The sequence below is a fragment of the Periplaneta americana genome, chromosome 11 (assembly GCF_040183065.1).
Source record: "Periplaneta americana isolate PAMFEO1 chromosome 11, P.americana_PAMFEO1_priV1, whole genome shotgun sequence".
NCBI classification, from domain to species: domain Eukaryota; kingdom Metazoa; phylum Arthropoda; class Insecta; order Blattodea; family Blattidae; genus Periplaneta; species Periplaneta americana.
This window is the reverse complement of record NC_091127.1, coordinates 118,766,692-118,908,333: the sequence shown is the minus strand read 5'-3', so window position 1 is coordinate 118,908,333 and position 141,642 is coordinate 118,766,692. Positions and strand designations below refer to the sequence as shown.

The 141,642-nt window shown below is 34.9% G+C and overlaps 3 protein-coding genes across 9 annotated transcripts in view; 2 read left to right on the top strand and 1 right to left on the bottom strand.

The window, feature by feature from the left end:
• The window catches only part of LOC138709285 (proline-rich protein 5-like), a 150,832-nt gene extending 131,668 nt beyond the window's left edge, over window positions 1-19,164 (top strand). For all 6 annotated transcript variants that reach the window (XM_069839946.1, XM_069839945.1, XM_069839941.1 and 3 more), the window contains exons 5-6: window positions 17,420-17,588; window positions 19,005-19,164. In XM_069839946.1, coding sequence (XP_069696047.1) covers window positions 17,420-17,588; window positions 19,005-19,141 — 306 coding nt within the window. In that variant the 3' untranslated portion in view covers window positions 19,142-19,164. The remainder of the gene's footprint in view (window positions 1-17,419; window positions 17,589-19,004) is intronic.
• Window positions 19,165-51,183: 32,019 nt separating this feature from the next.
• Window positions 51,184-94,431, top strand: LOC138709284 (uncharacterized). 2 transcript variants are annotated; one of them, XM_069839940.1, is made up of 6 exons: window positions 51,184-51,348; window positions 51,556-51,806; window positions 64,871-65,112; window positions 72,533-72,739; window positions 73,966-74,123; window positions 78,319-94,431. In XM_069839940.1, exons 2-6 carry the CDS (start codon window positions 51,577-51,579, stop codon window positions 78,697-78,699), a joined length of 1,218 nt encoding a protein of 405 aa, XP_069696041.1. In that variant the 5' UTR covers window positions 51,184-51,348; window positions 51,556-51,576; the 3' UTR covers window positions 78,700-94,431. The 2 variants fall into 2 exon arrangements, with proteins under 2 accessions (XP_069696041.1, XP_069696040.1); XM_069839939.1 differs by having other exon boundaries at window positions 73,966-74,150.
• Window positions 94,432-97,596: 3,165 nt separating this feature from the next.
• LOC138709283 (endochitinase-like) lies at window positions 97,597-135,634 on the bottom strand. The gene is made up of 10 exons (XM_069839938.1): window positions 135,581-135,634; window positions 131,341-131,417; window positions 130,097-130,266; window positions 127,001-127,154; window positions 124,688-124,910; window positions 115,404-115,527; window positions 112,133-112,315; window positions 104,207-104,270; window positions 101,346-101,632; window positions 97,597-98,219 (listed from the first exon to the last, which is right to left on the bottom strand). Exons 2-10 carry the CDS (start codon window positions 131,402-131,404, stop codon window positions 98,094-98,096), a joined length of 1,395 nt encoding a protein of 464 aa, XP_069696039.1. The 5' UTR covers window positions 131,405-131,417; window positions 135,581-135,634; the 3' UTR covers window positions 97,597-98,093.
• Between the last annotated feature and the right edge of the window lie 6,008 nt (window positions 135,635-141,642).

Sequence of the window (141,642 nt, the reverse complement as noted above, 5' to 3'; positions counted from 1 at the left end):
CTCAAATTGATGCATGTGCCCTTCGCCATCATCCCTGAAAGTTTGTAACACCACCTCGGAAACATCCTGTATATTTAACCTAGTATAGATAAGGCCATGAGGCCATCATTTCCCCTCCACTAGGGAATTTCAACACAATATTAAGAATACAATTACAATTGTAATTACAATTAATATTAAATTTACAAATACAATAAAAATCAAAGTACTAAAAGATTAACTGTTTAATATAGGCTAGACAGTTTATTGTAGAAGTTAAGAACAAAGAAATATTTTTAATGAAGTAAAAATTAAACCTAGAATAAAATTAGTGATAAAGTTACCGGATATTGCTAGAATAAGAGAAATATTTGCAAGAAGCCAGGTCTGAACGAGTCTCAATTACTGACCAAGTGCCTAGTAAGTTTCTGTTTGAATTCAATTTTATTTCAACAGTCCCTGATGCTAGCACGTAGCGAATTCCAGAGTCTTGGTTACTGTGAAAGAGGATGATTATGAGGAAGTGCGATGGGATGATATTGTTAGTATGAGTTAATTACGAACAGTCAAGTCTCCGCCATTAATGAAAAAAAATTCTATAAGTGACTGAGTAGACTGTGGCGATGTTATAGAACATCTGACGAGAAGAAATATTGCTCACATCAGACCTTGAGTCTGTAATCCAATCCCCATCCTAACGCTCTACCGACACACTGAACTAGCCTCCTCTGAGAAATCTCACTGTGACTCCGTCTTTGGGAGAGTATTTTTCACTTGTACTCGCCGATATCTTGACTCAGATTCTTGGAATGGAATGTCGACGCCATATCTAACAAGTTATTTTTATAAAAAATGTTCTAAATGAAGTTGGTCATGTACACCCCTGTTCAGCTCAATTTGGTTTCCGTTATGGGATGACTTTACCTCAAGATTTTATGAGGAGATGGGATGACATCATCCCGATCTATTTTAATGTATTTTATTAGCCTGAGCGCACAACGCCTGGGAATCATGGCATATGATGTTAGAGGAAACAAAAGAAACCCATTGAGGCTATACGATGTGAGCCAAATCGTTGGTTGTTGGAACGCTGTTTCTATGTTAGGCTACATTTCATAAAATGGCGGCGACACTGATGAAAAATGAGTCTCGTGTCGCGATCGTGGTTTAGAAATGTCAGTGTTCTTGTAAGAGGGTATTGCTCGGGGTCGTCTAGTGGAAGAGCATATAGTAAACATTAGGGTTGTAATTTGAACAATGTCAATAATACAGGGTGTTTCCGAAATACTTTGACAAACCTTGGGGGCATGTTCCTCACACCAAAACAAAAAAAAAACTTCATATAAACATATGTCCGAAAATCCTTAGTTTTTTAGTTATTCATGAAAGAACATAATGAAACATCTCTTAGATATTGTCAACTTGGTAGCAAGTTTTGCAACTTTAATCAGTTCAGAAACTCATAACAAATGCTCAGAATGTTCTCCTCGTGCTTTCACACACACATGCACTCGTGGATCATGGACTCATTGGCAACACATAGCCATCTAGCATACAATGGGTGCATCAGCAGACTTGTATCGATAGCATCATTCGATTATCTAACAAAGTGAATATTATTATCGGTTACAAATTTAAGTTAGGTTTTTGGACTGTACAGTACGATTATTTAATCCTGACAGTCGCCGGCGATATGCGCCTGGGTCAGGCGAGTCCATTTAGTTACGCCAAGAGGTGTTTGGGTTATTCACTCGCTTGCCTTTGGAGCGATCGAATGTCATACGTGCGGTAGAGCGGTATGGTTCCATGTCCAATTAAGCTGTACTGCAATTCTTTTGCGACCGCTCGCACTTATCTCTACTCCGTAACTCGCGTCGCTGAGCTGTCAGGACTAAATATTCGGTCTGTACCTCGAAACGAGTTGAACGTAAACTTTCACTGTTATGATTTTTTGAACTGATTAAAGTTGCAACACTTGCTACCAAGCCGACAATATCTAACAGATGTTTCATTACGTTCTTTCATTAATAACTAAAAAACTAAGGATTTTTGAACATATGTTTATATGAACTTTTTTTTCTTGTTTTGGTGATGAACATGCCGCCAAGGTTTGTCAAAGTATTTCTGAAATACCCTGTATATTAGTCATTTAACTGAAGCATTGTGTTTGACGATACTCTATTATTACTGCTATAAATTTTCCATCCAGTTACTTGTCATAAAATATGTTTCCTTTCGCGTTGAAATAGACTTTAGAGTTCTTAAGCACAGCTTCAAAAATAGGATAATTAATTACTGTCTAATGGCCCACCTTCATCCTAACGGCTAAAGAGTCAACTTTCACGATGTAGACTACAGTTGGCATCTTAATAAGGAGAGGTATGAATATAACTATCGGCCATAACATGGTGAATCCATATGCACTGCAGCTTAAAGAAGCGTTTTGTGCACCCGTGATGGTAAGTGTTGTGTGCCGACTGTACTACGCAGCCAAGGCATCCCCACTCTCCGCCACACCACGCATTCCTCTCCATCCTCTGTAGCGTGCACCATACGTCTGGTGGTGATCTGCCATTCTTCATAGATTTACAAATGTAGCTATTAGTCGTCATATCACCTTCGGATAAGCAGGAATCTGTGGGGCTTCGGTGCCTCTTATATAAGACTACGATTCGTCTAGAACTCACAACCACTATCATCTACCAATTTTTAGATGAACCACAAGAAACATCTGTTGCGGCGGACAACGGATCTAACATCGGGAAAACACAGGAGGCAGCGATGATAATGAAAGGAAAATTACAAAGAGTAACGATGAAATGAGGTAAAGCGAAACAGTCCCAAAAAATACCCTCATAACTTTAGTTTTGTTCATCACAAAATAACTCCAACATCTCGCCAACTCGGGTCCGTGCCTGTTGTAAGTCAGTGCTTTGCCGACTAAGCAACCAAGGCGACTGTTCTAGTAAGTCAAAATGAAATATTTTAGCCAGAAATGTATTGGAGGGTAGATTTCCTACGGATACTCTTGTGCCTATGCCATTACGTCAATGTCTCTCCTCAATTATTAATTCTTATCACAAACTAAGATACCAACTACTGGAAAGCACCGTATCGCATCATATTGCCACGAGATCATTTCCATGGAGATATATATATATTCTATACAAGACACAGACTTATCATCATCACGTACGAAATGATGCTTCAAGTACAATCATGTATGCAAGAGCAATCGTCATTGATTTTTTATGAAACCTATGTGACAGTAGAGAGTATAATTTTTTTCAGGTGGAAGAAAAAAGTAATTGAATATCAATAGGACTACAGGATTGTTTCCGATCTCTGATAACGAATTTGAATAATATGTGCGTCAGGAGTCACACGGCAGCTGAACTGTGGCGCGAGGTGACAGACCAGTAGTGAGTGATCTCATAGTCAGAGTGCTCGGCGATTCAAAGCAGAAATTCACAAGAAAATCGAGCCTTTTTTGGGAGGGGTACATAACAATCCTTTCCGATGCGAAGTACAGTTAAGTGAAAATAAAAGAAGCTTGCAATAAATGAGGTTTCGTTATTTCCAAGAAAGGCATCTTCTATGTACTTAATAAGATTGGTAAAGCTCGAATGGAATTAATTTGTATCATCTCGTGGGGTGCGGCGACTTGTGACGGGGGATGGATTTGCTTGCTTTTACACTCTAGAATTAACCCCATCCGAGCTTTTCCAGTCTTATTAGGTACACACAAGATGCCTTTCTTGGAAATAACGAAACCACGTTTTTTGCAGGATCCTATGATTTTCACGTAACTGTACTTGGCATCGGAAAAAGTTGTTATGTACCCCTCTCAAAAAGGCTCGAATTTCTTGGGCATTGCTACTGTGATACACCGTGCACTCTGATTATGAAATTACTCACTACTAGTCTGTCACCTCTCGCCGCAATTCAGCTGTCGGTGTGATTCCTGACGCACATTATCTCATTCAAATTCGTTATCAGAGATCGGAAACAACTCTGTATATAAGAATATTAGATAAATCAATATAAAACTTTGGTGAATATGATGACATCGTCGAGGATCAGTGTAGGCCTATTCATATTCAATTACTTTTTCCCTTCCTTCTGAAAAATTGTGTTTTGTATTGTCAAATAGAAGGTTTCATAAAATCAAAGACGAAATATTGAAATACGTATGAAAGTATATACGAAATCTTTGCTAAAGTTATACTATAAATATTAAATTACATTTATGGACATAATAACAAAGAAATTACCTCATTTAATGCTACCTCAGTATGTATTCAATGTTACGAGTATTTTAAAATTTTACTGGATGAAACTTCTACGTCTGTCGCTAAAAGATATAAATGATAGAATAAAAACGTTCTCTCGACATCGCAACATAAACTAGTACCCATGGATTACAGGCAACATAGAGCTATCACTCAAGTAATGTATTTTTGTGAAAAATATGAAAATGTATAAGCAAAATAGGCTATATGTGTTTTAAGCATACGAATATTTATAAAATTTACCATCATAGCGTATTAAAAAAGATGATCCCTTCTAATAATGTTTATGCAACACGCATATTGCACATCAATACACACTCATACTTCAGAAAAAAGGGTGTATCCAGCATTAGAGTTATTTTTGTAATTGACTATGTTCCAAAGGTTATAGTTAGATAGGCCTACTACTATTTACCAGCAATAAGTAGCCTGTATGGTGATATCAGAAAATAAAACAAAATCACAGACTATCTCAAGGCAGCTACTCGGATGTAAACTTGCAGTATACGATAAACCCTTAGAACAAGTAATGAGTTTCAGTTACTTAGGAGCAAAAATAACAAGCAATAAAAATTTGGAGGAAGAAGTAAAAGAACAGAATACTAAAGCAAACATAATATCAGGATATCTAAGAGATGTGATTTGGAAAAATAAATACATGAACATAGAAAGGAAGATCAGAATATATAAAACGTGTATAAGGCCAGTATTAACATATGCAACTGAAACTCGAGCAGAAACAAAAAAAAACTGCAAAAATGATTACAACAACAGAAATAAGGACATTACGAAGTATTGCTGGTGTTACGTTATATCAGTGTTCCGCAACATTTTTTTACTCACGGCACACCCTTATTAATTTATTTATCCACCTGTCTATTTATCTATGCATCCAAACATCTACAGTATTAATTAATTAATGCTTTCATTCATTTTGTAGTCTAATAATAATTTTCTGTAAGTTTATAATTAAATCTAAGAATTAAGGGTCAACTCTTTTTATGTCTGACAATATTTTGTAAAATATAAATATTTAATTTAAAATACACAGTAAATACTAAAGTGTGAATAATTACGAGTATTTTATATTGAAGACGCTCAGCAAGAATTTACGATCTAATAGGATAAAGAAATGAGCAATCATAATGAATATGGGTGTTAAGAAATATATTTTACAGAATAGATAATATGAACAATAAGTAAGATTGTACGGTCATCGCAAAAAAATTGTTAAAACAAGTTAGAGACTATGATCACAAGAAAAAAGAAAGCGAGGTAGATGTTTCAACATTTATGCTTTTATTATGTAATCAAGGCGGACTCTTAACCGACCGGCTAGAGCGTTGGCTTTCCACGCTTATAAGCCGGAGTCGAATCCCGGTGGGTCAAACTGGAATTTGTGGTGAACATAAATTGTGATTGGTGGTAGGTTTTCAAAGGGTAGTCCCGTTTCCCCTACCGGCATTCCACCACTGTTCCATTAATCATTTATAATATTACGGTGATATGCAGTTCGCCTTCCATGGCGCACCAAGGGCAACACCTAACAGTGGCTAGAAGACTATGATGTAAGACAAATGTGTGCCATTAAATTAAAAAAGCTATGTTATTAAATAAAGTACGAAAATTAATCTTAAAGAAAAAAATTCTTTGTGGATAATATCGATGGAGATAGCTGAAGAAAGTCGTGGAAACATGCACAAATCTGTGACAGATTAATAGGCATAAATACATTTCAGAACGTGTCTTGACATGTCCTGCATGTAGAATGCCTCAGAAAATAAACTAATATAGACTCATTCAGATTCTGAACGGCGAACCTCCAGAATATGACGGAATCAAAGGACTGGATCTTAAACTTTGTAGGTGATAGAAGTAGCTGCCATCCCAACTAAAAGATAGTGTCCATTATGTCGTAAAAGGCCGTTCGAAATTACTTTTGTCATCTTAAAAGGAGTCCCTTATCACCGCCATCTGATTTAATTGATGTGACATCTTCCCTTTACGGCGAACTAGATGTTACGACACAATCATTGAATTGTTTCCGTTCTGAGAACAAAGAAGCGAGGCTTCAAACCACACTGTTGACCTCGGAACACAGTTCGATCGACGAACGCCTAAGATGCATTTCGTATACAAATTGCCCTCATACATGAATAGCTGAAGATGTCTTATTTGAAAGGAATATTCTTAAACGTCCTTGATGTACAATGTGTTATCTGTACACAAGTTTGTGCAGATTATTTATTGCACAATAAAAACACTAGTATAGATAAAATGTAGTGAGTTATTTTCCGAAGCTGTTCTCAAAGTATAGCCTACATAATTATCACGAGTGATTCCTTTTGTTATAAATTCAGTCAGTTCAATGTGCCATTCTCTGTCGTTCGTAATATAACATTCGTAATTCTGAACCATGAGAAAAGATTTAGAACAGAATTAACAAAAATTCTACATATTTATACCTTTACATAACTGATAAATTGTTTATGCTCATAAATTGAATTAATCTACTTGCTATGTATTGTATAATTTTGTATAACTCAACTAAAATATGCTTGTAAATTGAATTAATCTGCTTAATATGTATTATATATATATATATATATATATATATATATATATATATATATATATATATATCAGTCCCCTAACTGCCCATTGTGCAACTCAAACCAAGAAATGAATTCGGAACACCTCAAAATCTGTGCTTCATTGGCTGACGATGTCAATATATATATTTTTTTTTTAAATATTGGAGTGAAAGAGGTCAAATGACTTTATTGTCAAACGCCTGACATTAGAAAACAACTTTTTTTATATTGTAGGAGAAAAATTCGTTCCGGCGCCGGTGATCGAACCTGGGTCCTTGGTTCTACGTACCAAGCGCTCTGACCACTTAGCTACGCCGAATTCAATCCACAGCATCGGATCGATCACTGGTCAGAGCGCTTGGTACGTAGAACCAAGGACCCGGGTTCGATCGCCGCCGCCGGAGCGAAGTGTCTCCTAAAATATTAAGTGTCAATATTACAGATAAATTCTGTAGGACAAATTAATATCCGTCTTACTAATAAAAACTCTATATACAGACGTTTAACTGTCTTATACTTATGCAATGAGTAGCTCGTTTATAAGTCGTGTGTAAATTCCTTACTAATAATCACTACATACGTCGTGTATAACAGTATAACTGTTACACAGCTACGTCATAGTTTCGTCATTACTTCGTTACGAAAGGTAATAGAATATCTGAGGTTCTCTATTGCATCAAGTAGAGCGCTCTAGTGTGGCGTGTTAAGTATCGATAGTACAACTGGCTCTAATCGATTACCATACTCACGGTCGATCGTGCCGTACTATATTTTGGTCAAAGAGTACAAACTACAGCAATATTATTCTAATTATTTTGTGCTCTTTGGTTTGTTCTTCTGTGTTACCAGGCAACCATCATCATAAAATGACAGTCGATACGAACAGCTGTTAGAGGGGTGGCCATTTTTTCTCTATATACAACTCTTAAACATGGGGTTTCGTGTATATAACTACTGCAAAGCAATTCCCACTGTATAGTTACAGCCTGTTTATACATCCATTGCTTATGCATGGTTTATTAGTAAAATTTTCTGTCTCAACTCTGCAATAAGTCTCGTATAGAAACTGTACACTGTTTATTAGTAAGACTGTATATCTATAACATTTTTTTTTTTTTTGTATAGTTCGACTGATGAATTGTATAAATTCTTGTAAATTGAATATTATTAATCTACTTGCTATGTATTGCACATTATTTTATAGAATAAATTATTTATGCTTTTAAATTGAAGTAACTGTACGATATATAGATCTCAACTGATTACTTGCTATGTATTAAGCAGTGCGATTCCCTCGCTAGAGGCCCCAAACTTTTCTCTATAAAACTGCAATTTACTGAAAGTTTGTCTTGAAATTTTGTATGTACAGATTTGGAGCTCCTTATTTTATAAATTTCACTCACAACACACTGCACATGTGCAGTGAACACGAGCCCCTGTATAAATGCTACTTGAGGACAGTCGTGCAAAATTGTTGCATACATAGACTACCATCAAGATTCGCTCCAAATTTTAATTCCGTATCTGTACGTACCTTCAACAATGTAAAACAGGATCTAACCGCTCGGAATAGATTTGGACTTTTCCACTGATCTTGATTGATTTTTGTTCCGCTACATTTCATCTCGGTAGAGATTAACAATGTACACAACCGAAGAGAACATGTTTCTCGTTCGTAAATACTGGCAAACGGGTTCATTTAAATGAGTCAAAGGATATTTCAAATTAAATTTGATATGAGACCTTCAAAGTGTTGTATCAGTAATTGGTATGAAAGTTAGAGACAACGGAAAGCCTTGTCACATAGCATTCAAGAAGCCGGAATCTGTCTGCAGAGACAATAATATACGTAAGACAAAATTGAAGCAGGAAATCTGCATAAGTCAGAAGAACATTGAACTTAAATATAGTGAGGATCACGTAAGTGTAGTTCCTGAAAGTCTAATTTGGCCGTAACTTCAGTGTTGCCAACTAATACCAAATATCGCCAAAGAGGTAAAATCATAATGCTGCGTACTGAAATAATAATAATAATAATAATAATAATAATAATAATAATAATAATAATAATAATAATAATAATAATAATATAGTATTAATAATAAAAATGTCTTCTTATTTACCACATCTCATCCTCATATGAGTCATTCCACGTCAAATCGCACAGCAATAAAACACGACCTTCTCAGAAATGGTCGAATTTTTTTTCATGAATTCCAGACATCAAATAAGGAGACCCGTATTTTTTTATTTTCACAATTATTAATTATTTGTGTAGTTATGAATATTTGAAGTTATGCAAATTATGCGCGCACTGTTACATAAACTCGCTTGGAACTCTGTGTCTACATATAATTGAGATTTGCGGTTTGGCGCATTTGAAAGACGAAATACAACACTTTTTATTACTTTAGGCCTATCACAAATAAATTTAAAATTTGGCTCATTTTTTTAATCATTTCTTTTTCAAAGCAAAATTACTATATTAAATAGCCAAGTTAAAAATCTGAAAAAATATAGACTTGTTCGCTGATGTATTATCTATAAACTACTGCATTTATAAATATAGGATCAGCACCCATACATTTGTAACAATTTATTTTCCGGAGGCATACACGCGCTCGCGATGCCCAGCTAATGAACTGCTTGCAGCCATAGGCTAGAAGGCTGCCCGTGGAAATTTCCCATTCCATCTGATGTCACCATACTAATCATCAAATGATTAATACCTTAAGGAACAGTAAATATCTTATCTAAAATTATTTTATTATTGTCAGTTCAGGGGGAAGCCCTTCACAGTTTATACTGTAATATATCCAAGTGTTTGATGATAGCAAGACTGGGTAAGGCAGTAAACTTTATGGCAGTAAACAGATGGCATGAGAGAAAAATAATCAGTTTGGGTTTGAATTTCGCGCAGTGACGTGACTTCTATACAACATGAGTGATGGTAAAGATCGCGTAATATATAACAAGTGTTTAAATCCATTTACCTTCCTAATCACGCTTTTAAAAAGAAACGTACACTAAGACGCGTAAGTCGCGACTTATTGATAAAGCTCAATTTAAAGGAGTCTTTGAGTGTGCAAATATGTGATTTGTTCCGTAAAAATCAATCAATTTCCGCATAGGTCAGGTGAAATTATATGTGAAGCCGGTAGTTCTTGTGATATTAATAAACATGAATCAAATGAAAGTGCGGACAGAGAAAGTGATTATCCCAGTATTTCTTCTAGCAGTTCTATGGATACAGTGCTAGAAATCAGTAATATTGAGGAATTAAACAAGAGTTTGATGTCAATAGAATCCCCTATCAAGAAAAGAAAGATACAACAAAACGATACCCCCGTGAAAAGTTTCAAAAGTAAAAGGCTCCCTAGCATGTTAAGTTTTTCATGTAGAAGATGCATCATCATCCATTCAAAAGTCAGCCATATTTTATTTTTGACGGAATGCAAAGAAAGTACAACCTGAAAATTACATAGTTATTGCAGACTTTTCTGAAAATTATTCATTTGTAATACAAGATTCAATACAAGGTGTGCATTGGAACATATGCCAAGCCACAATACAGTACAATTTTAATTTTACTTCCTACTTTATTTTATTTTATATTCTCTTATAGGCCTATTAATATTATATCTGAACTGTGACCGAACACGAGCGCTGCTCATTCGGTCTCAAATTTTGTTAATACTACTGCATCTCCTTTTTTATATTGATTGTATTATTTTATTTCTATTTCTCTTATTTGTAATTACATTCTTTATTCTGTATATTTAAATAAATAAATAAATAAATCCTTTCGTAGTATATTTCAAAGGAGATACAGAAATTCGTCACAAAAGTAATGTCATCTCAGAAACCATGAAACATGACACCGACCCCTTTCACTTTTTTCAATCCGAAGCAATCAATTTCTTAAAGCAAGAATTCAACGATATGAAAAAAATCATCTACTTTTCCAATGGATCAAGTTCACAAAAAAAAAAAAAAATTAAAATAATTGCTTACATGAAGACGATTATGGAATTAGTGCTGAATGACACTTCTTTGCAATGTCGCATGGTAAAGGTCCATGTGTTGGCATTGGAGATACTGTTAAAACACTTGCCACGAGACTTAGCCTATGCAAGATCTTATAACAACACAAAAAAAAAACTGTTTGATTAGTCACAAAAAAACATTTGTAACGTGTCATTTATATTTTGTCCATTCAATAAGCACAAAAACCACACTGAAAATTTGCAGGCCAGATACCATAATCTAAAACCAATAACTGGTACATTAAAATTATATTCTTTCATTCCGTTGTCAAAAACTGAAGATTTAGTAAAACAATTTTCTTTCAAGAAAGAAGGTAGGCGAATGAAAATTTAAAATGTGAATGAACAGAAACATTTGAAAAGCATAATTTACAATTATTTGAAGATATCATAATAAGTAAATTAGCAGTGTTTCCTCGAGTAACTTGATCCGTACTGGGTGTAATGTTGCAACATTCATGGCCGGTTTCACCAACCTTCGTTATCATTATAACGTCTCGTTAAATAATTTAATGACACGTTAGTCAGTTTTTGTGTTTCACCAAGTATCATTATTGCTAACGCATCTTTAAATTCATCGTTAATTTATTAGGACCTATTCGTCGCGTTAAAACAGTGACGATGCGTTAAGAAGTCAACAACATGGCGGACGTAATTATTCGGTGATGAAGTTCTTTATTTAGAACTTAAACATAACGACGAACTTATATGTTGTAATAACACTCGGAATAATCATTTTGAAGATTTAAGTGATAAAGAATTCCACGAAAGCTACACATTAAGGAAATAAGTAGTAAGAATGATTCTAGAAGAAACTGAATATAGGTTAGAATACGACAGATAGGAATCACCCACTTAACGCCTCTTCAACAGATTCTTCTCGCTTTAAGATAACGTTGCGGGAAGTTTTGAAATAATAATTGATGATATGAACGGGGTATCAAAAGCTGTATTGTCTAGATATGTGAATAAAATATCAGACGTACATCAACATTACAATAGTCATTATTTCTATAGGCCTAATAAGCTTATAGCTAAATTTTCTGTTGTCACAGACAACATAGATTGTGTACATGTCCCAATCGTATATTCTGGCAGTAATATAGCCAAAAGATTCTGCAATAGAAGATCCTGTTTTTCATTCAATATTCAAACAATTGCATAGGCCTATGTAAAGCTCCGCATAGAAAAATTATGGCTAAACTAGCGCTGAGGTAGTTTCCTTCGTACTCTGCTTGTACACCTTGCACATACGAATCTGTGACAGGTTACGTTTGATTAGTTTAGGTTTTTGTTATGCCTTGCATATACGATCAACTGCATTACCACAAAAAATCACTTATAAATTCAACGATTTTCACTTCTGAAACCAGCAGAACTACATCAGCGCTAGTTTAGTTGTAATAGGTTAGAATACGACAGATAGGAATCATCCACTTAACGCCTCTCCAACAGATTCTTCTCGGTTTAAGATAATGTTACGGTCTACACGTATAGCACTACATTCCAAAGGAGGATGCCTTTTAAATGAAAAGGGTGCAAAGAGATTTTCTTTTAGGAGACAATGGATACCCCTTAAAATCCAATTTAATGACACCTCTCCTGAATCCTGCCACACAAGCATGGCAAAATTGTTACAGGGTACTACATAAATCTGTATGAAATACAGTGGAAAATTGGTATGCAATTTATGGAAGAGCGATTTCCCGTCCTAAATTTAGGCCTAATAGCCTATAACTGCTTAGAATGCTTTGTATATAATTAATTGTGGCATCAGTTTGAAGCTGTCGGCCTTATAGTCCGCTAAATTTTCTTAGATTTCCTTTAGAAGTTACAATTTAACTGTTCTACATTCCTACTATTTACATTTGGAAGCAGCTGTCTTTTTGTTTTTAATTGCGGTATGACAACATATTGTATTTAGGAAGATGTTCTTAAAATAAAATTACTGCCTTTTACCCGTTTGCCTATGATTGTTTCCTCATGCCAAACAAAGTCAGCCATGATCGTATGTAACCAATGAAATTCGCGATTTCGAAGCCATGGTCGTATGAAAAACAAAACATGCAAGATACATGTACAAAATCCCCTCGTTAGTAAACGCCTGTTATTTTTAAAGATACGAGGCTTGGTGAAACCGTCAACTTTTAAAGATCCCGTTAAAATTAAACGATCCATTTGTTGACAAGTCGTTTGTGCTGATTTAAAGAAGCTTGGTGAAACCGGCCATCAGTCAATTATCCAGCGCCGATAAACCTCTCAGCGCGCTTTAAGGCTTCCCGTCCACTGCTGCTGCGCCGACCGCTACACATTCTGTCATAAGTAATTAAATTTCCATTAAACTATTGGAGATCCCATTCTGATTTTTTCTGGAATTATTAAGAATACTTCAGTGCACCTAGTAGGAATTTTTTTAGATTTTTAATAGGGCTATTTCACATTTATGTATATGTTTTAAAAATTGAATTATAAAAAAAATATTTGAAATAATTATATTAAAATTAGTTAGTAAATATTTAATAAAAGACAGTACTTTAAGCTTTTAAATGCATTTTTCAAAAAACTTTTAACATCAATATCGTCAGAAATATGACGCTTTAAATGTTGCATTGTGCGACATTTTTAACGAATTTTAACATGTAATATTTTAAAAACATGTGGGCTTAGGAGGAAATAAAAATACACTTGTTGGTTTATGAGACCCATAGAGTTGGTAAAAAAAATATAAACGCAATCAGAAATATGAAGGTCAAAATTTGTATAATTTTGTGCGATTTGACGTGGAATGACTCTTTTGTGAAAAATGTTACATAACAAAAGTCTCTTTAAAAATGATTTCTGATAAGTTTTATTCTATGCAAAATTTTGATAGGACTGATATTTAAGGATATACAAGACTTTTAAAATAACAATACAATACATTTTCACCGCCGCCTCAGATTGTAAGCGTTGTTGTTCCTGCATTAAGTCCTATGTGCAAAATATAAATTTTTTGAGTAGGAAGAAAAAACACATTTATTCATTCCATGGAAATGGTACATAGGAGATTCTTACATTTTCGAAAGAAAGAAAAATATAATTATATGTCATTGTTTATGCTGTATCACTATATAAGTTATTTGAAGGATTCAGCGCCATTTACTGAAGACGTAGGAAACAATAGTTAAAATTAAGTTATTACCATAATTCAATGGAAACATATAGCAAGTAATATAAAGTATACACATTAAAACTAAATGATATGTCAATCTTCATTAAACTATGGTTGCATGTAATAACAAATAAGAAACATGTTAAAGGAATTGTCATTGCACCAAATGAGTGCTCTCTGGACCAAAATGATCGCATTTTAATTATTTAAATACAATTTCAATTAAGTAACATATTAAACGATTTATCCTTCTAACAAACACGAATGTTCCCTGGATCAAACGTCCTATTTTAATTATGTAATTACTTTATATTTATTTCTAACAGGTTCAGCCGAGCGCACGGGTACGGCTAGTTTAAAATCATAATTATAATGATATGTTTTTATCAATTCCTTTGTTTCGTATTTTTGTCCTGTCTGAATTTTGATAATGTTTCCATTATCCTTGGTACAACAGAGCAAACTGAAAGGACATCTAAACAGCTCAGTGCCAGGCAGTATGTGCACAGCAACAGACTTTCACGTAGTAATCCTGCCCTCAGCTGACCCGGCGTTTTCTTTTCCGGATTGTGTTCGTAATAATTACGGACGCCAGGCGGCTCTGCGAGTGCTGCCAGTTAAGCTTCTTACGTCTCATTGAATTGCACTCGGCGTCTGCCATAAGAAACCGATACAGTGTGGACCGGGTAATCGGATTACAGGGGCAAGTTTTGTACCCAACTGACCTCGACTTTGCGTCCAGCAAAGCCAAGAGAGCTGCATGTCATTACATTATTATGCAACTCCGTATCGCTTCTTGCTCCTACTCTACACGTAGCATTTGTAACCTCAACACTTTGGCCATACGTTTAATAATAGCTTACAATACACTTATATCCTTATATAGGCTAACGAAATATTTTTCTCACAATTCTTGTTAACAATAATAGCTGTTTCAGGTTTCTCAATGTTTAATGGTTATATATATCACAGATAAATATCTAAATTATTATTATTATTATTATTATTATTATTATTATTATTATTATACCTATTTCTTACCAATGTTTATTAGTGTCACACTAACATTACTTATCCAACTTTCATTATTTACTTTCATGTTGTTTTATGGTCTAGATATTAATGTAATAACTATGTAAGCAATTGTATTCAATTAGAATTAGAGTCTGGCTGGGCGGCAGAGAAGGCCTACTGGCCTTAGCTCTGCCAGATTAAATAAATAAATAAATAAATTATTATTATTATTATTAATATTATTATTATAAATGTGTATCTTCCAACAGAATGTGTTGTTATCACAAACATATTGATAGGTTTCAATTTCTTCTTCTTCTTCTTCTTTTTCATTCCTTCATGTACAAGGCTAAGAAGTCTGCTAGTCTGTTGCTTTGTGACGCGAATTCGATTATGCACAATGTTCAAAACATACAGAGGTGAGCCTGCCTGGAGAGAAATAAAAAATAGGTTGCAGCAGCCAAATTACTCTTCAAGGAACGACCAATCATATAAATTGGGGGAAAGAAGACAGAGGACGGACACTGGAAAGTTTTCTTTTCTATATCGTACTATCAGGGACTGGAATGCTTTACCTGCAGACTTACTAAAGGATTTACCAATAACTAAAAATGTATTTAAAATAGGCTTAAGGACTATACTAATAGACGGTAGAATATTATACACACTATTTAAAGGGTGTAATTGATGTTTTGTCATTTGAACTGTTGTATCAGTGAAGTGTGTTTGTGTCAGTGAAGTTTTATAGTTCATAGTGGCAGTGCAAAGTATTTGAAGTGTTAGTGAAATCATGATAGTATCAGTGAAATGTGTCGTATTTCCAGTGCAGTGAGTGAGTTGACAGTGAAATGAGTATAGTGCTGGAAGTTACTTGTGCATGTATGAACATATACTCGTGGGTTTTAGTTCGAACTTAGGGTTAAGATACAAATTTAGCTTTACTTTAAATGTTATTTTAAGTGATCGTGCTTCATTTAATTTAGGATAATCATTATTATTATTATTATTATTATCATTATTATTATTAAATTATTATTATAATTACTACTATTAATTATTTTATTAGTATTATTATTAATTGTGTTTATTATTAATAGTCATTATTGAGTGTAATTAGTTACTACTGCCACCGGGTATTTACCCATTTACAGTGTGAATAAATGCATACATATGCATTTGGTAAGTGTTGTGATCCATATTTATAGCATAATTCATCCATTTCCTATTTCATTAAGAATGAATATTGTTTCATATTGATCTCATTGCGCCATTTTATCGTTGTTACTTAACCGTTTCCGTGAAAGCTGCTCAAGAAGTGCATTTATATTTTATTTATATATACTTATTTATTTCATCATCATCATCCAAACATGTATCAGACCAGGTGATCTGTTATGTCTCACATTGGTCTATCTTAGCTGGACGACCAACGGATCTTCTTCCACGAGAAGCATACTGGAGGATTTGTTTCGGGATGCGTGTTTTATCCATCTTTCTGACATGACTTTCCCAATTTTTTCTTTGACTGTTTACAAATTGTAATATTGGTTCGGTTGTGAGTTCTTTCAGGATGTCATCATTTCTTTTGCGGTCCCATTTTGTGACTCCTGCAGTACGTCTCATGAACTGCATCTCTGCAGGGGTTATTCTTGAGGAGTCAGGTGTTTTTATGGTCCAAGCCTCGTATCAGTAAGATAAAACTGGCCGGGCAAGAGTTTTATAAATTTTGATTCGTGTATTCCTCTGAACTAATGATGGTTTGAAAACTGAATTTATTGCGCATAATGGTTTTTATAAATTTGATAATTTTATTTTGTATGTCAAGGTCATATGTAAATGATAACGAATATCCAAAGTACTTAAAGTTGTTTACCCTTTCTAATAATTTGTTATTGAGACATATTTTACCGAGTATAGAGTGTTTTCTTTTAAATGCAAACACTTTGATTTAATCATTTGAAATTTCCATATACTTTTTGGTTATTTTCTCTAAATTATGTAGTGATATTTGGAAGCCATCTTCAGAGTTAGCAAATAATACTTCGTCGTCTGCATACTTACAATATAGTGTCTAAATTGAGTCTGCGTGTAATTGGTATAACCTAATGCCATGAAGTAGCTGTCGCCATTCATTAATTATGCATGCATGCATGCATGTAAATTATGAATAACAAAGGGAATAGTTCGCATCATTGTCGGACTCCTCGGTTAATTGGTTTCCAGACTGAGAGATCTTTGCTTATTTTAGCAGATATTTTTTTATTTATTTAAATTAGAGGGCAGGAATATGTGTCGCGACACAGATTTTGGCAATCACTGAAGAAGAGTGCGATTGTGTTGCAGAGCGTGATGGAGTGTTATCCCCCAAGCGAGAAGCGGTTAAAACTGGAATCCCTCGTCGCGAGGGTCGTATCTCCGTACCTGGGCCACAGAGGACTCTACGAGGGTGGCTACCCCAAACCAATCATCCCATCTCGAGAGCTCGACGTAGCGCATCTCAGACGGCCGAGCGGTAGGTTATTCCAAAGACTTTGTAATTGAAATGTATGTTATATATTGTACATACAAGCACCAGCGTGCTTAGTTAGTGTAATATGAATTAGATATACAGGGTGTTTGAAGAAGATTGTAAAGAGACAGACTCTCAAAGACAGTGCATGATAACAAGTGGTTACACCTTAACTAATGCCAACAAAAACATGGCTACAACTCGTAATCGAAGAATACCAACTAGCCTTTTCTTCGTGCAACATGTTGCAAACGCGCTTGCTCTCTTGTAACAGCTGTTATGTACTGACAAGTTTCACTGTACAGATACTACCTCTTTCTACTGGCTAAAATATTGTGGCACCCGTCTGGAATGTTCTGATCGCGTCAGGGAGTTGCGCGCGCATCTAGAGAGAAGGAAGGCGCGGGGAAACGGAAACACGAACCTCTGAGGCTAGCCGCGGTACGAAGCAAGGGGGAGGAGAACTAAGGTGACGGTGCGGAGCGGAGAAAATAAGGAAGCATCTCGAAGCAGATTTCTCTCTGAGATTCTGAAAGGCACGTAAATAGAAGACTCCAGAACATGTAGTTTAATAAATAACAACGTGAGTGTTGTCACGAGTCAGTCAGGCTTCGGAAGTCAGTCTACAAGTGAGTCTTCGAGCGAGCAAGGAAGCCAGCCTTCGAGACCGGGGTTCGATGTCTGGTGGACCGCAACTGGGAAGACCTAAACTCGACGTGTCGTGGACCGTAGCCGGAAGACCGGAGTTCGACGTGCTGTGAAGTTGAACAGCGAGCTAGAAGAACTAGCCAAGGCAAACGAACTGTGAACTGAGAATTGACAGTTTTGTTCTGCACATAGTGCATTAATTAATTCAAATTAGCAGTACATTCTTGTTCTTCCCAATAATACACGTCGTGTATTGCCTTTGTTGTCGTGTGGAGTGCAACAACGATTATTGTGTTGCTGTGTTCAGTGGAATACCCATTGTTGTAGAGTGGATTATTAAGAAGAAAAGTCATATTGTTGTCGGGTGTGTGATTAAAGTAGAAATAACAGTTATAATATCAATGATCGAAGAGTATTTCAGCGCAATGGACAAGGTATTCTGTAAATATCTTTTTAGATACAAGAATAGTAACACCGCTCACAGTGCCTTTGCCCGAAATATGGTTGTTGGTCTCGTTTCATTTCTTCTGTGCAGCCGAGATTTGATCTGAGCTGTTCCTTCCTTGACTTTACCTGATTTAGTGTTAACTTTTAGTTATATTTTATTCGCATTCACTTATGTATTATACTTAACTAATTTTTCTTTTTCATTTATTTATTTACTCTTTTTATGTATTCGTATTTCTTTCATTATTTATGCATTTTATATGTTATTTATGTATATATATAATCAATTAATACATATCATTTTTTGTTTCTACAATATTGCAGTTGTGGACCCCCGTCGGCTCATGCGTCCCCTGAGCGTCAACTCATCGTCGCCCCATGTGGAGACTCTGAGCGATCTGTTCGCTTTGTCTGCGGACCGAGCATTTCACAGGCGTGCGGGCAGTCGCGACAACATGTGACAATAAAGCTCTCAATACCAGAATGTTGCTTCATTACAGCACCTAAAACCCGCAATTCCCGAAAATGAAGCCAGCACAATTAACTCCTTTAAAACAAACTGTTGGAGCTGTTGCCTTTTAGAACGTTGCCGTACTTCATTACAGTACCTAAAACCCGTACTTCCTGAAAATGAAGCCAGTGCAATTTAAAATAAACTATGGTGACATGCTGTCTTTTTGTCATGAAGTTTCGAGCCCGTATACGGACCGTCTGAGCGTTTGTCTATTTTCCTCGGAGTGCGTTTCGTATCATTTTGAAAACATTCCATGGTCATTCAAAAATCTTTCTCAAGTTTTTATTGTAAAAATTATAGAGGCGTATTATAATGTTGCAAAAATATTTCCATGTAAATTTTTTTAATATTAGATCTACACATTTTTAGCATTTTGAAACCTAATAAACAGTTACATACAGAATGACACATCAGTTCCTACGGAACATCCGCTTACATATGTAGGTCAACCGGGCACGAAAGCCATGCAACGCGCGGCAAACCGTCTCCGCACGTTTAGCAGTCCAATTCAGGCTCTGTATAGGAGTGGTTGTGTTGACGTTAGATTGCGTGTTGCATGGCCTTCGTACCGGTCGCGTGCCGCCCGCCCGACCTATATTATTTACACGAGCGCACTGTGTTATAATGTATTATATACTTTACACAATACATAGTTAAAAAGACGTTACATCAAGTAATAGGAATATGCTATTCTGAAAGTAAATGAAAAGGCAAAATCAATCACTGCACTGCCATTGCCAAACGCGTGATAATAAAGTCGTTATTATTATATCCCATCCAAGAACACGTTCTTCCTTGACGTGCCAGATAAAAATGATTATAACCAATATTACGCAATACCTCCGATGATAGCAATGACACATAAATTAACTTTCATTATTTTAAAATAATACTTTTTTATTTATGGCCTCTATGAGCTATCATCATCCTCCTCCTCCTCCTCCTCCTCATCATCATCATCATCATCATCATCATCATCATCATCATGAACCGATAAGGCCATCAGACCCTTAACATGAAATTAATCCTATTTGTTATTTTTCTATGAATACATACATACGTATACATACATACATGCATGCATACATACATACATACATACACAGAGCCACCGGCGTGGCTCAGTCGGTTAAGACGCTTGCCTGCCGGTCTGAAGTGCGCTCGGATGCGGGTTCGATTCCCGCTTGGGCTGATTACCTGGTTGAGTTTTTTCCGACGTTTTCCTCAACCGTAAGGTGAATGCCAGGTAATCTATGGCGAATCCTCCTCCTCTACGGCGAAACTGTCCGACATGTGTAATAATTTTTACTTAAATAGCAAAATTTTATTATTTGAAGCCACTATACCAGAATTACACGAAATTATAATAATAATTGAAATTACATAATCTATCACAAAAAGGTATGTTCGAAATAGAGAGAGGCCTATAGACGTACAGTTTCCCTGAAAAAGGATGAGACGATTGAATATTCCTAAGTCTCAGATGTGAGACACTGCGCATGATCGAAGACCAGAGCACTGATACACAAGATAACGAATATTGAGTTACTTAAACTCAGACTATTTGGTTTGTTACTAGCATCGTTCCGAAATTCACTTCAAAAACTGCAAAAAAATATGATAATATTACGTAAATGAAAGATAAATATATACATAAATCGTGTAGTTAAATCGACAATGGACCTTCATGACTAGATCGACACTCCACACAGAAAGGAAAGCTTTCATGTCGTTTCAATAGCTCAGACGGTAAGACTTCTGCGTGTTGTGTAGAAGAGTGCGAGTTCGATTCTTAGTCTATACAACGATTTTTTTTTGTCTAAATAACGTTGAAATAGAGTTTTACAAAGTCCTGAGATTAAGTGTTAATGATCGCAAACAATACAAAATTACAAGTTATAATATTATAAACGTTAATCTAATGAATGCATTTATACACACATATACAATGTAAATGCATATATATTAAAAACTAACAATTAAAATGAAATTATAAAAATATATATATAATAATAGACAAACTTTTACAAACGTTTAGAGTCCTTAGGCTATGTAATTTGTTGAGTAATTATTACAATATTTTATTAATAGCTTTCCCATATGTGTAAGAAATGCACTCGCACAAAACAATTTTTGTTAAAAGTATGGCTTTAGATTATTTCATTCTCACACCTTCAGTTAATTTTAACTATGTTATCTACGTGTTTGCAATAGTGTTTAATTTAGTATGCATTCAATTTTATTCATGTTATGATTGAATGGAAAAGCACTGTTGCAGTTATTGACTAATTACATATATTAATACTAATTATTAAATGCATCTGTTAAGTAACCAATTGCAGTATCTTTTGCAAAATCTTGAATGTTTAAGTTGTTAATAATATTTCTGTACTATATACTATAATACGTTAAAAGAATTTGCAATAGATTTGGGATCCTCTACTTTATAATCATTGGTTTTAGTGAAAAAATATTTTCTTTCTTAGGATATCTACAAGTTTAAATTTAATAATATTCCGAATAGATTTAATTGCATTATCTGAATTTTGTACTTTTCTATTCAAATATATTCTATTTCCCTCTTTCATAATGTTTGATAAATTACACTGTACTTCTTGCGGTATTTAAGAACATGAGGATCATTACATTGCAACTCATTACATATAGGTTCTTCTTTTTAATACATGAGATTTTGAAGTCCCTGCGTTATCTACATGTTTTCACTTTTGAATTTTTTCACAACATTGAGTGGAGAAAATCCACTGAAGTGATTATGAAATTAAGTGAAAAATGCAATACATTAACTCTTAATATCAGTAGTACCAGTATCATATACGTTTTTCCAAGATTCATTTTGTAGACATAAATGTAAATAATCATTAGATACAACATTTATGATCCTTTCTTAGTTTTTAAATTAATATTTTGAAATTGTTCAGTGACATTGGAAACACTTAGGATTTGTTTATCATGTTCAGACAAGCCATTGATTATAGGTTCTGTCGAATAGGAATTCAGTCTAATTCTGTGTACAAAACATTTATCAATGGCTGTGCTACTTCAGCTTAGATTTAATTTGATTAGTTTCGCAACAGTTGGACTTCCTGTTATATCCTGTTATTTAGATATTTAATTTAGGGTTGATTTATTAACTCCTACTATGCAAGATGCCTCTTATTTCAATAATTCTATATCACGTTAAATAGTCATTGTCTACACTAAAGTATTATCGTCATCCCTCATTTCTCATCGTAATGGCGAACCGACGTGACATGAGACAGCGAGTTATAGCTCTAGTTGAGGCTGGATATGGGGCTAGATCTGCTGGCCGTTTGGTCGGTGTTCCTGGAAGTACAGCTGCGAGGTGGGTTATCGTTACCAAAATTTAGGGGAGGTCGAAAATCGCCCTATTCCTGGGCGTCCGCGGATTTCTTCATTGGAAGAGGATGCTCTCTTATTCGAGACAGTTCGACAGGACCCCTTTCTGACTGCTAACGAAATAAGAGCAGTATCTAACTTTCCCGGCTCTTCACAGACTGTGATCAGCAGGTTGAGGAACCGCGGTATTAGGAGCCGGAGGGCTGCGCAAATGGAAATATTGGGGGAAGCACAAGCTGTCGACCGTCTTGCCTTCGCTACCAATCGAGTGGATTTCGATTGGAGAAATGTAATTTTCTCCGACGAAACAACCATCTCGAGTGATTACGAAGGTCCTGTCCGTGTCTATCGTGAGGATGGTCTCCGACATGACCAGCGCTATGTGCACCGACGAGAAAGATCGGGGCGCTTTAGCATATCGTGTTGGGGGTGGATGTCTTACGATGGACCTGGCGTTATAGAAGCATCTATAGCCGGTTTAATGCGGGAACTTACGAGCACATTCTGGAAAATATATTCCTTCCCTCCGCCCGAGAACGTTTTCCCGAAGGAACATTGCTCTTCCAGCAGGATAGCCATCCCGTGCACTATGCTGCAAGCATTCAAAGATGGTTTCAAAGGAGACCCGAGATCGAAATCATTAATTGGCCTCCGAAGTCACCTGATTTGAATGTCATCGAAAATTTATGGGTGGAATTGAAAAAGAGAAGGATAGTCCCTATGCCCACCGACGCCCTCGAAATCGAGACGAATTGTGGGATCAAGTTGTTGACACCTGGGAAGATCTCGCCGGGGATCAGAACTTATTTCACAATCTCGTGACATCCATGCCGGATCGACTTAGATCTGTAATAGAAGCTGATGGCATGTGGACAAGATTTTAAGTTAACAGGTCTCTTTTTGTTTCTTATGATTTTTGTTTGAGGAAGAATACTTTTAACTTCCAAGTAAGTTTTATTTTTTTTTTTTGACGAGGTTCAGCCAACTTGTAAAACCCAGAAATTGGGCATAAATTATTCCATATTTTTCGACAAATTAGACAGTCGAGGAACTCTGAACAAATTAATTACACCTCAATAAAAAAAAGTTTTAGCCGGGATTGAACACGAGACGTTTCGGTTGTACAGCGGACCAACACGCTACTATATGAGCTGCCGAGACAAGACAGTGACAGCAGCAGTCCAGAATGTAGATCCCTTAGCAGGCATTTGCCATTCGGTACAGTGAAGCAATGATATTTTGTGACTCGAGCTATGTTGTGAAATCCTGGCCTTAAATGGCAGTCTTCTTCGTGATCCTTATTCTGGTCCTTGTCCTTGTTGTGGTCCTTGTAACAATTCTTGTACTATTTCTCATGTTATGTATCGTTACGTCGATATCGAGTGAACCGCGCTGTAGAACTTTAACTTCCGACGACCAAGAATCGTCTCATTCTTTTTAAGGGTAACTGTACATATCGGGCGAGACATGCAGCCCAAATAGGCTTTTTGTGCAGCCACGATGAATTGAATTGAATTGAATTGCATACCGACTGCTCCGCCCGAATAAGCCTGCACCACCATCTGGCACTCTACGCATTCTTCTCCAGCATTCAAAATCATATACCATATATCTGGTGGTAGTCTTCCGTACCTCATATATCTATATGAGATAGAAGGAAGACAAGATTCTTGGAGGCTTCGATGCCACTGATGCAAATCTACGAGTCCTCTAGAATCCATCATCACTGTCATCTTTCTACAAACTGTGAGCAATCTACAATGGTGGACGCCAGGTTCGGCGGTAAGCAAACAAAGGATATGCCTTATTTTTCCAGACGAAGATGATAATAAGGGGGAGATGTGAAGAGTCTTGGTGGAATGACGACGAAAAACTTGGAGTACTCCGAGAAATACCCTCACAACCTTGTTTTTGTCCACAACAACTTCGCCATCGCCGAGATTTGAAGTAGTGTCAGCAGTCGTACTAAGCCAGTGCTCGTTCAATTGGGCTACCAAGGCAGATATAGGTTCAGAGTAATTATAAGCAACCGTTCTGCGGTGGTTGGGTGGTCAGACATACTCAGTCTGTCATGCATTGTTCGAGTCCCGATTAGCCCCGGGGTTTTTCATTTAAAAATTCATAGTGCCACTTGTGGCAGACAAGGTCCATTTTTTTAGTAGTTAATAGATGAGCTTGTTTCTCATTTAAAAGTTTTTCCATATCCATATTAGAAACATACAAAAGGAAACTGTTTTCAAGCGATAATAGACGATTCCTATTAGCCTGTAAGCTTACTTAGTTTCCAATTCTACCACAGATTAGAAGCCATTTTCACATAGTTAAGCCGTGACGACAGGGATTAATATTACCAAGGCTTCTATGGCTAAATTTCCGTATTCACTTCGACAGGCAAGCCAGAACTTACCTAAATCTCCCAATATAAACTGTAGTTACAACGTTTTATAAGTTAATAGTTTGATGAGTTGGTTCTGGGTCTTAACTAGCAAATTTTCAGTACAACAATATTTTCATGAAACGGAATGAATACCCATTTCTTCGATAAATTGCCAACAAGCAATCAATAATGTCTTCTTGATTCATATTTTTCTCAATATAATCTTGAGTGTAAATATGTCGCCGCATAATTCAAATACCAACATTTTAAATGAAAGCATTGAGTGTGTCATTAACAGAATATATTTGTCACGTCCTAAAAATTAAAATTCAGGTCATTTAATGTAAAAGTACCCTATATCAGCTAAATAAGCCACCAGCAATATAGACTCATACAGTTGTAAATGTCTGTGAATGAACTTATCTCATCCTGAAACAAATATTATCAATTCATCTCGCAATTCAAAACGTCTAGTTAACATTTTCCTCACTATAACCACATGAACTCAGAGTGGAAAAGGAGCGTTTTTTTGTTTACATCCATTTCATCTTATAGTCTAGCAAACAGTCCACTCTGTAGCGGTTAACTCTTTATAAAATTAAACATTCTTATAATTTCACTGAGAATATTTTTCAGATTGTGGAACATGATTTTTGTCGCAAATTCATATCTCACAGTCTAGTATATACAGTCACGAAGCTTGAGTTTATGAGGGTACTAGAAACAATAAACTGTACTTACTTACTTACTGGCTTTTAAGGAACCCGGAGGTTCATTGCCGCCCTCACATAAGTCCGCCATCGGTCCCTATCCTGAGCAAGATTAATCCAGTCTCTACCATCATATCCCACCTCCCTCAAATCCATTTTAATATTATCCTCCCACCTACGTCTCGGCCTCCCCAAAGGTCTTTTTCCCTCCGGCCTCCCAACTAACACTCTACATGCATTTCTGGATTCGCCCATACGTGCTACATGTCCTGCCCATCTCAAATGTCTGGATTTTACGTTTCTAATTATGTCAGGTGAAGAATACAATGCGTGCAGCTCTGCGTTGTGTGACTTTCTAAATTCTCCTGTAACTTCATCCCTCTTAGCCCCAAATATTTTCCTAAGAACCTTATTCTCAAACACCCTTAACCTCTGTTCCTCTCTCAAAGTGAGAGTCCAAGTTTCACAACCATACAGAACAACCGGTAATAGCCTATAACTGTTTTATAAATTCTAACTTTCAGATTTTTTGACAGAAGACTAGATGACAAAAGCTTCTCAACCGAATAATAACACGCATTTCCCACATTTATTCTGCGTTTAATTTCCTCCCGAGTGTCATTTATATTTGTTACTGTTGCTCCAAGATATTTTAATTTTTCCACCTCTCCGAAGGATAAATCTCCAATTTTTATAGTGCCATTTCGTACAATATTCTGGTCACGAGGCATAATCATATATTTAGTCCTTTCGGGATTCACTTCCAACCCTATCGCTTTACTTGCTTCAACTAGAATTTACAATAAACTGTGCAAGTACTATTTCGCATTGTCTCTAATGAGGCTATAGTAGCGATCCTAGTGGTTTGCAACTATCTGTAGATGCATATTTACTACGTATTGAGCTTCGTTTATTTTATTGGGTTATTTTACGACGCTGTATCAACATCTAGGTTATTTAGCGTCTGAATGATATGAAGGTGATAATGCCGGTGAAATGAGTCCGGGGTCCAGCACAAAAAGTTACCCAGCATTTGCTCGTATTGGGTTGAGGGAAAACCTCGGAAAAAACCTCAACTTGCCCCGACCGGGATTCGAACCCGGGCCACCTGGTTTCGCGGCCAGACGCGCTGATCGTTACTCCACAGGTGTGGACTTTGAGCTTCGTGACTATATATACTAGACTGTGATAATAGTGCGTCTATTCCACCTTTGGCATAAGATATGTTCTTTCCTGTTATCGCCTTTGCATCATTGCTATAACATTCTGTGCAGACCATATTATTCTTTTCTACAGCCTCATAAAAATGTAAAGGCATTGTCCTGTTTCATTAAAAACCTGATCTGCAAAAGAACATTTTTAATTGAACCATTACATTCGTATTTGACCAAACATAAAGACTCAGAAATGTTAGATTTAACAGTTGATTCTTTAAACTGAATAACAAAAGTTTCACTTGATTCAGACTGTCAGCTCTAACATCGGTAGCCATTTCCTTGATTCGTCTTAACAAAGTGTCGTTGGAAAGCTTCCAATTTTTTGCTTCTTAAAACATTGATCATATCGACATCAGAAGCCAATATGAGGTTTCATACTTTCGGTGGACAGACAATACAACAATATATTGTGGCTCGCCATCCGATGAAATAAATCCATATTTTAAATAACTATCGTTATAAAATATCTACTTTTTTTTTACCTAATTATCGATTCACCAGATGTATACCTCTTACTTCATTTTTTCACAAATTTGTCCATTTTTATCGCCAAATTAAAAACTATTTCAGGGATTATTTTTACTGAGTGCATACTAAAAGCCGAAAGATTAATAATTACTGAAATTACGCTTATGAAAACGTGGACGAAGCACCATCTGCAACCTCTAAGAACGATTCTCTCCCTCCCGTTTCTCTTGCTTTATAACTTTATAAGAGACACTGGTAAACAAGGTGTGTTCACGTTTGATTATGTCGAGACTTGTGCGGGTGCGATGTATGCGACAATCGCACATTCTGACGTGTAACAAACATGTCGATTCAAACACGTCGCTCGCTCTAAAGGCAGCTAAACTGTTTGAACTAGTCGCTCATTTAAGTTCTTACTAGGTACTGTATATTGTTTGTATTCGTGTTAGCATATTTTATTGTTTACATTTTAGAAAGTCACACGACTTAAAAGCTTGAGAAACGCTTCTCCAAAGAAATGTTAAACTGATAGGTTCCCGATTATTTCTTCGTCGATGTTGATATTGCCGGTTGACAAGTTGACGTTCGTCAATCACAATGTCACTAACGATGCGATGGTGAAATCGGACGGAAGTCTTTAGTTTGCGATATCAGCAAGCATAAAAGATGAAGAATGTCAGCAGTTGACAGTTCCACTGCTCGACATTATGTATTGTATTGTATAATTCTATGAATATGAATTGGAGCATGTAAAGAACTCCGCAACAGGCTTTTGTACGTTGATAATTTATTAGGCAAACTTTCAGCGTTGCAACTTTCAAACATAAAATTATAAAATTGTAATCTAAAAATTACCAAATTCCCCACAAAATGATCGCAAACGTACAGTACTAATAATAATTCCATACTGTGAAGACTTTACACAATACTAAATAAACTTTCAATCACTTCTCGCACAGAAAAATCACTAACGACACAGCCCTGAAGGTACGATCAAATGTGCTTCATAAAAATCCCAGTTGCAAAACAAAAACATGCAACTCAGTGCTTTATGGCATTACAAGAAGCTTGTGAGAGAGAAGTCCTGCAAGTTGGGTGGAACCGAGGCATTCGCTTTCAGTCAAGAGTTGACATCCGAAGAGCTTTAGATTGATCAGTGAGAGATATCCAGAAATGCTGCTGTAGATGGCGTCTGCCATCTTCCAAGAATTTGGCAAAGTATTGTTGACATGGAGATTATATTTGAAGTATGTAATGTCAAAAGGGAACAACTGGATAATACCCACGGCAGACCAATATCGATAGTCGACGCTACTCGCTGGCCACTAGTCACCGGGCCGTACTGAGCCGTATCAAACAAAATATAATCGCAATGATGGTAGTCAAATTCGCGACTATATTCTTAAATAATTCACTCCATTAGTCAAGTTCAAGGTTTTATGTAGTGCAACGGCGGTTTTTTGAATGCATTAAAAGAAAATGGAGATGTAATAAGATCATACACTAGGTTATCACAAGGAAATTAACAGGAAAAAAGGTGTGTTTCACGGAATACCATTAAAATAACATAAAGTAAATTTCCGGTTAATGTTCGCCACAGCGTAAAGTACATAATTATGACGGCGTTGCTGTTTTATTTCTGGCCTATAGAAAAATACCTAGCCTTTTACGAAAAAAATTTTAGGGACCATGAAATTATTCACCGCTTTCATTATAGGCCTATTATTTTTTTATCAATATTACGAATCAAAAACTGTCATATTATATAATTTTAACTACTACATGGACGAATGAAATCAAGCTAACCTAACCAAAGCTAACCTAACCTAATCAAAACTAACCTAACCTAACCAAAGCTAAGCTAAGCTAACCTAACCAAAGCTAAGCTATATATTATTTTGATGTACCGAAGTACATATGATATTTCCATGCAGATATTCTGCGTCATCATACGATGAAAGAGTAATGGAACGGAGAAAAATTCTCTCCGGCGCCGGGATTTGAACCCGGGTTTTCAGCTCTACGTGCTGATGCTTTATCCACTAGAGGGAACCCAAGAGTTGGAGCTTAATCTGAGACGATTCTAACCGGCGTCGGAGTTGTATCCGGTGTGGCTTAGTGGATAAAGCATCAGCACGTAGAGCTGAAAACCCGGGTTCAAATCCCGGCGCCGGAGAGAATTTTTCTCCGTTCCACTACTCTTTCATCGTATAAAGCTAAGCTAACCGAACCTAACCTAACCAAAGCTAACCTAACCTAACTTAACCTAACCTTCGTAAATGCAAGGTCTGTAACCGGAGCAAGAAGGGATCTCAATCATTTAATGTGCAATGTACACGCAAAAATAAATTCAAGTAAGGATCACGCTCCCACTACATGAGAGGTCCGCGCATGCGCTACAGCAAAACTGTTTCTGTCCCGAGCCTCTCATCTAAGGCACTCGTCATAATTTACTCGCAATATTTACGCAAATACACATTGTCGCTAACAGTGGTGCTATCTCTCAATAATGTTCAGAACGAAGGAGGTAGACAGAGAGAGAAAAAAAAGAAATATAGCACAAAACTGTTTTGTCTCGAGACTCTCATCTAAGACACGTAATAAGTCACGTAATCTACTTCCAATATATTTGCGCAAATACACTTTGTAGCTAACACTGGTGCTATCTCTCAGTAATGTTCAGAACGAAGGAGGCAGAGAGAGAGAGAGAGAGAGAAATTTCTCCCGCCAACTACGCCACACACCAACGTCATGTTCTTATGTTGGTGACATTGTGTATTTACTTAAATTTGGTGGTAAACGTAACGGCACGGTTCAAAGTGACCGTGGTAATTCTCCAGTATAACGACAGTCGCTTTCCCAAACACTTCCTTACATTTAATCACATTCAATTTACATTTGACTACACTGGCACAAATGCATTAATCTCCTTATTGGTTGAATGATATTAATGCTACTGTCGATTTGTATCGTTGCTATAATCGACATAAACTTCTAAATTAACAGTCAGTTTTATATTGTTGACTTGTAAGAAATGGATTCGGAACACCTCAAAATCTGTGCTTCAGTGGCTGGCCATGATAATATCTTTGAAAAATATTGGAGTGCAAGAGGTCAAATGACTTTACTGTCAAACGCCTGGCATTAGGAAACAACAACATATTGTTGACTTGTAGCCTACTTCACAATGGAAATAACGGCAGTAATAGTAAAACATATTTTCCCTGGACCAAAAATATAATACAAACTGACTAAAATCACATCAGTAGTAACAAACTGTTTAAATTTTTTATTTAATGTTTTAATTTGGTAGTATTTACTGCTTATCGAATATTGAATGCTAAAAAAGCTAATCGAACCATTACTTCCGCTGACCTTTTTTGTGTATAATGTGTGAAAGGTGGCCCCTATAATGCATCTGTTCCCATTTCGCAATTTTGTTCAAAATGAAGGTTCTGGTTCTCGGTACACAATGTGTTCTTACTGTGCTTCCACCAACGTTGTAGCACAAAAACACGTCGTTCTGTAGTTAATTTGCCATTCGTCGTAAGAAACTAGCATTTATTATCTAGACACACAACCCAATACAAAAAAACCAAAACAATAACAAGACATGACACTAGAAAAACAGTTGACGCGCGAACATGGTTGTCAACCCACCACTTATTACACCAGCTATTCGTTTATTCAAGCTCTGACATCTGTAAATGTGTAGAAGTATGTACCTAAGAACAAATATTGGGGAAGTGACTTTTGACCCACTTTCTATATAAGCTAAGAAATGTAGAGGGACAAATTTTGAGGAGAGGGATTATTTCTTTTAGGTCTCATCTGGACATTATGTCTTAGCCAATTATTGACCTACTGTGTGACCCTAATGAATTTGGAATCCGTCAAATCGGCCCTTATGAGGGATTTCTCGCTTAATTGGTGTAAAAATACAAATTCACAATGCATTTTCTGAGATAATAAGTATTAATAAGAATATAATTTCATACAAGTACGCTTGTTCGTCTATTTGTGCATGTTCAGGTACTACGTTGTTGCCTCATTCCAATACGTGCAAGGTACTTTTTGGACGTTTATGCTTTCCAACCACAAGGTTATAATTCCCTACACTGGTGATTAGAATATTTTATTAGAGTACTGTAATTTTTGTTGAATGCCCGAAATGCTGAGTTAATTATGAACTCTCTGAATGCCCAAATTTCAAGTTCACTATGAATTAATCTCACGGGAATATATAATCATTTCAACGATGTTGGAAAGATCTGTAATAAAAATCGTCAAACACTAATTGACACGAGAACTGTCAATGAGCGTATTGTTGAAACTCCTGCTCAAAGATGTCCACAACAGATAGAGAAATATAAAAAATAACTGCTCACCCTAGCATTTCTTTGAGAAACAACGGCGAGTCCTTGAAAAAAATAGTCAAGTTCCCATTCTCTGTGAATGCTTACACTGTCAAGTGACATGTTTTGCTATTAGATATACGCAAGAGATAGTGAATATCAATACCTTAAAAACAATATACTTGCATACTTCCAATCGGTAATGAGTTTTGGAAAAATATCTGGGGGAATTCTACAGATAGTAACAGTATATACCTACTGACAACTACAAAAAAGAGTAATTAGAATAATAATAGGTGCCAAATCTAGGGAATCGTGTAGGATCATTTTCAGAAAAATACAAATAATTCCCATGGCTTGTCAGTATATTTTTTCATTAATGAACTTCCTCGTATGTAATCGTGAAAACTTTGTAACTAATTCATCAGTTCATAGCATAAATACGCGTCAAAAAATGACTTTCATACTCCATCGGCAAGTCTATCGTGCTATCAAAAAGGAGTGCGTTATATGGCAGAAAAAAATTGTAATAGCTTCCCTATGGATATAAAAAATCAAAGTCAAAACATAAGATTATTTAGACCTAATTTCTCATGCTTTCTATTCTGTAGGTGAATTTATGACATTCAATAACGCTTCGTTAATATTTGTCTTGTATTAAGTATTGATACTAAACCTTTATGTTGTACTATTTAGTAGACTACATTGTAAAACTCTTCTGTATATACAGTATTTCAATTAGACTGTGACTATAATTAAGACTTTATAGTACTATTAAGATTTTTTGTCATGTTCCATATTCTAGCTATGAAGCGAAGTACGAATACCATGGAAGGTAAGTAAATACAACACAATGTAATATTGACCTTGTGCACTCACGTGATTCGCCACCTTAGCGAGTTTGTCTTCTCACGGCCAGGGGCTGCTCAAATATTTTATTCAAGCTTTACTTCTTCAACCTTGCAGTTAGCAGGCTACAGACGGCTATTTTTTGTATAACTTATGTCTATCTGCTGCGAAGCTCTAACAGTGTATGCTGCTTGAGGTGAGGTTTCTATTCGTACAAGAGCTCATTGGCAGTTCCCTTGTGAATAAAACTGGTCAGTACGTTCGGATTTATGGACTAAATGCATTTTTAGAGTAATCTAGGGTGTGACTAAACAGTAGAAGATGATAAATGACGATATAAAACAAAAAAGTGATTATTCAAATATTCGACGTTGATCAGAAAGTAGTAGAACAAAGGCTGAAATGACTAGACCACATAAAAAGGATGAGTAAAGACTGTATACCATATAAAATATTGAAACATACACCAATATGTAAAAGGAGAATTGGTAGACACCAAATAAAAGATGATCGAACCATTGACACATCATCCGAAGACGTAAGGGACAATGTTGAAAACATGATGAAGCATTTTTACACATGATTTGTAACATTCTAGTACGTATTCGACTGACGCTTTTTGAAAAGTCTCGGCCAACAATATACAAATGAAATAAATGTTTATTTCAATAAAATAAAATATTTCAATACCTATGTATTTTATTCTTCTGTAAGAAATACATAATTTTACTTATATATAATAATAATAATAATAATAATAATAATAATAATAATATAGGTCAAAACATGACATGTAAAGAAAACATATTTCTAAATTAATAGATCAATTAACCGAAATGGGCTTTTGGCGGCGAGCAGCGGAAATATCCAGGAAAAAAAAATAGGATCAACTTGATTAGAGAATTAATTGGTGATCATTTCAATATACAGTATATTACATAAAAACACGACAGTTAGAATAGTATGGACAATTCAAAAGAATGTCGGATGAGAGATTATACGTCGAAGACTAAAAATAATATGGTACCAGAGGATTTTGTTAACGGGATAGGCTAGAAAAGACGCCTCGGAAAACAGAAAAAAAATAGAGAAAACTTATTATGAATTCCAAACATTTCTGAAATAATTTGCTGAATTTCATATCGCATCAGACCAAAATATAATTATGTTCAAGTTTTACTTTACTTAGTTTGTACGTTTATATGTCATTTAAGAGTTTTGTGATGTTCATCAACCTGAAGAATGTATCAAACATTTCTTAATAGTGACAATAATGACAATAATAATAATAACAATAATAATAATAGTAATAATAATAATAAACTATACGTTACACTACGGGTTTTTCGCAATGAGGGATCTGAATCAATTATTTTTTCTTACTTTGTCATTTTCTCGCTGCATACTGGTTGAAAATGGGTATTCTATCCAACTTCAAAAAGAACATAGAACATACGGATAGTTATTAATTTCATTTTCATCATTACTACCAGGTGATAGACAAGAATGCGTAATGTTACAGGTGTGTTATGAAGCACTGTGAGTGGGGAAGTCAGTATGGATCGTTTCCCTCCTAAAAAGGAATCTTGCTTCCTCTCTATTGACATCATGATATTGTATTGTATATTCGTGATGTCTGAGAGATGCAGTTTATATACTGTATGTCTAATGAGGTTAGCTCTGGACGAGTCCACTGAAGTGAGCGTCATAGCTGGATCTGGAGTGGCTGCGCCCGCTTTCTCCACTACATTTTGTGGTTTATCATTAAAAAGTAAAATCAGTCCTCTTTAAGTCTGCATATATTATGCTCACTTAGGAACAGAGAGTGGTAAGGTTTTCTGCTCTCTGTGAACGTGATAAGGAAACGAAGTAAATGATTAGCATCACCATCCGGCCATATCGCACCCCTAGAATAATACGTCCTAACTAAGTTGAGGACATTTAGGCATTAAAAATCCTGGCACTAGAAATGTTAAAATAGGCACTATCAAAATTTGTATTAACTTGTATTAACTACTTAACTATTTAAAATTTAAATTATCTCCTGATTCAGGAGTCCTGAACAATATTAAATAGGGGTTTTAATGTATTTGGAAGTGCCAGTTTGTTATTGATCTTCATTTTTGTGAAGATAGAATGAAACTGTAGCTTACTGAAACAACTTATCTCCTGCTATATTACAGTTTACTGTATTTTTCAGAGTTTTCTGGTGTAAATTTATGTTTAATTTCAGTAAGTATATTTCTAAGCTGAATGTCCTCTCAACCTCACAGTATGCGATGATCGGGCAATATTTAAACGAGGCCGTTTCCACTGGTGACAGCTCTGATGTCGTGGCTATAGAAGTTCCACAGAAGACATAATTCATTTGTTTCACATATTTTAAACCAGAATTTTTCGCATAATCTTCCTGAATTTGGTCCTGAAGGCTTTGCCCATATCCACTGTTTAAAAGGAATGCGTTCGATGATTTCTATTTGGGCATTTTGAGTTAACTTCGGACAATTGCAGTAGACAGAAAACACTACAAAAATCTCGCCACTCTATAAAACACAACCACCTTCCAACACCGCCGAAGAAACGAAGAACTCTTCGCCGCGTCACAGCTTCTCTGTTCATCGCTTAATTTTTATGTTTGGTCGTATGACCATGGGTCTGCACATTGATTGGTTGTAGCAGAACACAGAGTATAAACCACATCGTCTGCTGTCTGTTCAGATGATCATAAGTGGCCTATTACTCTCTGTCGATCATCGATATATATTGAAGCAAAAAATAAAATAAAATAGAATTTAAAAATAGAAAAGTAACATTCTAGGCGCTTAAATAGGCACTTATCGTAAAATAGACACTAACGGCAAAATAGGTATTTGTAAGGACTAACAAATGCCTTTTATTAGTCATACCCATGGCCCAAAACGGATTTTTAACTTTACTCTGCATGTTTAGCAGTTACAGGACCAAACAGGCATTTTAGGAAATATCCTCATCTTAGTCATAACACCCAAAAATTGAATTCTGAGTTACAGGCAGTTTCATAATCTCTATTTAATCCTCTATCGAACAGTTGAACTGTCGTATCTCTAAATTCAAGGGCAAAGTCTGCAGGACTCATACTAAAGTTCTCAGCTTTTATAATGCTTAACTTTACGAATACAAAGACTGTGGTATGTCAGTTACTACAGTATTTCCTCATTATGCGAGAATTTTTTTTTTTTTTTTGCTCTTGTAAGGAGGAGGGACCCGAAGGCTTGCACTGCAGCATGAGGTTTATTGTACTTACTATTCCTATTCTGTGAATGATTGGGTAGCCGAATGGCCGCGCTTTTGTACAAGTGCAGCACGCCACACCGTGAACTTCACCCAGGCTTATGGTGATGATGATGATGATGATGATGATGATGATGATGATGATGGTGATGATGGTGATGATGGTGATGATGGTGATGATACATGAATTAATGATGGCGAAATGAGTCCGAGGTTCAACGCCAAAAGTTACCCAGCAATTCTGCTTAAATTGGTGCAGAAACATACCTTTAACATGATATGTAACAAAACACATCATTATCTATAAAGTATGTGCCTAAACTCGGTGAACTTTAAATCCTGTAAATACGAAGTAAAAAGAAAAAAAGTTTATAACTAATAATAATAATAATAATAATAATAATAATAATAATAATAATAAACTAACCTTGAAAACCAAGAGAGCGAGTGTGTGAATCTACAAATTATAGATGGTTCTGACGTATACAGCAAGCGTTCCGAATTTTCAACAAACCTGCAACATTTATGGAATCACAAAATAGCTGGTTACAATGAACTTGAAAATCAACGGAATAACTTATTGATATATATGAGCCGTTCGGAGCAGAAGTGGTGTAAGTCAAAATTGGGTGATGAGGTTTAAAGTAAAAATTCTGTAAAATACAGGGCAAAATAGCAATTAATATTTCCTTCGTGCTATCCACTGACTACTAATAGTTTAAATAAATTGAATATTAATTGCTACTTTGCGCTGTATTTTGCAGAATGTTTACTTTAACCCTCATTACCTATTTTTGACTTACACCACTTCTGCTCTCAATGACTCATATAGCAGGCGAGACCCCACCATTTCGCTGGAACAACATTTCTGCTACACTACAAACCACAAGTAAGACTATAAAAATGTAATACTAAGATGTGTAGTTTATAAAATAGAAGCAGGGCTTAAAGGTATTTTCTTTTCTAGAGTTGTAACGAGATTTTAGATGATGAGAAAGGTAAAAGAAGAGGGAATGACAGTAATTAAAATCATGGCTGTGATTAAGATGTGGCGATGATGATGATGATGATGATGACGACGACGCTGTGTTGCTGTTGTGTATGTTAATGTACACACTTAATTTACGTCCCATTTCATTTACTTTAAAGTGGGACCTACTTCAGTTTGTGCAATTTCTACATGTTATAAATATTGTTGTATTGGAAAGAACTGTAGTAAAAGAAGTCATTTGTTGTTATTTAGTCAATTGTCCGAAGACAGGTTTGAATCTCATTAGTGACACCAATAAAACATAACTCATGAGGCAACTAAGCCAGGAGATAATAGGGTAGAATGGCCAGTTCCTTTTCCCCGCCATTGCATACATCGTTGTTTTGTAAATGGTATACTTTGTCTTCTAGGCAATCCCTGTTTAGGGGGAAAAAAATTACACTAATCAAACTTCAAATAGGGTAAATTAGGGTCTGTTGGACAGTCGGGCATGTTGGACACTCTGTACTTTAACGTGTTACCTCGCCACTTGTGGGCACCAAATTCTGCTAGAAGTCAATGACGGAAGTAGCCACAAGTGAGGCTACTTCCGTCATTGACTTCTAGCAGAATTTGGTGCCCACAAGTGGCGAGGTAACACGTTAAAGTACAGAGTGTCCAACATGCCCGACTGTCCAACAGACCATAGTTTACCCTATATAGAAACAATATGAAAAGTGTATAATAATAATAATAATAATAATAATAATAATAATAATAATAATAATAATAATAATAATATAATTAGGCCTATTAAAACAGAATGCATTATTAAGAAAACCAATAAAGAACTGTTCAGCTACCGACAGTTAATAACAACAGTGAACTATGTTACTAATCAGCGATATATGCAATGAAAGGGAAAAGGAACTGGCCAACCTACCTCATTGTATTGTATTTATTTACATTCCATGGTATTCGTACATTATTTCACAGCTAGAATATGGAACACATCAAATGAAAAAAAAAATCTTAATAGTACTAGTACTGGCTTAGTTGCCTCATGAGTGGTGTCACGAGGTTCCAATCAGTCTTCAGGCTGCCGATTAAACATACATAAGTATACTGTACTTCCTTTTTATTGTAGAGAGATTTTCCCTAATTCCATTGACTATATTTTCTCTCTCTTTTTTTTTTTTTTTTTTTGCATAAAAATTCTCACGTGTGCACGAATGGGTACGCGATCACACTGTAATAACAATAACTAATAACTCCTGATGCAGACGAGTAAGGCATATATAGCGCATTGAGCTATCGATATCAAGATTTAATATGAATTGTCAATCACTTTGTTGTCATCATTAACCGTAAAAGTTTCAAAAGACTGCAGTCATTTTATTTTAATTTATTGTCTTGTGTTTATCGCCAATACACGCTTAGTTTATAATACATAAACAACGATAATTTCATCGACACACACTAAGGCCCATGTTATAACATTAATTTACATCGAAAATCGACATTAACACAAACACGTACTTTTGCATCGTAGGCCTCCGCTTGACAGTTATTTACAGCGTTGCCGACCCAAGGCTCCTGCTTTCTATATAGGCTTTCTGTTATGACCACAACAGTTGCAATACACGACTTCTGTCTTTAGGAAACTGTACATAAATGTACAAAAATATTTCACATACTCTCTAAGAACTAAAAAATAGCATCCCTTCCATTTGTCAATGTGAACTGCAGCGAGTAATGCGTTATTTCTTAAGCAGATGCGACGAATGTTTGAAATAAGAAGTCAGTTTCAGCATTTCCTTGTTAAATTTTGCTGAGCAAATGAGGTTTTATTTATCCTGTTGTAGGAATAAATAAATTTTGTTTCAATTTATGTTCCATAATGGTATATTAAATTCAATATGATTTTGCATATCTGTGTGTGTGTGTGTACGTGCGCGCGCGCGCGCGCGCCCGTATCTGAGATGTAGAATTTCTTAAGGATTCAATGCATTTCTCTGTTTTTTTCTTTTTACTTAACAATTCCTGTATTTAATCATTTTTGTCTTTCTAATCATTCTGTAGTGCTTTTATTCTGGATCTTTATGTTTACCCTCAAATAGGTCAGATTATTTTGTTAGGCCTAAATATACAGTATATATGTATAATATTTTTCATAAAGATTTCTTAATTTATTTTGTTATTTATTTGTTTGTTTCTTTGTTTTTATTTATTTAGCCATTTTTTATTTATTCATTCATTTATTTAGCCTATTTATTTGTTAATAGATAGTGTCTATATTTATTCTTAACATTCAGCTTAGTTTACTAGTAATTACTTTGTACCCTTGTTCCACTAGTCTTCGTAAGAAAGCAATATTGAATTCGTACGACAGGACAGATTATGGCGCCAGCAAGCCTCTTATCGTTGCCAAGGAAACTGACGTCAAAACACAAAGGGTAAAGATAGTAGGTGTAGCATTTAAATCATCTATGACATGGTTAATTAAAAACGCATTTCTAACGCGGTGTAGATTGCTTACGTATTGCGTCTTTCTGTTATAAAAATCTCGGCTTTTTGATGATGCCACATTTTCCTTCTTTGTTTTAAATATTATTTATGACATTCCTTCTAAAAGGAAATGAGAAATTGAAACAACTCTTTTTAAAATTAAAAATAATGTATTACGTTCCATGATAGTTTTATTAACATTATGAAGAATATTACGATGACTACTAATGATAATTTGATTAAAATTCATCCATATACAGTCACACAAATTAGTGCCATTTAAAATGTTTACAATTATTGAATACGTCAATAATACTAGTAATGAAGAAACAGGCAAAGCGAAGTACCTGTAACAATATAAGATTTTACACCTTGTTCTCTTCACCTTGTATTTTGTTGGTTAAGAATCTGAAAATAATTTAATTGTATATTTTAAAAGCAAAACAGAACATATTTCCGACATATAGGCTATCATATTTTAAAAAATTAAATAAATTAAATGCCGTAACAAAAAATGTGTTATATCTTTCAATAATGTGCAATCTTTGCTGTACAACAATAAAAAATTCCGCGAAGTTAGAAATCTTAACAATATTAATAAAATGTTACATTTCTGAGTATTTCAAAGGATATAAGTTTCCAACAATGTGAACCCACAACAACAAAGAAAAAAATTATAGTCATTACAGTAATTAAAATTAAACCAAACAAAAGTTTCACGGTCAATCTGCTCTCAGGAACATTGCAGTACAGACGCACAATAATGTGGTATTCCTATAATATAATACCTGTAGTTTCGTCATTGGTACACTGCATTATTATTGTACGCAAAACATTGAATATTTTCGTCTGCGAAGAAAATTTCCAAAATTAAAGACAATAATCAGTTCACTTTTACAATCAGGATTATAGTATAAAAATACTTCAAGTGACTATGAGATTCTGCATTATTATTAGAAACGGGAAAAGAAACACCTGTTCAACAATGGACCTTACAGTAGACCTTAGGACTATTATATTGCCAGTAGCTATTATATTGCGCCGTGGCGTCGTGGTCTAAGGATCTAAGGCATCCTGCCTAGGACTCGCGTTACGGAATGCGGGCTTGTTCGAGTCCTCATGGGAGAAGAAATTTTCTCATGAAATTTCGACCAGTATATGGAACCGGTGTCCACCCAGCATCGTGATGTACTTGAGAAGCTACGATAGGTAGCGAAATCCGGTTACGAAAGTCATCTGCTTCGGCATATGGACGTAAGGCCAGGCCCCAGACCAGCAGCCGGTTGATCGGTCTCCCAACTAACACTCTATATGCATTTCTGGATTCGCCCATACGTGCTACATGCCCTGCCCATCTCAAACGTCTGGATTTAACGTTCCTAATTATGTCAGGTAAGGAATACAGCGTGCAGTTCTGCGTTGTGTAACTTTCTCCATTTTCCTGTAACTTAATCCCTCTTAGCCCCAAATATTTTCCTAAGAACCTTATTCTCAAACACCGTTAACCTTTGTTCCTTTCTCAAAGCGAGAATTCAAGTTTCACAACCATACAGAACAACCAGTAATATAACTACCTTATATATATATTCTAAGTTTCAGATTTTTGAGAGCAGACTGGATGACAAAAGCTTTTCAGCAGAATAATAACAGGCATTTCTCATATTTATTCTACGTTTAATGACCTCCCGAATGTTATTTATATTTGTTACTGTTGCTCCAAGATATTTGAATTTTTCCACCTCTTCGAAGGATAAATCTCCAATTTTTATACTTCCATTTCGTACAAAATTCTGGTCACGAGACATATATACTTTGTATTTACGGGATTTACTTTCAAATTTATCCCTTTATTTGCTTCAAATATAATTTCCGTGTTTTCCCTAATCGTTTGAGGATTTTCTCTTAACATATTCACGTCATCCGCTTAAACAAGAAGCTGATGTAACGCGTTCAATTCCAAACCCTCTCTGTTATCCTGAACTTTCCTAATGGCGTATACGGACTCTGCTGTAAGTTTCACTGAGACACATTTTAATTAATCGAACTAGTTTCTTGGGAATACCAAATTCAATAAGAATATTATATACAACTTTTCTCTTAACCGAGTCATATGCCTTTTTTAAATCTACGAATAACTGATGTACTGTACACTAATACACCCATTTTTTCTCCAATATCTGTCGAATACAGAGATTCCGATCAATAGTCGATCTATTAGTCTAAAACCGCACTGTTGATCCCGAATAATTTCATCTACATATGGAGTTAACTTTCTCAAAAGAATATTGGACAAAATTTTGTACGACGTTAACAAAAGTGGTATTCCTCAAAAGTTACTACAGTTAGTCTTGTCCCATTCTTAAAAATAGGTCAAATTATGGACTCCTTCCATTGTTCTGGTACAATTTCCTTCTGATTATTATTACTTACTTACTTACTTACTTACTTACAAATGGCTTTTAAGGAACCCGAAGGTTCATTGCCGCCATCGGTCCCTATCCTGTGCAAGGTTATTATTATTATTATTATTATTATTATTATTATTATTATTATTATTATTATTATTATTATTTGAATGAATGTGGAGGACATGTTGCTATTATTGGACAATCCCTACCTTATGAACAGACGGAGGACGAAACGACGAAAATATAGGGTATATCCGATACTTAGATAAAGATGTCGCCTGGGTAAGTTTCATCATCTGCACTTACACAATACATTTCTAGAAGATAGTGCTAAGTTTTTCGATTGCTATCGGATGAATTTTGATACATTTCAATATATTTTAAATGTAATTCGTCCATCAATCTCAAAATGGTCAAATTTCAGCGAAGTTGTACCACCTGAGAAACGTTTGTCACGGTGATATTAAAGTAAGTAGTACATGAATAATAATTTGTTAAGCCTTAAAAATTTTATTTAACTCGTTTAATGAAAAAAAAAATACAAGATCTAATTAATTTTTCGGCGTTCATGGCGAAATTTATGGAAACAATGACCACGTGTTACTCTGTTCGGCCGAATGAGACCGGAAAATCCCATCTGAATTGGAGCCAATCGTCATTCGGCCGAATGATCCCATAACAAGAGAATGCATTGGCGCGCGTCCATTACACTCGCCCTATTCGGCCGTTTGCGGCCGAATGACGATTGGATCTAATTCAGAACGTTAAATCCAGACGTTTGAGATGGGCAGGGCATGTAGCACGTATGGGCGAATCCAGAAATGCATACAGAGTGTTAGTTGGGAGACCGGAGGAAAAAAGACCTTTGGGGAGGCCGAGACGTAAATAGGAGAATAATATTAAAGGATTTGAGGGAGGTGGGATTTGATGATAGAGACTGGATTAATCTTGCACAGGAGAGGGACCGATGGCGGGCTTATGTGATAGCGACAATGAACCTGTGGGTTCCTTAAAAGCCATTTGTATATATGTATGTACTTCTTAGTTGTTTATTTAACGACGATATATCAACTACGAGGTTATTTAGCGTCGATGAGATTGGTGATAGCGAGGTGATATTTGGCGAGATAAGCCGAGGATTCGCCATAGATTACCTGGCATTCAACTTACGGTTGGGGAAAACCTCGGAAAAAGCCCAACCAGGCAATCAGCCAAGCGAGGGTCGAACCCGCTCTCGAGCGCAACTTCAGACCGGCAGGCAAGCGCCTTAACTGACTGAGCCACGCCGGTGGATGTATGTATGTATGTATTAAGTATAAGCATGTAGCACGAGGACATACAACTGCTAATTGACGGCCGAATTGTCGGCTCCAGTGGACGAACGATCGGCTCTTCTGCCGGTTGTCCGGCATTCGGCCGTATACGGCCTAACAAATATTCGGCCGTTCACGGTGCCAGTGGACGGCTAGGCTAAAAGGGCTGTAGCACCACGGACGGACGCACGTACAGGTTCGACTGCCTATATGAAGATTCATATTTAGGCCTACACTTGTATGACAAGCCCTGTGGAACCTAAACGCTTCGCTCTTTATACCACTAAAAAACAGTATTAAAATATAACTCATCTGAATAACTGACAAATAATTTATACATTGATACAATTACCGTAAGGTGGTAATCAGCCTGTGTATGTATATTAGGATATTTTTAATTGGTTTATTTTACGATACTTTATCAACTACTAAGGTTATCTAGCTTCTGAATGAGATGAAGATAATGCTAGCGAATTTAGTCCTCGGTCCAGCGCCGAAAGTTACCCAGCATTTTCTCTTGGATTGAGGGAAAACCCGAAAAAACCTCAACAGGTAACTTGTCCCAACAAGAATTTGGACCTTAGCCCGCTCGTTTCACGGTCAGACATGCTAACAGTTACTCCACAGCGGTGGACTCAATGTGTGTTTTTTTTTTTTTTTTACATTTTTACCAATAAATGTTTTAAAATGACGTAACAATGGAAAATTGTCGGAACTGTCTCCTGAAGAATGGAATTCTTGTCATAACAATTCGAATTAGATGTTGGGTCATACGTAGCCTACCAAGATTGTCAAGTTAGTGGTCCTTTATTATTTTTATTCATTGTGTTTAATTAAACTTCTCGTTGAGTTTTGTTAATAGATGTTTGATAGCATTTTAGTATAACTGATTTTAAATTAAATTAAAATTAATTTAATGTGTGTTTGAAATTCTTAGATGTTTTCGAATACAAAATATTATGTTATTTAAATCCTAAGGCCCGGTTGCAGAAACACCGATCAAAATATGATTGGCGATCAAGGAGGGTTTGATTGGCCATCAGTTCTATTTCTGTTGCAGAAAGAACAATCAGTGTTTGATCGGAAATCAGTCTTCCATCAGATTTGATCAACAGATTTTTGCTGGTTAAGTCACTGATCATCGATCAAGCAGGCTATTTATGTTGTTCTGTTTATAATGCAGTATTATATAGTAAATAGTTATAGCGTAACAATATTGTTTTCGACATAATGGATTCTTCTGATGAAGAAATTTTAAATGAAAAAAAAATATTATTAAGAAGAGGGCGTTTCCGTGATAGACATGAATTGTTTTTATGTATAATGACAGAGAATTTGAGCAAAGATTTAGGTTAAGTAAGGATTCCTGTGTTTTGTTACTTTCAAAAATTGAAACAAATATATGCAGACAGACAAATCGAAACCTTCCACTTTCTCCTATGAACCAAGTTCTAATAATGCTGAGATTTTATGCTGTTGGATTTTTTCAGGCGGTCTTGGGTTATCTTGTTAGGGTCCACAAATCAACTATTTGCCGAGTAGTTAGGAATGTCACGTATGAAATTGCTTTGTTATGGCAGGGTCTCATAAATCCCCAAACTTCAAATAGGGAACGATTTGAAATCCAGAGAGAATTTTCAGCCATGTCAGGATTTCCAAGAGTAGCCTAATATTGGTTGTATAGACTGCTCACATCCCCATCCAATCACCTAGTTGAAATGATGCCGAACTTTATCGAAATAGAAAAGGTTTCTTTTCTGTGAATATACAGGCAATATGTAGTATACACCATCATTGAAATTCTGGAATGTTGTAGCCCGTTTGCAGGGTTCTACACATGACAACACAATATTTTTAATGAGTAGGTTACGAGCTCCATTTGTAAACAGAGAGATGGGAAATGGAATTATTTTGGGTTATGGAGGCTATGCATGTTCCAATTTCTTGTCGATTCCCCTAACAAATCCCACAACAGAAGCCCCCTCACTTTTTTTTTGTTTTCTTCATATTCTTTCACTATATTGTAGTCTATATACAAATAGAAACCGCCTGTTTCCTTTCTACAAAAAGCAACAAAACAGCAAAACATTCACTTGTTTTCCTAGTCACCGCCCACTTGATGCATTCCTTTCGCGACTTTTAAAGAGCATCAAATTGGCTGTGGTTGCTAAATAGCGCTGTTGTCAAATGTATTTCTTTCTTAAATCACCAATTAGTAAATTGAGACAAGTTGATTGGAGATTCATGTTTGTGCAACGCAATGAACAATCAAATAAATCAGACATCAACTGATTGGCGATCAGGGACTGATTTGATTTGCGTTTCTGCAACCGGGCCTAAAATTAGGGCCTGTACCTAAAGACAAAAGAAGTTTGAATTCTACTGAAACACATAGATGCGGTTCAAGCCTTCGGACCTCTCCTCCGTTGTGTGTGTATATATGCTGATGATATACATATGTAATGAAGACTACTTATATTATTTCTTTAAATTTACAATTTAGTTTTTGAAAAAAAAAATACTATAGTTTGGTAAGCAAAGTACGATAGCCTATGTTTGCTCTTCAGATCTGGCAACACTGTATTGCAGTAAACACATGTACGAGTAATGTGAATGAACTTGCCAAATCTATAAACACAACACAAAAGGGTTCGAGAATTTCCACGAACAACTTTGACATAGAAATGGAAATGCTCCGTTCTTTGTAACCGGGACTGTGGCATACCTGAATAATATTATTTTCTTAATCCATTATGTACTAGCGTGTCCATATGGTTAGAGCTACACAACAATCGCTTCTTAAATTTTTTCTCCAACTAATTTCCATTGTTGGGAATGAAACTTGTTTTGACTTCATTCCGAATGTTGGAAAAATTGTCTCGTCAAATGGGAAGATAACTCTTTCACTCAACTGGTATCAGCTAAGTTTTGTTTATTTAGCATTGATTTGCCATGCTGATTTTTGTAAGAAACATGACATAATCAAGAGGAAAAGTGATTTTTTTCATTATTTTTTTTATTGTTATTGGCACTTTCATCCTTTTCTTTAGAGATGCCCTAACTGAACGGCGTTATGAAACTTTACGGAACACAATTTACTGGTCCAGTGTAATCAAGAACATTCTTGTGTTACCAGTATTTCGTGAGTACATTTTTCTTTATGATTGAATTATTTTGCTTATCAGGTTGTCTGTGACTACACTTACAATAATTGTGAGAGTGTTGCCAGCAAGGTGAACAATTCAGTAGCCTCAGCAGTACATGGCATCATCCATTAACATCAATTGATCGGTATTCACGCTTAAAAAAAAAAAAAAAAAAAAAGAGAGAGAATCGAAGTTAAACGTCCAAATCTAATCATAATGTACAACAAATACATGGGAGGAACTGACCTAATGGATATATAGGTAACTTACATATCGTTTTAAATAAGAAATGGTGGTGGCCTATATTCATCTGGATGATGGACACTGCAATGCCTGGCTACTCATGAGAGGGACTGGATATAACATTTATCTGACCTTCCAGAAGGGAAATTGCGCAAACATATCTTCAGTGTTAGAAAAATACCCCTAAGAGTCCCAGACGCCCTTCAACCTCGAATCTGGTGGACAGACTCTTGATGGTGTGAGGTTTGATCGAAAGGTAATTTTATTGAACCTGTCCCAGGGAATAAAAGGCGGAGATGCAGGCAAATTCTTCTCAAGTGTAGATCGCACACAATGCAAGAAATATGAAGTTTAACTATGTGTATCATGTTTTGTGGCTTTTCACATGAATCAAAATTAATTCAAGCCTGTAAAAAGAACAATTTTTTTTGGAGAAAAGAAATGTATCCTTACAGTTCATATACTTGTGTTGCCACTGGCGTGGCTCAGTCGGTTAAGGCGCTTGCCTGCCGGTCTGAAGTTGCGTTCGGGCGCGGGTTCGATCCCCGCTTGGGCTGATTACCTCGTTGGGTTTTTCCGAGGTTTTCCCCAACCGTAATGTGAATGCAAGGTAATCTATGGCGAATCCTCGGCCTCATCCCGCCAAATATCATCTCGCTATCACCAATCTCATCGACGCTAAATAACCTAGAAGTTGATACAGCGTCGTTAAATAACCAACTAAAATAAAATAATAATTATGTTGTCATAAAATGTACATGTAGCATAGGACTAGCGTTACCGCACGGTCACAGTCTCTATTATAACTTACTACATTGTTTAAAAATTAAAAAAAAAAAAAAAACTGATTAGTTTGCCTAGATTACGATGTATTTGTACCAAGTTAGGTAAAAAATGTGGAAAAAGTGAAGATGACAAATTCCGTAACTAATGGGTACCGGTATATTGCAAGCCTCCCTATGGGTTACACAAAACTCTTCCATGTACGTAGATTATGCATGTAGGCTTATATGGTATATTTGGTAATGTATCTATATGCCCTGGACCTACAGTATATTGTAGGAAGACGGCCTAGTCGATGCTTAGGATAACTATACCGGACTTTCGTTTCAAAACTTCTCAGTCTAAATAACAGTTTATTAAAATTAAATTTAGTTTAATTTAAACAAAAAAGTCAACTTAAATACTGAGAAAGGAATTTAAAATAAGTGTTAATTGCATTTTAGGTTTCAGCCCTACCCACACAGCCTTTGAAATTTCAAATAACACTCCTATATTTCAATTTAAAAGATTATTCAACTCATTGTTTATACAGCTCATTAAATTTGTTCTCACATCTTTTGTTTTCTATCGTCGAATGGTAACCGGGACTGTTCTTATTGTCAGTTGAATGTAGGATGAAAACAGTTTATTTTGGGTAATTTCCTAAATTTAATTAACAGTATATTTACTCAACTATGTGTTCAAAATGTGCTCCAATGTTTGCTAGATAGTAATAGCACAGTCTAGTATATACAGTCACGAAGCTTGAGTTTTTGAGGGTACTAGGAACAATAGACTGTGCAGGTACTATTTCGCATTGTCTGTAATGAGGCGATAGTCGCGATCCTAGTGGTTAGCAACTATCTATGGATGCATATTTACTACGTATTGAGCTTCGTGATTGTATATACTAGACTGTGGTAATAGGCTGCACTGCTACAGTCTATTTCGGAACTCATCTACATAGTATTATCATACAGTAATAAATAACGGAAATCCAAACTTCGGCTTTTATGGTAATTATCTATAAGTACTGGTTTTGGTTTTTATGAAATTAATGTTTTAAAACTTTTCGATTATTATTTAATGTGATAACACTTAGAAAATGTTAGCAGAAAACAATTGTAGTTTTGATTTTATTATGTTTGAGTACTTACGTATATCGGCCGATTGGAAGTGGTGGTCAGCCATTTTATGACGGGAACCGTTTCGCTGTAACGCATGCGCTGATCTGTCATGGAGTGGTGATTTTTACGTGAATTTATTTTCGTGTGTAGCCTACAATGTCGGGATGAGACCTAAAAGAAAAGGGCCACGAACCTCTTCCCTTCCCCCCCCCCACTCTTTCTCTTCTACTATAACAAAGAATTTGCTAATTTCTTAGCTAATCCTATAATATGATAATAGGCGAAAATAAATACATTGTAAGTTCACAGGGCTAACGGCTTCGAAGCTGGGTACCTGGTCCTAATGAAGTGCACAGGTAGCAAACATAAAACGTGGGGGCATGAGATAGTTACTCTGCCTGTCATAAATTCACTTCAATCAAAGTCCCCCCCTTTCCTTTAAAAAAAAAAAGTGTAGCCTACCCTCCAGATCAAATCAAGCAGTTTCCTTCATGCTCTGGTTACAAATTTTGCATACACGAAGGTTAGGTTTGGTTAGTTTAGATTTTTATTAACAATTTCGCGCAAGATCCCGTGTCGAGTCCTACGTGTAAGTCAATATTTGATGACGTCATATTAATTCGATATTAGATTGTTTTTATTTTCTCTCTGTCACTTTGACATTAGTTCTGGTGATGGAAGGTGCGTGTAGTTCTACGTCTCGTGATGGTGGTTTGTGTGGAGATTGTGGTACACGTGCTACGGAATTTATATGGTTATGTACTGCAAGGTTGAAGAGTTGCAGAGTTTGTTTGGTCACGGTGTTTTGTATGAATAATACGTATGTGAAAATTGTGGCTCAAGTTTGAAGGCAAATTGGAAATCTGCATTATTTTTTCATGGAAGTGCGATAAATGTATCCACCTCTTCAATAATGTAAGGTAAGTGATCGCAGTTATTAAGTTACTGTTTCGTCATTGATTTAAGTTAGGTTAAATTATATTAGCTTAAGAATATTAAGTTGATCGTTATTACAAATTGAAATGTAGTTTTGAAGTTGTCTATATTTTAAGTTTTTTTTTCTTTTTTGCTTTGTGATTTTTTTTTTTTTTTAAATATTTGAATTTACTTGCGAAAATTGGGAGTTTTCAGATATTTTTCCTTGAACTTTTTCGAAATTTTAACGCCTTCCGCTTAGTTTTTTTAATTCTTGGGGCAAAAATCGGGGGTTTTGGAATGTTTTTTTTTTTCGAAAGGACAGAACCAGTACTTACAGAGATTTACCTCAGTTTGTATTATTACACGCCATTCGTTATCTCGTGAAGCCTATTTGCGCGTGAGGGGAAGAAGTAAGTGGACTGGGAAGCTAGCGCCTTTCCATTTGCAACCAGCTGGCAATCTAACCCTCATCTTAAGGTTTGTACTATGAGCTACGGCTCAAGCAAGCATTTGGTTTCGCGAAATTATGTACGTGTACCTGGAATAGCCTGTAATCAACAACATTTTTGTGTTCACACCTGTGGAGTAACGGTTAGAACGTCTGGCCGCGAAACCAAGTTGCTCGGGTTCGATTCCCGGTCGGGGCACGTTACCTGGTTGAGGTTTTTTCCGGGGTTTTCCCTCAACCCAATATGAGCAAATGCTGGGTAACTTTCGATGCTGGACTCCGGGCTCGTTTCACCGGCATTATCACCTTCATCAAATAACCTAAGATGTCGTCGTAAAATAACCTAGCCTATTAAAAAAAAGTTTTTGTAGTTTCATTCTCTTCAGCTCTAATCAACAATAGGCTAATTACAACAATCCAGGTTACCAGGCAACGATAGAAAACAGAAGATGTGAGAACTAATGAGATGTATGAACAATTGAATTAGGCCTACTGTTTCAAATGTAAGTAGTCTATCGTAATATAGTGCCATTTGAAATTTCAAAGGGGTTGGAGGGTGAGAGAGTAAAACCTAAAATACAATTAACACTAGTTTTAAACTCCTTCCTCACTATATAATTACCAAAGATTACCTTATTTGGTTTGCATGAGTAAGGTTATTATCATTCTTAAGTAAACTGGATGTAGGTGCCTTAACGGTATTGTGTAAATAATGAAGCATATTAAAACGCTTACCTTCTTTTAAAATAATGTATTCCTTCACTCATGTAATCGTTGCTTAGTTTATAAAGAAATTTAATATAATACGGTAACAAAATACACAAAAAGTTAGATAAATCCCAGAACTGTTCTCAATTTATTGTATTGTCACAGCCACACTCAACTGAATGATTTTCGAGAGATAAACACTGGACACTACAATGGCGTAGTAGATCATTCCCGATCCCGGTATTTCAATCTTCGTTATTTTTCTCGCTGTTTAGCGCTATCACGTGATGTCACTCTGGAACTCCTTATCCTTATGGAATCACGCCTGGCATGGTGATGAACATGCTACACCCCTCACCCCTGAAAATATTATTACATTACCAACATGACAGGCAACACACGTTGTGAGAATAATTTTAGGTGCTTCCTTTGTGTTTTTTTATTTGCTTAAATGAAGTACGGTAAGGAAAGTAAGTACAATATGTTTCTATTATGCACTTTTCTTTTACCTTTATACGCAAGAAAGGCCCGAAGACTTGCACCGCATCTATATCGTTTTCTTGTATCTAGATTTTTTTTTATAAATGAGCCCTTCCATAACTGAACGTCACGAGCCGCTACTGATGATTTAATATGGTATTCCACAAAAGTAATGTAATTCTCAAATTCTTTGTTCCCTTTTATTATTGTAATGGGATTTTCATTGCAACTTATTTCAAATGACGCGGTTTGAATCACAGATGGCATCAGTGATTTTCCGGCTGAAATTTCGTGTGGGCGGATGTGACGTTTCAATAACAACCCATCATGGCAGTCATCGAACTTTGACAGTTTTGTACGGAATAGTTGGAAGTGTTTTAGTTACTATGGAAGTAAAATAGAACGTTTGGAAGTATTTAGTATTATGTGTGAAACATAACTATTGTATGTCACAGATCTTTGTCATCAATATGATGTTGTAGATTCCCAGTTACATAACGTATGTACTTTTAAGTTCTTTCTTTATTTTGTTGATGTCATTTAACCCAGTGATTTTTTATAAACATAAATGACTTGAACAGTAACATATACTTTTGTGAAACATTATGATTTAAATTGAATTCAAGAACGAATATCGATAAACATTGACCTTAGTTGTTTTAAGTTAAAGATGAGATTGTTACTTAGTTCAACTTATTAATTTCAGGTTCTGTTGACAAAATTCAAAATGTTGCCAAGAGGACGTAAGTTTGGAAATGATACTCTCGACGTCGCAAATAAAGGATGTTTCGACTCCTTTGACACAATGGCATGTGTTAGAACGAGTGTGTTAACCACAGCTGCAGCCATCACATTGGTATTCGTTGTTTTGAAGATAGTTAAATATCATGTCTATAGACATCCACAAATGCATCATTATGCTATCTTCTATGTGTCAGCAATTGAATGTCTGGTATGGTAAGTACAATATTAGTGTGTATTGTAATATAGGCTTAGGCTATATGCTCATATTATTACATTATTTACATATATGCACCATATTCGCTAACTTTGTTTCAAGATTGATAGGTCTAATCGTATTAATTTTTGTTCACTTTGTTTTGTAAAATGTAGGCTACTCATTTATCGATCATGAAGTGAGAAATATGTATTGAAATTTACAATTACATGCAGAATTTCTGAGTATCTATGCCTATGTAGGCTACATTGTTACATTCAGTTTCATGTCCTTGCGGTGCTAAGTAAGGCCTACTGGTTCCCACAACATTTAAGAACTTATTCTTCAGGGAAAGGAGAATTGCAAATTTTCGGTGGGACAACGGAATGAAAGGTGTAGCTTGGAAAATATTTGTCAAATTAATTTCCTTTGGAAGTGCCCTTAGGCCTATACTTCAAAATGAAAATCGATTTTCAGGTGTGGAACTAAATCACTTGTAAGTCTATATAAGATGATTATACTTGGTTAATAGTATGTCTGATTCCTTCATACATAAATCAGTAAACGTTGTTCTTAAAATGGACTGACATAGGCTATGTTACAGTGAAGAAATCTGAAGATTAATAATTAACATTTACAATTCCACCATTGCAAGAAATTGATCATAAGTCTTATAAAGTAGGCCCCCTATCGTAAAATCTGATAAACTTGACCAATTTTATAATATTTGGCTATTAATTAAATTACATGTTTTACGAACAAAATAAAATAGGCAGGCCTGAGATTACTGCTTAGATGTAGGCTATAGCCTATATCAGTCTCTGCAATGGAACAGCAGAAAATGATAATATTTCTGTAGGCCTATCAACTTCTTAATGCCTAGAAGCGTTTAACGTAAACTGGTCAAGTTTGTTCCATATGGAGTATTTCACTACATTTTTTAAATTTATTTACTGTTGTAAAAGATTTCAAGAAAATCTGGACCAAATTTATCAGTTCCAAGGATGTGTGTTGCATAGGTATTTATTTGTTTATTTATTTATATGCCATAACGAATGCTCCAATTACAGCATCATTATGGTATCCTACAAATTATGTTTTTAGCTTAGGTAGGTACTGCAATAAAACAACTACTAGACCTGCCTACAAAAAACCGAAAAATTATTACAATAAATTCGTTCAATAGTGCTAACATATTTATAGCCTAGGTTATAGCGATTTCCCCTAAACATCTGGTGTAAACAGGGGCTATTTGTAAAATAGCTATTCGAAACAGTTTAAGGCACAACATTTGTGTAGCATGAGAAAGAGTAGACCTGTATGTTAGTATACATAGCTGATGAATAGTTTTACATATCATTCATGACTTGAAGGAAATTACAGTCGTAGAGGTGCCATGATGTCCTCTAAACAAAATGATATTGGAAATACTAAGAGCACTGGAACAATAGCTACTGTCACAGCTGTTTCAAACTAATTTGAACTACCGTACTCAAATCTTAAATACCGGTAATTTACAATTTTTATTCCAATTCATATTTGAAAGCAACTATCAGATTATAATAAAAGGCTCCTGAAAACAATAAAAGTTGCAATACAGTAAATTAGTAATAGAGGCGTCACATTTAGCCTACAATGAAGTCAGCTTACAATATTATTTAGCTTTAGCAATGCCTTTTACAAAATACAAAAATGCAGTAAGAAAATTTTCAAAATAATAAGTTTTCTTAACAGTATTTATTATTCTCATCCATGATTAACTTTTTTAATTATAACTTGCCTTGATTTAAATAACTGAAATAATAACACCTGAATTAGGAAAAGTGTAGCCTGGCATTCCTCCATTTTTTTGTTTTATTTTATTTTTACTTTCTTTTGATTTTCCCTTTGTGTTGGCCAGAGAGAGAAACAAATGGACAGCTAGTAGGCCTAGATATGTCAAAAACCACGTTTCCAGTTTCCAGGACGCTTCCTTGAAAGCAGACATTTTGCATAGTCATAAAAATTACTTTGAAAGTATGTATCTTTTTAGTCAACAGTCCGACAACAGATTGGAACCTAATGAGTGACACCAATAAGAAATACTCATGAATAGGGCTAAGAATTGTATGCCATTACATTGCGCTTCATGCGTCTTTGACTTGAGGTACCAGTATGTAATTGCTTGGGTAGGGGATTTCAATGTGTTTCGTTCAGCAGTGAACTTTAGTTGAACGGTTACATTACGACCGATACTGCTATTCGTAACAGGCAACATTCAACATCCTATAAAGAAGAATAATAGCAAGATGCCGAGGACGAAATTTGTGACTTAATTTCAAATGAGGAAATTTGTAATAATGATACAGATTTTGAGATAGATAATGTTTGTGTAAAATATTTCAAATATGCCCCCATTGTTTCTGCTGAAGTGGAACGACGTTTATCTAGATAGCCTATGAGATGTTTTTCTAGCAACAGACAATCATTCTCCTTTGAAAATTTGAAAATGTGCTTTGTTATTCACTGCAACAATATATGAAATGAAAAATTATGTAAAACAAAAACGTAATAGACTATCACATTAACATAGTGAAATAATAAGGCTGATATGTCTTGCCAATATTATATTAGGTGTGTTTTCTACAGACAGAAAATATGTAGTCAATGATATTGTGACGGAACTGAATAGTTGAAGCATGAAATAGGAAAAAAAAAAAAATGTAGCAAAGAAGATGAAAAAATACTGGATAAAATTATGGTTATTGAATTTAAAATTAGGAAGATGCCAAAGAAGAATGGAAAGGAAAATACTCGGAATAAGCCTGAAGGCCAGAATCAGAAACGAAGAAGTACGGCGACGAAGCGGCGTAGAGGATGTAGTGTCACTCGCTAAAAGGATGAAATGGCGCTGGGGAGGACACGTGATACGAATGCATCCTACCAGATGGGCACACACGGCGACACTGTGGGATCCAAGAATTGGCTGGAGAAACCGTGGACGACCGAGGACCAGATGGGGGGACGAGTTCAAGTTGCAGCTAGGAGGACTGTGGACCAGAATAGGACGCCAAAGAACACAGTGGAAGGACGCAGTCAACCAACTTTGAGGGAGAGCAACAACCAGTGCTAGTGCAATTGTGGACAAAGAACTAGGAATGTACATAGACCATCAGGTCGGCTCTTCTGATGGTCAAGACTTGAGCCACCCCTGCCCAAGCAGGAGGCCTTGCCCCACTGGGGATTTACGGCTTTATTATTATTATTATTATTATTATTATTATTATTATTATTATTATTATTATTATTATTATTATTAGCTCTATGTAAAATTTGTGACAATTTCAAATGAGGAAATTTACAATAACTTAATGATACAAATTTTGAGGTAGATAATGGTTGTGTAAAATATTTCAAATACCTAAGCTTATGTCCTCATTGTTTCTGCAGAAATGGAACGAAGTTTTTCTAGATATAAGGCTCTGTTTTCTAGCAAGAAGCAATCATTCTCCTTTGAAAATGTGGCTTGTTATTCACTGCAACAATATATGAAATGAAAAATTATGTAAAACAAAAACGTAATACACCATCACATTAACATAGTGAAATAAAAAAGCTGATACTTGTCAGTGTTATATATTAAGTGTATTTTCTACAGACAGAAAATAAAATGTCTAAAATAGTGCAATTTTTTTTTTTAATTTTTCTTTAGCAGATAGTTGTATTTCAAAGTCAAAGGAGTAGCTTTCAACCACCCAAATTCTGAGGACTAACTTACTGTGGTAATAAGCATGAGTTCAAATGAACGAAAGACACTGTGTTAACTCACCCCAACTCTGAGACTTACTCAAAGTTAGAGGCGCACGAAGCACACTGGTAGTATAACAGCATATATTTCTGAGGCCTGCTCATGAGGCAACCAAATCAGAAGTGAATAGGGTAGGATGGCCAGTTTCTTTGCCCCTCTCAGTGCATACCGTAGGTCTACACTAATCACACTTAAGATGCATGCAATAATAATTTCAGAATATGTATGATAAGACTTTCTTGTGTTAAATTCTAACGTACCTTGTTTACATGTTTCGACCTTTTAGAATTTAACACAAGGAAGTCTTATCATACATATTCCGAAGTGATACAGTGTTAAAAGTTGTGTAATCAAGATTTACAATAATAATTCTTCTTCCTCTGGCACATATCAAGTGAGATGCACTGCCTGATAATAGGTGTATCACCAGAATATTATTCAGAGGTAACTTTGAAAGTATAGGCTAAGTAGTTCATAGGCTATATGCTGATAATTAAGTACCGTATTTGTAAACAGGTGTATTACCTAAATAATGGTAGGTAAGCCTATTAAATATAATCTTGAACTCCAATATACATTTTACATTATGATTTCCATAAAAAATTGGTCCTAACCCTTAAATTTTAGTCTAATGTATTTGGTCAGGTGAATTTTATTTTGACGTACCCTTTTGAAATCCTGAAAGATTCAGACACTAGTCGACCTGGTTGGCGAGTTGGTATAGCGCTGGCCTTCTATGCCCAAGGTTGCGGGTTCGATCCCGGGCCAGGTCGATGGCATTTAAGTGTGCTTAAATGCGACAGGCTCATGTCAGTAGATTTACTGGCATGTAAAAGAACTCCTGCAGGACAAAATTCTGGCACATCCGGCGACACTGATATAACCTCTTCAGTTGCGAGCGCCGTTAAATAAAACATAACATTTTAACAACATTCCAGACACTGATGTAGTATCCTATTTATTGTTAAGTTTTTGACTAAAAATACTATTGCATGTTGTTGGTCTTTTTATTTCTTTAACAGCTCAGAATTAACAGCCATGTCAAAAACCAATTTCACAAGTGATCACTTTGTGTGAAGTTTAGTTCTTATTAAGATAATACCTAGCCTATGTATCACAAATTGCAAGGTAGACAACCAGTCACTTAACTGCCTTGATAGATTCTAGATCATAGTTCAGTAACTAAGTGATCATCAAATGAACAACCCTGGAGCTTATATTCAAACTCAAATATTTACATATGTATTTACATACATACATAGCATTCTGCCCAAGGGCAGGCCTTTCACTGCAAACCCAACTTTCTCAAATCTGTCCTATTTTCTGTCTTCCTCTTGGTCTCCGCATATGATCCATATTTCTTATATAATGTCATCTATCATCTGATATATCTTTCTGTCCCAAACTGTTCTCCCATTCACCATTCCTTCCAGTGCATCCTTCAGTAGGCAGTTTCTTTTCAGCTGGTGACCCAACCAATTCCTTTTTCTCTTCCTGATCAGTTGCAGCATCATCTTTTACTGGTATTTATTCTCTCTTAAACCTCATATTTATCGAGAAAGCTAAACTTTGTTTTGTGGTAATGGCTACTACAGAGAGATTCATTTATAATTTTAAGACAGTTACAGCATGTATTGTTGCAGTAAGTAATTAGCACTTTGTTACCTCCTCCTGCTCACGTCCACATTCTAATGCAGTGATTCACTACAGTATTAGGCTGAGAATTTTTCTAGTTGCAAATTGTTTACAGAATAAAACCTGTAAAAGTTTGTAATTTTCGTCACCAACATTCTGAATTTGCCACTCTACAACTTAGTGCAAGTTATGTGTCATCGAATTTTTAGCCTATTTAATTTGAATAATGATGAAGAAGAAAAAATAAATAATTTTGACATTCACGGAAATCATATAACATGAAATATTTAAAATCATCACCTTCTGGTTGAATACAGGCTCCATATCTACTTAAAAATTTTCAAAGACACTTTTAAGTTCGTGTGTACTGATAAACTGCATATGACATTTTGTGTACAAGGTAGTAACTTACTGAAATAATCATCTATGTGATTTTCTTGCCTGAATACAAACTACCTTTTCTTCTGTCAATACACTATTTCTTCTTATATTTTTTTAGTGCTGTGGGATTTAATCGATTAATCGATCAATTTCTGTTGTAAGATTAATCGATCAAAAATATTTAATTGAATAATCGAGTCGATTAAAATTAATCAGTTGTAGTTGATATTAATTATTATTTAGTTAATACAAACTCATATTAAAAATTCCGACAATATTTCTCTCTCGGAAATTGCTTACTTAAAAGCACAATAATACTGTTATTTTCTAACTGTAAACCAGGTAGCATAGGAAAAATCTTTGCACAAACACTTCAGAAAGAGATGGAGATATGAGGACAGTGACCTAGTCTACCTCTGTTGATAGTTGAAACACAATGCGAAACCATTATTAAGTTTTATGATTTTCCAAGAAACTTCCACCTTGTTGTCAGCGCATCTTCCTTGCATAAGAAATATATACTTTTCTGGGATTCGTCCCCCTCATCCCTTATAAAATAGCCATGTCTACGCTGTGTGTGAGAGCGTAACTACCTTCTTCTCTTTCTAAAATCTGGTAATTCGATTACAATAGGGGCCAATCTTCTGTTTCGACCGTTGTAGTTTTGCAGTTGCAGTTTCTGTACTGAGTTTGTATGTGAAGGTTGTATGTTTAGTTTTATAAAGAAAAAAAATCAGTTTTCTGTGGTTTGTGAAATGTGTAAACTCCATTATGTCATATGAGAATTTGAGAGGTAAACTCGCTGAAACGTTTGGGTTTAAATTGAATGATAGTGGAGAAATACTTGACAGAAAAAAAGTTTTTTCGTGTTTAGTGATGCAGGAAACATTGTTACTAAATGTAGAGCGGCACTTAATTCGCAGCCTGTGAATGCACTCACATGTTTAAAATCATGGATGAAGCAGTATTAACTAGGTCAGTCTTCATACTTTTTTGTTATTTATGTTTGTCTCAAAAATTCCCGGAGAAATTGACACAATAAATTATAAGCCTCATAACAAATATGCTAGTAAGTAATTAAAATAGTTGTTTTGTAATATAACGATACAATATATACAGATATGCAACATTTAATACTTATGGTTATCACCGAACACAAGTTAAATTTAACAATAATTGTGTATTACGGTATTTATAACATTTTTTCAGCTCGATCAAAACTCGATTAATCGATTAAATTCAAATAGTTAATCGATTGAATATTTTGATCGATCAACAGCACTAATTTTTTACAACTAAAAACCCCGTTTTTTTTAGTTTAGTTATTGACGCCTAATCAACTGCTACATTATTTAGCATCAATGGAGTTGATGGTAGATGATATTTGGCGAGATGAGGTCGAGGATTCACCACAGATTTTCTGACATTCACTTTATAGTGGAGTAAAACTTCGGGAAAAACCCAACCAAGCAATCTACTCAAGTGAGAATCGAACCTGTGCCCAAGCTCTCCTCTGGATCAGCATGAAACTGTGCCTGCCAACTGAGCTATACCAGTGATTCAAAACCCCTATTATGCCACTTTCGAATGAGTACATGAGAATGACTTGGTTACTATGGAAGATTCTACGTATCTATGACAAACTTAATGCACTTTTCAATATGTTTTGCAGAGTTTTTATTCTTTAAAATAAATTTTCACTAAAATAATTCTCTCCCTAATACTATACCAAACCATTGCGTTAGAATGACTGGTCAAACACACACTGCTGCTTCCTGAACTGTTGACTCATCTGAATCAAGTAATTTAAGTGCTGATAATTCACTGCATGCTGTAACTGCTCTCAAATAATAAATGAATCTTTCTATAGTAGGAATCATCATTTTAGTACCTGATGTTTATGGACGTTAGTAACCTTGTTTCTTTCAGTTTCTGTGATGTGTGGACACAAGTTGGGACTTATGTTATGTAAACCAAGATGGATTATTGATTGATACTAATGTCGATCACTTGACAACCAATTTACTCTTCTCAGCTGATCTTAACTTGATACCCATGACACTAGTATATTGGCTCATATACATACTGTCATTGCAAGTTATCTTGAACCTTACATCCCCTAAGTCTGTCTTTGGAACTGCTCGGTACGGCGTATACTCATCAACGTAACGGCACGGCAAGGATGCCCCTCCCTCGGGTAACGTGACTCTTTTCAAAAAACGTTGGTTCTTTTACCTTACGGCTCTCTACTGTAAAACAACTTGGTTCAATACAGACATCATCTTCTCTCGATACTCCGGTTTTGAGAGCAGAACATAATTTCGTAGCAAGCTTTAATTAACTTGTAATGAGTAAGTATTTAAATATAATCGTGTGTACACTCCTCTCTCATCCGGGCTGGGGACCGGCAATGGAGGAGTTACTACAGCTACTTCTGTACATTATCTAGGCCTGCATGACTTACACCTTCAGCTGATATGTACATATTCTTATAACAATATTTTACAGGCTTATTATTTGAATTTATATTAATTTACAATTATACACAATCCATATCCCTATCATTGCTGCCATCATCGCTTGTTCCAAAATTAATTATTTCGTCAATGGCATCATCCATTCGGAATTATCTTCTTAATCGTAGACTATGTACTACTTTGTGAACACGATAGAATTCTTCGATTGTATTCCGAATAACGTGTTGATCGAAGTCGTCCACTTCAACTTTACACAAGTCCTAATTCTGGAATGAAATAATATGTTTAGTAGAACTATAAGAAAATAATAACTTAACAATAGTAATTCATTATGTCGTTCATAGTACACACACTATTGTACATAACTATTATAGCAATAATTTCAAAACATTACATAACTATTCTTTCCCGAGTAGTGTGAGGTTCATTCGGTTGTAATTCAATATTATTCTTAATTCTCTTCACGGAACTAATACTTTTGCCAGAGTATTTAGCCGCTCTCTCATATTCCTTAGGAAGAGGTTCCAGCAAATATTTGTTTAATTTTTCCTCCTCGCAACACTTAATTTTATTATATTTGCGATAATTTCTCTTTCTCGGCTATGGATAACAGCGTTACTTTTTCTCCGCGGTGGTGTGATTTCACCATAATTACTACCCTGTGGTGCTGCTCCATGTTAACACTACTGGTACGCAGTGAAGGAAATAGCTCTATGTTTCTTGACAAGAGATTATGCTGTGGAGCATGCGCAAACAACTCAGTTGGCTCCACCCGCGTTACGCGCTTCCTTCCCTCTGCCCCTCTGTCCCCGCTCAGAAGGTTCAAGATAACTTGCATTAACAATATTTGCCTCTAGATCAGGAAAATTATTACATGTTTTCCTCACTCCTCATCAGAAATCTTCCACAATAACAATTTCTTAACTAATGTTATGATCAGTAGCGACTCATGATATCTTTTGCATGTAGGATATGAGATTGATGACTGATGACTAAGACAGAAACTAATATTAATAATAATATAATATTAGTACCGGCAGTAGTAATAATAGCAATATAATAATAATAGAGCATGCAAATCAATACAAGTAGGTCTGTGTTAGTATTTGACTCACCATTCTGGAACTGGCAATTTATTAGTAGTGAAGTTCGATTCTCCTCCCCATTTTAATTGCGAAGATGGCTCCTAAGCCATTGTACTGCCCGATATTTACCGATGCTCCATCGTATATTTGCGCAATTAATTTCTTACTACATTAAATTCTTCTAAATGATAAAATACAATTTCAAATATTCTTTTGGCTGTCCTGTCATCTGAAAGTCGTGTTAATTCGTGTATTTGTTATAGTTTATTTTATTTATTTTTATGTAATTTTGTTTTTATTCATTTTATTTCTTATATTAAGCTTATATCATTTTAAATTATTATTTCGTTTATTATACTTTTAAAATGACCAATGAACTGCAATTAAGGAGGCTATAAGAGTACTTGAAATTTCTTATTGTATTCTTTGACAGGGTCTCCATCACCCAGAAAGAAGGGTCATAGTATTAGGATATGTTGTTGTTTTCTAATGCCAGGCGTTTGACAATAAAGTCATTTGACCTCTTGCACTCCAATATTTTTCAAAGATATTATCATGACCAGCCACCGAAGCACAGATTTTGAGGTGTTCCGAATCCATTTCTTGGTTTGAGTTGCACAATGGGCAGTTAGGGGACTGATATATTCCAATTCTATGCAGGTGTCTGGCCAAACAATCATGGCCTGTTGCCAATCTAAATGCAGCTACAGACGATTTTCGTGGTAAATCGGGAATTAACTGTGGATTTTGATGCAGGGAGTTCCATTTTTTCCCTTGGGATTGAGTTATCAAATTTTGTTTGTTGAAGTCTAAGTATGTAGACTTAATAAATCTCTTCACAGAGTAATATGTAGATTTAGTAACAGGTCTGTAAGTAGCAGTGCTGCCCTTCTTTGCTAAAGCATCCGCATTCTCGTTTCCCAGGATTCCACAATGGGATGGTATCCATTGGAATACAGTTCTTTTATTGAGTGATATTAATTGAGAGAGCATTTTAGTTATTTCTGCTGTTTGAGATGAAAGTGTGTGTTTAGAGACGATTGATAGAATAGCTGCTTTGGAATCTGACAATATAACTGCATTCCTAAATTTATTGATATGGCATAGAAGATTCCTGAGACATTCACTTATTGCAATGATTTCACCATCAAAACTTGTTGTTCCTTATCCAAGAGATCTATAAAGGGAGAAGAGACAGCACGTAACACCTGCACCGGCACCTTGTTCTCTGGAGATCAAGGATCCGTCGGTGTATAAATGAAGCCAGTTTTGTGGAGGGTACCTAATATTAATTGTCTCTAAAGACAATTGTTTCAGTATTTCAGTGTTTACTTCTGATTTCAATATTTCTTCTGTTAAATTTAGATTATATTCTATATTTAATAGAGTTAAAGGGTTTGGTTTAATTTGTAAGTTTTCTTTTAAATTCGTGATATTGATTTTCTGTTTTAATTCTTGAACCATGGATATGAAACTTTTTTGAATTTTCAATCTACAGAGAGGACTGTATGAATTCCAATTGTTTCCTGGTAATCTGATAAGTTTTTCATATTGAATCAGTGCTTTTTCTTCTATTGTCATTTTGATGCTGTTAATATTAGTGTGGAATCTCATAGAATCTATTGGCGTTGTTTTGATTCCACCAGTAATGAGTCTGAGAGCTTGGTTTTGAACATATTCTGTGTCGTTTATGAAAGGTGAAGTAATTAAAATTTCTCCACAGTATGTCAGCACGGGCTGTATAAACATTTTGTATGTAATGTTCAAAGTATTCCTAGAGCATCCCCATTTCTTTCCTGCTAGTCTTTTTAGAAGGGAGAATCTTTTACGAGCTTTTTCAGAAATGTATTTCAAATGGTTGCTCCATGTTAACTTACTATCGAAAATAACTCCAAGATATTTGGATTCATAAGTCCTAGGAAGGTGTTGGCCATTGTATTGGATATTGAATTCTCTTTCTTTTTTACCGAGTGAAAATATTTGGTAGTTACTTTTGCTTAAATTAAATGTCATCAAATTTGATGTATTCCATTCATGTAGTTGATTTAGACCTTTAAGAGCAGTATTTTGAATTTTGTCTCTATGTCTGTAAGATGCGGAAGTCCACAAAATTATATCATCTGCAAATAGTGCTGTTTTCATGTTTGATTCCTCTAATAGGGAGGGTAAGTCATTTATATAAATATTGAATAAAGTTGTGCTGAGGACAGCGCCCTGAGGTAGACCTCGATATGTTTGTCTGTAACTAGAAAGTGAGTTATTGAATTTAGTGGCCATGAATCTTTGACTAAGGAATTCTGATATCCATCTGAACATATTGCTGGAGATACCTAATTTCTGGAGTTTTAGTAATAATTTATTTCTCCAAACAGAGTCATATGCTAAGTATTAGGATATGCGGTCATATCCTCAAATGCGGTTAAACTGGAACCATACCCTCCACACCCTCCCCTGTCCACTAACTTCACTGTTAGAAATACCGTTTGCTGTAAGATATTTGGATTGTTCCTCGGAAATTATTTCTGAGCTGTGCAGTGGCTATAACTCACAACAGAAAGTGGAAGCTTAAAGGAAATTAATATGTCGGGATGCATTGAAAATCAAAATCTGTAATTAAAATGTTTTTGCATTATATTTTCTATCCTCAGAGGCACGAAATTAACTGTAGGATCATCCTCATATCCTTCATGGAGGAATCGCCACTGGTTAAGATTGATGTAATGGCAGGCCAGGAATTAACATTTTACTCTCATCTTCATTCACGAATAAGGGATCTTTTATGCATAGTAAATCTACTATACCAATTACTTTATTTCATCATCTGATGGAAACCGCATTTAAAAATGTTTCTGTTCAAAAAATTCATTGGTAAGGATCGAATCCTGATATAGTAAAATTTCTTTGAAACATTTCACACTTATGCATTTTTCATGCTTTTTCGTTTTTTTTTTCTGAGATTCTAGCAAAATTCCTATACTTTTCATGTCAATTTATTTTGGATATACATTTTTAATTTATTCGTTTTTAAATTCATACAATCATATTTTAAACCCTGGGAGGTATGAAACGTCAATTTTGCTCGAAATTAGGTTTGCTGTGAAATGTAAGAATGCGAAATAAGCCTATGTATGGACTCAGAAACAAAATTCAAGTGGCCCAAACTTTGTTTCTGGCTCTTTACATGTTCATTGAAGATGACCATGAAGATAGCAGTGTTCCTGTTTTTGATCAGGGGAACAGTTAGGAGATCGGCTTCATTTGATGACTAGGCTTATGTGGATGTTGTGACAAACGTCATCGTCATTGAAGCCATGACAGTCCCCGAGTTAAAGGCATTCAGCATGAGTTATACAAGGAAGATGACGATGAATCTTGTTTTCTTTAATGATGCTGCTATTGCTTTACAACAGTGAAACGTTTGCATGATGTAACTGAAAAAATTATGGAACATTTATAACAATTTGAGAATATGGTTTATTCTTTAGGCTCAAACAAAAACAAGTATGCCAAAATAACTATTCTTTTTTTTTTTTTCTTTAAATAATCATATGAATGTTATTAAAAATGCTATTCTAAAAGTTATTAAACGCCATTTCAGTTATATGTTTGTCTCACTATGTGTTTTTTCCTTCATAAAAACGTATAAATGAAGTTTTACTTTACTTTGAATCCAAAGACAATCACAGTAACTATAGACCAATGTTTTTCTATTTGTTTAGTGGGGCCAGCTTCATGATGGGAAATCGCTACCCACAGCTGGACTTCACTGCATGCTTCCTGAAGCTCCTGCAATTCACAATCATCTGTCATCTGCACTGGTCGTTAGCAGCGCGAACTCTTCACAGAGAAGACATTGTGCAGCATTTGATAAACCCAGTGCTTTGTCTGTACATCTTATACTGCACTACAGTAGCACTTATGGGTATGGTCGACGTGACTGGAACCTGGACAGAATGTATGCGTAAGTAAAACTGGAGTCTGGAAATAAAATGTTCATTATAGAATATCTTTTGAGTGTTTTAAATATCCATATTCAGGAAAGCCTATTATCAGGACATCAGTTCACAGTGGACCATATTTTAGGGTTATTAAAAGTAGTGACAACACTTTAATTCAGGAAGGTTATTGTTATTTTTATATATATCTGGTTTCTAATAGTATTCAAGTTTTACACGTACAACTATTAGTTTTTATGACATTACCATGAGATTACAAGTTTTAAAAATGTTCTGGATACAAATTATTTATATTATTCACTCAGGGTTTAACATCCAATAATTAAGTTGTAAACCATGGCAAAAGACAATAAGTACTCAAAAGTCTCTTAGTTAAAATACAAAATGAGGACCGTTTTTCCAAAACTTGCTAACTGCAAAAATTTGCAAAATTGAGATTTTGGTGGATTCGTTAACATAAAGCAGGCCTCTACACGATGTTAAAGTTATCTTAGTAAAATTGAATTATTTCTCTTCATTATAGCGTGTCAAAGTGTGATGGTTGCACCTATAACTTATTTGTCTCCATTCAGTTTTTTGTCTCTGTAAAATTTAGTTTTTTCAGTTAGCAAATTTTGCAAAAACAGTCCTCAAACGAACAAAATTGATCATTTGTTGTAAAAAATGTATGTACAATTATTGTTATTATTATTATTATTATTATTATTATTATTATTATTATTATTATTATTATTATTGACATTCAATGCATAAACAAGACATTACTTATTGTAATACAGTTGCATTGTGTCATGTTAAAGGAACAAACATTGGTAAAATTTATCTTCATGCATTACATGTCAATAATAATAATTGTACATACGTTTTTAACAAAAAATGATCAATTTTGTTCATTTCAAATTTTAACTAGAGACTTTGAGTACTTATTGTCTTTCATCATGGTTTACAACTTAATTATTAGATGTTAAACCCTGAATAAATAACATAAATGATTTGTATCCAGAACATTTTTAAAACTTATAATCTCATGATAGTGTCATAAAAACTAATAATTGTATGTGTAAAACTTGAATACTATTAGAAACCAGATGGTATATAAGAGTATTCAAAAATAACATTAACCTATGTATTGGGACTTGAAGATGCCTTAAAGCAGGGATCGTCAGCACAGAGCACCCTGGGGCTAGCGTCTCTTACCCACGGAAAACGCAGTGCACCATGGTGCACTCGGAGCTGCTAGCGGGTATGCTCTCTATCTCTTCCTGCTGCACGACGGTGCACACGGGACGGCACTGCTTACCCTTTGCACATTTCAGCGAGTGCTGACGACCACTATTTTTAAGGCAAAAATATTTGTCCCCCTTCTTCGCTAATTACATTGCACAGTTATGTCATAAATGTGTTAACTTGTTATTAAACAGTAAAAAGATAAGTTATAGACGGAACAGATAACATACATTTATTACAATTAAAACTTGTAGATAAGACTTATCAGGCATCAGTCCATCTCATACTACAAACTTACATTAGTAACTACTAGGGGAGCAGTGTTTCCACTAATTTTCGAATGACGTGTGTATTAGGAATCTTATAACACTTGGTGACTCTTAAGAAAGAACTATTAAACTGTCAGAATATTTAAAATTGAGTTGTACCCTTAGTGGAACTGTCTTTCTTTACCAAAGACCAGAATTCAGATACCCATGTTTTTAAATTACCATTGTTCTAGAGCAGGCGGTGTTGGAGTAGGATTTTTTGAAGTACTTCTGTTTCCCTTAGCATTATTTCATTTCATCTTCGTAAAATGAAATAGACGTGTTGAATTACAATTCCACTATTGTGTGGCCACTGATTAGTTGACTGCAGATTCAAGAAATTACTCTATGAGGAATACCAATGGAGCCTCTAGGATAAGTCTTATGCATACATTGAATATTAAAAATATACTGAACTAAACCATCTGGAATCTACAGCAAAATTGAGCACCCGATGAAAAACTAGATCAAAATTTTTCATTGCCTCAATTAGACGTATGTTATATGTTATAATTTGAAGTCTCGAGTTGTCAGATACAGGTTGGCTAATTAAATGGCTTAGTGGAAAAGTGACATTACACATAAGGAGTTCCAGATACCCATCATAGTTAATAAAGGGTCGTAAAATAAAGCGAATTAAAAATGGATTCTTTATTAAAAAAAACTTGTTATAAAATGGACCTTGTATTGTAATAGTCCTCATCTCGCTTTACCAATTCTGCATAGTCAGTATTATGATTTTTTATTGAATATCAGCGGAAAATAGTCTTACTTGAATGCTGATTGCATTTCATGGCTTTCAGAGGTTGCAGGTTATCAATTGATGTCATGTAAACATGAATCCAATTGCCGTCATTCATTTTCTTCAGATGAAGCAATATGTTTACACATAGGAGAATCCGGAACAACAAGATTGTTTCATCTCTTTGGTCTCTGTAACTTACTTCCTTTTTGCTCTTATTTTCCTTTTACATGTTTGCAGACTCAACTGGAGATTAATTGGGTAAGAATGAAAGGCTGTTTTCCGACGACCAAAAGTTTTCGTTATTTTTCGCTCTTGAGAACATGATTTAGTAAAATGTATTTTTTTTTTTTTTTTTCAGAAAATTTTTTGTTACGTAGATGAGGCTTCTCCCAGTTTTATTGCTAATGCTATTGTGTACTCAAGTACTCAAGGTCATTACTCATTAGTTTGTTTTGTAACTTCGGAATAATAATAATAATAATAATAATAATAACAATAACAATAAAATAATAATAATAATAATAATAATAATAATAATAATAATAATAATGTTCGTGAAGACGACTGTTACAGAGAAATTTGTGCTGGTATTCATTATTATTATTATTATTATTATTATTATTATTATTATTATTATTATTATTATTATTATTATATCTGCAAATGCAATACGTACACGGATTTTCATCAAGTGCACATACATACATATATATATATATATACACATGTACTATTCAGGGAGAGAAAAAAAAAAGTTAACAATTTAGTAGCAACCCAAAATTAAAATTTTCCTAAGAAATAAAGTATGACATATTTCTCATTGTGAAGAAAATGATGGGATGGTTGTTTGCTTATTTTGATTTCTACATCTTATGCCAGTTCTGTTTACTTATTGTTTTTTTTTTTTTTTTTTCCGATTTGTATTTAGTGAAATTATTGTCTCTAGCATTTGAACACATCTGTTTGTCTATCATCGTCGTCGTCATTATTATTACCACTTCAATGTCTTTCCCATGTCGTTCACCAGAGTTATGAATATCTACTTGGCCCCATAAAAACCACGTCATATTTACCACGTGAAAGGAGACCATATAAGTGACGGAACAAGATTCATTAAATTTTTTTTATAGACCAAGTGAAGTGGTTCAGTAATAAGACACTGGACTTGCATTCAGGAGATCCCGAGTTTAAATCCCAACATTATTCAACCTAATCTGGGCTTTTAATGGTTTCGTCTATTGTAAAATAATTATGACTCTAGTTACAGTCAAATGTCGTTTTAACAAACGCCATTTTAACGAATTCGTCAGTATAACGAAAAAAATTGTATTCCCGTTCCTTACTTGCATAAGGTTCCACGTTAAATTATTTCAATTGTACGAACGTCAACATAACGAAAATTTCACAACGAAAATAATACATGATACATATGGTAACACCAACATATCAATTTTAGAAGCCATGAAAGTGTTCACTTCAGCTTGCCCTCAACGATAATGATGAATTACTGCTGGAAGTCCGGAATTTTGTCAGTGATTGAAGAAGAAAAAGCAGTGCCTGCCAATGAGATTGAAGAGTTGGACCCAGAACTCTGGGGACAGATATGTGAGAAGAATAACACACCTACAGACGTGAAACCAAAAGATTTCACTTATATCGACAGTGCAGTGACTGTTGAAAATGAGGTTACAGAAGAGGACATTGTCAGTAATTCACTACTGTGAATTCATTTCTAACTTCTTCACAAGCAAATCATTACAAAGAAAAGGCATACAATTTAAAATTGAATGTAGATGCCAATAATTAAATTTAGATACCAGCAATGGATAAAATATTGTATAGTACACGAGAGTAAACACGTTTTTATGTGCTTGTGGAAATTACCACCCTCGGCTTTGCTTCGGGCACTAAATTTTTACTCACGCATAAAGTCTAATTTTACTCTCTTATGCTATAAATTACTATTATTCATTACTGGTATCTAAATGCAGTTTTAAATTGTAACCTTTTCTTTGTAATGTTTTATTTGTGAAAGAGTTGTAAATAAATGAATGTATGGATTTTATTGTTGCTAATGTGTTGGTTGTCATGAAGAGAGTGATTTAAAAAAAATTTAATTCACTAATTTACTGTGAATTAAAAACTTTTAAGTAACTGCTGTGAATAAAGCCATTGTTTAGGTTGCCAAAGATGGTGAAAAAAAGACCAGTTTAGATTACAGTTATGGATAAAAAAATTATCTTTGTAACAGTTTTTTTTTTTGCGTCCGCTTGTTGCAGTGATCTGAAAGTTCTTCAGAACTTTGTTGTTTGATTTGTTAAATTATTGTTTTAATCAAACGAGATATCACAATGTAGGTAGTTTATTTCTAACTCGTTCAGTTATTTAATTTTCTAATATTTTTTACAATATTTGGTGTTTTCCTTGGATAGCTGTTATGTTGTAAAATTGTATTTCCTGTACTGCATATAATTTAATTTAAAAATATTCCTTTCAACTTAGTCTCTTAATTTTATGCCTCATGATCAGTATATAATACTATTCCCAAATAATTCTAGTCCTTAAACCTATTTCATGTCTCGTTTCTTCATTCTAGTGTTTAATAATTTTATTTCACTGTATATGTATATTAAATAATACTGATGAAGGACTTCAGCCTCGTTTAACGCTTTCGTCTGAACTTCGATTTTTACTTGAAGTATTTTCCAGCTTTGAAAATAAGGCCTTGTACTACCTTGTTATGCAAGATTCAACACCATTGAACCAGACGGAAATGCTAGGCAATTATAGTTTCCTATCATGCCAGTTAGTCAAAGGTTAAGGAAGCTGAATGTAATTCTGAACAGAGAGCGAGGTTTTGTTAGTTACAGTGAAGAGCTCTCGTATATGAGTTGAACACTCAGAAGTCACAGTTACTTGCCTTCTAGACCGACCATTCTGTGATAACAGTGCTAACCTGTAAGTCGAAAATTCGCAGGTTCAAACTTGGCTCAGAGTAATGGATTTTTTTATATGGTTATTTAATGACACTGTATCAACTACTAGGTATTTGGCATCGATGGGATTGGTGATAACGAAATGATATTTGTCGCGATAAGGTCGAGGATTCGCCATAGATTACCTGTCATTTGCGGAAAACCTCGGAAAAATCCAAGTAGATAATTAACTCATGCAGGAATCAAGCCCACACAGGACGCAACTCCGGATTAGCATGCAAGTGCCTCAGTCAACTGAACTACAGCGATGACTGATGATGAATTTTAAAGGGTGATAACATCTTTAGCATGCCGTTCTCCGTGAGAGAAAGAAAGATGTGGGTTTTATGTCATGAATTTAATGCTTGTAAAAATCCATCTCTAATACAGGGCTTTGGATAAAAATTTGTCCACTATTTCTTACCCACGTTGAATTTCGACAATGATTAACTGCTGCAGTTGAAAACATTATGAAATAAAATACGGTACTAATATTCTTGCTGTTGTTGCTTCAGTTGCTACTGCTTTCTCTCAATAGAGAGGAGTTTAACTTGAGCTTGGTAATCACTACTAAAAAAGAAATCCTAAACATCAGCAAAACAAGAAATTAATGATCTATGTAAGAACTGTAATGAGAAAATATGTGCTGAATTTTTACCTATATGATAGAATATAGCTGTAGCTACTGGCTATTTTATACTTACAAATGGCTGTTAAGGAACGTGCAGGTTCATTGCCGCCCTCACATAAGCCCGCCATTGGTCCCTATCCTGTGCAAGATGAATCCAGTCTCTATCATATCCCAACTCCCTCAAATTCATTTTAATATTATCCTTACATCTACGTCTCAGCCTCCCCAAAGGTATTTTTCCCTCCGGCCTCCCAATGCTACATGCCCTGCCCATCTCAAACGTCTGGATTTAATGTTCCTAATTATGTCAGGTGAAGAATACAATGCATGCAGTTTTGCGTTGTGTAACTTTCTCCAACCTCCTGTAACTTCATCCCTTTTAGCCCCAAATATTTTCTTAAGAACATTATTCTCAGACACCCTTAATCTCTGTTCCTCTCTCAAAGTGAGAGTCTTTTATGTGAGAGGCTATTTTATATAATTTGTTATTTCTGCTCCTGTCAGTAAACAACCTGATTATCATATGAAGTGTGTAAACCAATTCATGTGAATCCATAGCGAATTTGGTTTTGGTAGAAGATTTAAGGATGTACCATTAGCCAACCATGCGAGCACTGGCTTTTCATGCTTGGGCATGAGTTACTCTCCACTCTTCTGTCATAACTCTATAATTTATTTGAAGTTTAAAGTTTATCAACAGTGCTGTATGAACAGAAAACCACATTATTACACTACTTTCTTCAGAAGACCAAGTTGTATGAGATACATAAGCGAAGTAATTCTAGGAGTGGGCGTCAACACATGTTTGTTCAATGTATAGTATTCTCCTGAACAAAGAATTAGGTGATGTGAGACAAAGTATATAGCCTACTGAAAGGATAGTGTGGATTATAAGCGGACAGTGGAACAAGCCCACATGCACTTTGGTGGCTGTTACAGGTTCATTGTGCTATCTCTACATTTGTATTTGGACGAGAAATTTCAGACCAATTTTTTTCCTGGAACCTTCTCATTCAGGGACATTTTTTTTAGTGGCGTAAATCTACAAAAATTGATATTTAATTTCCTTCCAAAGGAAGCCATGCTGTTGATTTTAATATTCCTAGGCCGAGTTTGTACTCAAAATACTACAGTAGGTGACAGTTCCTGGTGTAATTATCACTCAGTAATGATTGTTGAAGGAGTTTTATATTTCGATTAAGATCTGTATTTATTAATAATATTTACGTAACTTATTTTTAAAAGAGCCCCAGACACTGACACAAAAGAGAGCAGAGAGAATAATTGGAAATAGTAACTCTATTTTGGATTAGATAACACTAGGAAATTAGGTAGTTTGACAATGAAAAGCTGTTCGAAAAGAGTAAAATCTATTGACAACAAAAATTATGAAAATGCATACTCTTAAGAGTGGCGCAAAATATTTTGTTCAAACTATACCAAAATATATATATATATATATATATATATATATATATATATATATATATATATATAATTTGATATAATTGTAATCACATGTGGATACATTTCTTACAGGTCCATATTGGTTCATGCTGTCTTTAGCCGACTTTTCAATAGTTCAACTATTTACAATTGCTGCCATCTATGTGACACATAGGACAGAAGGAATCTCGTCTCTGGCCTCCTTCAAAAGTTCTCAGAGAAGAGACTTGTATTGTGTTATCATAGTGTACGAATTCTCAGCTCTTCTTGCAGTAGCATTTGATGCAGTAGCGAGATTCGGTAAGTGTGCTACATGTTTCTTTCCCCAGAGAGTCATTGGTTTAAAATGTGTTTCTGAAACTTTTGCTGGTTGGTTGCTAATGCTCGGTGTTTTGGAGTTCTTTCATTTGCTTTCTTGCTTCCCAGTATCATAATGACATATCTGTACCTGTTAAATTTTACAGTTCTTGAGATGTGTCTTACCCATTATAGTGTTATCTTCTTTACAGAATAAACAGTCAGGAATAGGAAAAATATTTATTTTATATAGATGGGCAGCCAAACAATCATATCATGTATATAATCGAAAAAGTGCGACAGCCTTTATTGGTGGACATTCAGGAATTAAATTGTTATTGTTTAATAAAATATTCCATTGCTTATTTACACTCTCATGAATTAATTTTTCATGTACTTTTTGTTGGTTGGTTTTCTCAGTTACTAGTTTTGAGGAATGAAACAAAATAATAAACATGAATTTGTAATTTGATTGTTGTGCCCTTTTTTGATAAGGAATTTGTTTGTATAGAACACTTGTTATGCATAGAGTAGATTGTGTACATTGTTTCTAATCCAGTGATACAGTCGGCGTTGGTAGCGTAATTGGTATAGTGCTGGCCTTCTATGCTCGAGGTTGCAGGTTCGATCCCAGCCTAGGTCGATGACATTTAAGTGTGTTTAAATGTGACAGGCCCGTGTCAGTAGATTTACTGCCATGTAAAAGAACTCGTGCGGGACAAAATTCTGGCACACTGGTGACGCTGATATAACCTCTGCAGTTGCGAGCATCGTTAAATAAATCATAATTTCAATTTCCAGTGATACATGCAATGATTTGTACTCTTTCTTATAGGCCTATATTATACCATCTTATGATCACCTCTTATTCTTCTTCCTTCATATTTTTTCTTCTTTTTCTCTTTCTTTTGTCTCTCTCCTATTCTCCTTCCCCACATCACATCTTTTGTTCTTTCTCAGTTCTTCTCTCCGTTTTCTCTTCTTCTGCTATTTATCTTAATTTTCTTATGCTCATCCTCTTCATTCCTATTTCTTCTTTTGTCTCTTCGATTCATATCCTACTCTTCTGTTTTTCCTTTGTTCCCTCCTACTTTCTCTGTTCTTTTATATTTTTTTCTTCTGCACAGAGAATGATGGCTGTATTATTACAAACTGTTGCTCATTGTGGAAGATATTCATTGAATGCCTGTGTGGAGTTATATGAATAACATAGTGCTTGTCTGTTGCAGTGGGAACAGAGAAGGACGGCTGTAGTGCTTTGTTTGCTCACACCCAGTTCTTCTACTCACTCATCATAGCTGTGTTCATGATTGCCAAGTTTCTAGTTCCCACATGGACGATACTGTGTGTTTTCCAGCCTGTGGAAGGAGACACACGGAATTCTGAGGTAGCCCTAGCTAGCAGATACAACCTGGTGAGACGCTTCACAGCTAACCTGGGAATCTTTGCATGCCTCAGCTGTTAACATAAATTATCTGTGCTCCATATTGGAATATTCGTCAATTCAGAAGTTTTATTGTAAAAGTCTGTCATTATTTCAGTTTGTTTATTACAAATAGGGCCTACCTAGTTTAATAGTTTCAAATTCAGTTCCCTTGCATAGCTTTAATTGAAATTGCATTTTCATTTTGGAAAATTTTTAAAGATTGGTGTCATTCTCGGTGGTGTAGTGAGTCACTGAACTGAGGTTCATTGAAAGAGAAGTAAAGTTCGGGATTTTGTAGGGTAGACCTCTATACAAGAACTGTGTTGTAGAATGAGAAGGCACCAGGCAAAATTTACCAATTATTTCTCACTCACAGGAAAATTTAATCCTGCTACTCATTCTCACCTATGATTTGTCTTCAGGTTAATTAATTTTACCTTACTGGTGCCTCACCTAGGGTTACCATGAGAATAAATTCTATAGGACGACATGAAATCTAAAATAAGAGGACACTGCTGAAAAAAGGAGGACTTTTTAAAAATTAGTATGAACAAAATTAAAGATAAAAACAATGGCTCACCTTAGTCAGTTTTCTCACTAGTTGCTGGATCAGTATTACATCTGTATCCTACTTATTGGTGGAGCCCACTTCGTGCACAAGAGCCTGAAGAAACAAACTTCTATCTAGTAACAAATAACTATGGAACTGTTCACAGGACATGTCCTTGAAATTATATTTCACCATGATGATACCTCTGACTGTCTCCGTTAGCATGCGATTTCGTTCTTTTGTCCATTGAGCAGATATTAGGGAAAATACTGTCTCAGTACTTCCATTGTGACTTGGGATAGATAAATAAATAGAATTGACGAGTTCTGAGAAAGTTTCAGTGCTTGCAGAACTATTGGAATTGAAGAATTTGCACCATTGTTTATCTAAACTTAAATCTTTGTCAGAATTAACTTGATTGGCATATCTTTGTACATTGCAGAATAAAATTGATAAAATAGCTTAGAATCATGAATAGCGACATTTTTAGAGTCTAAGAATTCAATGCATGTCAATAGGTCATCATATTTTATGTTTTTTTATGTGCTCCAGCTTCAACCATTGAAAGCAGTTAAATTCTTTCATAGGTTTTCACCATTTATTTAGATATTCTATGCATAATATCGCACATTATTCAACATTCATATTAATTCTAATTGAAATGCGAAATGCTGGACATTTCGAATTTTTAAAATGCCTACCAGACAGGATAAAATGATTAAAAAAGAGGACATGTCCTCCTTTTGCCAGATGGATGGTAACCCTAGCCTCACCTTAGAAATGTAATTTGACTCTGTCAGACTAGCAGAATTACAGAAAGGTGTTAGGTTAACATAACTGGAGGCATTAGAATAGAACCAGTCATTTTTATGCTTTGCTAAATCTATCTGCTTTTATTTGCTCTTAAAAAGTAATTATGAATATTATGTATTTATATTAATATGAATCACTTACTGCATAATACTCTTCTCAATTAACTTTTTTTTTACTTTCTTTTTATTCTTCCTTATTAATCTCTTGCACATGTAGCATTCTTATTCTTCTATCATGGCACATGGCATGTAGTTTTTACTGTTGCTGCTCTATTTACATAAATTCCTTTCAGTAAAAGCTTTCTCGTGTGTGTGTGCTTGCATGCGTCTCACACTTATTATTAAGTCATGGCAACATTTTTTTTTCTGTGAAATCCCAAGCCTCAGTCGTGAGAATATCGTACGAAGGGGTGTGTAGAGTCAGTTGGTTTTCAATCTTCGTCCAGTATAGATATTAGTCGATTCTTACTTAAAAATAGCAATGCTCAACAGCACGAACTATACCGAAACTTGGCAGTGATAACTTATTTATTTTTTCTTCATTATTCCCCATAATGAAGTAATTGGCAAAGCATTTTTTTTTTCCATATGTGATAGTGTTTTTTGAGGATTACCTTTGATATCCTTATTATTTTCACTGTCTGTCCATTAGTTAATTTCTTCCATTTAGTCGCCATTAATAATGATGCATAAACTAACAAAAGAAACTTGGGAACAGGATCCACATAACTCGCGAGAACAAAGCAAGCAAAGCAACTACTCTGTGGAAGCAATGCAAAGCAAGACCATAAAGAACTATAAAGAATAACATCCCTGTATGGTGCTGTATTACTATTGACTGAGATGTGCTATCGTATATCCTGGTATTATTGATTATTGAAAGTCGAGTCGTCAATATTTCGGACTTCATTATCACAAAATCCACTTGAAAAGTATTCCTTAAAAGCAGAATTTTTCACAAATCAGGTTTCTTTAAAGGCGGGAATTGATTACATTACTGTTATAGTAATTTAGTTGGGACTTAACAGATTATTCCTAAAAACGGGAATATTAAAATGATATTTTACTGTATTTACAGTCAATCCTGAATAAATAATTTAAATTTTATTTCACATTAGACAATTTCTTAGTATATTCACAATTTCTCAAGAGAGATGTTTCTTCAGTTGCGTATATAATAATAATAGTTTTATTTTTCCTGGCAGAGTTAAGACCATGAGGCCTTCTCTTCCACTCAACCAGGATCAAATCACATACAGAAAAATACATACCTGTATACAAATATTAACTTAAAAATAATAATAAACATAATAAAGTAAAAAAAAAAAAAAAGAGATTGAATACATATACACAATCAGTATTAACTTAAAAATAATAATAATAAAAATATATATATTGAATACAGATACACGATCAGTATTAACTTTAAAATAATAATAATAAAAATATATATATATGTAATAAAAAAAAAGAGACTGAATACATAATCACAAACAGGTTTCTGGAAACACAATTCAGCTGATAACAATGATAATAACTACTATTTTAGTCGTAATAAAAATTGTAATATGATTTTCATCATCACTATCATCATCTTCATATCCCTCATTTCTCTTGAAAAACAACTGAATAGACTACAGTGGACTTTATGTTGTCAGCAAAGAGCTGGATATATTAAGAAGATTGATTGATCATCATCTTCATCTTCATAATATGAAAGATATTTCCAAGAAATGCTACATTATAGAACTGCAAGCAACATTTCTCTTGGCAACTGTGCATATACTGAGAAAATGTTTACCCATAATGTGAAATATGATTTGTGTTACTTATTTAGAATGTTCTGTTAATTAATTATTAATAAACACATGAACCTAGTAAATGTATATGTTAGTAATCCTTGTGGGATTTATATAAAAATATTGTTTATTGTCAGTTATGAATGGTTCTATCTTATTGTGTTATTGTTTAATCGTTTTCACTGACAGTTTAACTCAAATACGAAAATATGTCAAGGTGAATAAAAAATAGGCCCCTCCTCTTGTCGAAGTAATTGTTCGAAAATATACAATGACATTTCAGTTTTTCTCTTTTATAATAGTACATACTATTTTCTGATTACAAATTTTAAAAAATTGCTTAAAATGAAACAGTTTTGTAGTAAAACTAAAGCCTGTTCAGTATGTGGGGAGGGTGTAAAGAAAGTGATGCTTAACATTTTTCATACTGTTATGTTGAAGTAATTGTTCGAAAATATGCAATGCCATTTCAATTTTCCTCTTTTACTATAGTACATAGTATTTGCTCATTATAAATGTCAATAAATTGTTCAAAATTAAACATTTTTGTAGTATACTCTACGTAAAGATTATTTATTATTATTTTTTTTTTTTGTTCCTCTAGAATACATCTGTTATGGTAACAATTAATATTAGAGGAGAAAAATTCGCTCCAGCACCGGGGATCGAACCCGGATCCTTGGTTCTACGTAACTGGAGTCAAAGCACAAAGGGAGAGGGGTTCGATCCGGTGCTGTGGATTGGACTTCAGCGTTGCTCAATGGTGAGAGTGCTTGGTACATAGAACCAAGGACCCGGGTTCGATCCCCGGCGCTGGAGCAAATTTTTCTCCTCTAATATTAATTTTTGTAGTAGTCACAATCTCGCCCCCTCCCCCCAGTTGTTACAGTGTATTATTTTAAATAGCTTGGTATTGCTAGGGTTACTATACTAAGCAACAGTGTATGTATGTATTGTATCTATTGCAGTCTGTATAATCATATATATCTTTTCAGGATGGCACTTCAGATTCTGTGTCATCTTCAATCCGGGGATACCACCAGTACCGTCGCATGTTCATACCCTCTGAACAGGACCTAGCCAATGCAAATGGCATTCCACGTCTTCCCTATGTATCAGAGTTCACGTCCTTGCATACAGGGTTCGGAGACTACCCTTTCCCAGAGGTAGACCCTGAGTCTCCTATTTCAAACGGACCTCAGAAAAAAGTTGTCATAAACAAGTCGATGGGAAGTGTTACAGCTACAGGACTGTCAACGATCAGTGAAGAGTCAGGTAACATTTCTGTGGTGGATAGTCCGTTGGAAGGCTCTCTGAAGAGTGGTTATGGGGGTGGAGACACTCCAAGGCTGCAATGCCGTAACCACAATTGCTAAGAGAAGTTCCGGTATCTGTGATTCCTGTGATAACATTTTTGACATTCTGGTCGTTGCTGGATGGCATAATGAACAAATCTTTCCAGTGCCAAAGTAACGGTAGGAAATAAGATCAGCCTGTTTATTACTGATTTCTGTACTGTGGTGATGAGGCATGCATACTTCAAATCTTGTTAGCATCTTCACAGACTGCTGAATCACACTGATATTTCAGACTTTATGCTCTGAAAAGTTGGTGTTCTTACTGTTAGCTCAATTGGGAGACTACTTGGGTCAACTCGTACATTTTAATAATTTCATATCACTCTTCTCTCGTGCTACTATATTCTCCCATATTTAACACATTTACTATTTCAGATCTTACTATACTCTGCCCTCGGTACCTGAAGACCTACATTAATTCTCATCTCATTAATTAAGAAGCGTTTATGTTTGCTGCAGATAGAATTTAATTAAAATGTAACATTTATGTAATATAGAACGGAAAATTCGAATACTCATATGGTTACTAAGACATTGTGATTATTCACAATTTGTGAATATTGTGACTATTTAAACACTTCAGTCGTCATAGTCTCTTAATCATCAATTCATCATCATTGCAACCTTTACGATTAGGCCTGCAGATCTGTTTTATTTCTAAGTGATATTTAATAGAAATGTTCTACCCATCTCTCGGACATTTAATTCTTAACTTATTCTTAGTTTTGTATTCACACAGTAGACATTATACTGTTTTTTTTATCTGGTACAGTTTTTCTTTTCATTATTTTATAAGTTCAGTAATATTCTTTATGTTTAGTTGCTTTTCAGCATTCTCATTATTTTGGTCGTCTGTAAAGTAATTTCTTCCTTGCTTCTAAGAAATTTTATTGCCATTGCTTCTATTCTTTTATATGTTGGATGGTGGTAGTTCAAATTACTGAACTGTAGTCTAATTCAATTCAGTTATACTTTGTTTTTCCTTTTTTTCTTTGTAAAATGTTTCACATTGTGCTATAATTCTTAAAAATCTATTTAATTTTTTCTCACCATCTGATAACTTATTGCATCCAACTTACCTGAAATCACTATTTAGTGTAAAATATATACAGTATTTTGTTAAGAGAAAAAACTGTCGTAGCATAACATTAAAATGTTAAACTCTAAAATCCCGGATTCATTTGTAGGAGATTTGAAGAAAAAAAAAATAATAAATTTTTATCAATACAACCTTCGTCATAAAAGATTTAATTGTAAAGAAATTGTGTGTGTGCATGCGTGTGTCACAGAACATCACTTTTTTTGCGGGGGCTGAATGTCGTTTTATATATATCTAAAATGAATCTCATTTAATTGTTAATTGTTTCGTATAGATATAAATAAATTGATTCTTGAAGCATTTTATTTAATTTGTGTATAGTTTTTAATCAAAACAGTCGTTTTCAAAAGTTGGCCTGGCATTGTTTCAACTGCTTTGGTTTGCAATAAAATTGCTTCCATGTGACATTTCGTGGGAAACATATTATCAATAATTGGTGCATACACTTGAAAGTCAATGTTAAAAATACTTTTCACATGCTACTGTATAATAGCCAATTTTTAACATGTTTGCCTAGCATTAAAAGATCTACTTTTAGGAATGGCTGTCTAAAAAATAATTTAATGCATATAAAATATTCGATTTGTCTCAATTAGATTAAGAATTCTAATGTAAACAATGCGAAATTTCTAGCTTTTTGAGAAAAAAATATTTTGTCAGGCTAGATTTACGATACATCTCTGTAACTTAAATGAATCCAATCTTCCATTTACCATAACATGTTTAAAAAGCATTTTAAATTGTTTTTAAGCCTTTTAATCGTGTTTTATCACCCTCTTCATTGTAGTTTCTTAAAATAAAATGATATTAATTGCAGATGAATAATTCTGTGGAGTTGGTATTCTCTTGTGTCTTCCTTAGGGTTACACTGTGTATTAGTCGTCTCTTAAATCATTTCAATCATTAGATAAATTCACTACAACCCAGTAAATGAATTGTTCTCACATGATACTCGATCTTAATTCTTGTGAGCTCTTACCCTGTCATGTATAATCTGAAGATTTAACAATTTATAATACTATTTGAGATGTTTTTCCTTTTCTCTCCATCATAATTAGCAAAGTTGCTATAAGCAATTCATTGTGTATTACATTCGTAACTAAGATATTTTAAGCCAATATATAATCCTGTTCGAGTATGTTTGTATTAATACAGCCCAAGTATTCCCCCAAATTAAACATCATTTTTTATATTTTATACATAGTAACCTGATGGAGGAGTACTTTTTAGATCATCTTTGAGACTTATTGTGAGCTTAGATCTTCAGAAATGCTGAGTTCTTAGTTCATAATCAGCAGGGTATTTTGTGACTGTCTTATCTTGTACAAAAAAATTTAAATAAAATACAAACTAGCGCTCTCTTTCTCTCGTAGTGAAGATCTCTTAAGGCAAATTGTTTTGCCGTATATTTTATCTGAAGTCTTCTTGTTGGGTGTATATATGTCTATGGCGTCCAGTTTGCCAAAAGCATCACACCATCAATCGCCAGAATGTCAAACAATATGTTATTGTCATCATATTTACTCATTATATTGTATACATTTGTTGCCCATCTTACTGGGCTCCTGTCTCAAGATGCATAACTGCTCTACATTGAATTTACCTGAGTGTAAGGCCTACACATGCCTATGGTAGAGGGAAACTTAAAGTCTAAATTATTAGTAAAGTGTGATACATGTTCACACATTCCATAGATAATGTATGCATGCATGTATTTCACATAATAAGTATATACCTATAGGTATATTTACTTCCACTGTTAGTCTTTTGCATCTATGAAATGCGAGAAGTAACAGGACTTTGAAAACTGCTTCACATAATTTATTTAATCCTCACGTTATGAAATTTTGAGTTCTAGAAAAGAGAAACCACATATTAAGTATCAATATACGGTTCAGAAAATTCCACCCTTTCCATTGTATCACATGAAAGGTACATGCTTCTCCTCTCTCTCTTGTAATAAAGTAGAATATACAAGATAACTAGTAATGTGTATAAATTAATTGGCTGGTTAAATTTTGTAATGAAGGAAATTTTAACATGTTTTATTGTCGTTTCTTAGACATTTTGGAATTTGAGAAAATTTCCTGTAATGATAGTTGACATTGTCTATAAATGTGACAACCTTTTAATTTTCGGTAATAATATACAATTCAACTTTAAAACACCACGACATACATATAGGCATGGCAGTCATGCCTTTGCGTCACGAATATCCTCTACAGAAAGATATCAGCAATTTTGTAGTTATCTTTCCTGATCAAATTTTGTATAAAAATAATTCTTTTCTTTCTGTAAAATAGAACTTTCATTGCTCATTCACATGCGCTGTCAGCTTACCCTCTTTCTATTACGTAATGGACACTACACTGTTTTCCTTTTAAATAACTTAACCAATATTCTGTCAAACACCGACTTCTTAAATTTTATAAAATTATTCATATCGTCACACTTTTCAAATTCCAAAATGTCTAAAAAACGACAATAAAACATGTTAAAATTTCCTTCATTACAAAATTTAACCAGCCAATTAATTTATACACATTACTATTTATTTTGTATATTCTACTTCTATTATACGAAGGAGAGTCAAAAAGTAACTTTAATAATTGTTTTATTAATTGAATATATGTACAGTAAGACTACAAACACTTCATCACTTTTCAACATAGTCCCCACTACTTTGAATGCAAGTGTTCCTGTTATACAGATGTTTTATATATATATATATATATATATATATATATATATATATATATATATATATGTAGTAATACGATCTACTATGTGAGTCTGATTTTTTTATTTATATATTAAGGTTACTTTTTTGACTCAGCCTTGTATAATGTTTTAAATCTGAATCCTAATGAATTTACTAATTTAATTAGTATTGCTTCTTAATATGGGTATTCACTGATTTCCAGAAGGATCTACGATAAATAATTATTAATAAAAGTTATTGTTAATTAAGTCTACTCGCATAAAACTTATGGATCTCCTGGTGAACAATATGCCATAACATATTGATTTTATAAAATTCTTTTTCTTATTTCTTTTCCTTGTATGCATTTATTTGCTGTCTCATTAATGGTTCCTTTTCTCAGTTTTTATAGTTATTAGACATTAACATTAATCATTAGATTTTGGGACTGCTTAGATAAAGCAGAGTAATTTCTTTCTTATATGGGTTTTCTGGTGTACTAGGTTCATTAGTCATAATTTGTATATCTACAATTTGTTCATTTTCATTTGCATTTATCCATGGTTTCCAATGGTAAGAATAGCAGTCTATGAGCACGAAGTATGTGCAAGAATTGGCAACATACAAACTATACGGACTTGATGAATAGGTGTCACTTTTTATTCTCATCTTTGCTTAGTCAGCAGGAATTAGTCATTGGCTAGATTACTTTATCAAAAGTCATTACAGTAAAGTTGCAAGAGAAAAAGTAGAAGGAATTGTGTGTTGTGTGATCTATATATCCTGTGTAGTTATGAAGCAATTTCAGAGCTTCATTGTTTTCATTAATAAAGAACAAGATGACCATTATCTTATAAAAATGTCATCTGAAACATTACTTGAGACATCAGTGGCCAAATGGTTACCATGTCTGTCGAGGTACTTGGGTTCAAATCTAAGCAAGGATGAGGGATTTTTAAGTATGATAAAAACTCTTAGCTTGGATTCCTTCAGAGACAAAGTACAGCTGGAAGTCCCATGTCATAGATTTAAAGTCCACAAAAACAATATCTCTTGAAAGAAGATTTGAGGCAGAATCTACCAGTTTTTCGCCCACATTAAAATTTAACTGTCCTAGTCATCACCCTTGTTTATCATGTTATGCTTAATTCCGCTTCCTAACAAAAATTGAATTTGATGCTGTTTGATGAGACTAATGAATTCTAGACAGTTCTTAATTCGTATCTTGGGAGGTGTTGAAAACAAACTTAACTGGCAAGTTAGCTTCTCTATGAAATAATTCACAAAGTTCTGTTACATGTATAGGAGTACATAATCATAATCATTATTAAGGTTTATCTTAACTTAAAATTTATCTCTCACATGGTTTGACTTGGCCTTACATTCAGGTAAATTATGTACATAAGAACTTGCTCATGTTCTGTATTACCAATCCTTCAATAGCATAACTTGACTACTATACAACACGTGTGTTCCAGCCTATTTCCTCTAGTCCAGTAAAATTTGGACTATGAATATAAACAGTTTTTGTAACAGATAAGAGTTGTGCACTATTTTATGTACGAAACAGAACACAATATTGAGAACTCTAGATAGTTTTGATACACAAAGAATTACTAGTAAACAATCTACAATGCAATTGCTACATTTTGCAAGAGAAAATTAACAGTATGTTGCTTTTTCTAACCTAGAGGCAATAGAAGTATCATCCATTTTCTTGACTATGGATTCATTTTACTTTTGAAGCTTCTTAACTTATGAAAACAAAAATACTTTTTAATTTACATCATCAGGTTATATTCAAGGAATTGAGTACCGGTACCAAGTCTTTTAACATACACAAAAAATAATAAAAAATATAAATTAACCAGGAAAATACTGCATACATTCTAAATTGAAGAACAGAAGTCTACTGCACCTGCTCCTTCTGTTCAGTTTAGAATCTGTGTAGTATTTTCCTTGTTAATTTGTTTATTAATGATGATGATGATGATGATGATGATGATGATGATGATGATGATGATGATGTCCATTAAAAGTACACTTTTGTTTTTAGAGATTAAAAAGCTTTGATTTATTTCTCTAATTTTACTGTCTGGTGGACATTTGCTTTAATAGCTTGGAAGAGTTAATCTTGAATCACTGAATATAAAACATCTACTAAAATTATTTGTAAGCTAACCAGTTGTATAATAACTTATCAAGAGAATGGATGCAGTGATATGATAGTACAGAGTTAAACAAGCCCATAGCAAGAATAGAAGACAAGTTTGAAATACAGTATATATTACAAACTAAGTATATTTTCTTCCCATTATCATCCGCTGCTGTTATACTGCCATCTTTTTATTGTCAACTCTAGCCACATGATTAAATGAAGTATTACAGTTAATTTCTCATATGCTAATAAGCTCTCTTTGGAAATAATTTTATTTCTACCTCTTTTTTATTTTTAGATGCTTAAGTTAGATTTCTTCAGAAATCTTAGTAGAAAGAAAAATGGAGGCAATTTTATTTTCTGTCACATTCCGAAATTAAACAACTTTTCGAATAATAACATTGCATTTATTAATGAACATTATTGCGTAATAGACTGGATAATTTCGTGGACTGTAGCTACTCTCAGCATAGACGACATAGTTGTAATTTCTTCAGTTATGATACAGGAGTGATAAAGTTGCTGCTGACAGTTCTGAAGAAGAAAAAAAAAGTATTTTTTTTAATCATTCCAAGAATTAAGAGAGTACCGTAAAATGGGGTGAATAGGATCAGTGGGGGTGAATAGGATCAAAACTTTATTCTTGGTTATAAAGTTTGTTATAAACTGCAATTGAGCGGGAAGACAGTCATTGCTTACTAGAACAGTAATAGTAACCAATGACTGTGATCCCGCTCAAGTACAGTTTATAACAAACTTTATAACCAAGAATAAAGTTTTGATCCTATTCACCCCCACTGATCCTATTCACCCCGTTTTACGGTAGTTGTAATAATGTACACTCATGAAAGAGGTCTTTTGTACAGAGGACAAAAATTAGAAGATACCGGTACTAATTTGTGCGAATTTGAAGGATGGAGCATGTTGAGTTTTGCTCAACTTTTGACAAAATTCCATATATGCACACTTCTAATGGTGGATTGCGCCACAATCACTGTAAAACATTTCACTTAAACTAAAGTTCTTTACATAATCACGTGCATAAACTAATTGTGTATTTTAAACGAATGTTATATGCATATAGATTGCATTATAAGATGCAATACATATCAGTACTGCATGACTAATAGTCCACGAAATTATTGACTCCTTGCTATGTACACTAATAACTAGCTTATATTGCATTGAGTAATGCTGGGCATGAAAGATTGTTTACAAGATTCTGAGAAACAAAACGGGTATCTGAGAAATTTAATATAGGATGTAACGAAACTTAATATTGCAGAGTACTGAGTAAACATTTTTTGCTTAAATATATTTGCAAGAAGTGAGATAAGTACAGTAAAAAGAGATAAGACATGGCTTGCAAATGTGGTGGGACAAGTGGAAGTGTATGTATAAACAGTGTATACGACTATAGGTTTGATGATCTGCTGAGATATAAGATGCATTTTATATCCATATTTCAGAAATGAATTGTTCAACCATACGTAGTATTTTGTCCGAGAATTAGCATAACTTACATCTGAAGTTTGCAGAATCTTCTATTGTCCAAGATTAAATTTCAGATTTGTATATCAATGTATGAAATCCTGTCAAACTGACAGTGAATGTTTATGTACACTAGAACAGCAATGTCTTTTTAGCGACTTTTCTGTAGTCTTATAGTGACTAAGTTTAGTCTGGAGTACAGGTGTTGTTGCACTACACAAAGTAGGGGTTTTCATAAAATGTAATCCCATCTGACAAGTCAACGTTCTTCATTAGATTATCAGCTTGTGATAGTGAATTAACAGCGTAAGAACTAGAGCAATATCAATTTCAGACAAATTAAATTAATGTGTAAAATGAAGCATATTTACTGATAAGACAGAGTATTATTGTGATTGATATGAAATGTTGTGCCACAAGAAAGTGAATTGAAAAATCTGAAATCTTAGTCCAAAAAAAAAAAAAATGTTGCTATAAAGTATTAATAGTTAATAATGCAATTATTTTATAACTTTATTTTTCTGTATTAAATTTAGTGGTTCAGTGAGAGAGTGAACTAATCAACAATAAAGATAAGACATTTTAATTCTTTCATTAGATTAGTGATTTTGTTGGCCTTGCATAGGGTATTCATTTCAAACAAAAATAATGTTAAACTCCTGGAAAGATACCTTTTTGTAAGAAAGGTATTTGAATCTTGTTGCATTTAATGTTCCTATTCATTCTGTGAGAACTTCAATTTTTTTTATAGGTATGGTGTTGCTAACATCACTTAAACTGTGCAAACTGTCCCGAACATGAAGTAGTATTTACCTCGTTTCTTTAGGCAGAACTCCCAGACAAGGAATACCTGTTGCCCATGTGGACGTAACCATTCTCCAAGTCCTTTATGAGAGTTATTATGTGCTGTAAAATCGATAGTAGACACAATTAAAATGATACAACTCCGAACATCTATATGCTAAAATGGGGGGGAAAAAAAAAGCAATAATGATTTATTTTAGCTGGCAGAGTTAAGACCGTAAGCCCTTCTCTTCCACTCAACCAGCAAAAAGTATACAGGATAATAGGATAAGAAAAGAAGGCAATGACTTATATAAAATATCGTTAAGTGAGAAAATTACATAGACGTGAAAAGAATACCCATATAGACAAAATGTTGTACAGCAGACTAGAAATATTGCCATGTAAAAAGAAAGTACTGACGTAGATCCCCAAAACTTTGGAAGAAGTCTTAATGAATCTTCGATAATCTAAATTGGACAAACTGGAAACCACCATCCTATAACGTTGAGGAAGACAGAATATTAATATTCTTAGCTTTATCCACATAATTTGTTGCTTCTCCTATTTTCATTATTTAAACATAAATGTTTGCATTTCAGACTATCGTTGAAACCATGAGAACTTCGGCAATTTTGACTCAGAAACACATATTTTATTGTCATAAATACATGACATATTCCATAAATTTATAGCAATTGCTAATGTTGGTTGCCTCACTTTGTACCAAACCATTCACCTCATGAGGTTTATTTCTTCTTTTGTTTCTTATTACTATTATTCAGTTCATTTTATTTTTATGAAACCTGTCTCAACATGAACAGACTAATAGACAGTGTTATATATTTATGATTTCTCTTTTTAAGGGACGTCAGAAATATTATTTTGAGATAATTTGAATGATGAAGCAAATGCGTCACTTACAGGATTTTCTTATGTCGATGCTCTAGTTGTTTATCTGTTAATTCCTAGCACTCATTTTAGAAGATAATGAACTCATTATTTCATTAATTTTATCTTGAAAAATGAATTATCATATTATCCATATTTATTTCTCGTAGAAATGAATTTAAAACTTAAGGTTTTTAGAGTGATTATTTTTAACTTTCTGGGGATGTTTGTTCTATAAGGGTGCAATATTTCCAGTTTGTACTGATTGAATATTGTGATATGAAACACAGTTTATTTACAGCATATTTGAAACCTTATGTTCTAAAAAGTGTTACCAGTATTCCAGTACATTCTTTATAAACTTCTGATATGAGAGAGTATTCAGCATAGACGTTTACAGGCTTCCTTTGTGTAAAAAGATCTGATATTGTAACTCATTTAGGTAGATAAATTCTTCCTTTACGCATTTGAAACACCAGTTGTTTGTCAATGAATCTCAAAGATTTCTATTGATCAAGTGTCAACTTGAATTTCAAGTTACTGATTGTTAATTGTAAGATTATAAACCAGCTAACTGTTCATGAATAAGAGCAATAAGTGTAATGTTTTACTGCCAAGGTTATTGCAAAATATTTTGCATTTACAGGTGGTACCAGTGGTCGAAGTGAGGTGGTATGCCCTGTATTGTGTAATACAGTTCTTAAAAACTAAAGAAGCTACTAGCACTGATGATGTGAAAGAATATCTGTGTGCAAAAGGTAAAATTGTATTTTCAGGTTATGAAATGATATGAGACAAGGAAGTAGAGCCCCCATTTGGAAGGAAATTCAACAGTAGCATTACTCTCTGCTGGCCTAAGAAAGAACCCCTATATCCTATGAAATTTTAGAATATCACGTTTATTAAGACGTGATAGAAGTGGTGTTTCTCTCTCCCCACTCAACACTGGTACAGTACAATCTTCCAGCATTTCTGAACTACTTACTGGTTACATCTTGTGGAATATGTAAAACCATACTATTGAAGATGGAACTAATTAATAGTTATGCAATATTGAATTGTATTTCATCACACAGATATAGATTAACTTTGAGGTGTGAGGCTGTAGGGCTTTTTATACACCTCTCAGTATCTAACATTGTTATCTCAGTTATGTTCCTTATACAACGTTCTCAATTTACAAGGAAATTTCGCATCATTTCACCACTAGCTGACTTCATGCTCTCCCGATCGTGGTGTGGGAAGCCAGTTTTATAAAACATCCCAACAGTTAGTTACTTCTGATATTTGCTGGTAGTAACAGAAAACGCTGCCACCTTGCAAGCATGACACGCAGGAAAGTATGTCGAGATTTTGATATAATCCAATTTTCTTATAAAGTGAGAGCACTGTACAAGTTTCAGAATTTCCTTATCAGTATTAGAATTTTCACTTGTTTCTAATAATTAGTGTGGTTATACCTAATTCCGTGTTTTGCTAACAAAATAATCATTACTGCTGTTCTATGAACCAAATCGGTTCTTCCAATACTTGTAATGAAGTCCCAGAGTGTGTCCATTTTTACTCTCAAGAACCTCACACGTGAGAAGAATATGTTATCCAGCTTCTTCTCCCAGTTTTACCAACTCGCAAATTGGACAGTTGAGAATTTTGTTGTAAGTCCATCGACTGCAAGTGTTACCTGTCCAGTCATTTGTCCAATAGTTTTTTTTTTTTTTTTTTTTTTTAAATTATGTGTATCCATTTGAATAATGATTCCTAAAAAGAGTTTGATTGAAACTCTTGACAAGTATCTTACCAGTCTTTTGATCAGGAACTGTCTTCCACCTTTCTTGATGTTCTTCTCCAATCCATTTGTACATTGAGGATTTTATCATTGCTCTACTAATACCACAAACTGATTACAGATCAATAAAAGGAATCTAAACTTGATTGGAACACACACAAAGCTTTATTGCAACTATTATATTTATGTAGTTGGAAACTGAAAAGGCTTCATGAATGTGCCAAAAAGAAAAGTCAAAAAGCCTGAATGGAACCTGTGCTTTCAAGCCAGCAGTCAGTTGCTATACCAACACAGATACATGGGCTCTGTCTCACACTTTCTCTGCTGGTGCAAAATTTTGGTTAAACATACCGTAAATATTTTCCCTCAATTCTACCACTGGTTATAACAGAATTATTGAAGTAAGTTGTGTATGGGATTGATGTCTTGAGCTCACTGTTTTGTGACTCAAGTGTAGTTTTATTCACCAGTCTTCCCTTTTCCTTCCTACCAGATTCATAGAGACAACAATTTTCGATGACATGAAGTGTTCATTACGTATGTTTTTGAAAAATGTCAGAGAAAGCTTCATATTGACTGAAACAACATTTACCAATCATTGGAAGAAGAACTTTGCGCCTTCTTCCTTTTATATCACTATCTATAAATTTAAGAATGCTAAGCTATTTGTAAAGTCTCTAAATTCAGGTCCTGTAGAGGTCTGCAGAGTGCTCAAATATAAAAGTTTTACAATATATAAACAGACGTTATGTTCATGTTCATGTAATAGGTAATGGGCGTTGTTATTTAAAGCACACAAAATTAAAAGGAAACAAAACACATGATGAATTATGTGACATTGTGTAATAACAAATATGTTTTAATTATTATTTTTCTCCATATCTCATTTTTAAGCAAGTGTTTTACAGCTCGATTCAGCGTTAATGGCCCCTGTTCTTGGTTGTTTGGCTAGTGAGCGAGCTATGTGTTGCGTCATAAGAAAGAAATTTAATCACATATGTGCATAGGAGGGAAGAGGAAAGAGAAAGAATGAAAATAATATCTGTGCTCGTAGCTGAGGGACACTCATATCAAGAAAATATAAGTCATCGTGACATTGTTTAGTCAACAGACGTAGTGGTTAGTAACGGGACGTGTGAAAGAATATTGTGTTTTAAGATGGAGTGTACTGCGACATGATAAGAAGAAAGTGTTAGGTGTTATGACTGCACGGCCTGATCTGTGTGACCCAGCCCACCGGTAGTGATGAGTAACTCGCTCATAGTCTTTCTACTTACTTTTTGCAGGGGCCAAAATCCCTGAATCAAGCTGTACAGTTGCTGTGCTCATGTGTTACATCTCACTTTCTTTCATGGTTTCCAGCACATCTTGATTCCATTCTCTCATATACATGTAAGTTATGTTGTTCTCATTTTGTTCCCTTTCAGTACAATTTATGTATTGTTTGGAATTATCTATGTTGTTTCATTATCTTATTCATTTTTTCCTGAATTGTGCTTGAAAGTAAGATAATCTTATTTAGTGGTGTTTAAATGTTAGTATATAATGAAAAATTGATTAACTGAAATATGCACTTTTAACTGGTAATACATCATGCACGAGGACCTAAAGCCATAATGTAATTTACAAATAGTAGGAGATAAATATTGTATTAGCGACTTTATTGCATGACAGTTGTAACAACGTCAATTTTGATGATAATTTTATTTATGACATATATACTTTATGAACTCATATTGAGATTTTGTAACATGGATATTAAAGTGACACTAATTTAGGAACTGAAATTGATATTAGATGTGTTAAAAAAAGTTGTTTCTCGTGCTTCCTAATGTAACTGCCAAGAATCTCCAGCCTGTAAACATTTATGTTGATGAGTGATGATTAATGGGTTAAAATCATCTTCCTTTTATTTTTAAATAATTATGTCGTTTACCAAGAACCTTAACCCTAAGATTGCCTGTTCATAGCTGTCATTTTAAATAGGTTCATTTTTTTCGTGATATTGATATTCCTCTCCCATTCAAGTAAAATATAATTTATATACTTAATTTCCCAAATGTGAACAAATTTTGGTAAGTTGCAATTTTCAATTTCAATTTTATATTAAATTACTTTCCATTTAAATAAAAATATAATTTCCCAAGAATCTTAACTAAATGTATTACAGTCATTCGGAATCATTTCATTCGTTAATAAATCAATTATCTTCCATTTAAACTAAATATCACTATTTAACCATTTATTTATACTGTTAGACTGGTCTTTTTAACTAGCCAGTTTAGCATATTAAGTTATCTCCCATTTAAATATTCTGTTTCTGTATACGTAGATTGTTTTAATTGCAATTGTCATTTAACTTAATATAATTTTCAGTTTTACAATGAAAATTATATGATACAGTACCATTTAGAGAAACCCTTTATAAATTACTGTATTTGACTTCTGTTTTGCCTGAAAACTTATACCAGGTCAAGGTGCAGGGTCTCTCACAGAGTTTATGGAGTGGAACATAAGGTTTCATTATGCACCGAAGAAATGGACTGACATCTCTCAGTTTGGACTGACTGATAAATATTCAGAAGTGTGAATACTCATGGCAGATGATAGGATTATTGGCTAATTATTGAAACTGTTAGGAATTTAGTTTCATGTTATGGATGTGGGATGTAAATGGCTTGGTAATCATATTTGCATAACAGAAGGACCTTAAGAATCCATTGTATATTACCAAAGTAGCATGTAATTCACAATATTACTGCATGCAGGAGAATGGGCAGTGAGTTAATATACTAATTTCACATAATTTGTAAGATATCATTTGAGTCACGGATATTATTAGTCAATATTTCTTAATCTTTTCCTCTTCTTCATTAGAAATATACACAGTTTTGGGGTTTTTCTCAGTAAAGTAGGTTAGAAGAATCGAATAAATAATGAAGTTTAAATATGTGAGATATATTATACAAGGATCTTGTTAAGTCTTCACCATGTCTCTTATTCTGTCCACGAATTTCACCATTTCTTTAAAAATCTCACACACGTAGGAACATTTTATAAAAATGCGCTAGTAAAATTTTGTTACAAATTAATTGCTGTAAAAGTTCTGAGTACTGGTACAATTATCATTCTCGAACTTTCAAAGTTTCCACCTTTGATACTACGAGGGTCATTTCATAAGTCATGGCAACTATATTATATCAGCCAATAAAATTGCAGGAATAAAAATTCATTATCTGCCATTGAAGGTCACTGGAATGTGCTTCGCAATGCTAGTACCAAATTGGGTCTGGGTACGAGAGTCAATGGGTAAGGGAAATTGAAAGATGTGTAAATAGAAATCATTGTTTTATTATGCATAAAAGGAAACAAAGTACATTACTCACAGCAAACACTCTTCAAAATAATCCCCCAAGGCTTCCATACATTTTTGCCAATGATGATACAGGCATTAAATACCATCGGCTGTGTGCGATTTTCATGTACGACCGCTGTTCAACTTTACTTACATCCATCTTGCAGCACAGCCTCTAGCATACTAACTTTCTATCAACTAGCCACAAATGCAATCTGGCGGTGTCATCCCATAGAGTTTACAACAGGTTTTCAAACATATATATTGAACTAACCACATTTTCGGTTATTCGGAAGATATAACATAGTTGCCATGACTTAAGAAAATGACCCTTATATATCAGTGAAGACTTCAAGATAAACCATGTAGGTTTGCAAAGCATGAAAGAATTAGATTCTTCTGTTATGCTGTTAACATATTTTCATCTAGCTCTATTATATTCTCTCACGAATTCATTATTAGTCTACATAAATTAGAGTTCTGTTTAAGTTGGCTTAATGTTGTTTACATTTCCCTCACTCAATTTTGATACATTTTGTTGCGAAGTCTTAAACATGGTTTAAGACTGAATCATAATTTACAACAGAATTGTATAGAACTAAAATGCCCATTCTCTTCAGCAGTAGTATTTCAATGAAATAGTCAAAATCAAACCAAATTTACATATAGAGTTGGAGTTTATCAATGGATTTTCTTAAACCTCGACTTTTGTTTCTTATTATGAGACTGTGAAATAATATTTAGTTGGATCATATTTCCAATTAAAGTTGTAAATATTTGAATTCCCATTATTTAGAAATGTATTCATTTCAAGTATGAAGGCCTAAGGAGCTATAAATCTTGTTAGATTTAGATTAAATAAAAATAACAATACATATATTATATTACATATATTTAATTTTGAATGTGTAAGTTTCTATTGCCGGAATGACTGATTCATTTTTGGTTACTTTGTTGTTATGATTGCTGAAAAATGTAATGAATTTTTGCTCACATTTTCCATTTTTATGATTTGATCTGTCTCGATAAATATGTCACCATTTTACGCTCCTGTTAAGTCTCTGCAATTCTTGGTAAGTGATGGTGAGGTAAGATTTTCTTTCTTCTGAAACTTTACAAGTACATGCAAGACTTTTGTGGGCTCTTGTAACATGCAAATGGTATCACTATTTTCATCAAGAATATGTGGAAATGTTGTATAAATCTAATATGATACAAGAACTTAGAAAAGTTTCTCACAACGAAGATTAGTAGTAAAGTTTTCATTCACATATTTAAAAAATGTAACAGTGAAGAGAAAGAAGTTTTTTATGTAAATTGTGCATTTAGTCAACCATATTATATACTCCAATCTGACCATATTTCCACTTGCCATATTGGCAGAACTTCCCTTCATATCGTTGTTGTTCTTTGTTACTTATAGGGGTGAATTTCATTGTCTTGTGTGTGCTGAATTTTTTTATAATATATTGCCTGACAAGTGCTGTATGATATTCATTGTGTGTGTCGTATTCTGTAATGCAAACAATCCATAATCCTCTTCTATGATCATTATTGTTCACTGATGAACATTTCATTCCCTTCCTTTAACATTCTTATATACTGTCCATCCATAAACCACAAGAGAAGTAAATTAAAATCATCAGTACCAGTTGCAGAAGACACACCCCTGCAGTATATATTGACTACACTCCAACTCTGGCTGCTAGCAGCAGGCATCTATAATGAACACTGATCAAAATACTCCTCATTTCTCGTGAAAAACAACTGAATAGACTACAGTGGACTATAGTGGACTTTATGTTGTCAGCAAACAGCTGGATACATTAAGAAGATTGATTGATTCCTTTTTTTTAGTCTGAAGTTGCTGAAACTGGCATCTATGAATTAAGATCCATATATAATATTTCTATATTCCATGGTGCTGTACACAACACATTTCCAATAATAGATGTATTAGAAATATAGCCTATGTCTTCAAAAATCTGACAAGATCTTATAGAAATCATAATGCTGAGTCAGAATTTCAAAAGAAATTGGAAAGGATTTGTTATGAAAAAACCAGCTATCAGACATTCCTAATTCCAGTCTTTGAACTAATAAAACAGGATGTAGTTTTTTGGGCAAGTGCATAGTGCAAGCTAGAAAGGTGGTAAGGTAACCTGTGACACATAGGAAGAACGGAACAATTCACTGAGATCTCACGTGAAGAATGTTGTCTGTTGGTGAACTAGCAATATAATCTTGAAGACTGGATGGTGTGGATAAAAGTGAGATGCAATGAGTGAGATTGAAGTTTTGAGCTAGCGGAGATTCAAGTCAACTTTGAGATTTATCTCTCAATCTACGTGGATAAAACCAATTCCGCGAATGAAATGCATGTTTATAGCTACTAGAAAGTTTCATGTAGTGTAGTGCAGTGCACAACACAGCATACTACACTTTGTGCATGCTTCTAATATTGTGCAAGATTTGCCGAGGCTCATATACAGGTTAGTAATACAATATTTCTCTTATTCTTTAATAAATTTATAGGATTATTCTTTTATTAACTTGCCTATAAATTCTTAGTGAATGTGACTATTTAAAATTAATATGGTCGAACATGTTGACACCTACTTAACATGACGACTTTAAAGCAGGATTGCCAGATTTTATTATCAAGAATCAGGACAGGTAGTGATACTCTGTACCTTGACGTGACTACACATTTGAATTAAGTAAATTTGCAGTAAGTTGATTTTATGTATTTTAACTCATTTATATGAACTTTGAATTTTGTTACAAATTTTACTATAATATGAAATGTATTGTGAATTACTGATGACAGGACGAAGTTTAAGATCTGAGTTACGGCGGAGGTTGTTTAATAATTGGTGTCGTCTTCCACAAAAAAGGTAAAGGAGTGGTGACTTACAGTGAATATCCAAAAAACAACTCTTGGATTAGTACTAGAAGAGGGATATCATCCTCAGAGTGGACCAATGCCATAAAGATGTCCACAAAAATCGAAGCAGCACTATCTGTGCCAGGTCGTTCCTTCCAAGATCAAAACTGTCGTCATCCAGGATACAGCGAAGTGGAAACCCTTGGGCATGTTTTGGGCTATTGCCCTAAAGGAGAACTACTGAGTAATAATTGCCACCATAAAGTGAGAAGCTTCATCACAACCACTCTTCGGAAGGCAAAGTGGGAGGTTTACAAAGAAGTGCACTCTTGGCTGAGAATGGGTCAACAAGAAGAGCAGACATTATAGCCATCGATCGCCGGTATCAAGGAAGGCTCATTCTTGACCCCACTGTCCATTTTGAGAAGGATGATCAACAAGCCAATAACATTAACGATGAAAAGAAGTCTATTTACAATCCATGTATTCCTCACTTCAGTGAGAGATACAAAATTAATATTAATACATGGGAAGTGAAAGGACTTCTTTTTGGCACTAGGAGAACTTCGTTCAAGTTAACCAAAACCATTCTTTCTCTCAAATTTTCTAATGAGGACATTAACAAAATTTGTCTAATAGTATTGAGAGATTCATTATCCATTTTACACAATCACTTGTATAACACTACGTAATATATATATTTTTTTACTTCATTTCATTACTCTTCATTGTACTTTATTTTTAAATTTATCATTGTTTTGTATTCTCTCCGCAAGTCATATTGTATTTTATTTTTAATTTAACCTCTGCTTTATATTCTGGATCCTAGTGGTCAGCCAGATGTCCCAAATTGTGAAATTAGTAGCTTATTACAGCCTGATCTGAACAGAAAAATGCATGATACAGTGTTTAAATCATATTACGATGCATCTCTCATTTCAAACTTAATTTACTACATTTTGGAACAATTTTCCGTTCATTAAATATGTCTCTATAAAATCCTTGACTTTTCAGCGCCATCTCCACACACACAAAAAAAAAAAAAAAAAAAAAAAAAAAAAAAAAAAAAATCCCTTATAAATTCAACGATTTTCACTTACGAAATCATCTGAATTACCTGTGCGCTAGTTTCTCCATCTTTTCAGGTAAATATCGGGATAGTATGGATTGCAAAATGACCACGACCTGTTTCCTTCCCCATTCTATAATCCTTAGTAATCATGCTTCGACATAATAGTCATATCATCTTCCATGATAGGCTACTCACCTGTCCAGAAAGTGACATACTACACTGGCTGGCAATACTGTTGAAAGACGAGAGATGTAGGATCAGAACGAGAAAAATGCTTGGGAGGGGGAGGGGAGAATCATCAAACGTCTTTGGTTGCCCTGAGTGGCACAATTGGCATAGCGCTGGCATTCTCTGCCTGAGGTTGCAGGTTCAATCCTGGCCCAGGTCGATGGCATTTAAGTGTGCTTATATGCGACAGGCTCATGTCACTAGATTTAGTAGCATGTAAAAGAACTCCTGCGGGACAAAATTCCAGCACACCGTCGATGCTGATATAACCTCGGCAGTTGTGAGCATCGTTAAATAAACCATAATTTAAAATTTTTATACGTTTTTGTTTACAATGTTTACTTGTCTCCACTCCTACTCCAATCAGAAGACAGAACAAAAATGAGGCATATAATCCTGTGGCAGTAGTGATAGAAACAGTGTTATTGCTATTATAATACATGTTCGCAGACAAAAGAGAAATCTGGCTACAATAATGGATATTATATTAGAGGAACACTAAAATAATGCATCTTAAAACTTACAGAAATAGTTTTTAGTGATGCTTAATACATTTTAAATTATAAATAAGAGAACCTGTTCTAAAATAACATATAAGAAAAAAACTGCTATTGGTGGTGTTTCTTTATAATTAGAACATTGTTTTAACATAAAAATATTGTGCTACATTACTTTCACTATGGCACAGATATAAACAGATTAAATTAGGTGTCTTCTACACAGCTTTTTTAAAAACGTAACACTATGTCATTTTATCATTTATTTTCATAATTGGGTAATATGACATACTATTGATGGTTTGTGTCATTCATTCCACTCTTTGTGTTACAAAATTAAACTCGTGATTGGTAACCATATTTTGACAATTATATTTCTTTCCGCTTATATATTATGCAATTTTTCGATATATTTAAAACAGTCTCTGATAAGTGATTGTCTTATGTGTCTTGAGAAAAAATGTTCATTGTTGTCGGCACTCCGGCCTTGGGGAGTTCCATGGCCAGTCGCAACTTGACAGATCTGGATTCCACACTGTTCCTCCCTGACAAAAGAACTCATATGCTACTCCATTCACACATTCGTAGTACTGTAACAAAATAATCACAAAAATTAATACATTATTTTGCATAGTGTGGTCAGGCCTTTGTAATCTATTACTAGACACATATAGCATTTCTCAATTTCATTGCACAGTATTCTTCAATAAATAATGCTCCATGTCTATTACTGGTGTATTTTTCTATTCAATTAAATGTTTTTCATCTGGTTTCTCTTGCACGTTTACTTAATACTGATTTAAACTCGAAGTTTATGATGAAAGAGTAATGGAACGGAGAAAAATTCTCTCCGGCACCGGGATTTGAACCCGGGTTTTCAGCTCTACGTGCTGACGCTTTATCCACTAAGCCACACCGGATTCTACCCCGGCGTCAGAAGAATCTATGTTTATGGTTTTATTACTCTGCCATTGAAAAGTGGCACACCCAAAAATGTGGTTGGGGGGGGGGGGGGAGCTATGTATAATCCACAGACATTGGATTTATATGCAAATGGATATTTAGTTTGTTTTTACTTGTGATATGGAATTAACTTTTGCAATATGTTTCATGTTCTGTGTATATTTCCGATGTTGCTGTATATTTCATCATTTTTCCATGCATCGAGCATATACAGTAATACATATATTTTTTAATTGCTAATTTTAAAATTAATATTTAAATACATTAGTGACAAGATAATAAAGTCCTTACTATGGAGGCACCCGTAAGGAGCTTCTCCAAGTGCTACTGACAAAATCACATGAAGTTACTGGGGAAGAACATTCCTATATACAGTTGAAAGCAGCCCCATCCAGAGATAATGCTTACAAAGAAAAAATTTATAGACCTCCCATTACTCCCAGAGCCAATACTTAAATGTACTTATATTGTTGAACCTCCTCTAGAACGAGAAAAGTTTGAATAGACCATCTATTATTTTTCTTCAAATTTAAATTGACTTTACCTGGATGATAATTTATTTGGTGAAATTTCTTTACTTGAAGAAATATGAGACTTCAGAAAATTGCAAAGTGGAACGAAGAAAATGCTACTCTTTGCTCAAAATGTAATGGAATTTTTATTTATTTTTTTGTTTTTCTGAGAAAATGATTCCCTTGCACAACTCCAGAAGTTGATTTAATCATCTCTGTGCCCTGAAAGTAATGCGTTGTGGAAAGAGTTTCTTAAGTGAACATGATGTGGACATCCAAAAAATTCAAAATGAGTTTAGAAGTTGTTCTCGCCATTCATACTATCTTAAGCAATTTCAACATCATCAGGAATTTGCTGAAAAATTGGAATCTAAATTTCTTAAAAAATCCACTCTTCTGGGAGGAAAAAAAGCAATAGTTTGTAAAGAGAATATTTCAATCTTGACTTTCCCCTATATCGATGGATCAGTGTACCAAAATTTAAATATTAGAGAATTGAGAACCTTACACTTATAACTAGTAAAGTAACACTGAGAAACATTTTTATGACTCTTTGATAAGCTGGGATTTTCCCAATATCTGAACTCCATACTCTGAAGGTTAAATCCCTGTAGATTTCTGGTTATGATATTATCTAAAGATCAATAGTATTCTTCTTCACTACACTTTTAATACTAAAGAATTGAAGTGGTTGATTAATCAGAAAATCCATACATTTGGCAAGATTTTCTTCTGAATGTTGTACAGAGCCTAGAAGACAAGCTACTGCTGAACGAATGGAGAAGTAAATTGCAATTATTTTATTAATCACTTTGTACATAATTCTTTTGTAAATAAAATTATTTTTACTTCAATTAGATTTTATTTTTAACAAAGTTTCAGTGATTTACAAAATGTCCTGACTTTCGAATAACCACATATGAAGAGAATATCATCGTGAACCAGTCTGCAAGTTCAAGTCTAACACAGCATTAGCTCATTATGCTGTTTTCCACTGCAAGTATTTAATTAGGTTCTTGGTCATCATCATCATCATTGGCACTACAGCCTGTTATGAGCCCTGGCCTCCCTCAGTAGGCGTTGCCATCTGTCTCTGTCCTGTGCAACAGTCCTCCAATTTCTGTATCCCAATCTTACAAGATCCTCCTCCACTCCATCAATCCATCACAGATGTGGTCGTCCTCGTCTCCTTTGACCTTCAGGGTTTGTGAGAATAATTCTTTTACAAGGTTCTGATGCATCCATTCTCATTACATGTCCCACCCACCTCAATCTATTGGTTTTCATTATGTTTATTATATTGGGCTCTTTAAACATGCTATATAATTCCCCATTAGATCTTTTTCTCCATAATCCATTTTCAAAAACTGGACCATTCTTCGAAGAATCTTCCTTTAAAAAATTTCAAGTCTTCTCTCATCGTTCTTAGAAATGGTCCACATTTCTGAAGCATATATCAGGGTTGATCTCACAAGTGTTTTGTATAAGGTGGTTTTGTTTTCTGTGTAAAGGCATGTGATTTGAAATATTTCTTTAGTCCGAAAGAAGCTCTATTCCCACATACCAACCTGTTTGAGATTTCCTCAGACATGTTATTGTCATTTGTAACCAAGGATCTGAGATATTTAAATTTGCCGACCCTTTCAAATTTATAATTCCCTATCTGTATACTGTCTGCTTTACCACCTGAATTTCCACCAGTTGCCACCATACTTGGTCTTTCCCTCGTTGATAACCATTCCCATTTCTTTACCTGATTTTTCAAGAGCGAGAAATGCTTCTTCCACAAATTTTAAGGATCTGCTGATGATGACTATGTCGTCCGCAAATGCCATTACCTGGGTAGATTTATAAAAAAATATTACTTCTGACTTGTACTCCAGACTTCCGACTCACATTTTCTAAAACAATATTAAAAAGAAGACATGCCAGTGCATCCCCTAGACGAACTCCATTATATGTTAAAAATGCTCTTGACAGGTGTGACTGTATTTTAACCTTATTCTCTGTATTTTCCATCATTAGCTTTACCATGTTGATCAGTCGGTTCTTGGTAGATGCTGTGAAATTTATGATAAAAAAGTAACTGACTGAGGTTTTCTCCATGTATTTAGATTTCCTCTCAATTCTCACTTTACCGGTACTAATTTTATCTCCTTACCTCTGAATAACCTTTGTAATGTAAAATCAACATAAATATCACAGATTCACATCTGGATTGCTTATTTCATGTTACGTTACCTTGTCACACTGCTGATCAGCTACAAATCCATCACTTGTACACGTGGGTGTGCCAGATGAAGGAGTCGTGGTGGTAACAGGTGTAGTTGTGGTATCTGATGATGGCGGGTTGTCGCTCTTCATGTTATTGCTCAGAATGGTAATGAGTGGATACTTGCTCCCACACACTCCTCTAAAGTCATCCATGTCCACAGTCCATGTCATAGCTCCTCCATATCCTCTCTGTTTGATGAAGTCCATCTTGATCTGCACGCTCTCTGGATCATCATAGCCAACCCACTGATTTCCTGGAATTTTGAATACATTTCTATCACCATCACCACCATTTCCAATCATCGATCATGCCATTCGCCATCATTCATCACTGTAATTACTCCAACATGCATAATCATTCACGAAATTCACAATTTTAATTATAATTCTATCACCATCCATAACAACCATACATAGCCACTCCATAGCATCTCTGTTATCCATAATCAGAAACGAGGTAGATATTATATCTTACTTAGATTTTTTCAACATTCGACATACTATTATCACAGTCTGATATATAGTCACGAAGCTCAATACGTATGCATACATAGGTAGTTGCTAACCACTAGGATTACTACTATCACCTCATTACAGACAATGCAAAATAGTACCTGCACAGTTCCTAGTACCCTTATAAACTCAAGCTTCGTGACTGTGTCTACTAGACTGTGCTATTATAGTGCATTTCACAAATAGAGAAGGGTTAACCTCAATAAACTTAAAAGGCTCTTGACCATATTCCTGGAAAACTCCCATGTTACTGTTTCTGATGCAGGTATATAGGGAGTTGAAATAAAGCCACTGACATTTCTGTCGTTATGGCTCAGACTTTCTTCCTACGCTATAAAATTACAGAGTGTCTGCGGCATATGGCAACCCTATGTACGTGATAATTATGTAAGTCCGACAGGTGGCATTCGATGCTGACATGTGGGACATCATACCTCAGTTATGAGAGAGTCAGGTCCCATCCCTCAGATGAATATCTGATAAGCCTCAAGGCACAGAGACCCAAGCCTTTTCTACGTATATCAGTATCTATATTTAACAAGCAAATATAGACTTGGCAGCTGCTGTGGCGCCATATGCAAAATCCTAGTGCACAGGATTTTAAATTACACTAACTAAACTTTGTTTCCCATACCCTTAACATTAATTTTTGCAATCTTTTTCTTTTTTCCTTTTAAAATATTATTTGGTACGCGAAAAATGTATTACATAACATTTAATGCACATTTATGGTCTTGTCATTTGTGATGCCATTTTTTAAAGCTCTGCTGCACAGATTTTTCAAATGAAACTAAACTTCTATTGGAATTTCCCGTAAATTTAATTTTTTTGCTTTATTGCATACAAAAAGTTATATAGGTACAGCATTTTCGGAACTATTAATGCTACGTGCATGATATTTGGTACCAGTACACATATTCTTTAGGCTATCAGGAAATTTTTCTATAGAATAGAAATTTATTTTGTTACATTTGAAAAATATGACTACATATTTCTGTAAAAGTATCTCTAAAATTCATCCTTAAAATGTAATTGCTTAACTGAAAATGTTGAATGCCTATACTGTATCAAAAAAGAACGTGCCTCTAGGAGTAAAATGTCATAAATATTTTGAATTTATGTTTAAAATGTCTGAGACATATCAAATTTAGGGAATTACTTTCTCCTAGTATTTATTGTTTTCAAAATTTGGCCCCTAAATGTTTTTATAAAACTAATCTCGAATTTAAGTTGTAGTTATGATATTCCTACATAAAACAAATGAAAAACTGTGAATAAATTATGGAATGTCAAATTTCACCATATTCTCCATTAAAAAAAAGAAAGAAACACTTCTTAATTCCAATCCTAATTGCTATTTACCAAACTGCCATAATATAGTTGTTAAAATTCTGAATTCATTCTTTAGAACAAGATTGTAATTTATGGTTCGATTGAAAAATACAAATAAATGCCGTAGAAATCCTATAAAATGCAGAAGCCAAAGCTTGGGAATGATGAATGCAGTTGGAAATGTTTACAGCTATTTTTTATTTGCTACATTGTTATTTTCATTTTTAATTGTAATTTATTAAGTTTATGTTGCCGTATTACCTATAATTGTGATGAGCTGGAGGAATGTACTGAATATTTACATCTATATTTACGCTGTAATGATTATTGTACATTCGCATGTTCGCTGACAATAATGGGCTAAAATATTATGAACATCCTTTTGAACTGTTTGCCCTTAACATTAAAAATACAACATAGGACTAATTATTTAATTTGTCATATTCAATGAAAATTCACATTAATAGTGACCACAGTTATCTGGAGACCACATAAGTGAAGGAACAAGATTCATTACCTTTTATTTTTTTAAATAAAGTTTTGATAATCTTTGTCTTTTAGGCAGCCTCCACTTGGAGGAAGTTAATAGATAAATATTCTTTTATTCGTGTGTTTGTTGTCCTTGATGTGGGAGTAGTCTTGTTTACATCGTTCAGTGCCATGCGCCACTACTCTTCGTCAACTCATTTGGCTCATTGCACAAACCCCGTACTCAATTAGTTTAAAAAAAGTAGTGGCGAAGGTTCAGATCTTTAGTTATAATGACCGCATGACTGAATAGCCCCATTAGCCAGTCTAATAGCGTTGGTTCGCACTGGAGAACGGGTTGAACAAATCCTTGGGTGTAATTATTATTATTATTATTATTATTATTATTATTATTATTATTATTATTATTATTATTATTATTATTACAATGCAAAAAAAAGCTTACAAAATATTTCATATAAGTAGTTTCACTTTTAAGCTAGTGAATGACTCACCTTGGAATGCGTATGGACATTTCGCAGTATCGTCCCATTGCCGTGGCCACTGATTTAAACAGATCTATAGTAACAGAAATAATATAGAATGTAGATTATCACATTGACGTTAATTGTAGTAGCTCAGCAATTCAGCATTATAAATAAAATGATACCGCAACGGCAATAATAATGTTAAATAATTGTAATAGTTCTAAATCTTGTGATCTTATTGTCGCCAATTTTAGCATAAATCTCTCATCATAACACTTCCTATTTTTACGTAGTGCCATGAATATTCGACCTTACAGGAGATATGTAGCTACCTTGGAGGGTGTAAGGTGGTGTAAGTGAGGGAAATAGCTGGCTGGGGTGGGGAGAGGCAGGCATTAACTGCCCCCCTCTGGAGTCATACGATTGGTCCGATGGAAGAATGCAGATAAAAAGTGATACGTCGAAGTGGTGTGATTTATAATGTCGTTAGGATCCGTTTTACTTATTTGTGACAGGAGACGAAAATGTACAAGTGGGGTATGTTACAGTAACATACCGTATGTATCATGTTTCATATTTTCCATTTATTTCCGTAACATCTTATTTAAAGCTAAGAGTGATTCGATCGATCACGATCATCATGAAAATTACTATTTTTTGGGAGTTGAGTTATCTTAAATTCATACTATGAATAAGCATTTTTGGTGAAACTAACGCTGTGATCTCGAAAGTGAAAATCGTTGAATTTATAAGGAATTTTTTTTATGGTGATGCAGTTGTTCTTATGTGCAAGGCATAACAAAAGCCTAAACTAACCAACCTAACCTAGCACATATTCATATATGCAAGTTGTACAGAACTGTTATCATACGTCCCAGAAAAGAGCGGCCTGCCAGCAACGCCCTGCGTGGTTTCCGCCGCGCTATAACCGTTTCTACCATGCAATCGAGCTTCAGTCACAGTCTAGTATATACAGTTACGAAGCTCAATACGTAGTAAATATGCATCCAAAGATAGTTGCTAACCACTAGGATCGCTACTATCGCCTCATTACAGACAATGCGAAATAGTACCTGCACAGTCTATTGTTTCTAGTACCCTCATAAACTCAAGCTTCGTGACTGTATATACTAGCCTGTGCTTTAGTAGCCATATGACATTCAGTGTGCTTAGAAGTCATGTAATGAAACTTTCGATTCTTCAAGTGTACAAAGTTAGTGTATAAAGTTTTGTGATTATTGTGTATTTAGGTAATGCCTAGCAACAAATTCTCACTGTGTGAACGTGTGTGTATGTTCAGGACGTACATAAAAGGCAGAAGGTCGTGTGCGAAAACAAGACGAAAATTTCGAATAAAGTTTCTAGACAGACCTGTGTCTTCTGCCAAAACAATTAGACGACTCGCTAAAAGATTTAAAGAAACAGGCTCAGTGAAGAAAAAAAATCAAGTAGAAACGTAGTGTTCTTACGCAGAACGATTGTCAGTTTATTTCCAACAAGATTCCGCCACTGCTATACAGCTGCCGTGTCAATGAGGGAATTGAGGCGTATTTTCGGTACTAGACTAATCAGTAATAATTTGTGGCCTCCACCGAAGCCTGTGACTTTTATTTATGGGGAACACTGAAAGGTAGGATTTATAGGAAAAATTCTCATTCTAGAGATGAACTAAAACACTATTATACGAGAAGAAATCCAAGCTATCAATGATATGGAACTTCCATGTTGTTCATTAATTTATCAGCCATTTTCAACAACGATTGTGAGCATGGTAAGTCCAAATTATTGAACATTTATTTTTTTTATTTTAGTTGGTTATTTAACGACGCTGTATCAACTACTAGGTTATTTAGCGTCGATGAGATTGTTGATAGCGAGATGATATTTGGCGAGATGAGGCCGAGGATTCGCCATAGATTATCTTGCATTCACATTACGGTTGGGGAAAACCTCGGAAAAAACCCAACCAGATAATCAGCCCAAGCGGGGATCGAACCCGCGCCCGAACGCAACTTCAGACCGGCAGGCAAGTGCCTTAACCGACTGAGCCACGCCGGTGGCTTTGAACATTTATTGTTAGTACTGTTATAATATATATATTGGAGAAGCGCCGGAGAAATGATTATGCATTCGGCGGAAACCACGCAGGGCGCGGCTGGCCACTCTTTTCTGGGACATATTAATAATAGCTCTGTATAAGTGGAGTAGGAAGGGAAGTACCTCAGCGCTAGTTTAGGTGCATGTTTTAAAAGTTCTGTAAGGATTAACGTAGACCCATAAATTTGGGTAAATCATTTTATTCTAGGTGTTCTGTCTGTTGAATTTTGGTGTTGATCAATTTAATTTTCAGTAAAATATTGTGTTATGAAGAAACTGTACTTCTGTATAAAAAATTAGCGAAATGTAGTACAAAGGTTGGGTATTTTTTTATTATTATTTTTTTTTAGTTGTGTATAAAGTTGTCAGAATGATAAATTATTAACTGTAAGACAACATTTTTTTTACGGTAAAATAAATTCATTGTGCTTACACGTCATGTTAGACACTGTGCACAATTCGTTTTGGTATTTCACGTACCGATAGGTCTAATGTATTCTGTAAGAGATTATTGTATTTTATTATATAGGAATACGGTATACGTATATTTCAATAATAGTTTTGTATTATATCCTTTTGATACTACTCAATGGGATGCCCTGTTGGTCACCGTAGTTAGTGAGGCTGCATCAATCACAGAAAGATAATTTTACTCGGTTCGACCGAGTGCAGAATGTTCGTTCTACCTGGCTGAGCGCAAACAATATAAGAATTCGAACAAATAATGAACGAGAATTTTATGACCAGACAGCGGATTTTCGTTAGGTGTGCGTCAGTTGAAGGGAAATCACTGAACTCATTGCTGCACTCCCTCCGTAAGCAAAGACCGAAATTCCGCTGTCTGTTTATGCCTGTTGCACGTCTCTGTAAGTATGTTAGGAAAATTAACGACTGAATGGACGAATGTTTGATTGATTGATGAAGGAATGGTTTGGTGAAACTAACGCATAGTTACAACTGTTTTTTTTTTTTTTTCTTTTTCGAAGGATGGGACATGACAGCGGCCGTACTTGGAACTACAGCACTACTTTGCCAATTTGGGCGACCACGCGATCAGCTGATGTGAGCTATCAGTTGACGTTAGATGCTGACGTTAAAACATTCGTTGACAATTGACACGAAGGTACAAAAATAATACAAAAATCGACAGATAATAAAACAGGGAAAACATTAATAGCAGACCATTATGTGCATGACAAATGGCGCCAAAAGAGCTATTGAACACTCACTATGTGGGAACTGTAACTTTGGCAACACAACCATTGTTACCATAACAACAAGTTTTTCCATGTTATGTGATATTCAGTTGTTTTTCCGATCGTAGCACTGTCATGTTCCATCTTTAGAGAAAAAAGAACAGATATGGTTCGGTGATTTCGGAAGAGAAAATCCGACATTACACTATCTTATTACAGACTAGTACTGACAAAATCACAAAATGAAAAGTCATGAGCCTTTGCCCAGCGCTTGAAAATCCTGCACGTGAGTGTACACTAGCGTGAAACTTTCTTAGTCACGAAAGTTACTAGTCGACCAAGCTCATAATATGACGGAAAAGCGAAGCGCTGCTATCGCGTGTACAGTATACTGTCTTAGCGCGGGAATGCTGTATAGTCTGTTTCATGTTCAAGTTGAAGCACATTACTTTAATGGGAATAATAACAAAGCAAAGTGCGTAGCGTTGTCAATAGGAAAGTTCAATTTTTGGAAACTTGCTGCACTTAGTTCGCTCCTTTTCAATTTCGCATCAAATGTGATATCATTTCTGGTAAGCCAGCTTTGCATTTCATCTCTCAAAGCATTGGTAGAGAGGGGCTTATTTTCCTGTTTATTATCGTAGAAGGCATTGTCTAACAACAATACTTTCTGGGGACAGTGCTAGTATTAAGTTACTTGCGTAGTTATCCATTTTGTGAATTTCCCTGAATTGATTTCATTGTGATGGTCTAACCGTGTTATCCATTTTGTGAATTTCCCTGAATTGATTTCATTGTGATGGTCTAACCGTGTTAGATTTTGCATCATAGTCTACAGTACATCAGGAAAGCGCCAGGAATAAATCCTTTATCTTCAGCAGCATGTGCAACTATTACTCTTCTGCCGGGACCAACATTAGTGTAAACACAAAACATGTTTATGTCCTGCCAACATTTATGAGACCACACCTGTGGAGTAGCGGCTAGCGCGTCTGGCCGCGAAACCAAGTGGCCCGGGTTCGATTCCCGGTTGGGGCAAGTTACTTGGTTAAGGTTTTTTCCGGGGTTTTCCCTCAACCCAATATGAGCAAATACTGGGTAACTTTCGGTGCTGGACCCCGGACTCATTTCACCGGCATTATCACCTTCATCTCATTCAGACGCTAAATAACTTAAGATGTTGATAAAGTGTCGTAAAATAACCTACTAAAATAAAATTAAAAAATTATGGTCAATGTAGTGCGTATGAAACTAGATGAGATCTCATCAAGATAAGTGACCAATTATTTTTGTCAGTTTTCCTATTTTTTTATCAACTTTAAAAAGGAAGCACTTTTAGCCAATACATCGTACTTTTCAATTAAATATTTCCCTTTATTATTACATTTAAAAAAGGAAAATGCCGAAATGTTATTAATTTTCGAAATGTTTTCCTGCCACCCTTAAAACTTATTTCCCTCTGTCACGGTTTATGAAGTTTGCGAAGAGTTGGAATGTTTTTATTACATAGAAATACTTTTGAAAATTTCTTGTAATAATATACTTATCCATGCCTTCAAGTTCGAATTTCTTTACAGCTACTTTACCTGTTTTCCGAGATGTTGAGGTTTATAACCCATTCTTTTCTGCTACTGTTTCCTCTTTTCGAATTTTACTTATCGTATTTTTATTTATTTCAGACATTTCTGCAGTACATGCATTAAACTGACATAAAGGAATTTTTAAACCATGTTTTTCCTCTTCCTCACAGAACCGTTTCACGTTATAAATAAAGAGCTTGGCTTCATTCATAAGAACTGATCTTCTACCAGCGGGCATTACTGCTTACATCGTACTGAAGGGTTGTCATTAGAAGCTAGTGTATTGCTTACCTCTCAACGGGACGGCACGGCTGTTAATTCACAATCTCGCTGTCCTATTATAAGCTTTGTCGACTAGCATGTTGGTATGACCACAGTCTAGTATATACAGTCACGAAGCTCAATACGTAAGAAATATGCATCCATAGATAGTTGCTAACCACTAGGAACGTTACTATCGCCTCATCACTGACAGTGCGAAATAGTACCGGCACAGTCTAATGTTATGTTTTTATTTAACGACGCTCGCAACTGCAGAGGTTATTTCAGCGTCGCCGGATGTGCCGGAATTTTGGCACAGTCTATTGTTACTAGGACCCTCAACAACTCAAGCTTCGTGACTATATACTAGACTGTGGTATGACTATAAACACTGGGGCCATATTCATAGACATTCTTAGCACGGGCTTCTGGTGGATGATCAGCGAACTAACGTTTTTCATATTCATAAACCAGTGTTAGCGACATGTTGCAGTGTTGCACAACGACCAAGTTTTTCCCGCACATTTAAAATTTTGTTTATATTAAATAACTAAACAGATTTTAAGTTTCCTTCTCGTCCAATTGAAATATATACATATTTTTATTTGTATATCATTCAAGAATTCGAGTATAAAATAGTCAGCTTTTATAAAAGTCATCAAATTGTGAATACTTCAGAAGTGGTCGTTGTGAGGCTCAAGCAACAGCCAGATTCGTGTAGCGGCTGGTACTGAAGATAGGCTCAGTTCAGAGTTCCCTATCCCAGCAGTTAACACAGCTGGTCGCGGCAAAGCTCTTGCAACGACCGGAAGCAAATAGTTCTTGTATTTGCCCGTAGATTGCAGAAGTGACCATTCCGAACGGACACATTCGCTGGATGACTCGTGACTTGAGACGAAATTTTCCGAGTCTTCGTTTCTCGCGTGGTTTCTCACTTCCTGACTTCCTGTTTCCTGACCAACGTGTAGTTAGGTGAGCACGTGGTCCAGTCGTTTTATAATCGTGTGAAATCCATTTAATACTCTCTTAAATATTTAGTTTTTGTTGGAATTTAAGTAGTTTTATGTGAATTGTGCTGCATAATATATATATTTTTTTTTATTGGATATGATATTTTCGTCAAGTTTGTGACATAGGTACGTAGGCATATAACGTTATGAATTTTGTAAGTTGTTTAAAAACAGGAACTTTTCTGGAGTTTAATGAGTTTTATGTGAATTGTGGTAGTTATCACAATTTTTATAGTGCACTGATATTTTCTTCAAGTTTGTGATATACGTGCGTTCATCATTATGAATTCTGTAAATAGTTTACAAAACAAGAACTTCTCTGTACTTTCTGACGAAGAGAAATTAAAAATTAAAGAACTTGGTAGACCATTGCCTGATCTAAATATTGTCCACACAGTTACTATGGGGAAAAGACAGTTCAAGAGAATTTTTAGGAAGGAAATTTACAATAATCATGACTGGCTTTGTGGTTGTGAAGTTAAAAACGCACTGTTTTGTTTTCCGTGTACTTTGTTTGATGGGGAACAGTCGTAGACAAGAACGGGCATTACTGATATTAAACATTTAAGTATCAACATTGGATTAAAATGACCATGTACTGATAAAGGTAACTAATTCCACCCCACTCTTCACAGAAAGTGCAACACCTAGACCTAAACTTCACCGGCCGCCACTGGTTAGCGACATGATATGATATGAATCCTGTACAAGTAATCAGTCTATAGCCGGGGCAAGTTTAGCACGCTCGTAGCGCGGGCTAGCGAAATGTCTATGCATGGCACCCTTGATGTGTATAAACGGAGCACGAGGAACTTAAGGCTGGTTCACAATAAACCGGGAACGAGAACCAGAATGAAAACGAGAAGCAGAAGACGTGAATATGAAAATTTTTGATTCACAATAAACCGAGAACATAGACGACTATGCATATCGATATGTATGTTAATAACGATATGTAAAGTCGATATTACGCATTCTAATGTTATTTGTGCATAATTGACCAATGACGTTCTCTCATGAGTACAAGGCAGCCAACATAACACAGGTTAACCAACTTCGAAATTTCAACTGAAACATTTCATTAGGTACGGTACTATAAATATGCCCATGCATCTTCATTATCACAACATATTTTAAGTCTACCATAACGTAAAATAATTAGAGAAGAAACATTTGTAATAGGACAAAAATGAACACAACTGTAGTTATTGAATTGAAGCATGAATATGTAGTATGTAATACAACCAATACAGTAATAAAATGTGATTCGCTTCTGATCGGTGTTCAAAGATGCAGCTATTGAAAGCCACATATTCTCCTTCATTTTCTCATCTTATACGAGGCGCGCCGCTTATCGTAAATTTGAGGATTTTCCTCAAACTCAATATTAGAATATCATCAAATAAAACTTGCTCCATGATGCACAGCACAGAACAAAATAATGCATAGGTTATGTCACGGTCTTCTTGCTACAAAATATACGACGAAAAAATAGCTTTTAGATGGCAATAGAATGAATCTAGTGGGCTGTGATCGGAAACGTGAACGCCAAAGTTGAAACTTGGCCAACTCTCCGTTTCCGATCCCGGGCTCCGGCAAGCTTTTCGTTAATTGTGAATGCTCACATTTAAATGTACACATTTTAACAATTTTACCGTTTTCGTTTTCGTTCTGATTCTCATTTTCGGTTTATTGTGAACCAGCCTTAACTCTGCGTTAGTTTAGCCAATTGCTTTACTGTAAAACAATTAAGAGAGGATTCGATAACAGAATGCGGTATAGCATTTCAATACGTAGCATGACACCTACCTCGTAATAAGCCAGGACTCCGCTACTGCTGGTGTATGGCCCTGGATTCCCTTCCCCTGTGATGGCTGCTCCAGGCTTGTTGTCACTTCCTGCTAGTGTGTAGGTTCTGCCGTAGGTGGGCACGCCAACTACCAATTTATTGGGCGCACAGCCCATATCAACCCACATTTGGAGCGAATCGTTCTGAAATAGCCCAAAAACTCTCATTTGATGTTTGCGAAATTATTTGCCCATTGTTGTTCAAAATGTATGTCAATGATAATACATCACTTGTAAGGCATTGCAACTATCACTTGTATGCTGACGACTTTCAATGTTTCATCTCTTCCCGCTTAGACCGAGTAAACGTCGCTATAGTATAGACCAGGCCTGCACAAACAGCGCTCAACGAGCGCGCGCGCTCTTCGGAGCGGGAGAGCGGTGTTTGCCGCTCGCCGAAACGGAGAGAAAGATACGTCAGAATGACACAGACTTGATATAGGTAGAGGAGAGGGAAACGACCACTCAGCTATCTAGTGGAGTGCAGTGCGTATTCTCAGTAACTGTTTCACGTTGCTTACCTACTGCTATAGTACAGTATGGAGGAATCTAAACGACGGAACATAACATTTAACATTTAACGATTTACAGCTCGAACTTATTGATATTTAATGTGACCTAAGGGCTAAAGATCTTTTGAATAATAGTACTAGCCTGGTTGAGTTTTACAAGACTAAACATTAGCAATAATATCCACGACTACACAGGCTGGCTTTGAAAATGGTTGCTATGTTTGGCTCAACATTTATATTTGTGAGAAACTGTTTTCTATAATCAACTTTAATAAAGGCAGACATCGAACATCTGCAACTGATGTTTCATTACGATCAGTAGGCTACTGTTCCTTTCAGTTGCCAACAACATAAAACCTCGTTTTGATGTACTGATAAATAAAAATATAACAAAATGATATTGTACATTTAAGTAGCTATGGAATTTCTATTACTTCTGTAAAATAAATATTTCTTTATTAATTAATAATAGTCCAAGATACCTAGTTTTGCAAACACTGAACGGGAATTCATTTCATAAACACTCGTAATAGTACTTCCTTTTGTGTATATTTTGTACGAGATCCACCCCTTCTTCCAGTCCACCCTAATACAGAGCGCAGCTAATATCTGCATTCCGCTCATGAGCTGTGAGACTGCTCCGAGAGCGCAAACCTTGTGCAGGCCTAGTATAGACAAACTGAAGACTTGACTCGATTGTGACATGGTCAAAGAAACTCCATCTTAAAATCAGTCCTGAAAAGACATTAGCAATTATATTAGGACACAAACGGCAAACCGACGCTATAAAACAACTTGACGTTTACCCCGTTAAAATAGGTTAAGTACAGTGCATATTTCTTTCAGTTCTTTATGAAAAATTTTGGCATTCACATGGATAATAATCTCAAAGGGACATGCAAATCATAGATAGAAACCTGCAGAAGAGTATACCCTATTATCCATGTCAGTAGCGGCTGGTGGTCAAAATAATGAGTGTGCTACAATTTCTATATTGGCCTACTGTATACACTTATATGTATTTATCGTAATTTGAGACTCGCCTAGTGACGAAATATGAAATCCATACGACGTTCCTTCCTACTGCAGAACCTGTCAGTTACCCTGGTGTTAAACCCTTCAACTTGGATATCATACTCTTTTCTATTGACACTGTTACTTCACAGAATGGATCCTGTGAATTGTTGGAGGCTATGTACCGTAACAATTGAACAGCTCCATCTATATTCCGGAAGGCAGGTGTTCCGTATAGAACTCAAAGTTGTGTCTTTAACACTCTTTTGTTCAGTACAGTATAGCTGTTGACAGCAACTTCAAGTTCGCGTTCAGGAAATTTAGGCTATCCAAAAATTGCCAGAAAATTTGCTGTTTAACAATTTTGTTGCATCTAGATAGCTTAAAGACTGGAAACGGTGAGTAGTTTTCTGAATTATACGGCCACATACTTCCTTGGCTACAGTTTTCTGGGATTCCATTCTCCGTCGCTTGCTGACTGGTTCAGGAGGAACTTCAAAAACCAGGTAGACGGCAGCAGCAGTCGGACACCTGAATTACCAAATAGGCCTACATTGTAAATAGTTCCGAGTTCTTCCACAAACAAGCATTCTTTCGTTACGCTTTACTTTTGCAATCTCCAAGCTGTGTTGTGCTGAAGCTGACTACAGCACTTCCCCGCGTAAAAATAGCCAATCAGGGCAGTGATTTCAGCTTCGCACATGCGCATTAATTGTCTACGTTCTCATTTAGAGTTTTGAGTAGCACATTGTACCCCCTGAGGCACCAAAGAGCTAAGAGCGAAGACTAAACACTCTATAACGCGTCATGAACATAACCACGGAAAATTGTCAAATGGCAGATCAGATACTATGGTGGTATTGCAAATACATTATTTGAGCAAAAATTATCATTGTGCTGTAGCACTGTAGCACATAAGGACGGGCCGCCCCTGATCCATGTGCTAAAAATGATAAATATTCATCTCTCCTCTTGTTTAAAAAAGTCCCTTGTGAAGACGCTGCTTGTATTGCCCTATTTTGACTATGCCGACACTTTACTGACCGACCTTTCCAGCGACAACAAAACGAAACTTTAACGTGCTCATTTATGTGTGTACGTTTTGTAAGCAATTTACGTAAATATGATTATATTACCCCTTCCCTGGAAGTAATAGGTTGGCTTGAACTAGATAAAAGTCGAAATTTACATTCACTTCTCCTTCTCTTTCACCATGATTCTCAACCGTTAATCCAAAGGTATAGTCAGGTTAATATTAGAAATGTTAGTAGAAATAAAATGTTGTCACTGTAGATTAAGCGCTGCCTTCTATGCTCCCCGGCCCAGGTCGATGGCATTTAAGTGTGTTTAAATACGACAGGCTCATGTCAGTAGATTTATTGACATGTAAAAGAACTCCTGCGGGACAAAATTCCGGCACACCGGCGACGCTGATAGAGCCTATATCCTCTGCAGTTGCGAGAGTCGTTAAATAACCCATTATATATATATATATATATATATATATATATATATATATATATATATATATATATATATAAAGCGGCATAAAAATTCGGCCTATAGAGAGGAAAGAAGATAGTTCTTATCCAGGAGTGGTTCTTCCAGTCGCGACAGAGAAAAATCGGTTTTCTTATCGTTAATACTCAATTAGGTACTGTTAATGCACAACAATAACGTTGCCAAATAAATGTTTTGTGACTTACGAGGTTGAGCGTCTTGTACGATCCTTGGTCAATCGGTCTCGAGTACATCGGACTCTGCACGTCTGCATAGCCCGTCCACGTGCCTCTCATGTCGTAAGCCATGGCGTGGATAGCGTCAGCCAGACTGTGTGAAAGAGGAAAGCCATGAATTTACAAAGAAAAAAAGCTAACAACAGGCAATTAAGGCTTAGCATTATTTCAAATAATTGGTTTTAATTTATTATACAGAATGTAACTAAAATGCATGTCAAAATTTTTGGGGCATATTTCTCTCATATAGATGATGAAAAAAAATATATATGAACATTGTTTCGAAAACGCTTTATTTCTTTTTTACCCCATTTTTCTACAATTCTGCTTATATTGTATGATGAGGTACATTATGGAAAAACATAGCATACCACTTGGAAATGTCAATGTTTGGGCCGGGCATTGTCGGTGACGTTTCGGTGGGACCTCATGTTTTTCCACCCATAGCTAGACCAACTACAAAAAGACCTTCAACTTTTCCAATACTCACGTGGCCATGGGGGAGACGTCATTACTATGCGAACAGCTCGCTAGGCCAGGTTGCACTAGTCAGCCTCCAATTGTGAATCCGATTCAAAAGCTGTGTCTGTAGCGGAGCTTTCACTTTTCAAAGGCCTGCCGCGCACACTTGGTTCCCCTTCCATTATAAATTACAATCTGTTTTAACTAGCCTATATACAGTAAGTCGAAATGGAATATTAATTGATTGAAAAGTGAAAGAATGGATGCGAACACGATTGTTGTTTCGAATAGTTTAAAACGTACTCGCTGCGAGACGTCGATCAGGGAGCCCATCTACAACACAACTGACTCCCACTACGACAACCTGCGTACGAACGAACACTGGTTTGTGGCGCAGGTTTTTATGTCAGTGGTCGGGCTATAGGCTCAACCGTTGCTTACGAGATTACACAAGATGGCGCATAGCGCTTGAAAAACGAGTCTGAAGTGGTTCCCTCGTAATGCCAATTCCGCCGCTCGGAGCGCTGTTCTGCCCTGAATATTCATAGCAGAACACTTAAATGACATTGGCATTTGGGACATTTAAAGGACTCACCATTGCTTATTGAATGCTTCGTACAATATTTTATGGACAATAGACGTAATTTCCAAACTTCTACTCCTCAATTATATTACTATAAAAGGCTGTCATTCTTGATATTAAAACATATTACATATAAACTGAGGGACTGTCTGCTCTGTACTTTAGTTCATACACCAAACATTTCCGGAAATAAATTAACTTGACATCTTACATATACGCACTATAGCCTACCCTTTTCACCTAATATTATTAATATTGTTATTAAATAAGATATTGCAACTAATTAAGGTACTGCATTATCTTTAATTTCCTTGAATTCATAATTAAGCATTTGCAAGAAGGCCTAACTTTTCCCTCTCTTTAAAAAAAAAATACCAACGTCACAATAACTGAGAAGTATAATTATTGCGCGATTTTTTCTTGCAGTGGTGAAAACATTTCTATAGGCCTACTGATTAATCTATTGAGCATAGTAATAGTAAACGCTGTAGTATTTTAGTGCGTGTAAATATATTTTGAATTAGCATTTTATTAAATTAGGAAGTTAGCCTGTAATTTGTGTGATTGAAATGGTTTACTGCTGTGTGCCATTGTGCAAATCGAACCAGAATAAAGAATGTGATTTTTCGTTTCATTGTTTTCCACAAGATGAAGGACTAGGAAAGAAGTGGTCTGTAGCCATTTCTCGCGAAGGGGACAAACCAAGGACTTTTTGGACGCCAAACAAGAAATCGCGTGTTTGCAGGAGACATTTCAAAGAAGCTGATTTTAGCATTAGCACAACATTAAAACGTTTACTTCCTATTGTGGTACCATCCGTCTTTGATGATTTTCCAAAACATAAACAAAATGTTTCAAACATAAGTAGACGCAACAAAAGAAGGATAACAGAAGTGGTGAATAACATCCATCCTGCTAAGAAAAATAAACCCAATGTTGAATATAGTACATCAGCTTTCAATGAAGCAAATGTTTCAATTGAAGAAATCTATGAAGCACATAATAAACTATAGCCACACAGTGCTCAATTGAAAGTAAAAAAATTCCCAAAGCCATTACATTACAACGTAAAAAAATTACTAGGACAATTCGGAAACAAAACCAGCTTATTGGAAAACTAAGACAGACAATATGTAATTTAAAAAGCAAGCTATAAAGATACGACCAGTTGGTACTGAGTTCTTCACATAGCAAAACACAGACAATTTTCGAATATAACTTAGCTGAACAAACTTCAAATAACACTGTAATATGCTTGGCATATTTATAATATTCGTACTCAATCAGTAATACACAATTAATCGAACTATTTTCACGATACACAATGCTTTGTAATGGTAGTATTCATCATTTCTTAGGGCAGCGAGGCGAACCTAGCGGCAGAAATTGTCATGACTCACAGAGACCTACTCTCGATCGTGCTATGCGCCAGCTTGTGTAATCTCGTAAGCAACGGGCTCAACAGAGAAAGATACAAAGTGTTCTTACTGTACAGCTGTCAAAAAAAAAAAAAAAAAAAAAGTGGCCGCACTCGTGAACAGCGAATATTTTCAAAGTCCACTTCGGGTCGCGGCTATGTTACACGATGCATGTGCTTGTACAAGTAGTTCCCGAACTATGAAAGTGTTCCATGTCTGCGTCTCGTAGGCCAGCGGTAGAGTGCTTATTTAATGATTCGAAGGTTGTGGGTTCGGGCCTTCTTCAAGTTTTCATTTTATTTTTTAATCGTTCTTTAGCGATGTAAATGATATTCAAATTATCATTTATATTCAGTTATCGTTCTTTATGGATATCACGTTATTTATATTTTGTTATCATTCTTTAGAGATATGAATAAAATTCAAGTCATCATTTGTATTCTGTTATCATTTTATAAAGATATGAATAACAATTATTATTATTGTATCTCCAATGGTGGTTAGCCCTATTTTACATATGTATGTTAGGGCTATAGTTTCATACACAAAAAAGATAAGCATAAAGAGAAATAGAAAAGAAAATTAAATTAGCTTACGCGATGTAAACAAAACATAAACAAACCGTAAATTAGGCATTGCGATTGCAAAATAAATATCAGGTATCAATTTGAAACATACAAAAACATTAACAACACACATACGTAACACTTCTATAACACAAATACGCAGCTTTCCGTACCATACATAATAAATTAATACACAATAGTCACACAAACACAATCAAACTATAATTACAAAATTGCAACGACATCAAGCATCACATAACTGACTCACATACATAACAAATCAAGCATCCGTTACAACACATACACTTCAACATAGTAACCACACTTTTAAAAGTTACAAATTTGGCTCCAAGAAGAATAAATAGGACACTGTTACTAATTACTATTCTTCTACAATTTCTTAAATACATCTGCAATAAATCTGTGAAATTCCGATATGAATAATATTCACGTTTTTTATATTGTTATCGTTCTTTAGCGATATAGATAATATTCAAGTTATCATTTATATTCTGTTTTCCTTCATTAGCATTATAAAATAATATTCAAGTTATTTATATTGTTATTGTTCTTTCGCAATATAAATAATCTGTATTTTATGTAAGTAATTATTATAACACAAATAACCATCTTTCTTTGTAAAATAGGTTATTTTATTTAGATAATTAAATAAGTATTATATAATATCTTATATTAATTAAACAAACCGATATTTATAATTTATATTCTGTTATCGTTATTTAGTGATACTGTATAAATAATATTCAAGTTATTTATATTGTAATCGTTCTTTAGCGATATAAATAACATAAATTTAATATTAGGTTTGGAAAAATCCAGTTGCATAATACTGCTATTAGTTTTTCTTTTTGTATTATTACATTATACTATCTTGAACCACAAGATAATGAAAAGGAGTAACGAGGAATTGAACCTGAGACGTTGACATCTAAATTTCGACGTTCGTCCGCTGAGCTACGAGGGCAAAAGTATGGAAACATTTTCGGAAAAATTGGCCCAATCACACTCTAAGATTTTCTGATGATTCGTAGAAGCTAGTCCAGGATGCGGGGGGCAAAGGCTAATTGAGATTTCCCGGTCTCTGATCGGGTCAAACATCCTGATAGAATTAATATTTAACCCTTGCCGTGACTTTCGGTGAAGTCCGGAGGGCCCAATTAGTCAAATCCACTCTCCTCATCTCCACGCTTGGGTCCCCTGGAATTTAATAAGATGCGAAAGAGATAGTGGTGTGCGGAAAGCAACGGGATGTTACCGCACTTAGGCCTATCCTTCCCAATAAAAACTGCAAACATGAACAAAATAAGCTTTTAATAGAAGAAGAAGAAGAAGGATATTCTGCGGACCTCTGGAAAAAGAACTAAGGAAGAGACTAGTGAAGTGCTTTGTGTGGAGTGTGGCATTGTATGGGGAAGGAACATGGACATTACGACGAAATGAAGAGAAACGAATTGAAGCATTTGAAATGTGGATGTGGTAAAGAACGGTGCGTGTGAAGTGGACAGACAGAATAAGAAATAAAATTGTGTTTGAAAAAGTGAGAAAGAATGATGCTGAAACTGATTAGAAAGATAAAAAGTAACTGGTTGGGTCTCTGGTTGAAAAGAATAATAGACGACATTAGGATATGTGGATCATATGAGGAGACTAAGAGGAAGGCAGAAAATAGGAAAGATTGGAGATTGCTGGGTTTGCAATGAAAGACCTGCCCATGGACAGAACACTTATGTATGTGGGTATGTTCAGAATGCCTGGAATATCGTGTCTAAGAACAGTCGCTATTTGCAAAGACTAGTCGATTCCATGCCCACTCGACTGCAAGATGACCGAGATAAGAGGAAGATAGACTAAATATTGAATTGTGACTTTTTGTTTTGTTTTTTGAACGCTTAATTGTTTGAATGTTTTAAGGCCGACGCCAGTAAATTTGTTTTGTTTATGCCACGAAAGATATTTTTATTGAGAATAAAATCTTTTTTCTTTCCATTTGCAGCCACAATATCATAATGATAAAGTCATGGCATAATATATTAATGAACCTGATGTTAATTACTAAAATAATCGTAAAAGAGAAAGGAGCCATTATGCATAGTTTGTCTCTCTCAAAAACAGAACAAAAAAGAACATAAAAAGCACGAGGTTGTAGTCGAACGCAGGACCTCATGAATAAGAGGCCTGAACGCTACCATTACGCTATCGAATCACAGAGAGAATACTTCAATTATAACTGTAGATATCAGGCAACGTGGTCCAACAACATGTAACATCGCCTGTCTCCGAATTATAGCGAAGATACCCGAAGGGAACTTTGTTTCAGGAGAGCGGCCACTTTTTCTTTTGACAGCTGTATATCTTGCTTGTTCTGTTACACCATGATCCATTAGTAGTACCCTAGATCATATATGTAACAGATATGTCGGGGTTATAGGCTTTGAGGTTAATAACTTTTGTCAGGTTTACTACGCTGCCATCTAGTTGTTACATAAGGAGTCACGTCATAATACCAATTTGAATTGCATTAGCGACTGTGCTGCCATCTCGTGTTCGTTTACGGCGGACGGGTGGTGATCCTGGCGGTTGTTCTCTTCAAAGTGCTGCCGATTTTAACGTAGCGAGGAGTTATCTGTTACATATATGATCTAGGGTAGTACGACGAAACATGTACTTCTTGGTGCTTCTGCTCATTTCAGTGTCAATATCCATCGATTTTTAAATCAGAGGTTCCGTGACGGATAAGTAGAGATGGACCAATTCCTTCGCCTCTGCGCTCTTCGGATCTAAACACACTAGACCAGCCGTGGCGAGAACGTGACTCGCGAAACATTGTGGCTCGCAGTGATAGCTGTGCATTTCGCTTGCTTCTAACCTCCGCCAACCCCCATCCTCTCACTCACTGGAGTCAAACTCCGTTCCATTTGTATTTGTCTCTGATCTGCGAGTGGCATATGTCTCTCTCGAAACCATGTACGAAAGTTCCAAGTAGGATGGGAGGACGCATTTTTATGCTGTCAATATGATGAGAATATTAAATGTATGATTTGTTCACAAGTATTACGAGGAAAACGGTTGTATAACATAAAACGGTATTATATTACATGTTACTGATGAAACATTAAAAAGGTTAACTGTTATTGTTGTTGTTATCATCATCATCATCTCTGTACGTCGATTCTTTTTCAGCAGATGTACGAATAATGCGGTTAGCTCTTCAATTTGAACTCACTGATTTACTATGTGATGTCAAATGAAAGCTAGATGTAAGGGCTTAACAAATGTTGAACTTTCAAATCTTTGCCAAAAAATAAATATCCGAAGCTTCGTTCTTTCGCTTGCTCTGCTGAAGCCATGTTCGCTACAACTTACGTTTGTGAAAAATTATATTATTTTCAACAATTAAAATAGTAAAAACCAAATTTAGATCACGACTGACAGACAAATACCTTCGTGATCAACTACGACTGGCAGTAAGTGACATAATTCCTGATTTTGAAACTTTGTCTCAGAGACATTCTGAAGACAGTTAATTTTAGGTTGTGATACTGTTAATTTATTGTTCATTTCTTTCTTCGTTACACGTACTAAACATTAGTTTGCAGCCTTATACTGTATAAAATTATATTTAAGTGCTTGTCGTAAGGAAAATGAAAATCCGTTAATAAGTCAGACAGTTACTTCACTTCCCCTTCGGGTGTCCGCCTCTCTCCATAGGTGCTATGCACGTTGCAGGTTACACAGTGGCTTGGCGCACGATTACATTTTCGCCACCGCTGTGTTACACCATGATACGTTAGAAATACGACGAAACTCGTACTTCATGCATGATGGAGCTTCTGCTCATTTCAGTGTCAATATCCATCGATTTTTAAGTCGGAGGTTCCGTGACGGATAGGTAGATATGGGCCAATTCCTTCGCCTCTGCACTCTTCGGATCTGAACACGCTAGACTCTTATTCGTGGGGTCATTTAAAAGAGCTTATGTATGGAACCCGGTGCTAGATGAAGAGGGTCTTCGAGTTCGTATTTTGGAAGACGAGACAATAACTTACAACATTCTCCATGGATACATTAGTGCATCAGGGATTCAATAAAACGGCGGGTTGATCCATGTATCCGTGCTAACAGGAGCCTTTTTGAGCACTTCTTGTGAGACAGATTTCCATGTGGTATGCCATTCTCAGTCCCTACTCTGAAGACGTTTTACGTAATACGCTACCACACTTCCGATAAACATACTTACATTCTGTAGTCTTATTAATAATTGAATGGCTGCCTAGAATAACGTTGTAAGTCCGTTTTTGGCCAAACTGAGTTTTCGACTGAAAAATGTTGTATCGCACATCTTGCATCATGTGCTACCATCGTCTTGCTGATATTCACACTACTTCGAGAGTTGTAGTATTTTGATTGTGTTGCTGAGCTGAATAACGTTGTAACGCAAATAAAATAGCGGACAATCATACTTGTAGCGTGACACATGGTCTCATATAAACGTAAATAGAAAGAGAAAACGTAAGATTAATATCATGCAATAGAAGGACAATGTACGTAAGACACTAGTGGACCAGGGGAAAGAATATACTTCGAATAAAGTGACATTAAACCAGTTGTGAAACGACCTGAACTGGTGAGCAGAATAATGTTGTAAGTCAATATAGGCCCATAAAGTGCTAAAGGAGAATAGTTAAAAGTAATAAGATCATGATTACTCTGAATTCTACCATGGCCTGATAACAGAATAAAGAAAAAAGGATTCTTGTCTGTGTAATATTGATATTGTATGCCTAAACATATGATCTAAGTTGTGTAATTTGTTTCAAGTTCTTATGATATAAATTTGTCTATTATTATTATTATTATTATTATTATTATTATTATTATTATTATTATTATTATTATTATTTAATATACTCAAATATAACAACCATAAAGAATCTACTAAGAAATATGGACAGTATTTAAGTTTCTTTACTTTACAACGTTGTTCTTCTGGATTGACATACAATGTTTTTCTACTGTAAATGTTCAAAAAGTTGTGTTATTTGGAAGATGAAGGCACTACATATACAGGGTGTATCTAAATTGGTGTCAAATATTTCGGGGACGTGTTCCTAACATAAAAACAATTAAAAAAGTTAATAAGAACATGGGTCTGAAAACCATTCGTTAGGGAGTTATTAAAGGACTTGTCCCTTCATTAACCGCTGATTGTTTGATGATTTTTTGTTTGTTTGTATTTGTAGAGCCAAGAAATAAGAAGAAAATGTATTCTGTGAGTGAACAGAACGAAATGTTTTGCATCATTTAATTGATGATGTGCTTCTGGATGTCATCCAACGAATGTGTTTTAACATGATGCTGCTCCAGCTCATTTCAGTCTGATAGTTCGTAATTTTTTAATGATCGATTTCCCCAAAGATGTATTGGTCGAAGGGGATTCATTGCATGGCCTGCTCGATCGCCTGATTTGAATCCAACGGATTTCTTCGTCTGGTTTATGCGACTCCTGTACTTAATGTTGATATTCTGAGAGCGTATGCAAACTGGATTTCACGAAATACGAAACACTCCAGGAATTTTCAACAAAGTACGCAAGAGCATGTAACACAGGTTTAGAGGAAGCCACTTCGAGCAATTTTTGTAACATTAAATTTTGTCTTGTAACTCTGAAATAAATTATTTTGAGACCAATGTTCATAGGAACTTTTTGTAATGTTTTGGTGTTAGGACTACGTCCCCGAAATATTTGACACCAATTTAGATACACTCTGTATATAAATGGTATGAATATTTACTGAAGTATTAATACAGACTTAACACTGTTATAGCTTGTAATATTTAACAATGTTAGTATAGAATAAACATAGGCCTATTTTTAATTTTCTGACGAACTGTAAAAACTGACTTACAACGTTATTCTAGGCAGCATTCAATTCCAAACAAATTTACTATAATTAACAATTGTACAGGCTATGATTTCGAAATTTTCTTCATTAAATTAAATTCTGATACACAGGATAGCAACGAAAAATATTTTCCAGATGTTATAGTGATAATATCGTGTTGTTTAAGAGCCATGGTTGTGATTAATGTATTCACATTACGTGTTTATTCTTTTATTTGGGCCTATTTAGCTCATAACTTATTTGGAAAATTTAGATTTCACTACAAGATTCACAAATTCGAAAGAAAATCTAAAAGACTCACTTGCACAGAACAGGAACGTCGTAGCCACCCCTAACATAAGACTCGACTAAGGATACTGCCATGGTGATCTCCCAACCCTTGCCGACACTGTTGAAAGCCGCTTTTAGTTCCTGCACTAAGTACACGAAGTTATTCTTGTCCTCAGGGACACCACCAGTGTCCGCCGATCCGGGGTATTCCCAATCCAGATCGATGCCGTCGAACCCATACTTGTTCACAAAATCTGAAATATTCGGTTCATTACAGAATGACAAAGAGAATTTTATTCCTCGTGTGACAGGAAATTGGAATTCATTCTTGAATACACTCTTTTGACACATATTCACTGTTATTTGAATAAGTAGGTTAAATAACGACTTCACTGTGTTAACATTATATTTATGATTCAGAGGATGGTGCAAATAACATCAAAATAGTCAATTAGATAACATAACATCAAAAATGTACAATGGTAACACAGTGAAGTCGTTATTTACTTATTTGAATAACTTCACAGTACATAAGGAAATTACAGTTTACAGAAGCCTACGTTTCCTTCTAAATTTATTAAATTTGTAGTAGTATCTTCAAAGGAAACACACATTAATGAAGTAGCAGTTATTGTGAGTGTGAGAGTCATTTTATCTAAGTAAAATTCTGATGAAAAGTGATCTTGTTTTTGTCCGGGATGTAAATCGTATGCAAACATACATGCATACTGTACGTACGTAAGTATATTAATACATACATACATTAGTAAATTTAAAGAAAATAGGTTAAATTGTTAAATAGTATATCTCTAAACATAGTGTTCAAAAGGATTAACAATAGTATTGATTTATTATTATTATTATTTTAAATTTGTAAATATAAAAACAGAACAGGCTCTAAAATTGTGTTGTACAATGTATTTTATGCTCGACCATGCCGAAATGTAGTAATTATACACCTGGTAGCAGTCCTTTAATGCATATCATTAAAGTACACCTATTCATTACATTTCAGGTTTTCGATTATTCTCGGATATGCAATCGAAAGTCAGCTAGCAAAACGTCACGCAGGCTGGAAATCCAATACTGTCGCAGAAGTTTATGTTCTGTTACTATAATAATTAGCGTTAAATAATATTCAAATAAATTCAATTTGTCATCTCGTTTTTCAATGTCGAATTCAATTTCAAGGTTATATCAAGTTTAACGTTTATCTTACTAGATTATATCAAGGTCGTCGCATTCGTTGCCCGGAAAAAATCAATACTTTCACGTCTGCGCACATCTTACAATTTACGAGATTGCACAAGGTCAGTTCGCTCCCCAGTCACATAACCATAACATGAATACTTTCAAATTTCAAATTAGAAATATGGTCGAGCATAAAAAGTCCTATGAAACTTGCCTATAATGGTAATTAAGACTCTCGTCTGAAAATTATGAAACGAGCGCAAGCGAGTTTCATAAACATCCTCGTGTCTTAATTACTATCATTATAGGCTCGTTGCATAATGTACTATAAAAGATTCAACAGTAGCATAAATGTTGACACGTTGTAAGTAGTAGATTTCAGAAAAATAGGTTAATTCGTTAAATAGTACACTTCTAAACATAGTTTTTAAAAGGATTAACAATAGTATTGATTTTTTTAAATTGGCAAATAGAAAAACAGAATAGGCTCTAAAATAGTGTTGTACAATGTATTTAAAAGGTTCAACAGTAGCATTGATGTTAACACGTTTTAAATAGTAAATTTAGGGAAAGTAGAATAGGCTAGCAATAATGTGTATACATTGTATTCGGAAGAGTTAGCAATATTGTATTGTGTAAACTATTAGCATGTAGTATTGCATTTTTGTAATGGAGCATGCTTGTAAAGAAGGATTAAAAATACATACATGCATACATACATACATACATACATACATACATACATACATACATACATACATACATAGATACAATGGGCATAACGATTTAGATAGAAATTAATCTTCATTGTTCGATGCATAAGTTACTTTTAACACTTAAATCACTGATTAACTTTATAACTTCTTTTCTGTGTTATCATTACAAAATCCGTATTTGCTGTTAAGTATGGCTCCGTTCGATACAATTGAGATCGGATGAGTGTACTCTGACTGGGTGTTGATACGACACGAGTAGCGTCCGAGGGAATGCTCGATCATTTCAGATTATTATTCTTATCCTGCCAACTCCGCTTAAAGAAAACGTGTGATAAAGAAATGAAATTATTGCAGTCTAAAGAAATACGCTACTCCTTCCGTTGAATCTTCTGCAGTGGTACAAGCACAGAACCTAAATACGTCTTGTGTTAACTCACCAATGACGCTGTTGATGAAGGTTTCTCGACGTGCCTGAGTTGATACCAGAGACGAGAATCCACGCTCACCGCCTCCCCCGATGGCTATCAGGGTTTTCAGATTCGGAAACCTCTGCTTCAGGGCCGTGAATGAGGAGTAGGCAGGCTCGTCGATCTGAAACAATTTAGACTTATTTTTCGAGCCAAGAAATACTGATACTACTGCTACTACTATTACAGCTGCTACCAATTAATACTGGTACTACTTGTGATAGGCTAAGTATCGACTTACTCTAAGGAAATTATTATTAATATTAAGGGTATGCAGCGAACCTTAGTGTAGTCAGCCGGTGTGGGTTTGGGAATACGTCTAGTTTGAGGGTTAGCGCAATAGATCGTAACAGGTCGCAGTACTGGGCCATACTGCCCCCTCTCGTAAATTATTCTTACTTGGAATTCAGTATAGATTAGAGATGAACAACAATCGAGAAAGCAAGACTAAAAGCGCCCGCAAAGCCGAAAACCCGCACCACATTATTGTATTACGTCGCGTCGTTGACGTAAAGACTGCTTGTGAGTGTTTCGAGACATCGAGATTGATCACTCCCGAAGTCCCGAACGTCAAGCAGCCTTGAATCGCCACAGTTGTTTATACCTGACTGAACTTTTATCTACTTTGGCAACTGTTATATATGTATAAACAATCAACTAGCCTATTTGAAACATCATCTCTACCTTTCAGTGTATAATAACCCGTTCCCCAGTCTTACTAGGCCGTTATTAAAAGGCTAGGAATTTTCTTTTCATATGTTTGAGATCAAGTGTGCAATCTCAAGTAAAAAGATATTAACGTTATTAGGAATTATTCAGCAATTATGAAAACATGTATCTTTTGTGTGGAAGCCGCTAATTGGAAATCGAATAGGCTGAAAGAGCTGGAACGAGAAATAAACAGATTAGGTCTAAATTGGCTAAGGAGAGAACTAGGGTCTATAAACATAAAAACTATTGGAAGAATAGTAAAAGAGAGGGCAAACGAAATTTCGAGACAAGATATTTTTAGTAATATTAAAGACCTAGGATCACTAAAATACTATAGAGAAGTTAAACAGTTTTGGAAACAGGAAGAATATATTAGACTAAATTCAAGGGAAGAAAGAACAGGAATGGCATGGTGGAGATTAGGTATCTGGAGGCTCAAGAATAAGAGAGGGAACGTAGAGAAGGATAAATGTCCTTTGTGTGGATTAGCGGAAGACGCAATGCATATTGCGCTAAAGTGTCAGGCAACGAGTGATTTGAGAAACAGTTGGGTGGAAAAAAATATCTACAAATAAACGCTTACGCTACAGTAGCTTATAAAAAAAATGAATGGTCCCCTAAACGCCAGAAATCTGGGAAAATTTCTTTTTAGAGTTAAAATTAGATGGGAAGAGAAAGTCAAAGCTCTAACGGATATGGAATTATAAACGTTGAGTAGTCGGATACGATAGGAAACTACGAAAAGTAGTCAATGAAGTTAACAGAATCATTTTTAAGAGATTGAGTATAGAAATGAAAAAGCTAAAGTAAGAGTTTTAAATACAAGAGCTATACTTATTAGTAGTTTATTATTATTATTATTATTATTATTATTATTATTATTATTATATAAATGAAAAAGCTAAAGTAAGAGTTTTAAATACAAGAGCTATACTTATTAGTAGTTTATTATTATTATTATTATTATTATTATTATTCTTATTATTATTATTATTATTATTATTATTATTATTATTATATAAATGAAAAAGCTAAAGTAAGAGTTTTAAATACAAGAGCTATACTTATTAGTTTATTATTATTATTATTATTATTATTATTATTATTATTATTATTATTATTATTATTATTAGGGTGTGCAGAGGATACTTATAGGTTCAATATGTAGTAGTTCTTGCAATGTTTGTATAGAGAGTGATGGCGGATTAAGAACTGGAACACATCTAATCCGCCATGACGTGAAAAAAGATTGATGAAATAAATAAAATAAATATGAACGTTATGTTTTATGTTTCTTAGAAATGCAAATTTATTTGAGAATTGTTTTTTTTTTCTATTTGTATAACCGTAGGTAATATCATATAATAGAACCAGAACATTTTGATAATTAAGATACTGTTCTGTTTTGTCTTTTTGTCTCATTTAAACATTTATAATGTTATTTATTTCAATTATGTATGTTATTCAAAGTTACGAAATTTTTCCACGCTGATCAAATGCTATTTTGAGAATGATGAGCGAGACTCGAAGCGCACGAGAATGACGAGACGAGACGAGATTCGAAAGACAAGTGCAACGAACACAACGAGCGAGAGCGGCAGTTAGTTTTGTTCATCTCTAGTATAGTGAGGATCACGTAAGAGTAGTTCCTAAAAGGCTAATTTCGCCGTCTCTTCAGTGTTGCCAACTAATACCAGATATCACCAAAGAGGGCAAAATCACAATGCTACGTACTGAAATAATAATAATAATAATAATAATAATAATAATAATAATAATAATACTATAGTGTTAGCAATAACAATGTCTTGCTTATTTACCACATCTCATCTTTATGTTGCAAGGTTTCCTAAATGGTTCAATAATTTATTTATGAAATATTATATTTTCCTCCTGGACTTCTCGCATATTATGTTGGTAATTAGGATTAGTATGATCTAATAATACAATTTATTTTGTCAAGCAACATGAAATTTATTGCTTTCACTAAAGAGTTTTACGATTCATGACACCTAACCTAAAAATGCATTTACTTACTTGTATTTTCATCAGTTTGCTTTACTGCAAACTGAAATCATTGCTGCCAACATAACAGTTATAAAATAACTGTCAGTTGTAGTATTTGTCAGTACCCGAAATTCGAAAAGAAGTTGGTAAAAGAAAATTCAGCCTAAGAGCTAGAAAATCACTATAATCCACTAGCATGTTTGGTAATAGTGGAAAAATGGTTAGGTTTCACCCTTACGGTATTAAGTAAGCTGATCCGAACTATTTAGATGTTCGGCCAACAGTACGCCCATGTGAAAAAAATTTATAGTGTAAGGATTGTAAGGCATGATTGCTGCAACGTCTTACCCCTTCATCGTTGATCTTTATCTGCCAAGTATTAGTGTTGATGCCGGCGAAGGAATACATAGCATGGGTGCAAAGGTCACCAGGAATGTTCTCGATCGCAAACTGGCCCACATCATTACGGTACAGAGCCCATTTGTTGAAGTAGCAACCCACTCTACCACCATTCACTTCTGAAAAGAAAACGTCTGAATCAGTATTGCATCGAGTTATGAACTGTATAAAATACAATTAATATTGATACACTCGAATCAAAACTTTTTCAAGGTTACGGTTTCGTACTCTAAAATAATTAAATAATTTCCTGAAACGAAAATATTTGATGAAACAACATTCTCTTCTGTCTGCAAAAGGTACATGTTCATACATCTTGATTACACAACTTTTAACACTGTATCACTTCGGAAAACGTATTATGTGTCTCTCAAGTGTTAAATTTTGTTACCTTGTTAACATGTTTATTCCTGCTATTGGCCATCTTCAGAACGCTGTTGCTGGTCTTGGCGCATTTTGTTTTGTTTCCTGTGTGGGTGTGTTTGTGTAGTGTAATGTGGAGTCAAAGAGTGTGTGTGTTCTGAAATTGAGTTGTGTGTTGAGAATTTCATTTGGATGTGTTTTTGTGTGTCTGTATATTTCATATTGTTCTAGTGTGTTAGTTTCTGGCTTTTTGGTTGGATGTGTAGAATTTCCATATCTGTGTTGATGTCTCTGTAGGAGTGGTTAGCATTTGTGATGTGTTCTGCATATGTGGAAGTGTTTTGTAATTTTGTTATGGCTGTGATGTGTTCTTTGTAACATGTTTGAAATGATCTGCCTGTCTGTCCTATGTAGAAGTTGTTGCAGGTGTTACATGTGAGTTTGTATACACCTGTGTGGTTGTATTTGTTTGTTTGTGTGTTGAGATGTTTTTGTAGAGTATTATTTATTCTGTATGCGATGTTGTAATTTAATTTCTTGAATGAGGTTGCAATCTTGTGTGTGTTTTTGTTTTCGTATGTTAGTGTGATGTATTTTTTGTGTTCTTGTGTTTGTGTTGTATTTTTATGCTTTTTGTGATTATGTTTTTTTCTTTTGTATCATGTTGTCTATTATCTTGGGGTTGCATCCGTTTTATTGTGCTATATATTTTATTGTGTTTAGCTCTTATTTGTAATCATGTTGGTTCATTGGTATGTTGAGTAGTCTGTGTACCATTGTTCGGACATATTACCTAATTGATTGTAATAATTGTCTATTTGTGTACTCACTTGCACTTAACAAAACAGCTGACAGGAAAACAACTCCGTACACAAGTGCTTGCAACTCCTTCATTTCAATGGATTGCCTGAAATTATGGATGATAAGAAACATACTGTAAAATAGAGTTCCTTCATGAAAGTGCCACTTATCCTCTAGTGAATTTTTGTAAGGAAAAATACAAGGTATGCATATCAGGAGAGTGCCGTGTCTCATTTTGCTACTTAATTTCAAATTTAAAACCATACTGTTAGAAAAAGGAAATACATACATACATACATACCCCATACATACATACATACATACATACATACATACATACATACATACATACATACATACATACATACATACATACATACATACATACATACATACATACATTTCTGCCCATGGGCAGGTCTTTCACTGCAAACCCAGCAATCTCCAGTCTTTCCTATTTTCTGCTTTCCTCTTAGTCTCCGCATATGATCCATATATCTTAATGTCGTCTGTCATCTGATATCTTCTTCTGCCCCGAACTCTTCTCCTGTTCACATTCCATAAAGACTACATATCTTGTTACACTACAATAACTTATATTGTGATAAAATTGTGGTAAGTGCTTCGCCTCGTTTTTTCAAACTGTTTCCTCGATTCTGTTAAGCATTTACGCATGTTTATCGCACATTATTTTTATTTTATGACAAATACCAGAGTTAGGATTAGCCATCAGAGAACCAGTCGTAAGGACATGTGATTTATGATCGCAATTTTTGTATCTGTTTCCCTTCCTCTATAATAACTAATCCCTCTTAAGGGAAGGGGAACGAGTTGGGACTCCCTTCACACTATTGTGCTATCCGGGATGGAATGCTGTCCATGCCCTAAGGGCATTCTGCTCTACAGTTCCTCCGAACTCTCCAACAGAATCTCTTTATTTTTCCACGTAGCCGTCACCGCGGTCCCTCAACCCCTGTCCCAATAGGAGCCATAAACTCAGGGGAGAGTCCGCGATACATAGCACTACCTCCAGCAACTAATGACCACATACCACGGGGTCCAACTTCAGTGGTGGCCCGTAGCCGATTCTGCAAATTTAACCAATACTTTTTCACTGAATTTTATCTTTCCTATAAAATGTGGGAGGAGATAAGATTCACAAAAGTTCAAATTTGTTCTGTCATGAGGAAGCTTGTTCACCTGTCTTTTTAAACTAAAGGCGAAGTAATGTGTTTTTCTCTAAAAATCGAATTCGCATTTAGTTGCTTAGTTTAAAGATGAAGTCAGACTTTTTCAGTTATTTTGACAATATTTTAAGCAAATTTAATGATTTGAATCTGCAATATTAAGGCTTTGACAGTAGTATTTTTATAAAGTAGATGAGAAAGTGAAAGTATAAGGTATTTCTGTTTTTTTATTAATTTGTTAATGACGAATAAGTTTTTGCAACTGTTTCTATTATTACTGAACAAAATGAAGATAGCGTTATTGATGGCGTTTTGGAAATATCTGCAGTGCTTGGGAAAAGGGCATAAGTCAGCTTCCACAAACATTTTTTAATAACTTATTGACAAATTACGGAACATCTTCTCGCTTGGGAAAAGAGACATACGTATTTCTCCCATTAGAATAATTCATACAGAAGAAAATCAAAACGACATAAACCAGTGTGAAGACAGTTTTTTTCCTTATAATGTAAAATTAATATTTTTGACTTGTGCCCCTTTTCCCGAGCACTACAGATATCCGAATGCTACTTGAAAAACCTCGAGATAAAAATTGATCAAATATGTTCTAGAAACTGAGAGAGAAGGCGATACCTAGCGTTTGATTATAAATTCTACTTATGCCACTACCATCAATTTCTCTGATTATGCCTCAAAATTAAAAAGAAAACATATTGGAAATACCCGTTAACGATTTGAAGATTCATCCCGAATTGAAAAGTGCTGGAATGACATATACTGTATGGTAAATTATCTCATTAACAGAACAGAACCAAGTTAATTAGAAATTAATATATCTATTTATTATAATTTTGTTTTGTTAAAATATATTTTGCTTTTATTAATTTCATACGATAGGTAATCTTGCACTTTGTACTTTTTAGTTTATTTTTCACCGTTTTATGGCATTATTTTCGGGTGTAACACATTTAATTTATTTCAGAAGCAGATTATGAATTGTATAAACTTTAACGCTTAAATTGGCGAAACTTCATTTCTTACACTAGTTTATTAAACCGTGTCGGACTGTAAAGAAAACAGCTATCACAATGTCTATATTTTATATGTTGTACAATATTATAGTATTGTGAAATTTTAATTTTCCTACCAATTTTCTTTCTATCTATATACTAATAATAAATCTGTAGCCGAATTTTTTCTAGTAATTTTCGATTTTCCAAAAATAATTGGTCCTAACATATATAATTAACCACCCTTAAACCGAAAATCGCTTTTTTGAAATTTTTGTTTGTATGTCTGTCTGTCTGCATGTTTGTTACCTTTTCACGTGATAATGGCTGAACCGATTTCGATGAAAATTGGAATATAAATTAAGTTCGTTGTAACTTAGATTTTAGGCTACATGACATTCAAAATACGTTATTTAAAAGGGGGGTTATAAGGGGGTCTAAATTAAATCGAAATATCTCGCTTATTATTGATTTTTATGAAAAATGTTACACAACAAAAGTTTCTTTAAAAATCATTTCCGATAAGTTTTACTCTTTGAAAAATTTTGATAGGACTGATATTTAATGAGATAAATGAGTTTCAAAATTAAAATAACTGCCATCTAAAACGGTGTAATGAAATAAACAAATGAATTCGTCTATAAGGGGCCTTGGTCAACAACAATCGAAAGCTATGAATCATAGCCTACAGCGAATGTTTCTGTGTTTGTATGAAGTAATATCGGAAGCTAAATTAACCGATTTGTGTAATTAATTATTATTTCACCATTGGAAAGAGTAGTTTCTCTAGATGGACATAATGCTATAATGTTATTACAGTAACTTCGGAGTGAATTGAGGACAGGTAAGATTAAAATAGCTTCTTATGCACAAACAACTTGATAGGCTATTCTGTGTATTCGTTTCCTGTATTTCTTAAAATAATGTTTATCTCAGAGAATTAACGAACAACAAGAGTGTATTGATTTAGTATGCAGTAATAATATGTTAGCTTAGCATTCCATTATTTTATAATCCGAATTTTAACTATGCTCAATTGAATCGTGTTAAAATACATAAAATACATATGCATTAAATGCAGTGTAAAAAAATTGGGTAATGAACCAAGCAGATTATGTTGCGCTGTTGTAAAATAGAATTTGTTCCTCCTGAGATTCATGAGCCCCCATAACAAATTAAAAACTTACTTATCGGTGTACATCCATTATCAACACATTTTTATATAATATAATATAATATAATATAATATAATATAATATAATATAATATAATATAATATAATATAATATAATATAATATAATATAATATAAGTTATTTAAGTTATTTGAAGAGTTCAGAACCATAGTGGCCCAAGCGCCATTTACTGAATACGTAGAAAACAAGGGTTAAAATTAAGTTATTACCATAATTCAATGGAAGCATGTAGCAAGTGAAATAAAGTATACACATTAAATCTAAATGATATGTCAGTCTTCATTAAAGTATGGTTGCATGTAATAAAAATTAAGAAACATGTTAAAGGAATTGTCATTGCACCAAATGAGTGGTCTCTGGACCAAAATGATCGCATTTTAATTATTTAAATACAATTTAAATTAAGTAACATATTAAACGATTTACCCTTCTATCAAACACGAATGTTCCCTGGATCAAATGTCCTATTTTAATTATATAATTACTTTATATTTATTTCTAACGGGTGCAGCGGAGCGCACGGGTACGGCTAGTTGTTCTAATAAAATTACAGCATGTAGCCTATTAACCTGTTGTATCCTATAGGATACTTTGTGAATTTAAGGGTTAATTAAGCACAGACAGCATTGGAGAGAGATTTCATTTGAGAGTAGCCTATACACTATGATAAGGTTAGGTATTACTGACACGAATGCTATCCACATAATTGTCGTTCGACGCTAAGTAAGCGCCTTTTTTGATAATAAGGACCTGATCTGCACATAAAAAATGTAGTTTACAATCTACTATAGTTTCGGGCTAACCTTCTTAAGAGCCCATGTTTAGGCTTTTATATCTATTGTAATTCAAATATTCTATATATTTTTAAATGGTTTACCTTGGACCAATTCCTACAATATTTATCACAAATTCACGGCTTTCCTTACCTTCACTACTCAGCGTCGGCAAGCAGAACTCTTGCTATATATAGATAAAAAAACATGTGTTTTACCTTAAGTTACAGTGCATGTTCTTCCCCCACCTCAACATACCTTGTTGACAATGTACACTCACAAAATATTAGTGACAGTTGCGTATATTAACAGTATCTGTTTAGAAGGCTAACAAGTGCAAATGTGTTGAATTTATGCCCTGTTTTTCTGATGTCATTGTGAATTTAATAATTCTGAAATTTTATTTCCCGTCTTAGAATAATCAAACATACTATTTGTATTCTATTTCATCTCCAAAACTTATCCGTTACCAATACTATCTAAATTATTTGAGAAGCTCTTTTTAAAGGCGTTATCTCCAATAAAATTCTTACTGACACCAATATTATACCTGACCATCAGTTCGGATTCCGAAGAGGACACTCTACAATAGAACAAATTCATAGAGTCGTCAATAAAATTGAAGCTGCCATAGAAACAAAAAAATATATTGTTCTGCTGTATTTTTAGATATTCAACAAGCCTTCGATAAAGTCTGGTATCTTGGTTTACTTTACAAACTGAAAGTCATACTTCCGTAACCCTATTGTTTATTATTTCTCTCGTACTTAGCTTCGAGAATTTCTCAAGTAAAGTTCGGAGAACATTTCTCCTCATTCTATGATATAAATTCAGGTGTTCAGTCTTAGGCCCTATACTTTTATATAATTTATACAGCTGATTTTCCAATTTCTAATAAAATATTGGTGGCTACTTTCGCTGATGACACTGCTTGCTTCACATGAATATCCAACAACAGCATCTGAAAACCTGCAGAATGAATTGAAAGAAACAGAAGACTAGCTAACTAAATGGAGAATACAAGCGAGTGAAAACAAATCAGTTCATGTTTCTTTCGGAAACAGAACTGAAAACTGTCCTCCTGTAACACTTTACAACAAAGAACTTTCTAAAGCAGACGATGTTAAATATTTAGGTATGCATTTAGGTCGCCGATTAACATGGCGTAAACATATTGAGTCATGGATAATTTCGAAGGAAAAATTGTTCCGGGGCTGGGTATCGAACCCGGGACCTTTGGTTAAACGTACCAACGCTCTACCAACTGAGCTACCCGGGAACTCTACCCGACACCGATCCAATTTTTCCTCTATATCCACAGACCTCAAAGTGGGCTGACAAGAGGGATTCTACTGTACCTTGTATTAACATGTAAAATGCCCTAAATATATTAACACAGTGATCAACCAAGTGGAGATTAAAAATTAGCGGCGAAAAATCTCAATTGATGGTTATTACCAAACGTTTTTCCAGAGTTATACATTAACTGAATATTCAAAATCAGATAATATCTTTCACAACATCAGTTAAATATCATTTGTCATATGGGTATCACAATCAAAACCTAAGAGACAAGGCATTTCAAAGATAAATGGCTCTCTATCCACTTCTCAAAAGTCTGACTTGAAGAAAAGCAAAACTTCTCTTATATACACCAGTCATTCACTACTGCTGTGAGATATGGGGTTAAACTCATTCCCATCGCCTCAAGAGCCTAGAAGGAATTCAAAGAGCTGTCTGCAGAACAACATAATGTGGCCATTACTCCACAACGGTGGACTCATTGTGGCTTACTGAATTCTTATTATCTTGAACCACACGTGGAATACTGAACCTTTTTTCTGTTATAATTCATGGAGAAGCTTTTCTTTTTATTGAGTGACAGAGCCTAGATTTTGCTTGCTGTTATTCTCCCAGATTCTGCGAGCGGATCATAGATATTGCTAATGCAGACGGAGAATTGTTGGGATGTCACAAGGGAACCGGATTATCCGAAGAAAATGTCTGTTGCCTGAATCACGGGCTTGCTGAACACAAGTAATAAATTCAGGACAGAGCGGGATTTGAACTGGCACCGTGGCGGATGGATGAGCATGAAGAGTAGATAATTTGACGACAAGGGCCTTTTGTGACATGTCTGACTACATAACTAATTGGCACAATATTTGTACAGTAGCTCGTCAGTTTGGATATGCACAATAAATTAAAGTTAGTTAAAAACAGATGTTCTATAGAGATAACGCAAGTACACGTGTAGTTATTATTCGTTGCTCACTATATGAACCATAATAAAGATATTACCATGCTGAAGAAAGTACGAGTACTTTTAAGGTTTTTACGAAAGTTTACGTTGTTACCTTTCCTATCACTGAAAAAATTGTTATTCGGATGTCAACTGTCTGCCTGACCGTTTGTGTATAGTCTTTCCTCCTAAAGTCTTCGAGTTTGGTCATACTCGTATCCATGAGTGAATTCAGCAGAAGAACATGTATATAAAAATGTATATATAAAATAATAATAATAATAATAATATTAATAATAATAATAATAATAATAATCTTCACCCGTGTAAAAGGATAGGCCTACCGCTATTATAGACCACAGAGTCCCACAGGATAGTGGGGGGTTAGAGTTCCATTTTTTCTCTACAATCTGTATTAATATCTGTCAGTCCTACGTTCTTTCCACCTTCAGCACTAAGGAAATACCTCTGGCACTCATTTCTGTTAGAGACTGAGTAAACCCTAGACAAGCGGTCATCAGAACACTGCGCTTTCGGGCTAGCTTCTCTAAAGCTGCGGTTTGTTTACGGCGATCATCACCGGACGCACATCGCTGGCGATTGTCGCCTGGAGCTGTTAGCAATTAAAATGAATGTGCATGGTTTCTTCAGAGCGATGATCGCCAACGTAGATCGTTGGACGCGACGCAGATCGCTGGAGGTTGCTTCTGAAGCAAATTCAGGTCGCACATCGCCGCATACATGTTCAATAATCGATATTTAGAGAAGGTCATGTAAATATATTGAATCGAGTTATGGCAGCAAAACAAATGAGAATTGACAGCGATGTACGGCGCTGATAAAGAAACCACTTCCTGAAGGTCATCGCTAGAGTTTATAATCGCCGGCGATGTGCATCCGTCGATGATCGCCGTAAATAAACCGTAGCTTTACCCGCAGGTCTCTTACAGCACCAGCGTGCATTCGTGGCTGCTGGCGGGTATGCTTCCTCCTGCACATGGCTGCATGTCGCCATGCACTGCTTACCCGTAACCCATTCCAGCGAGTGCTGACGATCACTGCCCTTGACTCATAGTGCCACCTGAAGGATTATATCAATAGAGAAAATCCATGATTACATCGGGAATCAAACCCATGATATTCCGGTTTGTAGCATAAATGTCTTATCGTGACGCTATCGCGTGCCATCTTCACTCTTGTAACAATAAAATTTGAAATTATTTGAAATTCTTGTACGTTACTAGAATTGCACAAAAAAGCGGTGATTTTCTCAAAATCCTCTCAAATTGTCTAATCTTTTTACACATTAAATAATTACAAATGATAAAATAAGGTCGAACATTTCAATTTCACTTTATTCGGTGTAATTATAAACTGATTCACCCTCAGAAGCCTTTTGGTTTCCGCATTAGGCATGAATAATCTTGTTGTTGAAGTCTCTTTTTTAGGGAAAAGAATGATAGTGTCGTATTTAATTGAGGTTTGGATTGAGTGTTTCATTTTACTGTTTGTAACTTCCCTTTTTGTCCCCTTTTCTTCTGAAGGATGAAGGTATATTCAACCTTCGGAACATCATGTATTGCGTATTCCAGGGCTGGGCAGCAAGAGCAGATTCTACTCTCTCACGGGGAGCCATATGATTTCTCTTTATCCTCTTTCTTTCCCGCCGAACACCGCGCAGCGTTGATGCAGTGACGGATGAATATTAAGCGTTCCCGTTTAGAGTCTGGATCCGCTCTCGACGCCCACCCCTGGCGTATTCTATTAAATAGTAATAAATATAGGCCTATGTTTAGATATACTGTAGAGGTTCTTCCTCGCTGCACTGCATTTAAGTTTATAGAATAAAGTACAAAAAGAGTAACTGACGAATGCAAATGGCAGTATGCAAGATCAACAGGAACATCAGTAGTTCGTAAGACACTGAAGATGACGCAGAACCGGCGTCGAAACGGGCCGTCTGTCTAAGGTACATAACCTTTTTTAAAAATTTGAACACTTTTAACGTGTCGTTAAACAAAATGTTAAATGTTATGTTTTATATAACGACGCTCGCAACTGCAGAGGTTATATGAGCGTCGCCGGATGTGCCGGAATTTTGTCCCGCAGGAGTTCTTTTACATGGCAGTAAATCTACTGAAATGAGCCTGTCGCATTTAAGCACACTTAAATACCATCGACCTGGCCCGGCATCGGACCCGCAACCTTGAGCATAGAAGGCCAGCGCTATACCAACTCGCCAACCAGGTCTACTCGTTAAACAATTTTAAGTTTTTTAAACAAAGTGTTAACGTGAACCACAATCAACGAAAAGAGTATGATGCTAATAGCGTCGACTCCTTATGAATTCTGTCTAAAAAATTGTGAAGATATGTCGTCCATATATTTTCAGTTTGACAGTGGTCCTTACTATTGTGATGTCCTTTGGTTAAGCGAGAAAAAGTTCTCTCCACGTTCTTTGAATTGCGTGACCAGAGCCAAGTTGGAAGTTCGCTTTGCCTGGTAATATATCCAGGGTACGAATATTTGTGGCGCAAATAATTTTTATATTTGGCACTAAGCACGTATGTGAGCAATTTTCCTTACTTATGAACCTTACAAAACCAAGACTAATATCAAAATTATCAGATGATAATATGCGTGCTATGCTACGTCATGCAGCAGGCAACATAATTTTGCCGGACATAAGAAGGTTGGTGTTGGCTAAAACAAGAAAAAACACGTCTGTATTAGACGAGAAGTCAGGAATTTAATTTGTTTCTAGAAATGTGCTGTTCATATAATAAGTACGTTATTAAGTATGTAACAGTTACATAGCAATTAATTAGGTACTCCTCATTATCTAAAACCTCTAAGATAAAGAAAATATACTATGTTTGTTATTTGTTGTAGACCTATTATTTCATTTTTCCGTAAGCACAATGCCCTGTAATATCTTTCACTTTTGTATTGGTAAGTTTAAAACAGGAAAACAGTGTTTTTTACTAGTTTTCTATTTAAAAAAAAATATTAGGTTATTTTACGACGCTTTATCAACATCTTAGGTTATTTAGCTTCTGAATGAGATGAAGGTGATAATGCCGGTGAAATGAGTCCGGAGTCCAACACCGAAAGTTACCCAGCATTTGCTCATATTGGGTTGAGGGAAAACCCCGGAAAAGACCTCAACGAGGATCGGGAATCGAACCCGGGCCACCTGGTATAAAAATTAATTATATTCTAGCTATTATCTGCAAGTATATAAGTTAAGCAGAAGCTATGTTTATTATTTATTGTAGCCTACTATTTTATAATTCATTGCATTTATTAGGGAGGTACACTCTACAAACCATGTTCTAATTTCTTGTTGTCTTGTATGGATGTAACACGCTACCTATTATTTAAAAACAGTTTAATTCATCTTGCAGTGATAGAGTTCACTTTGCTCACCCCCACCCCTTGTTATTCACTGCTTTGCCTGCAGAAAAGATTCATTGCAACCAGTGAGCGCTTGATCGCACGCAGAACCTTCTACGTGCTCTTGACCTTGACATCGCTGAATTTAGTGGATCGCGATTACCTTTGTCACAATTAATTGTACGAGTATTATACTGTATATGTCTTCGAATTCTAGGCAGCGCTGAGCCAAATACCACTTATGAAGCTTCATATCTAGCAAGAGTTGTTTCAAATTTAAGTTACAGACAATGGAAATAGCATCACATTTTTCTAATTGCAAGGTGCCCAAAAAACGTAGACCCAATGTCGTTTATTTGTGTAATACTATAATAGGCCTTCTGAAAATGTCTCTTGATTCGTCAATAATGAATATTAGGCTAAATTTCTCTATTTTCTGCAATTTCAATTAGCTGCGAAACAATAATTAAGGAGCCCGTGCTCAGGCAAAGATCATCACAGTTACAGCATCTCTGGATTTAATACACG

Excerpts from the sequence above, each read along its gene's own strand:
- LOC138709284 (XM_069839939.1), top strand. The coding sequence starts at position 51,577 with ATGTTGCCAAGAGGACGTAAGTTTGGAAATGATACTCTCGACGTCGCA. Across the intron at positions 51,807-64,870 it reads GCAATTGAATGTCTGGTATG|TGGGGCCAGCTTCATGATGG; the intron begins GTAAGTACAATA and ends CTATTTGTTTAG. Across the intron at positions 74,151-78,318 it reads TAGCTAGCAGATACAACCTG|GATGGCACTTCAGATTCTGT; the intron begins GTGAGACGCTTC and ends ATATCTTTTCAG.
- LOC138709283 (XM_069839938.1), bottom strand. The coding sequence starts at position 131,404 with ATGAAGGAGTTGCAAGCACTTGTGTACGGAGTTGTTTTCCTGTCAGCT. Across the intron at positions 130,267-131,340 it reads AGCTGTTTTGTTAAGTGCAA|AAGTGAATGGTGGTAGAGTG; the intron begins GTGAGTACACAA and ends TTTTCTTTTCAG. Across the intron at positions 101,633-104,206 it reads ATGTCCATACGCATTCCAAG|GAAATCAGTGGGTTGGCTAT; the intron begins GTGAGTCATTCA and ends TCAAAATTCCAG.